The sequence below is a fragment of the Hyla sarda genome, chromosome 4 (assembly GCF_029499605.1).
Source record: "Hyla sarda isolate aHylSar1 chromosome 4, aHylSar1.hap1, whole genome shotgun sequence".
In the NCBI taxonomy this organism is placed as follows: domain Eukaryota; kingdom Metazoa; phylum Chordata; class Amphibia; order Anura; family Hylidae; genus Hyla; species Hyla sarda.
The window spans coordinates 405698525-405842703 of NC_079192.1; the positions used below are offsets into that span (position 1 = coordinate 405698525).

Below are 144179 nucleotides of genomic sequence, written 5' to 3' on the forward strand. Positions count from 1 at the left end.
TCTGTGTCCTCGCTGCAGAAGATGCATTCTGGAGAAAGTCTAGGTAGTCCATCTGCTTAAATGCGGAGAGAGACTGGTAGAGCCGAGCTTAGCTGAGCAGAGTTCTTAGGTGGGTGATCTATGCGGGTCTGAACACCCAGACCCTGGCCAATAAAAAGTTTTGACATGTGTTTGTAACCTGTCCAAAGTTTTAAAACAATAGATCATTTTGTCAATATATACCGTATATACTCGAGTATAAGCCGAGTTTTTCAGCACGATTTTTCGTGCTGAAAACACCCCCCTCGGCTTATGCACGAGTGAACTCTCCACCCGCAGTGGTCTTCAACCTGCGGACCTCCAGAGGTTTCAAAACTACAACTCCCAGCAAGCCCGGGCAGCCATCGGCTGTCCGGGCTTGCTGGGAGTTGTAGTTTTGAAACCTCCGGAGGTCCGCAGGTTGAAGACCACTGCGGCCTTCGACATCATCCAGCCCCCTCTCACCCCCTTTAGTTCTGTACAGTACTCGCCTCTGCTCGGCGCTGGTCCGCTGCTGCAGGACTGTCCGGTGAGGAAGTCGTCCGGTGGGATAGTGGTTCCGGGCTGCTATCTTCACCGGGGAGGCCTCTTCTAAGCGCTTCGGGCCCGGCCCCAGAATAGTCACGTTGCCTTGACAACGACGCAGAGGTACGTTCATTACCAACGTACTTCTGCGTCATCGTCAAGGCAACGCCTCTATTCCGGGCCTGCAGCGCGGAGAAGAGGCCTCCCCGGTGAAGATAGCGGCCCGGAACCACTATCCCACCGGACAGTCCTGCAGCACCGGACCAGCGCCGAGCGGAGGCGAGTACTGTACAGAACTAAAGGGGGTGAGAGGGGGCTGGATGATGTCGAAGACCGCAGTGGTCTTCAACCTGCGGACCTCCGGAGGTTTCAAATCTACAACTCCCAGCAAGCCCGGACAGCCGATGGCTGCCCGGGCTTGCTGGGAGTTGTAGTTTTGAAACCTCTGGAGGTCCGCAGGTTGAAGACCACTGAGGGCGGATGATAAGAGGATGATGAAGGGGGGGTGTGGGATGATGACAAGGGGATGATGAAGGGGGGGGATGATTACAAGGGGATGATGAAGGGGGGTGGGGATGATGATGAAGGGGGGTGTGTGGGATGATTACAAGGGGATGATGAAGGGGGGTGGGGATGATGAAAAGGGGATGATGACAAGGGGATGATGACAAGGGGATGATGACAGGTGATGATGATGAGGGTCTGGATGATGACAGGCGGTGATGATGATGAGGATGTTAATGACGGGGGTCTGGATGATGACAGGGGGGATGATGTATTTCCCACCCTAGGCTTATACTCGAGTCAATAACTTTTCCTGGGATTTTGGGTTGAAATTAGGGGCCTCGGCTTATACTCGGGTCGGCTTATACTCGAGTATATACGGTAGTCGATGCCCCTCAAAGTCCTCCACGTCCTTGAATTGGGGAAAATCCATATTAATTGTACCAAAAGACTCAAACAGTAAAAAAAAATATATAAACTTTTCATAAAGTATAAACTTTTGAGCACCCAGACCTCAATAACTCCAAAAATCGGAAAGATGGCCTCTCATCTCACCCCAATTATGATGGGGGTAATAATGCGGGCAATCAAAGAGGCCCCAGTGCTGGAGAATATCCTACTGGAGGTCTCCACTTTTCTAAGAGTCTCCCAGACAGGTGGATGTGCATAGATATGTGACAGGAACATTTTACTAAAATGTAACAAATAATTCTCTTTTCTATGTACTATCGGGAGCTAATACCACATGCCTCATTTTTTTCACACTTCCTAATGAAATTTTGGGCTAAATTCACTGTGAATCTTGCATAATGGCGGCCTCCACTGTGTGTGGGGGATGCACACACATTAATTCATATAATCCTTTCCCACACTGATTTTCCACAAGTTTGGTAGATTGGACCCAACCCAACATTGAGGGGTGGATGATACCGTGAAATTCCAAATAGTTCCCTTTAACTGTCTATGAACTGGCAAAGCCCATGGGATTTCTTCTGGCGGTTTTACAGCACTGACAGATGCGTGATAGTAGACAAGCACTATATTTAGACCTCTTATCAAATACTGAGAAACAGGACCCAGCAAGAAATACAAAGACCATAAAAAATATTGGAAATAATAGATCTTTGTACAGAGTCCATTCCCATTTATAGTTGACAATCTAATTTAACTTAAGAGGTTGCCAAAAAAATCCAGTGAAGACCAAAAATTACTCCAAAAATATTTCAGTTATTAACATATGGTGTCTAATAAAGGATATATTATTTCATTAGGATAATATCAAAAAAATTCCTGGGTAAATATAAATACAAAAATATGCGTGCCCTTTAAATGTCAGCAAAATTATCTTCATAATTCTAATTTTTGGTGAAGAAAGGAAAAGTAACATAGTAACATAGTTCATAATGTTGAAAAAAAGACCAAAGTCCACCAAGTTCTGTCTATAACCCTAATGAATCCCTACTGAGTTGATCCAGAGGAATGCAAAAAACTCTCATAATGGTAAAAATTCCTTCCCGACTATGGCATCAGAATAAATCCCTGGATCAATGTTCTGTCCCTATAAATCTAGTATACATAACCAGCGATGTTATTACTCTCCAAAAATGCATCCAGACCCCTTTTGAACTCTTTTTACAGATCTCACCATGACAATCCCTCTTCAGGCAGAGAATTCCACAGTCTCACTGCTCTTACAGTAAATAACCCCCATCTGTGCTGGTGTAGAAACCTTATTTTTTCTAGACATAGAGGATGCCCCCTTGTTATAGATACAGTCCTGGGTATAAATAGATCATGGGAGAGATCTCTGTACAGTCCCCTGATATATTTATACATAGTTATTAGGTGTCCCCTAAGCCTTTTTTTTAAAACTAAATAACCCTAATTCTGATAATCTTTCTGGGTACTGTAGTCCTCCCATTCCCCGTATTACCCTAGTTGCCTGTCTTTGAACCCTCTTTAGCTCCACTATATCTTTCTTGTACACTGGTGCCCAGTACTGTACACAGTATTCTATGTGTGGTCTGACTAGTGATTTGTACAGTGGTAGAATTATTTCCTTGTCGTGGGCATCTTTGCCCCTATTGATGCACCCCATGATTTTATTTGCCTTGGCAGAAGCTGCCCGACACTGGTCACTACAGCTAAATTTACTGTTAACTAAGACTCCTAAATCCTTTTCCATGTCTGTCATCCCAAGTGTTCTCCCTTTTAATACATAATCCCAGCCTGGATTTTTCCTCCCCATGTGCATGACCTTACATTTATCAGTGTTGAACCTCATCTGCCACTTCCCAACCCAAACCTCCAACCTATCCAGATCCAATTGTAATAGTGCACTGTCCTCTATTGTGTTTACCGCTATACAGAGTTTAGGATCATCTGCAAAGATTGCTACTTTACTATTCAACCCCTCTACAAGGTCATTAATAAATATATTAAATAGGATAGGACCCAAGACTGACCCCTGTGTTCCCCACTAGTAACAGTCACCCAATCAGAATAAGTACCATTAATAACCACCCTCGGTTTCCTATCACTGAGCCAGTTACTTACCCACTTGCACACATTTTCCCCCAGCCCAATCCTTCTAATTTTAGGCACCAATCTTTTATGTGGCACCATATCAAATGCTTGGAAAAATCCAGATATACGACATCCAGCGATTCCTCCTGGTCAAGTCTGGAGCTCACCTCCTCATAAAAGCTGATCAGGTGACAGGACCGATCCCTCATAAACCCATGCTGATATGGAGTCATACATTAATTTTTATACTCCAAAATAGCATCTCTTAGAAAACCCTCAAACAATTTACATACATTGGAGGTTAAACTAAGAGGTCTATAATTCCCGGGGTCACCTTTTGACCCTTTTTTAAATATTGGCACCATTTGCTATGTGCCAGTCCTGGGGAACCTTCCCCGTCACTATAGAGTCCTTGAATATTAAAAATATTTTTTAACCCCTTAACGACGAGCGCCGTAAATGTACGTCCTGGTGACGTGGTATTTAACGCACCAGGACGTACATTTACGTCCTAAGCATAACCGCGGGCATTGGAGCGATGCCCGGATCATGCGCGGCAGGTCCCTGCTGTTGATCTCAGCCAGGGACTCGCCGGTAATGGCGGAGATCCGCGATCCCGCGGATGTCCGCCATTAACCCCTCAGATGCCGTGATCAATACAGATCACGGCATCTGCAGCATCGCGGTCACTTAATTGGATGATCGGATCGCCCGCAGCGCTGCCGCGGCGATCCGATCATCCAGCACGGCAGCCAGAGGTCCCCTCACCTGCCTCCGCTGTCTTCCGGGAGTCTTCTGCTCTGATCTGCCTTCCCGCAGACCAGAGCAGAAGCTGACCGATAACCCTGATCAATGCTATGTCCTATACATAGCACTGAACAGGATTAGCAATCGAATGATTGCTATAAATAGTCCCCTATGGGGACTATTAAAGTGTGAAAATAAAAGTATAAAAAGTAAAAAATTAAATAAAAAAATGTGAAAAACCCCCTCCCCCAATAAAAACGTAAATTGTCCCATTTTCCCTATTTCACCCCCAAAAAGTGTTAAAAAAAATATTTTATATACATATTTGGTATCGCGGCGTGTGTAAATATCTGAACTATTAAAATAAAATGTTAATGATACCGTACGGTGAACGGCGTGAACGAAAAAAAAAAGTCCAAAATAGCTGCTTTTTATAACATTTTATCCCCCAAAAAATTTATAAAAAATGTATTAAAAGTTTTATATAAGCAAATATGGTATCAATAAAAAGTACAGATCACGGCGCAAAAAATGAGCCCTCATACCGCCGCTTATACGGAAAAATGAAAAAGTCATAGGTCTTCAAAATAGGAGGATCTTAAACGTACTAATTTGGTTAAAAAGTTTGTGATTTTTTTTAAGCGCAACAGTAATAGAAAAGTATGTTATCATGGGTATCATTTTAATTGTATTGATCCAAAGAATGAAGAACACATTTTTTTCGCGGTTTTCTTTTAAATTTCCCCACACAAATAGTATTTTTTTAGTTGCGCCATACATTTTATGGTAAAGTGAGTGATGGCATTACAACGGACAACTGGTCGCGCAAGAAACAAGCCCTCATACTAGTCTGTGGATGAAAATATAAAAGAGTTATGATTTTTTGAAGGCGAGGAGGAAAAAATGAAAACGTAAAAATAAAATTTTCTGCGTCCTTAAGGCCCAAATGGGCTGTGTCCTTAAGGGGTTAAAGGGCCTACACTTTCATTTTTTTGACCTTTTTGCTATTTATATAGGTAAAGAACATTTTGGTGTTAGTTTTACTCTCTTTGGCAATGAGTCTTTCTGTCTCAATTTTTGCGGCTTATATCTGTTTTTTACATAGTTTACATTTTTCTCTATAGCTTTTTAATGCTTCTTCACTGCTGTCCTGTTTTAGTAGTTTAAATGCTTTATTTTGCCCCCTTAACATTTTTATTCATCCACATTGGTTTTCTTTTATTCCTGACCCTTTTATTCCCATAAGGTATATATATCTTACAGTGAGAATTAAAAATATTCCTAAAAGTCTCCAATTTAGTGTCAGTATTCTTGTTTTTGAGGACATTATCCCATTTTATATTGTTAAGTGTCACTGAATGTCCTCTTAATAACCCTAACAGTCCCCCACGCATCAAATAAAAATGAGAAAGGGTCTCACAAAGGCCACAGTGTGCTGGGGATATTTCTAGAATAAAAGCTTATAGAAATTAGAAGAGAATTCAGGAGCAATGTTGTAACATTTGCGTGCACTCATCGCGTACAACGCATTTAGAAAGTCTTCAGACTCTTTTATTTCTTTCCAAGTTTCCCCTAATCATTTTCCACTCAATACCCCAAAATAAGAATTTTTGGTCATCTCAGAGATGTTTCTGGACCTTCATTGGAGTCATCTGTGGTAAATTCAGGTGACTAGAGAGGATATAGGATACAGGGCAGGACACTGCCCTGTCTGTATAAGGTCTCACAGCTGACTATGCATATCAGAACAAAAAAAGTCAGGAGGGGAAAGAACTGCCTGTAGAGCTTAGAGACGGGACTGTGTGGAGGTGCAGATAAGCATAGTAAAAGGTTTCTGCTAAACTGAAAGTTTCCGAAGGAATTGTGGTTCCACAATACTTGGAACAACCAGGACTTTTTGTAAAGCTTCCGTCCGACAAAACAAAGTAATTGGAGAAGAAGGGCCTTGGTAAGACAGATGACCAAGACCCCAATGGTCACTCTGGATGAGCTCCAAAGATCCTGTGTGCAGATGTAAGAAACTATAGGAAACCAGGCACTGCTCCTCACCTGCCCAATACCATTCCTATAGTGAAGCATGGTGGGGGCAGCATCATGTCTGGGGGAAACCAGGCACTGCCCAATACCATCCCTACAGTGAAGCATTGTGGAGGTAGCATCATATCTGGGGTAAACCAGGCACTGCCCATCACCTACCTAATACCATCCGTACAGCGAATCATGGTGGGGTCAGTGTCATGTTGTGTGTAGGTTGGGGTGGGGTGTGGCTGGGACAGGAAGACTGGTCAGAGTTGGGGGAAGCTAAATGGAGCAAAGTACAGAGATATTCTTAATGTGATGAAAACCTGATCCAGAGTACTTTGGATCTAAGACTTCACTGAAGGTTCACTTTCCAACAAGACAATGAGACAATGACCCTAAGGACAAAGTGAAGAAAACATGATTGGTTATGGGACACCCCTGTGAATGTCTTTGAGTGGCCCAGCCAGAGCCTGGAGGCTGTAATCACTGCCAAAGGGGCAACTAAGTCCTAATTAAAGGGTCTGAATACTTATGTCACATGTTATAGTAAAGGGTATGAATACTTATGTCACAGCAAGATTTAAAGGATATCTCATCAGTGTCACCTGCACTAACTTGTCGGCACAGACAGGTAGTGCAGGTGACACTGATAACAACGGTGCTTACTTTGTCCCATTCCGTGCTGTGGTTCTCCGACAATCCTTTTCGGTATCTTCAGCTCTGGGCCCGACTTTTCGCATGAGAGGAGCTTAGTGACATCACAGCTGCTGCTCTTTGCTGGATCCCACTGCTAGCAAACAGCAGTGGTGATGTCACTAACCTATGCCCATGATCCTAGTCGGGCCCGGACCAGAAGATACCGAAGAGGATTGCTGGAGAACCACATCAAGGAACTGGATCAGGAAAGCACCGTTGTCATCAGTGTCACCTGCATTACCTGTCTGTACCGACAGGTTAGTGCAGGTGACACTGATGACAGATTAAGTTTGTCCTTTACAATGCCTCAACCTGTGATTGGCTGAATGGGCATTTACTTCTCATCAAAGAGGAGAGCAGCAAGCACTGCTAGCGATTGTCTGGATGGCACTGGCAGAGAATTAGGGCAGGTGAGTATAAGCCCTTTTATGTGAGGGGACATATATATTTTTTATGCTGAATATCCAACATCTCTATTTTTTTACCTTAAAAAAACAACATATTTTTTGTTTAAAAAATTCTGCCTACTTTTTTTTTCTTTTTGTTTTAGACAAAAGTACAAAGTATGTTCTAATGTAAGTTGCCTTAGCATGTCAGCTAGTCCTACATGAATGCCTTCATTTAAATGGGCACTGTCAGATACAAAAACTTTTGATATGTTGCAAAGCATGCAAAACCAATAGGTTTTACAATTGCTTTCAGTATTTCATACTAAAAAAAGCCAGTCAAACAACTGCCCCCCCCCCCCCCCCCCCCCCCGCCTGCTTGGACACATACTAGTCTTGCTGTGTCCATGCATCATCACCTATTTCATGTACACACATCCTTGATTGACAGCTGTGAGTGCAGGGCTCACACCTGGAGGAAAACTCCCAGGGTCACCTTGTGTCCGGCTACTGTCAGTGAGGACATGCTGGGAGTTATAGTTTTGCTAATGCTAGGGGAGATGTGAGCAGACAGCATACTGAGGGAGGGGCGGAGACCTGCACAGTGAGGCCACGCCCCCTCCCTTTGAGAGGAATTCAGACTAGTGAGCTAAATTAAAAGTGTAATAAAAAAAATAAAGGTGCTAGACACATAAAAATTAGATGTTCATGGTCAGGGTGTTTTTTCTGACTCCAAATGATGGTGAGCTAGGCATTTGAGTCCAAGTCAACACATGGATACTTTAAAATTTTTCTTTTAAATCAACTGGAGCCAAAAAGTTTTGTAAATGACTTCTATTTTAAAGTCTTAATCCTTCCAGTACTTATCAGCAGCTGTATGCTACATACAGAAAGTTGTGTAGTTATTTCCAGTCTGACCACAGTGCTCTCTGTTGACACCTCTGTCCATGTCATGGACTGTTCAGAGCAGGAGAGGTTTGCTATGGGGATTTGCTCCTGCTCTGGACAGTTCCTGACATGGACAGAGGTGGCAGCAGAGAGCACTGTGTTCATACAGAAAAAAACTATACAACTTCCTGTGAAGAATACAGCAGTTGATAAGTTCTGGAAGGTGTAATATGTTTAAATAGAAGTAATTTACAAATCTGTTTAACTTTTTGGCACCAGTTGATTGAGAAGAAAAAAAATTTCCACCCCCTTTAAGGAAATGACTGGAATGTAGTCTTCAGTTCGGGACATTATCCCATTTCGATGACACATATATGCCATGGCTGTCTCAATCCTTAGACAAGTAAAATGTTCTGCTTAAACAGATGTAGCAAAAAAAAAAAAAAAAACAATATACATTGAAATCTTTAACAAAAGTTTTCATAGGACAGCCCTTGGAGTTTGGCCCAAACATAGCATCTTATTACATTTGGTATGATGGTTCGATGGTGTCCAGGGTTCCTTGTTGCTTTTGTACAGATAAGGGTATCTGAAAATGGAGGTGACAAATGAGGATTGCGTGGAAATTTAAAAAACATGAAAGTCGCTCACCTGATAAAGTTGTGCACCCACATACACAACAATGGTGAGCATATAATATAGAAGTGTCCGCGGCCCTCCAATAATGGTAATCGGGAGAAAGAAGCTTCAGGAGAGACGCCGGGTCAACGTGGCGCAGGACACAAGCAGCAGCTAGGTAAAAGCCAAGGTATTTTATTTACCAGAATGCAACGCGTTTCACTGCCTCAGCAGCTTTATCAGGCATCATGCCTGATGAAGCTGCTGAGGCAGTGAAACGCGTTGCATTCTGGGAAATAAAATACCTTGGCTTTTACCTACCTGCTGCTTGTGTCCTGCGCCACGTTGAGCCGGCGTCTCTCCTGAAGCTTCTTTGTACAGATAAGAGAAGTCATTGGATCAAGGGCCGCCAATTACCCACCACAGGAGAAATTAAGCATTACACAAAGCTCATCGAAATTCATGTAATGCACCATCTTGCTTGGTCCTCCAGAGCAAGAGAGGCTCTTTGTAGCTTCTCTACATATACATAAGGGTCCTGAATGATGGACTCCATTTTCTATGAACACATGATCTTGTGAAAGGATTTACAAATGGGTTTGCTAAACCAAAAAAAAAAATGTTTTACCTCTATTAGGACAACATGAGATCCCCATTTCCTGATTCCTGACATCACTGAGAATTATTGGGTATTCTGCTGAGCTGTCACATATGTTGGTATTTAATTGCACGGCAGATGTTCCTGATGTTATGTAATAGAGATTACAGCTTCTACACCAGCAGCAGGACGTGTCAGGCTGGAAATAGAGCTTTTTCAGCTATAGAATTTTCAACAGTAACAGATAGAAAAAAAGAAGCATAGCAGGAACTTCTAAGACTCAAAAACCAATACATTCCCTTTACTGTGCTGAACAGATTTCTTTAGTCCTCCCATTCTTCAAAGGATATGAAATATAAGAAATGACCCTTTGATCCCATGCACACAGGTCTATATGACATCATCAAATAGCATTATATAAGGCTCTACAGTACATCTGATTTTAGTCAGTTTTTTTCCATAGATAGTACTAGTTTGTGGGGCCCAGGCTGTTACACAAAGGACCCTAAAGTCCAATGTAGGACAACCACGTTTGGTATTTTGGAGCCAATCACTTGCCACATAGGTTTTATAGGATTATGGTTGCAGTGTGTGTTTATAATGGACAGTAGGGCTGAAGGGCGACTTTGGTCACATCATAGGCCCTCCAACAAAAGATCACTGTCCCGTGCTGTTGTGTAATGTCCCAGTAGAACTGTTCCAGCTACTTTCCACAAGAAGTTGTCGTGTGGCTGAGAATAAAAGGTTTTGCATAATAAATAAATGTGTATAAGGTGCTGGAGAGTTATTGCAATTGCATTTATGTAACTTGTACCATATTTATTGCAGAAGTGTAAAGGGTTAATATATCTGCATTTTCTGTACCAATATCAATGGTGTCACGTTAGCCTTCCAAACAATGGTTGCAGGAGAAATCCATTCGGTAGTCCATTAAGTCAGCAAAATACATATATTTCCTAGCTTTTATTACTACTAGGCATACCTACTCTTAGGCCACGTCTCTTACCTGTCTAAAATAAAGTCACTGTTCTTGCGCCTTTTTCTTTCTACACTTTAAGGATAAAAGTGCGTATATTCTACATCTCTACGTCAGGGAGGAGAAGGCTGAACAAGGACCTATCTGCAATATACTAATCTCTTTGTTGGCCTCTGTCGGAGTTAGCGCTGCTTGGCTGCCATGTCAGTAAAATGTCCCTGCTTAAGTCCTCTTAGGTATGGTGTCCCAAAATCAGAACCATATTGTAAAGAAAAGTCTACATATTGCACTGCTGTAAACCAATCTGAGAAGATCCGTAGTTTCAATCATTTTGAACTTAGAACCTGTGAACATGGAAAGACCTATGATCCTTGGAAGACCTGGTTAGCTATTACCAGCATAACCCTTATCATCCCTGTGTACTACAGTTGCATTGCAGCTTATGGTGAATGGGGTTGCGGATGGACTTCTGATGACTGTCATTTTTCTTCATGGCCAAAGTTGTCCTATATCACTGGCCTAAAAGTGTACATTCTCCCTGTAGATGGAGGGTGGGATGGAGAAATCAGTTCATCTGGTGGACCCAAGGAACTCAATGCCAATGCAGTCAATAAAACAAAACTAATAATGTTGCATACGGGAGATCAGAATGGGGCCCATGGTTCATGATACCCTGACCGATGATGAGAACAAGCTGGGAGAGAAGTGGGGTGTCGCAATTCTCTCCTCCTTCTGTGTCTATGAGACCTGGATGGCTCTATAGATTTACATTATGAGTCCGTCCAGGTCACGCGACACAGTGCCAGGATAGAACACTTTAAGAGCGCCAACTTTTCCCGGCTCGTTTTCATGATCGTTGGGGGTCTGAACACTCCGACAAAAATATTTAATGACAATGCCAAGGTAACCATATATATATTAGAGAGGACTGGGGGACTACGAAAAAGCATCAGGCTTGTTGAATTTCAGTGCTAAATCCCAGGAATGCTTGGCAGAGGTCAGAAAAAAGAAATAGCAGCTGACACTATTCAAGGAAACATAGGTTGGGGTCTACCTGACTTTTGGGAAGGGGCCACTCTCCATGAGTTTCATAGTGATGGCAGCATCCATGAGGCTCTTCCATGAGTACGAAAGTAAGATACATACACAGTTCTGTATTGATGTATTCAAAATTTCCGAATTCTATAAATGTTTTTCTTTAAAAAATGCAAAAAAAAAATATTTAAAAAAAATTTAACTATATTGGTCTTTAAATATATAAGGCCTTTGGCTGCTGTTTCCGAAGCGTCTGCGCCGAAATGGATAGTTTTGGACAGGGAATGGTCACATATTACAAACACCTGTTTAACTTCTAAGAAAGTGTTGCAACGATTCCATCGGGAATTCTATCCGAATCCAAAAACAAGGTAAAGGGTGAGAGGGGAAAAGTCAAAAGGATGCCCCAGCTGTGTGCACTTATCCAGCAGCTGGACCGTCTCTCTCCGCACGCTGCTCTCTAATGCCCCAGGGGCACCGGCTTCAGGTGACAAATAGATCCAGCCCCAACTGCAGCACTAGATAAACAGCTGGAGCCGCCTGCGCTGTATCAACCTCAAAATGTACCTGTCAGGCCCTGCACGGCCCATCCCCCCTTCACTACTGGCAGCAGCTGTTTTGTTCCAGGGATTTGCAGGTCATTTTTTTTAAGTCTACTTGTTACCACAAATTACCACTCAAATAGTTTATCAAGAACTACCTACAGCTGTCATGATATCTGCCGTTTCCAGAGGTGGAATTTTTTGTATTATTTTAGAATTTAATCTGGCTCAGGTTTCATCTGGTTCTAACTTAATATTTACTAAGTACATCATATGGTAAATTCCTTTATTGTAGTAAAGTCATTTAATCCAGCACCAAGAAGACCTGATAAGTGGAGAATAATCAGGTACAGTGTTCAGGATTATCAGATGTTCATAGAAAACTATATGAAACTTTCAAGATGAAAACTTGAAGAAGAATATTAATACATAATAGGCTAGAATGAAAACAGATTCTGGATTACTGGATCCTGAATGGACCCACTACCCTACTTTGTATGGGCTCCTTGCTGCCCTTAAAGAGGTACCCAGGGGAATAAACATATCCCCTATTCACAGGATCACAAGGGACCTGACTGCTAGGACCCCTCTGCTATCTCATGTATGGGACCCAGCTCTCGCCATTGTACTCACCAGTCCCTGAAGAGATCATAGACTGGCGGACATAGAGAATGAATGTAGCGGTGGGAGAGCATTAAAGCAGTTCTCCGGGATACAAAAATGTATCCCCTACCGTAAGGATAGGGCTCCATGGAAGAGCCGGAGATTGCTGAGTGCAGTGCTCTGGCTCTCCCATAGAGCTGCATTGAGGGGGCGTGTCGGCCGCCGCTTTGTGCACTGGTCGAACACGCCCCATTGAGGAGGAGAGCAGAGGCCACATACGGGAGATCACAGGGGACCCAGCGATTGGATCCCCTACAATCTGACACTTATCCCCTATCTTTGGTATAGGGGATAAGTTATTGTATCCTAAAGTAATCCTTTAATGCTGCCGCCCAATCAGGGACAATCGACCTTAATTTTTGTGATTGGTGGAGATCCTTTGGGTCGGACCTTCATGGATCAGCCAGTTATCACTTATCCTGTCTGTTTGTAATAACTTTTAAAGGATAAGTCCCATTCAGAAGTTTTTTTGTACCATTATGCCCAGTGCACGATATCGCCGCCCCAGTATCGCCGCTCCAGTCCTCCGTTGCCATCTTTTTCCTTGTTGCACCGTTGATCAGCAAATTGCCAAATGCAGCAATATCCCGACTTGGCCAGCGATAGGTCGAGCAGCAGTGTGATGCATTGAGCCCTGGTGACTCATGTCACCATGTTGACTGATGTAGAACACAGACATACAGCCATATAGAAGACATCGGATGGACCAGTCCCCTGGTGGAATTAAAATATGTAAAAAAAAAAAATAATAAACTAAAATGTCATAGAAACAGAAAAAATAAATCTATTTCCCATTAATAAAAAAGGTTTATGGTAAAAAAAAAAAAAATAGCAATAGAAAAGTACACATAATTCCTATTTGCGTGCCTAATGACTGGTACTATGAATCAATTTATACTGCACTTTGAAGGATATATATATATATATATATATATATATATATATATGTATATATTATACCAAAATTTCTCTTTTCCCCAAGGACAGTTCACAAATGTTAATCAGTAAGTTTTATTTTATATTTTCTGCTTGTTCTAACTCTTGGGCTATATTGTAAAGATCTTGTACCCTCTTTATGGCAAAGTGGCTTACTTGGTGCTCCCAGGCACCACCCCCTAGGAGAACATGCCCTGAAAGCCCCACCCCCAGCCCCACCTCTGAGTTACATAGAGATATAGTCACCAATTTAATTCTAAGCAACAGAATGAAATACAGCACTGTGATATATGATTTGTAACTGAGCTAGAAGAACCCCCGACATGAACAATGAGAAATAAAGACCCCGTACATCTCGTATCTGACTGCACCATTCACACTGAATAACTAAGACTGAGCATCAACGGGCATTTACCCCCCATAAGAGGTCAATGTCCTGATTCAGGATTTTATTATACATAAAACAACAAACAGATCTATCTTGGCTTCTGTCAAAAGAAAGTGGTTCAGTAAACATACATGTCCTCGTATCCAGCCAAGGCTGGAGCGCTCAGTGACGGAGTCCTCTGAGATGACTGAGCTTTGGTGGCCTGAGCCTTATGAAAATAGTCCCAGAGTTTACACAACTAAATGCTGTTTGTTCTATCTGTCTCCAGCCGCCTTTCTGGAATATCAGCTACTCACGATGATACATCGTATATCATATATTTACCACTGAATTTTCTTCTTCTCGGACTATTCTACATATATTAATTACCTGCTATTACTGAAGGACTAGCTGATTCTTAAAGAGCCCCTAAAACCTAACAAAGTTCCCAAAAATGTATGCGGATATCCATTACATGCATCTGGAGGTTCTCAGCAATAGACATAACTAAGAAGGTTTAATCATGTGGGACAAATATTTTTTTTAAGGAAGCACTCCGAGAATGTTTTCTATTATTATTATTTTTGTTTATATAGAGCAGCATAGGCTATGTAGAGGTTTTGTGAATGCCCTGTGCTCACCTGTTTTAGCTGATGTGGCAGTCACATGTTCCCAGCCATATTGACTTGTATTTTAATGCAGAAATCCTGTTCTCATGTCGTCTTCATTTCCCATAAAACAGGTAGTGTGCACTCCGGATATAGGGCCCCCTTGAAGTTTGTACCTTGTATGTAGGACCCCCTGTACGTAGTGTGCCCCCTGTATGTAGAACACCCCTGTAGGTAGTTTGTCCCCTTCAGCTAGGACACCATTGTAGTTAGCTTTCCCCCTGTAGTAAGTATTCCCACTGTAGTTAGGACCCTCTGTAGGTAGCTTCCCCCTGTTTATAGGTCCCCCTTGTAGTAAGGTTGCCCCCTATAGTTAGTGTGCCACCTGATAGGTAGGACCCCCCTATAAGGAGAAAAACAAAAACCCATGCTCACCTCGATTCCCCAAACGCACCAGCATCTTCTCCAGCTCCTTCCTTTGGCCACTAGAGGCTTACCGGATGTGTCTCTACCTATGGGATGTGCATGAAAACGGACATAGGTGGCAGTAGAGAGCACCATGTCTGACTGGAAAGACTACATGACACCCTCCAGGAAATACAGCAGCTGATAAATACTGGAAGTTTTGAGATTTTTAAACAGAAGCCATTTGCTAATCTGTATAACTTTCTGGCACCAGTACTTCGGAGTACCCCCTTAAGAATTGAATCAGTCCCGAATGCTGCCTTTCATTAAATGAAAAGAAAAGGTCACTATATCAAAGCCTATAAAACTTTATTTTTCGCTCAGATAAGAAATTCCACATTACACAACCGTGAAAACTATCAAACGTTTTGCCTTCTGATACTTCATCAAGATGTCTCCAGGCAAAGTCATCTTTAGAGTGCCCAGCGCCAAAAAAAAAAAAAGGAAAGAAAACGCCACCAATGTTAATGCTGTTTGTTATATTTTTTATACGGTTTGTATGCAAAGGCTCCTCTTGTTTTACAACACAAGGCTGTACTGTAGACAGTTTGGAGCCTTTGGCGCAGTCCTGAGATTATCCATGAACATAATACAGGACACATCTTTACTACTGAGTCAGGGTTTTCATAAGCAGTCACAAAGGTGTCTGCTGAGGATGAAATACGTCTTGTTATGGAGAAGGCCTGTCTGCAGTGAGTGGCTCGTATGAGTGAAGGGGACTGAGGAGAGGGGGGGGGGTATATATCAAGGAAGGCCTAGCTGTCAGCGACATAACCTATCTGTATCTAGGGTCTCAGGTGCTGCAAATTCCATCAGTGTAACATTGACCTCTATTCATGACCGAGAGGAGATAGATCTGGGCCAGCTGTGAGGAGCTGTCACTTCTAGGATAAGCCAAACTGTACTGGGGTCTGGAATGTGACTCTTCTGTTTTGTTTCTGCATAAACTCTGGAAAGATCGACCACTTGTGCTGTCAACCCGGACTCCTGTCTCTGACTTTACTCCTGGATAAAAGATTACACCTGTTCCCAGCAGTCCTGCTCCCTGCTGTCAAGATAACACCTCTGGTGAACATTCCTGGGCGCAGAACGTTCCCGCAAAAATTGCTAAATTACACAAATAAAGGCAGCACTTAAGGGGTTGTCCAGTGAAAACTGATGGAGTACTATCGTGCAGGAAATTTTTTTCCTCTATCCAAAGTATAGGGTATAAGTGTCTGCTCAGGGGGGGGGGGGGGGGTTTCGACTGCACCAATCCCCCATCATCTTCTTAACGGCACCCCGGCAGTCCAAAGGAACACGGAGGCCGCACAAAGTGACAGCCAACATGCCCCCTCTATGTATCTCTATGGGAGAGCTGGAGATACCCAACCACTGCAGGAGATCGTGGGGGGTCCCAGTGGTCGGATCCCCGCAATCAGATACTTATCCCCTATCCTTTGGATAAGGTATCAGTTGTCCTGCACGATAGTACTTCTTGAAAGGGGTATTACGGGCAAAAACATTTTATCCCCTATCCAAAGGATAGGGGATAAGATGTCTGATCGTGGGGGGGCACTGCTGAGACCCCTGCGATCTCCCTGCAGCACCCGCATAATATGCAGGTGCTGAATCTCCAGTTTCGGAAACCTCCGAACAGCAGTGGACTGGGGACGTGACGTCACGCCACAACCCCTCCATTCATGTCTATGGGAGGGGACGTGACGGCCATCACGCCCCCTCCCATAGACATGAATGGAGGGGGCGTGGCGTGACGTCACGTCCCCAAAGGAGGGTGTACTGTCGACTCAGGCGGCACTCGGGCATCTCTGGCGCTCCTATACAAATAAATAGCCGTCCACTGCACGCACACTCTCTCTGAGAGCCGTGGCCAAGGTTCAGGAGATTGTGGGGGGTTTGGGCTCTCTTAGGAGCCCCCATTGCAGATTCTGACAAAAACCATGGCTGAAAATAGCGCAGCATGCCGTGCTGTTTTGTCTGGTAACAAGCCAAACATAATGCCAAGAACCGGATGGATGCAGCACAATGTCCAGAGGAAACGTTACCTAGTTGCCCATAGCAACCAATCAGAGCGCTTCTTTCATTCTTAACAAGGCCTCTGCAAAATGAAAGAATCGATCTGATTGGTTGCTATGGGCAACTGGGCAACTTTTCCTCTGGACAAGTTTAGATAAATCTCCCCCCACTGTCATTATAGTCCTACTCTGTTCCTCCAATGGAGAAGAACAGCAGAAATCTTCCACCAATATTTCATAGATACCTACTATGGGGAACATAGGGAGGGATCAAACTATGAAGTTGTATAACATTTCATTTATGGATTTATTAAATATTTTTAACCTAAATTCGGAAAAGCCCTTTAAGGAAACCTGCAGTGAGGACAAGGTTACTTTTAGGGATGGGAAATGTTAAAGATATATCTGGAGACAACATTAATGGGATGTTTATGCAAGACAATCTGTGATTCTGGATTATAGCCCCCTTGATAGTGAACGCCAAATGACAGACATGAGATTATGAACCTGCCCAATAACAGTGTGAGCGCTGGATAATTTTCAGATTGTTAATCCATCCAAAATAAACATTAAGATATACTGAACACGAGAGGAGCTAAGTATCAAATATACACGTATGGCCAATAACGGCTGGAACCATGGGACATCCAAACATAGCGTTTGGGAGAGGCGGCAGGAAAGGAAATTAATTTTCACAATATATTACAGCGTGTCCTCATTACATTTAGTGAATAGGTCTGGTACAAAGACTCAATTCCAGGAAATGTGTCCCTCTACTTTCCTACAGAATGAGGATAAATCACTTTGGAACGATCGGATGTCACAATGAGAAATAGGAGATAGTGTTGGCAGAGGACCGCGTGTTATACCATCACTCTTGAAATGGGAAGAGGCAGCCCGACGTGATAAAAAGTGTTCAAACAGAGCTGTCAGGACCACATGAAACCTCTGTAAAACACTTAAAGGGACGTTGAACCTGGAACTGTGAAAAAAACACACAAAAAACTGAAATAAATAAAAATCTACATAAGTGTTAGATTGCTTTGCATGCTCGTGAGAAATGAATGTATTGAAATGAAATCGGAGGTGTTGAATCTCCAGTTTTGGAAACCTCCGGGACTGTGGACGTGATGTCACGCCACGCCCCCACCATTCATGTCTACGGGAGGGGGCGTGACGTGTACTGTCGACTCTGGCGGCCCTCGGGCATCTCTGGTGCTCCTATACAAATGAATAGCCGTCCACTGCACCCATACTCACTCTGAGAGCCGTGGCCCAGTTCAGGAGATTGTGGGGGGTTTGGGCCCTGTTAGGAGCCCCCATTGCAGATTCTGACAAAAACCATGGCTGAAAATAGTGCAGCATGCAGTGCTGTTTTGTCTGGTAAAAAGCCAAACATAATGCCAAGAACCGGACGGATGCAGCACAATGGATAAATGGATTTATCCAGCACAACAAAATGGACAAGGATCCTTCACATTCTGGTTGTCTTCATGTTTGGCTGGAGAGTGGAGCATATACTTTCTTCTTTTCTATGGGTGTGTTCACACTATGGAATCTCTGCTCAGAGATAGTCCAGATCAAACATGCCGTCTGCCGAAATCTATTGGCGATAGGATCGTGTGGACCTGTGTCATCACCATTGAAGGCAATGCAGGCTGCGCATAATCCCGCCAAAAGAATGAACATGCTCATTCTTTTTTCAAGTCAGTTTTTACGACAAATATTCCAGTGTGACTGGGTCAATGGAAGACCCATTCATACCATTGTTATATCCGTGCAGCGGAATTCCACATGGTGATTCCATAGTGTGAGTGATATGGCTGACAAATCAGTGCGAGAAGGTTTCTTTTACAGCATGCCTCCTCCCAGGCTTTTCTTTACATGGTCATTGTGCTGGGAAAGGGTGAGAAGGGGAAGAAGAAAATGGACATAAATATATAGAATTTTTATTTCTTAATTTACAACACAGATTACGGTATGGAGCTTGACAGGATGAAGGCAGTGGATGAGCTCATTTTCAGTATTATTTATGGTGCTCTTCTTGCATGCCCCTAATAAAGTACATTACATACAATCATTTTTATGAAAGAAAAGTACAAGAATATATCAGTATGTAAATCTATAGTACATAGAAGTTAAATAACAAGGTTTATAGAGGGCAATGTATCAAAATGAGCATCTATACACATCACCCATAGCTTAAACATAAAGAGATAGACATGGGGAAAGAGGGGGCATAAGGCCCCTATACACACTAGACAAAAGTTGGCCAAACATAGCCAGTGTCAGTGGGACTGCTTCATGACTCTCTGACAACAGATGTTTTAGGAGAAAGATAAATGTTGAAATCCAATTCCCAATCCTTTCGTTTTTCCTGGGGGTAAAGCCATCACAACATTGTTTGGCTGTGGCTTACTACTCTCTCTGCATTGAAAACTCATTCACCCTTGCCTGAGTCGAATGTGTATGTGTATTGGTTTCAGGATGAATTTGTATACTTTTGTGAACAATTACTTTTTTCTTACTAGCCTATATTATATCTATGGCACTCCCCTGATGACATCGCTGTCACAAGCAACAAAAATGCGTTGGGAGAACCTATGTTGTTGTTGCTATAGGGAGAACCTATGATGTTGTTATAATATGGGGATCTGAGGGGTGCACGTATAACCATTTGCACTCCAGATTGTACCTTATATTAGCTTAGCAGCTTCTAATTGGTTTGCTTTGTTAACATAAATCGGCACAATAGAAAGCACATTATTATTTGTGTTTTTAGACAAGAGTATATTAAACGTTAGTTTTAAGCACTTCCTCACACTGGTGTGGTCGACTGGTATTGGATATTTTTTGGTGTATTACGAGTAGGAGTTACTACGGTTGTGTGCAGGACCATTATCTTTTATGCATAATTTGTTCCTTTTTTCTTAAATATATTTTGCATTTGATGTTTTTGATTTTGACTTAAATTTAGCTTCCATCCTGTTATAAGTGGAAATCCAGACATCTTTCATTCAAAAACTCAATCTTACCATTATATTTGGAGAATATTTTACCATATAGCACAAGTCTTGGAGGAGGAAGCTATACGGCCCATGATCTGATGAGGTCTTCTGCATGTATTGAGCCATGTCTTTCTTCTGGATTCCGTCTCCACCTGATCCCTCCTATCCCAAACCAAACCTCCTATGACTCACCTGGATTGGTGACCTGGATCCGTGCTGCCTGCTTTGACCTTGTTGCTTGTTATTCACTACTGCTCTGCCTGACATCGGTGCACAATACTGACGCTCCAGTGCATGACCTGGACTGCTGACTAAGCTTTCTTGCCTGACTCCCCCTTGTGCTACTCAAAGCTGTCGACTGGTCCACTTGGCCTGCTGTTACCCACACCGACACCATGCTTGTAAACCAACCTGGTGCCCTCAAGTCCAACTTCCTCATCCTAAAGTGGTATAAACAGTTAAAACCTAGAGGGCACTTAGACTCTGCTTCTGAGTGTAGCCCAAAGCCAAACCAGTAGGATTGGTCCATTGCCTTTTTACATTAGGGCTATATAGGAACTTTCCTATGGTTCACAAACTTCACACAATTTTGCAGTGACCAAAAGTGTCTATGTAGCCCTCATCCTGGCAAGAAGAGTATTTTGTAATAGTAAGAGTTAACCAAAGAAATAGACATGGTTATCTAAAATAGTTTTTGGATTTTTTTGTGCTTTGCATAGAAACTAGACCATGTGTCACGTCTCCATTGAAAGCTAAATGGTGATGTTTTTTTTTTTTTTTTTTCTGTTGCGACTTGTTTGAGCCTTCTAAATAGGTCTGGTGTTCTTAGCCATTCTCACAACGGCTTCACACACAATAGTCCACACCTGTGGAACTGCGGACAATGGCTGTTTTATTTCACTGGGTACAATTCTGTCTCCCATCCATTTTCAAGCCGCAAATTCATGCACTACCAAAACAATGATACTGGTCAGACCATTTCATGGCCCGTGAGAAGCAAAATCATTAAAATGCTCTATGAATATGAAACAATGTTTATACACATGGGAAACAGACATAAAAGAGGCACATAAATAATAATAAAAAAAATTACTGTAAATGTCATGATGTGTGAAAGGATAATGCAGGATATTTTCTTAGCTTTATTAGTGTTTTTTAAAAATGTCTTTAAAAATATAAAAATAATATATTTAAACCATGGTAACCAACCTGAATATGTTTGTTTTGTTTCTCAATTTGAATGATAAAATAGGCTCCTAATAAGTTCTTATGACCAAATCACAACAGATTATGAAAACATAAATAGATACAATAGTCTGGATGCTTTAAACAAGCACTCTGTGAAATGTTTCTATTATTTTTTTTGTGTTTGTTTATATAGTGCTGCACAGGTTATTATTATATAGTTCATAAGGTCAAAAAAAGACCACAAGGTTGAGAAGAGTCCATCAAGTTCAATCTAGAAGTGGGGATCAAAAGTTTGGGCACCCCAGGTAAAACAATTGTATTAATGTGAATAAATAAGCCAAGGAAAGATGGAAAAAATCTCCAAAAGGCATCAAATTACAGATTAGACATTCTTATAATGTGTCAACAAAAGTTAGATTTTATTTCCATCATTTACACTTTCAAAATAACAAAAAACAAAAAAAAATAGCGTCTGCAAAAGTTTGGGCACCCTGCAGAATTTATAGCATGCACTGCCCCCTTTTCAAAGCTGAGACCTGCCAGTGTCATGGATTGTTCTCAATTATCATCTGGGAATACCAGGTGATGTCAATTTCAAAGGTTTTAAATGCCCAGACTCATCTGACCTTGCCCCAACAATCAGCACCATGGGTTCTTCTAAGCAGTTGTCTATAAATCTGAAACTGAAAATAGTTGACGTTCACAAAGCTGGAGAAGGCTATAAGAAGATAGCAAAATGTTTTCAGATGTCAATATCCTCTGTTCGGAATGTCATTAAGAAGTGGCAGTCATCAGGTACAGTGGAAGTTAAAGCAAGATCTGGAAGACCAAGAAAAATATCAGACAGAACAGCTCACAGGATTGTGAGAAAAACTATTCAAACCCCACGTTTGACTGAACAATCCCTCCAGAAAGATCTGTCAGACACTGGAGTTGTGGTACTCTATTCCACTATAATGAGATACTTGTACAAATATGGTCTTCATGGAAGAGTCATCAGAAGAAAATCTCTTCTATGTCCTCACCACAAAAATCAGTGTTTGAACTTTGCAAATGAACATACAGACAAGCCTGATGCATTTTGGAAACAAGATCTGTGGACTGATGAGGTTAAAATTGAACTTTTTGTCCCGAATGAGCAAAGGTACGTTTGGAGAAGAAGGGGAACAGAATTTATTGAAAAGAACCTCTGTCCAACTGTTAAGCATGGGGGTGGATCAATCATGCTTTGGGGTTGCATTGCAGCCAGTGGCACAGGGAACATCTCACTAGTAGAAGGGAAATGGATTCAATAACATTTCAGCAAATTTTGGATGCTAACTTGATGCCATCTGTGAAAAAGCTGAAGTTAAAGAGAGGATGGCTTCTACAAATGGATAATGATTCTAAACACACCTCGAAATCCACGGTGGATTACATCAAGAGGCGTAAACTGAAGGTTTTGCCATGGCCTTCACAATCTTCTGACCTCAACATAATTGAAAATCTATGGATAGACCTTAAAAGAGCAGTGCGTGACAGACAGCCCAGAAATCTCAAAGAACTGAAAGACTTTTGTAAGGAAGAATGGGCAAAGATACCTCAAACAAGAATTGAAAGACTCTGGGCTGCCTACAAAAAGCGTTTACAAGCTGTGATACTTGCCAAAGGGGCAGTACAAGATATTAACTCTGCAGGGTTTCCAAACTTTTGCAGATGCCATTTTTTTTGTTTTATGTTATTTTGAAAGTGTAAATGATGGAAATAAAATCTGACTTTTGTTGACATATTATAAGAATGTCTAATCTGTAATGTGATGCATTTTGGAGATTTTTTCATCTTTCCTTGGCTTCTTTATGCACATTAATACAATTTTTTACCTGGGGTGCCCAAATCTTTGATCCCCACTGTATATCCCATCTGTGTCCCTACTGTGTTAATCCAGAGGAAAGCAAAAAACCCTTATGAGGCTGATTCCAATTGCCCCATACCATGTGTGTGTGGGGGGAATTCCTTCCAGACTTCAAATATGACATCAGAACAAATCCTTGGTCAACATTCTGTCCCAATAAATCTAGTATCCATATCTTGTACTGTTCTGTCCAAAAATGCGTCCATGCCCCTTTTTAACTCTTTTATTGAGTTGCCCACTTCCTCTGCTTCCTTTTTTTTATAAGATAATAAGTAGAGATGAGCGCGCCGAGCCCGGAGAACCCGGTCTCGCTCAGAACTTTAGGGTAAAATTGGCTCACAGAACTTTCGAGCTTTGCCAGGCTAGGCTAGTGCGAGTCTGGCAATGTGATATTATTAGTAAAATGGATGAGGAACACATGGCGTTGTATTGGCCTCTGAATGAATGGAGGAAGTACTAGGAACACTGATATAATGTCTGAGTAGCCCAGCATACCTTGGAGCTAACAGTAAGATCACATGACCCCAGGTTATCCAATCATTCTTTGCATTATATGCCATACAGCTCCCAGGCCAATGAGGACACAGCATAGGGGTGGGTTTAAGAGGCTGATAAAACTCTATGTACTGCATTGTGAAGGTCATCTTGGAGAGCAAATAGTGCACATGAACTACTTATTCCCAAAAACTTTCACAAATCTAAAAAAAGCAAGCTGAGAGGAATTGATCAATGGGCTGACCTCAGTGTCCTCCTGTCACCTGCATTACTGTGTCTAGTTGGTGCACTACAGATCCCAGCAGGGTCACCGCAGAACAAGCCCATAACATCACATTACAATGCAAAGCAAGATGAAAAAAAGTAGTGGGCTGACATGTATTTTAACATAAATAAACATTAAAAGCATGAGAGTGAACGCTGGTATCTAAGGCCAAGTTACGTATATTTTCTGGTTTTGATCAAACTTATTGTACTTATACCTGGGTTTAACATAAATATGCATTAAAAGTGTTTATACTGAATGTGGAATACACATTTTAGGCCAAGTTGCCTGTTTTAGGCCATTTTCTGTGTTAAATTAGACATATGTTGTTTATAGGGCATGAGGAATACGCATGTTAGGCCAAGTTGTTTGTATTTTCTGGGTTTAATCAAATGGATAATATTTCTGGGTTTAACATAAATTCACATTCAAAGCGGTGAGTGAAAGTTGACTGACAGTTTGCTACACCCCATCCCTAGTTCTAAGCAAAAGGATAGCATTATCCATAAGGAGGAGTCATGTGAGGACAATCTGCTTTTAAAGGGTAATGCAGAGGTGGTGAAGGTGAAAGCTGTAGCCAAGCATAGCACTAGTGGGAATTGTGGTGGTAGGCATGGTGGGAATACTGTAAGGCATCATAATGGATATGCTGATCAGATGTCAAAAGGGGAGTGATGGGTACAACGAGGAAGAGTTTGATAATGAAAATGTAGTGTTGAACAGGACATGGGAAACAGGTGAGAAAATGTGACATGTTCAGAGCAGGAGGGTAGTGGTACTGTCAGTGAAGAAGAGCACCTGGTCTGTTCAGCTCAGGTGACGGCGACCATACTAAATGCAGAACACATGGCATTGCCGCCCGGTCCTACGCCCAAAGTCTAGGGGATATAATGTCGGATATAAGGGCGGGGTACTCCTTTAAAATACAGGATTTGTTTGCTGGGGATAATCACACGGGCCTTCGGCAAGATGCAATATTCTACAAGGCCTTACATTTGAAGCATTTATCAATGTTGTGGAGAGCACATTGGAGATGTGTTTATCTCATTTTTCCTAGGGTACGAACATAATGAAGAGTTGGTGAGTGTCATGTGTACGTGGCCAGAGCTGACTTCCTAGAAAAGGGGGAGGTAAATTGATCGTATAATTATCCCATCCAGAAGGAAATGGATTGTAATGGTGAAGTTTCTAAGAGCAGCTCTAAGGAACATTGAGTTCAGCTGTTTTCTCCAGTGTCTTCGTGTTTCTCTGAATTGACTTCTGAACCCGATTTCTTATGTTCCTTTTGCTGCCGTCATAATGTAAAACAAATGAAAGATCAAAGCAAATATTAAAGTGGTCATCCAGGATTAGAAAAAACTGTGTGCTTTCTTCCAAAAACAGCTACACACTTCCGCCACAGGTCGAATGTGGTATTGCAATTCAGCCACTACAATACAGAATGCAACTGGTGGACCGGTGGGGTCCTCTTGTTTTCAGCTTCATAGAATAGTTATTATCATTGTCCGAACTCTTCACTATAACTAAAAGATACAGGGCCCTAATGCAATATAACAATATCCCTAACTACAGGGGAAAGGGACCTGTTTGGCCTAATAATACATTGGAACCACAACCTCCGTGCCCCAAATTAGGATACCCCCGCATTTAACTAAGGGGTTATTACATCCGATCTTCTGACGGCCAAATCAAATGGCAATTTCTCTTTACTGATTCTCTTGGACCTCTCTGCGGCTTTTGACACTGTGGATCACCAACTCCTCCTCAGTAGTCTCCGCTCCATCGGTCTGCTCTCGCCTGGTTTTCCTCCTATCTCTCTGGCAGCTCCTTTAGCGTCTCGTTTTCTGGCTTTACTTCTTCTCCTCTTCCCCTTGCTGTCGGGGTTCCCCAGGGATTGGTCCTGAGTCCTCTACTCTTTTCACTCTACACATCCCCCATTGGAAAAACAATCAGTAGATTTGGTTTCCAGTACCACCTCTATGCTGATGACACCCAACTCTATACCTCTTCGTCCAACATCACCCCTGCACTCCTACAGAATACCAGTGACTGTCTCTCTGCTGTCTCAGACATAATGTCCTCTTTATGTCTGAAACTAAATCTTTCGAAAACAGAACTTCTTGTTTTTTCTCCATCAACTGATACTGTACCTAACCCTGACATTTCCATCTCAGTATGTGGGACTACCATAACTCCCAGGCAGCAAGCTCGCTGTCTTGGAGTTATACTTGACTCTGATCTGTCTTTCACTCCCCATATTCAGTCCTTTTCACGTTCTTGTCACCTGCATCTCAAAAACATTTCCAGAATCCGCCCGTTTCTCCCTACTGAAACTGCTAAAACTCTCATTATTGCTTTGATTCACTCCCGCCTCAACTACTGTAACTCTTTACTAATAGGCCTTCCTTTCTCCAAACTCTCTCCTCTTCAGTCCATCCTTAATGCCGCAGCCAGACTCATCTTCCTCTCCAGCCGCTACACCGACGCCTCCTCCCTGTGCCAGTCACTACACTGGTTACCAATTCAGTCCAGAATACAGTACAAAATCCTCAGTCTCACACACAAAGCTCTCCACAATGCTGCACCTCCCTACATCTCCTCTCTCATCTCCGTCTACCATCCTACACGTTCTCTCCGATCTGCTAATGATCTCACACTAACATCTTCTATAATCCGAACTTCTCACTCCCGTCTCCAAGACTTCGCTCGTGCTGCACCGGTTCTCTGGAATGCTATCCCTCAATCCCTCAGACTCAACAACAACATCCATAGTTTCAAACGTGGCCTGAAAACACATCTCTTCAGACAGGCCTATAATATTCTTTAATTGGCCTCAACATATCCTCAACATATCCCCACACCTCTTGTTGGAAAGTTATTGTGTAATATTATGTCTGATACTTGTCTTTGTTTGTACCCCATAATTGTAAGCGCTGTGAAATCTGTAGGCGCTATATAAATAAAATTATTTATATTGACATTTATATTGACAGCGGTCGCACCCCCTTCCCATAGACTTTTGTTGAGGGGGTGGGCGTGACGTCACGAGGGGGCGGCCGCGAACATGGTAGCCCGCACACAGCGTTCGGAGTAATGAACTTCCGGACGCTGCGAGCGGAGCTCCGAAAGGCAGGGCAGCGCACAACCCCTTTAATGTAATAGGATTATAGTCAGTATGTCAATGTATAGTCAGTATAAAGGACCTTTGGAGGACTCCAGTAAATATCTAATGGACCTGTGAAATGTCACATGTTATGTTTATGTTATCTCATGGTACCCAGAGGGCACCAGTTTAACACATGACCCACAGCTTGAACAATGGGCTTTGGCTCAGCCCCCCTCTATATAAGGGGGTGGCCATTAGGGATCGACCGATTATCGGTTTGGACAATATTATCGGCCGATAATCACGATTTTGGGCATTATCGGTATTGGTAATTACCTTGCCGATAAGCCGATAATGACGCCTCTTCAGTGTGCGACACGGACCTAAGAATCCGCCCTCTGTTGCGCAGGGGAAGAATTTACCAACCGGACCAAACAGGAAGTTCTTTGGGTGCAGCCATAGCAAAGGTTCTGGCGGCTGTGTCCAGCTGTACAGAATACCGGCAAGTACCCGTTGCAGAGAAGACTCTGCATAATCCGACGATTTGCCGCAACAAGTCTGCTGCACCGGTGGCAGATAACATTAACCCCTCGGTGCCCAACAAAGTCTGCGGATACCCGTTACAGTCTATTGCCAAGTATCTTAAAGAGACAGTGCACTCAAGTGACGGCACACTCAAATCTTGTGTCAGCACACTCAAATTCTCTTGAAGTGACAATGCACTCAAATCTTCTTAAAGTGACAGCGCACTCAAATCTTCTTAAAGTGACTGAGCACTCAAGGAGATCGACAAAATATCAGCACCCAGCTCTCTAGATCTACCAGGTGACAGTGCCCCTGAGAGTCATCAATGTCAACAAGAAGTACCAAGAAGCTTTCAGAAAGCATCCTTCAGACTTTGGACATATGTCCATGATCCAGCACCGGCTTCTGACAGGCGACAGCCCACCTATTAAAGAAAGATAGCGCCCAGTCGTGCCAGGAATGTACCAAACTTTCAAGAAGATGCTGGCCGTCATGAAGGACGCAGACGTCTTTCAGGAAAATCAGAGTCCCTGGGCAGCGCCCATTGTCCTGGTCAAAAAGAAGGATGGGACCATCCATTCTGTGTCAGCTACAGGAACCTGAACAATGTCACACATAAGGACGCTTATCCCCTTCCAAGAACCGAAGAGTCACTCACCACTTTTGGATCGGCTGCTTACTTCTCCACCTTGGACTTAACCAGTGGGTATTGGCAAGTGCCTATGGCTGTGGAAGACCGAGAGAAGCCTTCGTGACACCCATTGGATTGTTTGAGTTCAAGAGTATGCCATTCGGGCTGTGCAATGCCCCTGATACTTTCCAGCGGCTGATGGAGCGATGCTTGGGCGAACTGTTCGCGAACCGGACGAACCACCATTGACTTCAATGGGCAGGCGAATTTTAAAACCCACAGGGACTCTTTCTGACCACAATAGTGATTTTAAAGTTGTTTCAAGGGGACTAATACCTGGACTGTGGCGTGCTGGAGGGGGATCCATGGCAAAACTCCCATGGAAATTTACATAGTTGATGCAGAGTCTGGTTTTAATCCATAAAGGGCATAAATCACCTATTATTCCTAAATTCTTTGGAATGTCATGCTTTAGCCCCATTTAGGCAGCACATAGAGCCCCCTTTAGGCATCACATGGTTAGATCCCCCCTTTAGGCAGCACATAGATTCCTCCATATTAGGCAGCACATAGTTAGAGCCCCCCTTCAGGCAGCACATAGGTAGAGCCTCCCTTTAGGCAGCACATAGATTCTTGCATGTTAGGCAGCACATAGTTAGAGCCCCCTTTAGGCAGCACATAGTTAGATCCTCCCTTTAGGCAGCACATAGATTCTTGCATGTTAGGCAGCACATAGTTAGAGCCCCCCTTTAGGCAGCACATAGAGCCCCCCTTTAAACAGCACATAGATTCCCCCATATTAGGCAGCACATAGTTAGAGCCTCCCTTTAGGCCGCACATAGAGCCCCCTTTAGGCAGCACATATTTAGATCCCCCCTTTAGGCAGCACATAGATTCCCCAATATTAGGCAGCACATAGTTATAGCCCCCCTTTAGGCAGCACTTGTTTTATTTCACAGCCAAAAAAGGTATTTTTTATTTTTCTTTGAACAACTGTCACACCAAATGTGATTTGCACTAGTGTGACAATGAGCAAAAAAGGTTGCCAGCGGAGTTCCCCTTTTAAGCAGAGGTCTCCAACCAGGGTCCCTCCAGCAGTTGCAAGACACACGGTCTGAACTTATAGCCCCTTTAATACTGTAGTTAGTTGCTTGAAGGAACTTAAGTTTTACACTGGAGTACCCCTTTTAACCAGCGGTTCCCTCCCAACCAGGGTACCTCCAGCTGTTGCAAGACACACGGACTGAACTTATAGCCCTTTTAACACTGTAGTTAGTTGCTTGAAGGAACTTAAGTTTTACACTGGAGTACCCCCTTTCAACCAGCGGTTCCCTCCCAACCAGGGTGCCTCCAGCTGTTGCAAGACACACGGACTGATATTTGAGACCTAAAAAGGGCTTTTTTGGGTGCTGTCCTTAAAGCAGATGTTAGACTAGTGCTTTAGGAGTAAAGTGGACCCTGAATACACCACCTAGCAGCAACCTAGCTATCTCTTTCCATATTACAGCAGGAGCAGCTTCTCTGTCCCTCCATTTTCTAAGCCTGCAGCATGCCGAATGAAGGTAAAATGGCGTCCGTGCAGGAGGTAGGAGGGTCTGGAAGGGAGGGACTGCTGCTGATTGGCTGTAATGTGTCTGCTGACTCTGACTCACAGGGTCAAAGTTTACCGCAATATTAAAGTATAGGGGGCGGATCGAACTTCACATATGTTCGCCCCCCGATGCGAACGCGAACATGCTAAGTTCGTCGGGAACTGTTCGCCGGCGAACAATTCGCGACATCTCTAATGCCTACCATGATCAGTCAGGACACTTCAGAGTCCACAAGACAGAAGCCACTGTCAGGAGGCGGTTTTACTGGATTGGGAAACAGAGCGACATTAAGAAATGGTGCAGTGAGTGTGCCATCTGGCAATGTCACCAAGAACGGGCGCAAGGACGCCAGAGAACCCCTCCATTCCATCCAGAGTGAAAGGCCTAACCAGTTGGTCACGCTAGACCATGTCAAGTTGTCTCCTACCCTGTCTGGGTACTCTAATGGGTTGTAGTCGGGCCAGTCAAAGATTTTACAGCCAAAACCATGGCCCAGATGTTCTACTCCCACTGGGTACAAATCCGGAGTCTGTCCTCACTGACCGAGGAATGGCCTTTGAGTCCCAACTCTTCCAGGAGCTGTGTCAATTTCATGCCTGCAAGAAACTCAGGACGACTGCTTATCACCCTCAAGGGAACGGGCTCTGTGAGAGAATAAATCAAGTCTTCATTCACAGGCTGCAAGCAGTGTCTGTGTTCAGACACGAAGAGTGGCTTCGGTTGTTACCCGAACTATTGAAAATTTATAACAATAAAGTGTACTGTTCCACTGGATACACCACGTTCTATTTGATGATGGGCCTGCATGGCCAGCTACCCAATGATTGCATGTTTGGACTCCAAGCTCCATTCATTAACTCTCTGCAAGCTTCTATGGAATGGGTCTCTGACCACCAAAGAAGGATTCAGGAAGCAAATGAGATTGTCAACAGAAAGATGGATGAGGCTCAACAGAGGCAGCAGCAAGACTACAATCATCATGCCTCTGCCAAACTTCTCCAGATAGGTGACAAGGTCTGGCTGCAGAAGTTCCCGAGAACCCATAAACTGGACTCCATCTGGGAAACGGAGCCCTATACAGTGACGGCAGTACCCTATCCCGACTCAGATGTGTATGCAATCCAGAAGTAAGGGTACAAACCGCAAGTCGTTCATCATAAGCAAATCAAGTTGTGTCACAAGGAGGATCTGCCTGTGCTTGCGATACCTCCCTCACCCCCAGTCAAACCTGCTTCACCCATGTCAGTCCTCTCAAGTTCAAGTCCTGACAGTCCAGAGTCACCACCTATTTCAGTTGTTGTAGCAGAGGAACCTGTCGTGAACCCAGCTGAGTCAAGTGCTCCTGAAAAAGCAGATGTTCCTGATTCTCAAGAGATGGTGTTGGGTAGGTCCCAACGGTGCACGCAAGGGCAGATACCAGCCAGATATAGAGACTAAGCATCTTATACATATACAATAAGCAGTATGTGTAGTATACTAATGCACACGTAAAGTACCCATAAAAAGTACACATAGTAATGTACACCTCAAGTCACATACAGTAGAACTGTAGCACTCAAAATTACACAGTCTACTTTAATGTCATATGTCAAATGTCTAATGTGATATGTTCTTGTGTTCGTGCACAGGGTGCTTTACTGGCCAGAAGGTACTCCTGATACTAGGTAATGCACGTAGTCAATATGAGGTAACAGAAATGTCAAAATGTTATCTATATCAGTTGTCTAGCATAAAAGTGTCGAGAATAAACTTAATATAGTGTTCTGGGGAGGAATGTTTTAAATGCCAAGGGACCCCAGTAGCCAAGGCATTGGGCAGAAAGCCTTAGGCAACTCAATCCGCAAATGTCAAGTATAAAGTATTAAGTTTAGTCATGAGTATTATGTTACATGCATAGACCAAATGTCATGTGTTTAATCCACTGTTTTGCATAGTCAACACAGAGGGCACCAGTTTAACACATGACCCGCAGCTTGACCAATGGGCTTTGGATCAGCCCTCCTCTATATAAGGGGGCAGCCATTACAATTCTCTCTCTTAGCACTTGTACTCTTTACTGAGACCAGCAAACACCAGAGATCTCAGTGCTAGTGTCCAGTACCTGGAAGGCCTGAAATCTACAGTCATTCCAGTAAGTCAAGTCTATGTCTGCTGTCACTACTATCTACAGTCTAGTCAAGCCTAAAGTCAATTATCTAAAGTCTATTACAAGTTTAATTTGTCCCAGCAAGCTGCGAGGTCCTTCTGTGTTCCTGGCCACCTCTCTGGGATTCTGGCCTAGATGTGAAGATAATAACACCTGTCTTAACTCAGTAAAGCCTCCGTTAAACCTTAACTTGGTTGTGGACTCTCCTTTCACTGCCTAGCCATTGGATTAGCAGAGATACCATTTGTGTGGTTCCGGTACCCAAAAACCACTCTGGCATCACAAACATTAGTGTTAACAACACCTTGTTCCTGGGGTTAACACCATCATGCCTCCTCCACCTACACAACTACACCCCGTGGTCCCGCCATCACTGTGGGTCACCACAGTTGACACGTCAGTTCTTTCTGCAGAATCTGCTTGGAAATGCATTGGTGTCTATGGAGATTGCGCATTTCCAGGCGGTCCTAGCGCATGTTCTGCCAGTGCCGCTGTATGTGGAATGTCTGCTGGAAATTTCTGCCTTGTCTGGACTGCCCTGGAGTGCACTAGAGAAGAAGCTGAGCAGCACAAGTCCTTCTTATGGCTACTACATGTGAATGTGATCAACCACCCTAAATAATACACTGACCACGGGTCCTTTTTAAAGGGGTTGTCTAGGAATAGAAAAACAGAGATGATCTCTTACAAAAACAGCACCACACCTGTCCTCAGGTTGTGTGTGGTATTACAACTTAGCTTAATTCACTTCAATGGAACTGAGATGCAATACTTCCTACAACCTTAGGACAGGGGTGGTGCTGTCTCAAGATCTGAGACTACTGAATAGACCATGAAGCTGCTATGGGACCCTTGGAGAAAGCGAGTCCTGCCTGGTTAGTCCGATTCCGTTTTCTCTTGGGAGAAACTGTGCAGAATTTCTCTTTCCATAGAACTGCACTGTTAGCATATTAATGGAGGGTGGTATCGACCAATGGGTCATGGAAATTAAGGGTTAATAAACACCATACGTTTCTGTCCTGGGGGGTCAATATCTGACCCTGTAAGAGGAGGCCCAAATTGATATTTGCTATGGCTATTTGCACCTATTCTTTTGGAAAGGACACTTTATCCAATGTCTCCTCCATGGCAAGGGTGAAGAGGTACCAGTCATACCTGTTTTGAGGGGTGAAAAGGGACCAGTCATAACTGGGCAGAGGTACCTTACAGGGCCTAAAGGATCCTCTGCCATATAAGAAGATTCCAATGTTATGACTGCCTCATTGTATGAGCGGGGACCTGGCCTCGATGCCACCAGAGGGCTGAAGGTTATAAAGGATCCTATGGACCACAACATGGGATCTTTTTAGTTCAGCCTACGACTAGACGACCAACTGTGTCCCCATCACTGAGGTCGTATCTCAGACTTATTAACCCCTCCCCTGACTGCTACAGTAAGAGCTTCCGAGGAGACGTGGCACATCATCATCATCCTCCTCTTCATAACATGGGGGTTTATTTTTTGCTTTTCAGGTCTCTCCACCTGTTTTTTTTCCCCCTAATATTCTCTGAACGATTCTTTTCTGTCTGCTTAAAAGACTCTGCTATTTACCAAAACAAGTAGGTACTGTAGAGTGTTTCAGTCACCCTCTTTGTTTGCGTCTCCTGCATTAGGTGGGGTTTTTTCAGAGGCCAGATGCACAGAACTCGACAACAGACAGTCCCGGGACCATCTGTGCCGTGTTGGGGGGGTGGGGGGGGGGGGGGAGAGTCAAAGAAAGGCTGTTTGTGTAAGTCGTGGGAAACCTAGTGCTTGGTCTGCCAGTGGGCTGCATGAATTGAACTAATTGAGGTTTATACTCCCAAGCTGGCTGTGGCCTAGTCGGAGCATAATCCTTCATCAGCTGCAGTCGTGGGCAGTAATTGGAGCTTATTACAAGGATGGGTCTCCCTGCAGTGATGGCGAAACCGAGAGGCTTTTCTCTCTAATTACTGCCTCTCAATAGGGATGGGAAAAGAGGGTTCGGGGGCTACGGAGAACTGGGAATAGGAGGAGGGTCCATTGATGGTGCTCCTGCCGGCCCAGCCTAGACATCTTTTATCAAGAAGAACAACATTGTAGAATATGTAATGAACTGAAGTTGGTAATTAACCCCCCGAAACTGAACTGCTGAAGCTCATCTGCATTTCTGGAAAGGGGGCTGCAGAGACTTTCTCACGCTGGGAGATAGTAGGAAGCACTCCAGAACATAGAGATATCACCGTGCCCAGCCCCGACAGCACCCCCTGCACCCAGCACCCCAGGAGGGGGCACTAAATACATTATTTACTACCAGTAATGAAGAGGAATTGTTACAAATTGTGTTGCGTGTTGTCATGTTATGTAACCTGCTTTGTATATTGTATGTCATTTCCATATATTGGCAACAATGCGGCACTAATAGCCGGTTATGTAGTAGAAGTGGTGGGTATGTCATCTGGATGTGTAAAAGCTACAGTGTTATCTAACTTTCTATCTATCTATCTATCTATCTATCTATCAATTAGTCTATCTATATGTCTATTCATTATCATAATAAAATATCTAATAAAATAAACTGGCAAGTGAATATATAAAAAAAATAAACATATATATATATATATATATATATATATATAGAAGAATTAAATAAACAGTGGCACACCAGGTGTCAGCAAAAAATAAAATGTGATTTATTCCAGAGACGTGTAGGCAACGTTTCAGCTGGCTCACCCAGCCATTTTCAAGCCTTTCAGGCTTGAAAATGGCTGGGTGAGCCAGCTGAAACGTTGCCTACACGTCTCTGGAATAAATCACATTTTATTTTTTGCTGACACCTGGTGTGCCACTGTTTATTTAATTCTTCTGTGTTTGGAGGGGTCCCCAACCTAGACCCGACACAGTAGGCACCCGAACACTTTTTCTTACCCTGGAGTGCTGCTTTCCTGCTCTATCTATATATATATATATATATATTATTTTGTGTGCATATATATATATATATATATATATATGTACACACACACATAAATATATATATATATATATATTTATGTGTGTGTGTATATATATATATATATATATATATATGCACACAAAATAATATATATATATATATATATATGTTTATTTTTTTTATATATTCACTTGCCAGTTTCTTTTATTAGGTAGACTTGCTGAAGTTCAGATGATGTCAGATGAGAATGGTCTGACTGGTTTGAGATGACAATAAGGCAACAGTAGCTTAAATAGTCACTTGTTACGGCCAAGTTATGCAAAATACCATATCTAAAGGCACAAAACGTCCAACCTTGAAGCAGGTGCCACTCTGGTCAGCTAAGAACAGGAAACTGAGGCTACAATTCACACCGGCGTCAAAACTGGAGAATGAGAGACTGGAAGAACGTTGTGTGGCCTGAGGAGTCTCCATTCCAGCTGTGACGTTCAGGGTCAGAATATAATATAAACAACATGAAAGCATGGCTCCATCCTGCCTTGTATCAGCAGTTCAGGCTGGTGGGGGTGTAATGGTGTGGGGGACATTTTCTTGGTACACTTTGGGCCCCTTAGAACCAATTAAGCCTGGTATAAACACGACAGCCTACCTGAGTATTGTTACTGACCATGTCCATCCCTTTATGACCACAGTTGACCCATCTTCTCATGATACTTCCAGCAGGATAATGCCCCATGTCACATGACATCATCTCATACAGGACAATGAGGTCACATGACATCATCTCATACATGCCAGAATATCTAGAAAAAGCAGGCAGAGCTCCTCATAGGGCAATATTGCGAATAGCAGGTAAATAACAGCTAGGTAGGTGAATAGTGGTAAACTGCTCATCTGGGTGAGTTGTGTTAATGACACAACTACAAATGTGTGTGATGAATGTGGTGCTGCCTCCCAGTTTCGGTAGGGATGAAATCCAGCCTAGCGTCACAAAGCATTCAGGATACTTCAAGGAGAAAAGGCTGGGGAACTGGCACAATCCACAAGGGGAAGTCCAAAGGGTGTTTCTTTTCAGCACTTTATTAAGCCACATATAGCACGTTTCAGGGCGTAGAAGCCAGTACATCTGACGAACAGGCTCCTATGTCCTGAAACGCGTTATGTGTGGCTTAAAAAAGTACTGAAACGAACACCCTTTGGACTAGTTCTTGTGGATTGTGCCAGGTCCCCGGCCTTTTCTCCTTGGAGTATCCTTAATGCATCATCTCATACATAACAATGAGGTCACTGGACTCCAATGGCCTCCACAGTCACCAGATCTCATCCTATAGATCACCGCTGGGATGTTGTGGAACCGGAGATTCTCATCATGGATGTGAAGGCAGCAAATCTGTCATCATTTCCATATGGACCAAAATCTGAGGAATGTTTCCAGCACCTTGTGGAAAGTATGCCACAAAAAATGGGAGTCCAACATCTCTCTGCTCCTGCTAGAAAGACTAGAATTATTTGTACCTAGAGGGGGAGATTTATTAAAACCTGTGCAGAGGAAAAGTTGCCCATAGCAACCAATCAGATCGCTTCTTTAATTTTGCACAGGCCCTTTTAAAAATTAAAGAAGCGATCTGATTGGTTGCTATGGGCAACTGGGCAACTTTTCCTCTGCACAGGTTTTGATAAATCTCCCCCAGAGTGATTCTCCTAGGTACAGTAAAGTTTAAGCCAGAAGAGAATAAAAGAGAAGCCCAAGTTGAATGTACCTCCTGGAAGAAGTTCATGGCTCTGTACAGAGTTTTGGAAGTCCACGCTGTGAAGGCATTGTGCTCAAGTTACAGCTATAAGAAGATGTTTTGTTTAATCAGAGTAGAAATAAGCTGAACAAGGGTCCCTTTGCATACAATAATCTATTCAGTGACCTAAGTTTGGACTTAGTACTGTGTGGCTCAACATGTCACAGAAGTTTTCCTGCGTACACCCTACACATAGAGTATAACCCCTATGGAGCACCAGTGATCATTAACTCTTTCACTCCCTTACACTACAAGCAACTTTGATATTAATCCTTTTACATCAAACCAATAACTAACCTAGACCACCAACTTCATACCCATAGACTACCAAGGTGGATAAGGGGGTAAGCAGAACTTTTTACACCAGATCCCAAAAGCTTTTATCTTTTTACTGTCAGCACATCCTTCAGGGGTCTATTTCAATAATAAGCATTGGCATGTCGGTAGTAGTCACCTAGACATAGCAGAGGTCACTGTTTTGTAGGTTCAGCCAACTTTCAATCTACTCCTTCATGGGGATGATAAACTGCATTTTCATGAATTTTGGTCCAGTCCACAGAGGAGCCGACTCTACGGTGCAGGGAGCGAGGTGAAGAACACATCTCACAGTTGGCGGTGATCAGAAATCCTGACAAAGATCCAGTCATAGACACTGAAACCAGGTGTTCTCCATTCTGCCTGTCTGGGGAATCCTCGCGGTGCTGTTTTTAATGATAACTATATTTGAGAACAGATGGGGCAATTAGTAGCATGTCATTTTGACTGATCCTGCTAACATCCTGGCCTGCAAAGGGCCCCCGGGGACCAGTGTTGTCATCTAGTGCTAGTCAGATTTCCTCTTAAAACATTACATTCCAAATATCCCTGGGAGTATCTGAGGGCAGGTGGATTTACTGGTGGATCTGTTCATTGGAAAAAGATCAAAACGTGAAGACTGACCAGAAAACTCCCTTTAAAAAATACAGCAGCTTATGTTGAAGCTATATGTAACCATATATAACAATAGATGGCAGTGGTATACATATAGGGGGTGCAAACAGTCGCAACTAGGCCCAGAGGCCCCACTTATCCTATTAGACAACACTATTATCCTATCAACAGGATAAAGGATAAGTGTCTTACCACTGGGACCCCCTGTGGTCACTGCCAAGGCCATCACTGGTCTTGGCAGTGATGGCCTGCTTTGCCAATCAATTGCTGCGGCATGTGATGGGCTGAGGGGCCCGTCTCTATGGAGACTAGTTTGTCGCGAGAGGTAAGAAATGGGCCCTGTTCTGGAGATCGCAACACTTATCCCCTATCCTGCGGATAATGGTAAATGGTATATGGAAAGCTAGCCCTTTTGTGTGTTTTTGTATATTTTCCAAAAATAATTTCCTAATATGGAGGTTGTGATGGTTTTTCAGGACATTTTTTTTTTTTATGCCCATAGACTTTGGCTACAAAAGTTGTGTGACCTTTTTTAGGCAAAATAATGCTACAAACAGCCGCCTCCTAAATTTTTTCCAACAAGATGCAGTTTTTGAGGCATTATTTTTTTACCCAAAAAATAGTGGATTTTAGTATAGACATTTTTTGGGTGGCATGGGAAGGGCAGAAAAATTGCAATTTAAAATCCCCCTTCCTTTTTTTTTTTTTGTTGACATTTTTTTCCCTTCCATAGAAGTAGACGGAAGGAAAAACATCAATGTTTCTTGAAAAAGGCCATAGGGGGGGATTTATCATTGCTTTTAGAGCATTTTTTGTGTGTATGTTTTGGTGCAGTTCAGGCGCAAGCAGCATACTTAGCGACTTTTATACGTCTTTTGATATAGACAGTTTCACTCTTTTTGCCTACCCGTAGAACTTTTTCTTCTTGACTATGCAGTGGTCACCTATTTATCATTTGCGACTTTTGTCAAAAGTCGCTATTTTGTGCGCAAAGGTACTTTTTTAGGCGCAAAGCTACACCACCTACCAGTACAGTGGTACATACGATGGTAATTCGTTCCAAATGAACCATCGTTTGTTGAAACCATTGTATATTGAGGGATCCATGCAAAGAAAACAATAGGAACTTATACTCACCTGTCCCTGACGCTCCGGACCGTCACCGCTGCCCTGGATGTCGCCCTCCATCGGTGTCCCCATCGCTCCGGACCGTCTCTGCTGCCTGGGTTCGTCGCTCTTCATCACCGTCATCATGTCGCTGCGCACGCCGCTCCTATTGGATGACTGGACGGCGTAATGACGATGAAGGAGAGCAGGGGATCCCGAAGATGACAGTCCGGAGCACCAGGGACAGGTGAGTGATCATCACCGGATCACACGGGGCACCTTAAACGGCTATCCGGTGGCAGTTGAAGCAGTCTGCGCTGCCAGATAGCCTTTTATGCGATGGCCCCGCCATACAAAAGCATTGTATGTTGGTTCTGCTGCCTTCAACATGCGATGGCCTCTGAGAGGCCATCGCATGTTGAAATTATCGTATGTCGGGGCCATCGTAGGTCGGGGGGGTCACTGTATTTGTGAGAATCACTTCTACCTTCTGCAATTTAAGCTTTAACCTCTTGTGGATGACAGCTTCCCACTTCCCTTCTGGTACACACGCTCAGTGTGTCATAGCTGGGTGGTCCTAGCTGGCTGGTCCTGGCGGCTATCTGCCACCAGGACCCATCTCTAATGCCAGAATCACCGATTATGGTGATGCCCGGCTTTAACCCCTTAGACACCACAATCTAATTTGATTGTAGTGTCTAAAATGCAAGTAAAAATGTCCCGGCAGCTCTGTGAACGTAAGCAAAAACACCTAACCTTCCAAATTCAGCACCCGGGAAAGTGTCTACTTCCCTCCCTCACAAGCGTCTAGAAAAAAGTGTATGTGGTAGAGCTTTTCCCACCAACGCAGAGCTGCGCAAAATTCATCATCCTGCTGCACCTTCTTGATAAATAAGATGCCCGCTAGTCAAACCCACCCCCCCAAAAAAACGTAGGAAAATAGCTCTAACGTAGACATTCTTTGATAAATCTGGGCCATAACCTCAACATTCTGCGATTTTGGAAAAGCTAGCCCTGAGTCTAAAAACACCTAAGGTGAAAAAAAAGGCAAAAGAAAAAAATGGGGTCTGGCGTTGCATACTTTCATATGCTTCCAGCTAACATCTGGATGTTTTTGGCCCCAAAAAACATACACTGAGTATGTATGAGTATTTCCCTGCCCAATAAAGCCCAATAAAGCCTAAAACACTGCAAATAAACTAGCAGGAACAGCTAAGAAGAAAAGGTTAGTTCAGCAAAATACTAATACAGTGAAATCTCCCTTAGCAGACACCTCCCAATGGGGACACCTCTCAATAGCAGACAGTTTTTAATTCCCCGGCAGAGTCCCATAAGACAATGTATTTGCACCCTCAGAATAGGGGACATTCCCAATAGTGGACACAGACATACCCGTAATGGGGACAATAGAGGACAAAACACTCCCATTAGGGGACAAAACACTCCCAATAGGGGACAAGCAGGCTTTTGTGCCAGCCCTACCTGTCAGGGCTGTCAGGAGGTACAGCCAATACCCCAGTAAGGGGCCCAGGCCCCTGCTGCACCCCCCTGCAGAAGCCCCAGCACAGAAGCAGAAAACCAATGTTTAACTGGTTGCTGTCTAAGGACGAGCCGGCTCGTCCTAAGACGGCAAGCAGTGTATTACGTGAGCTCCTGACTCGAGCCATACCGGCCAGCCCTCAGCTGATTCTTGTAGCTGAGGGCCGGCGTTAATAGCCGACATGCGGTAACCGCCATGGCCGGCTATTAACCCTTTAGATCACCGTTGTCAAAGTTGACAGCAGCATCTAAAGGGACATTTAAACCATTGCTGGTGGTCCAGTGGGGTTGATCGCCACCCCCGCTGTGCGATCACAGGGGGGGGGGGGGGGGGGGCAATCCACTGCTGAGGTAGCTGGAGGGCTTACCTCTCCTCCTGTGCTGCTCTGAGAATGATAAATCCTGGCAGGACCAGGCTTTATCAATCGAGCGCAGAGCTCGCAGATCAGTGTGGTTTTATGGAACCACATTGATCTGTATGAGGAATCTAATGATTCCTCCTAAAAGTCTCCTATGGGGACTAAAAGTGTAAAAAAAAAGTTTAAAAACGCACACATTAACCCCTTTCATAGTAAAAGTGTGAATCACCCCCCTTTTCCCAAATTCCATATAAAAAAATATGTAAACATAATAAAAATAAACATATGTGCATAAATGTCCAAACTATAAAAATATGTTATTTAAACCGCACAGTCAATGGCATACGTGTAAAAAAAAAATTCCAAAGTCCAAATTGCATATTTTTGGTCACTTTGTATACCCTTTAAAAAAATTTATAAAACACTATCAATCAGTCCCATCAAAACAAAAATGGTACCGATAAAAACTTCAGATCATGGCGCAAAAAAACTGAGCCCTCATATAGCCCAGTATATGGAAAAATAAAAAAGTTATAGGGGTCAGAAGATAACAATTTTACACATACAAATTTTGGTGCATATAGTTATAATTTTTTTAAAGTAGTAAAATAAAATAAAACCTATATAAATTAGGTATCCTTGTAACCATATGGACCTACAGAGGTGTCATTTTTACTGGAAAGTGCACTGTATAGGATCGGAAGCATTTTTTTCCTCCAATTTTGCCACACAAATATTTTTTTTCTGGTTTCGGCGTAATTTTGGGGAGAAATTATTGATGTCATTACAAAGCACAATTGGTGGCGCAAAAAAAAAGGTCTCATATGGGTCTGTATGTGCAAAATTGAAAGCGTTATGATTTTTAGAATGTGATGGGGAAAAAACGAAAGTGCAAAAACTGAAAAACCCTGCATCCTTAAGGGGTTAGACAGTCTCCTGCTTCTGTACGTCCACCTGCCACGTCATCCCCCCCCCCCCCGTGTCACTTTATTTCCCCTGTGCCAAATCACCCCCCCCCCTTATTACCCCCTGTGCCCATCTTTTCTTCTTGATACCCCCCTGTGCTATTTAATTCCCCCCCTTATTTCCCTCTGTGCAAACTCATCACCCCCTCTTTACCACCCCTTGTGCCATTTTATTCCCCCTTTATGCCCCTGTGCCACTTCATAAAGAAAAAGACAAAGAAGGAGCGCTCCATGGTGTAATATCACCAAATCAATGTAAGACACTAGGTAGTAATAGCACTTACCAGATCAAGTTGTGCATAGGCCAGCACAACTTGGGTGAGGGTGTGTAACAATGGTCCCCTGCTGCCGTTCCACCGGTGTAGCAATGCAAAACAAAAACCTCCAAGGAACGTGGAATTCAGGCGCCGAAGGACCAGATAAGGGGAGATTAAACATCACTGGGAGATTTTACTGTAATATTGCTTTTTATAGTGTTTTCTAGGTAATTACACTCTGGAGTGAGTACAGGACAGTATTCCATCATTTAGGAAGAATTTTGAGCCTTTTTCCCAATAACGAACATCTCTCAATAGCGGTCAGTTTTTTATTCCCCGTGAGTGTCCGTTATTGGGAGATTCTACTGTACAGATAAGGACATGGCTGGAGTATAAAGGACACCACTGGCAAGAGAGCTACAGGCAGTGTTTCACCTGCACTATATGATGTTTCTGTTTTGTTTTTGTTTTGCACCCATTATTTGCATAACACCGATCAAACACTGGATATATTGGATGGATAAAAGGCTGAACTAGACCCTTTTTGCCAACCATTGAAGCCTTTTCAGGACATAAACAAGTGTAACAAATGCTGACCAAAGGCAGAAACACTATACACCAGTGGTCTCCAAACTGTGGACCACCAGGCACTGCAATACAATAACTCCCAGCATACCAGGACAGCTATCAGCTGGCGTCTAATGAACGAGTCTTGGTTTGGGGTATGCCAGGAGAACGTTACCTGGATGGAAGTGTGATAATGCTATGTTTTTTTTTTTTAGGGATTGGCCTAGGCCTCTTAGTTCCAATTATGTAAAATCTCAATGTTTCAGCATACCGAGACATTGTGGACAATTGTATAGTTCCAACTTTGTATGAACAGTATGGATTAGGCCCTTTTCTGTTCCAACATGACTCAACCCCAGTGCACACAGCAAGGTCCATGAAGGAGTGGTTAAAGGGGTACTCCATTGTGCAGCATTCGGAACATTTAGTTCCGAATGCTGTGTGTGCGCTGCGGGGGTCAGCCTTGCCCCCTTGTGACGTCACACCCTCTCAATGCAAGTCTAAGGGAGGGGACGAGGCAGGCGCCATGTCCCCTCCCAAAGATTTGCATTGATAGGGCGTGGTGTGACGTAACGAGGGGGGTGGCTGACACCCGCAGCGCACACACAGCGTGCACACTAAATGTTCCAAATACTGGCCTGGGGAGTACCCCTTTAAGAGAGTGGGTTGGAAAACTTGACCAGTCTGCACAGAGCCGCGACCTCAACTCCATCCAACAAGACCTTTGGGATGAACTAAAAATGAAGAATATGAGCCGGTCCTATCGTCCGACATCAGTGTCTGACCTCACCAATGCTCTTTTGGATGGTCGAACATTCCCAAAAACACCTTGTAGAAAGTCTTCCTGGAATAGTGGAAGCTGTGATAACTGCAAAGAAGGGACCATATTATTGCAGATGGATCCGAATGGGATGTCCTAAAAGCTCCAGTTGTGTGTAGATGGACATTCACTCACTATCTTTGGGTTTTGCTGCCAAGAGGGAATAATCGTGATGGTACAACATTTTACATCAGTACCCTGGCACTGTTTTCTGGAGCATGTTGTCTGTCCATGTAGAAGATCGCCAGATGTCCACCAACACATTGGAACATCTCTTTGCTCGTTTTCATTACAGTTCATAGGCCGCTCAGGACATGATGGGAGATGGGCTAATATAACGGTTGTAGACCCACAGGTTGGAGTCCTAACTACAGACTATTACTAGATGGCCTGGCTGAACATATCTATATGTAATATATCTAAATGGGTAATTCCTGCACTATGGGACACGTGTCCCTATAATTCAGTTTAATGCAAAATATAAAATCGTAAACATGCTCTCTGGAAATGTTTATGATCTTCTTGGAAAAAATTGCTCTTGTGGTCCCAGGCTTGTAGGGTACGCAGAGTCCATCTGTGTTTTCAGACGAGAACTCTTGGCTCCTAGAAGAGAGCATAATGTTATTGTGCTGACTAAGGTCGTTCTAAAGACCAATAAATTGGTTGGAAGGTTTAACATGAAACCATACACAAGATAAGTACGTTCTGTCCTAGATGATATTTGTTAGACCGCTGCGCACAGAACTGTCTGTCCTTCGCAGTGTTTCTCTGTAACCCACGCGGGCGCCAAAATACCAAAGTTCTCAAGGTGTCACTCACATTGGCGTGGGCTGCAGTTCAATATCCATCTTGAAAGAGACCCAGAAAGCTGCAAGGCGCATGCGAGGTGTTACCAACTATGGGAAAAAAATCTGTATTTAGAGTTTATAATGCAGATTGAAATTTTCCTTAAATGTAAGACGTATATAAGGAATTCGAGTCCAGAATTTAAGTTACAAAAATTTTCTTCTCCTGAAGAACCCTTGCAATGACCCCACCCCTACTGTAAATGTGACAACTTTTGCTCATAGTGTTTTTTTTGCTAAAACCCCAAGTCAGGTTCAGTGGGTTTAATCTGTATAGGCGCCTCCCCCCCCCCCCCCCCCCTACCAATCAAAGATAGGCATGTTGAATTTCAACACTCAATTTTTGGTTTTCCCTAGAGATAAGCAATGGCCTATCTGCAGCTGACACCCGCTGGTAATGGCCGACATCGAAGATCACTGTGACACCGCTCATTTAACCTTTTAGCTGTTGCAATCAATAGTCAACACAGCAAACAAACAGTATTTAGATGCGTCAGTGGTAACATAGTGGATTGTCACAGTAGCCCAAAGCCACTGCTAGGCTTTGTTGCCTGTTGGGACTGATCTGCTGATTCAGCCTATGGCAGGCTGTACCAGCAGAGCACTGATAATAGATAATAGATCAATGCACATATAAATGTCCCCTGGAGGGACTAAAAAATAGGGAAAAAAATGTTGGACTGATTTTTTTCTCAGTAAAACAAAATAAAAGCAAATAAAATACATATTTATCATGTATAATTTACCATACAAAATTGAGCAAGTGATATATATATATATATATATATATATATTTACAATTTACATTTATTTATTTTTTTTAAATCATATTTTTTTTTTCTGGCTTGGTAATACATTCTATAGTCAGAAAAATAAGCCCTCATACAACTTTGTCAGTCAAAACTAAACAATATGGGTCTTAGAAGGTGAGGAGGAAGAAAATGTAAGCCAAAAATCTAAATGTATTGGATTGGGAGCTGGTTAAAGATTCAATCCTGAATTGCCATGAAAAGCTCATTCAAAGCTGCACAATTGAAAACATCCTCAACATTTCTTTCTAAATATATCTTTATTAGAATTCATATGGTAGTTGGTATTGGGAATCTCTATTTGGACTATTATGCTTTTACTATGTAACTCAAATGGTTCCAGCATCATACTTGCTAACAGTCTTGATTTTGGTGGAACAATGCCACAAACTGGACCTCAAAACAGCCAACTATTGTGGTACAGCAGAATGGTCAAAAACGTTCTGTCCACAGATGGTGGTGACATGTTTTCTAATAGTCATGAATAGCATCACTTAGATATATCACAATAGATACGGATTTATTGTGGCTGTCAACTAACTTCACCACATTGTGCCAAGTTAACAGAAAGGGCCTCCTTTCTGCATTTTGTTTGTCATAGGATCAGTATAAGATGCCATTTTAGAACCATAATTATGTAAAAATCTTAGTTTTATCTCTAGTTGTTTTTATAACTGAATATCTGCAATTGAATAGAGCCCTGTGCTCACAGTTGCATAGACATGAAGATCAGCTTAGCCATGGTCTACAACTACAACATATTTTTTTCTAAAAACTAAATATGTTCCCTCCTCTGACTTCTCCCTTAAAAAGGTTGGCTTTTTAAAGGAAGCACTAATAAGGTACTAGAGACACTAGAAGAAATGAGCAAAGAAAAAGTCTAATAGAGACAGTAGAAGAAATGAGCAAATAGCTACTAGAGACACACTAGAAGAAGTAAGAATGAAGGCTACTAGAGATCCTGGGAAAATAAATAACAAAGAAAAACACTAATAGAGACACTAGTATAAGTAAGAAAGAAGAAGACTAATAGAGACACTAGAAGAGGTAAGAAAGAAGACTACTGGAGACACTAGAATAATGAGCAGAGAAGAAGACTACTAGAGACACTGTAAGAAATGAGCAAAGAAGAAGAAGACTACTGGAGACACTAGAAGAAATAAGCAAAAGAAGAAGGCTAATAGAGACAGTAGAAGAAATGGGCAAATAAGTAAGCAAATAGAAAGACACTAGAAGAAGTAAGAAAGAAGAAAACTACTGGAGACACTAGAAAAAATGAGCAAAGAAGAAGACTACTAGAGGCACTAGAAGAAAAGAACAAAGAAGCATGCTACTAGAGATACCAAAAGAAATGAGCAAAGAAGTAAGCTACTAGAGACAGTAGAAGAAAAGAGCAAAGTAGACACTAGAAGAAGTAGGCCAAAATGTCAGTTACAAGGGACAATAAAGTAAATGAGCAAAGAAGACTCAAGAACAAGTAGGTAAAGAAGTAAGCTACTAGAGACAGTAAGCTACTAAATGTAAATAAATATCAAAGCTACTAGAGTCACTATAATAAGTAATCATATACATTAGCTACTAGAGGCACTAGAAGAGAAAAGCAAAGAAGTATGCTACTAGAGACACTAGAAAAATTGAGCAAATATACAAGCTACTAAAGACTCAAAAGGGAAGTGAAGAAGTAAGCTACCAGAAACCTCAATACGTAAAAAAAAAAGTACTAAGCTACTAGAGAGACTAGAAAAAGTAAGCAAAATACAAGATAAAAAAAACACTAGAAGTCAATAAAAAAGTAACCTACTACAGACACTAATAAAGTAAGCTAAAAAGTAAGGTACTAATAACAGTAGAAGAAGTTAAAAAAAATATAGGCTACTAGAGGTACTACAAAAAGATATACAAAGAAGTAAGCTACTAGAAACACAAGTATGCTACTAGAGAAGCAAATACATTTGCTACTAAAGACACTAGAGGAAATACACTAAGAAGAATGCTACAAGAGACACTAGAAGAAGTAAGAAAGAAGCTACAAGAGACACTAAAGGAAGTAAGAAAAAAAAGCTACAAGAGACACCAGAAAAAGTAAGCTACTAGAGACACTAAAATGTAGGCAGAGAAGTAAGCTACTAGAGACACCAAAAAGTAAACAAAAAAAGTGAGCTACTAGAGACACTAAAAGAAGCAATAAAAAGAAGCTACAAGAGACACTAGAAAAGGTAAGCTGCTAGAGACACTAAAGTGTAGGCAAAGAAGTAAGCTACTGGAGACAAAAAATAAGTAAGCTACTAGAGCTACTGTAGACAATAAGATTTCTCTCTTATAGCTCTCATTGTGGTTTTGCACCCATCATAGTGGTGGTTTTGCACCAAGAATTTAAGAAGAATCTAGGCCAAATCCAAGCTCAAAGCTCATTAGTGTAAAAGAGTAGTTTCAAACCTTTGTTGATAAAGTGGACGACTAGTGACATAATGATCTAAGTGGCCATTCTACAAATGTAATGCTAGATTATGCCATCAATTTATCATTAGTGGAGGTCCAACCTTTGGTAGGCCTAATGATCCTGAAGGGCCCATGCAGTGTCCAGTGTACCAGCTACTACAGGATTGAGTTGTCGTGTGGCAGAGGAAACCTTTTCTTGCCTAAATCTGTGTTTGGGGTATTGTGAATTCACTTGCATAACTGTTTCTGTGTATTACACTGCCGTTATAACATATACTGAGGTATTCTAAGCAAGGATTAAATATTTGCATATATTGTGTATGCTTAATGCAGCATTGGTCACATGACACACTCGCTATCTAAGTTTCTAGGCAAAATCCTCCAGAAAGGAGAGTGAGCAGTCCCTAGTCCAACCCCCTCTCCCCAGAGGGCCCAAAATATGGTTTGGTCTGGTACTTTCCGGAGTGAATGCATAAACCTATGAGTGTCCCGCCTAGATTAAGTTCAGTTCAGACCTTTTCCTATGTCCTGTTCAAGCCAAAGCATACTACAAGCAAGTCTCAAATCCTGTTCCAGTTACAAGAACTTACAGATTTGGGTCGTGTGCGCAGTGATTATGGTACTGTGAAGAGTTTGAAGGATTTCAGACAAAAGGTTTTCTCTATTCCAATTTTTCTATCCAGTTTCCAGCTCTATCTACTAGTCAGAAGAGGAGAATCACTGTGCAAGGGCCTCTCTGTGTTCATTAATCTCTCTGTGAACCTACAGTTAGAGTTAGTGCTTAGTGGCTCAACATGCCACAGAAGTTTTCTCAGTGTATGCCTTACACATAGGGTATTGTGCCAGAAAACTGTGAGTAAAGTACCTGCATCACAGTAAGCGCTGGAGGCCCGTGATGTCACGGCCACACACCCTCAATGCAAATCTATAAGAGGGGACGTGATTGCCGTCATGCCCCCTCCCATAGACTTGCATTGAGGGGATGTGGCGTGACTTCTCGAGGGGGCATGGCCGTGACATTGCGAGCCTCCTGCACCGCACCTGATGTTCTAAATGAATGCCGGGTGCTGCAAGGAGATTGCGGGGGCTCCTAGTGGCGGGACCCTCACAATCAGACACCTTATCTTTTGGATAGGGGATAAGATGTCTAGGGGCGGAGTACCCCTTTAAAGCAACAAAGCCTTTACTACAACATCCATCCCCTTGAGGACCACATCTACAGAGCCGATTTAACACTCTGTGATCACTTGGCTGCCTTCTAGATTCTCAATACACATCGGTGCTCCTTACCGTCCCACTTTGAATGGCGCCATTCCCTTGAAAAAGCCCAGGAGTTTGGGAATAAATTTGCATACAGTTTTTTGGTGAGTAAAGAAACCAACGCTTCACTTTAAAATGACCCCATGGTAGAATGTATTCTTGCTCTTGACTTCTATATGTCCCATTTCAGACATCCTGACCAGAGGTGTAACTTGTAGCTTCTGGGCCCCGATGCAAAATCTGCAATAGGGCCCCATGTGCCATTTATAATACTGCTCTCTGGGGCAGATGTGCTTTGGGGCCCACTTAGGCTTCAGGACCCCAGTGTGACTGCTACCCCTATAGTTAAGCCCCTGATCTTGACCTGGATTACGATTATTTTTCCAAAAAAAAGACATCCCTTTACAGGGTGATACTGATGTCTTATGTGGATAAGGAGGGAATCCTTGCAGCAAAAACCTCATCTTAGAGCTTCTGCTTTTATCTTTTCCTGGCTGAATTATTCATATAGAAATGTACGGCGCTGTATGTTCTCTTCTATATACATCCACCCTATTAATTAGTGCTCCCCCTGGAGATGTAAAACCTACGAGAGTCCTTCTCAGCCTACGTCCCCTGCGGGAAAGCTGTAGCAAAAGCCTATAAATGGAACAAATTCCCTAAATAAACCTCTGTGGTCAGTCAAGCTGGGTTTTAGCAAAAATATTAGTCGTGTGAATACCATAAGAAAGTAACAAAGTAAGGTCAAGAAAGTCTATGGAAAATAAACGCTATGCCCTATGGTCTACATGAGGTGGGTGGGCAAAAATTGGTCAAGGAGTTTGGTCAAGGAGCCCCAACGGGTATGTGAATAGAGGTTGTATGGAATTGTGATGCACTGTGAGAGGTTTATAAAACTGTGTCCACTTGGTCCAGACGCCTGTGATGCCTAGTGTAGAAGCTGGGCAACTATTGTTTCATTGGTGTCACCTTATCTGTTTTAGTTGATGACACCAGGAACTGTCTGGACTGGCATCCTGCAGAAGGAGGAGGTGCCAGTCAGAAAGGGCCATTTATGTGCATTGGTGGAGGATTTTGTGGCTTTGAATCTGCTGCAAAACCTCTACGTGAGGTTAAGATGCCTTCATATACCCATGTGTTTTTAGGTTTAAATAGTTTAAAGACTATTTGGCTGCCACGCCATTTACTGTCCACACGGATAATAACCCATTGGCCCACCTAAACACTTCCAAGTTGGGTGCCATCAAACAGCATTGGGCTTCAAGATTAGCCAATTACAGTTTCACCATCAAGTACAGAAGCGGTAAGTCAAATGTCAATGCCGACGTACTGTCTAGGATGACCCCCGGCGAAGAACCCCCTGTCGAAGACTTGTGGGAAAATGTGGAGATGCCCCCATTTTACCAACGGTTCGTGAACCAGAATGTTGTGACTGCCCTCATGGAGGGTGAACCCAGGTCCGAAAAGGTTAAAGAAGATCTATACACCTGGAAGACTCTTCAAGACTAAAGTCGAGTCATGGGGGATCTGTTGAACTACCTTCTGGCGAAAAAGTTACCAACCCGTCTACGCCGAGCTCAGTGTGACTACGAGCTGAAACGCCTGTGGCGACAGAGGAAGCGACTGTTTGTGCACAAGGGACTGTTGTACCGAAATTCTTTGCATCCGGTCTCTGGTGATCGACTTCATCAGATTCTGGTTCCCCGAAGAGACGCGGCGATGGTCCTCAATGCACACCATGATCAGTCGGGACACTTTAGAGTCCATAAGACTGAAGCTACTTTCAGGTTAAGATTCTATTGGATCGGAATGCGGAGCAACGTTGAGAAATGGTGCAGTGAATGTGCAGTCTGTAATGTCACTAAGAATGTGCGCAAGGATGCAAGAGCACCCCTCCATTCCATCCAGAGTAAAAGGCCTAACCAGTTGGTCGCGCTAGACCATGTCAAGTTGTCTGCTTCCCAGTCCGGGTACACTTATGCTCTCACCATGGTGGATCACTACTCTAAGTGGGTTGTTATTGTACCCGTTAAAGACCTCACAGCCAAGACAGCGGCCCAGATGTTCTACTCCAATTGGGTGCAAACCCTTGGGTGCCTGGAGTCTGTCCTGACGGACCGTGGAACAGCCTTTGAGGCCCAACTCTTCCAAGAGCTGGGTCAATTCCATGCCTGAAAGAAACTCCGGGCTACTGCTTACCACCCCCAGGGGAACAGGCTATGTGAGTGCATCAATCAAGTCTTTATCCACATCAATCAAGTCTTTGCGAGCAGCCTCTGTGTCAAGACAAGAAGAGTGGCCCGTCTGCTGCCCGAACTGTTGGAGATTTATAATAATACAGTCCATTGTTCTATGGGATACACCCCTTTCTACTTGATGATGGGGTGACATGGGCAGCTATCTAAAGACCGAACATTTGTGCTCCAAGCCCCGTTCAACAACTCTCCACAAGCCTCCCTGGAGTTGGTCTCTGACCACCAGAGGAGAATCCAGGAAGCCAAAGAAATTGTCAGCAAGAAGATGGGCGAGGCTCAGCCATGCCTCTGCCAAACCCCTTCAATTGGGTGACAAAGTCTGGCTGCACAAGTTTCCAAGGACCCACAAGTTAGACTTAATCTGGGAGACCGAACCGTACACAGTGACGGCCATACCGTATCTGGACTCTAATGTATATGAAGTACAGAAGCCTGGGCTTCAAGTTGTTCACCAAAACCAGATCAAGTTGTGTCTGAAAGAAGATCTACCAGTACTCCCAGCACCACCTCCTCCAGCTGTCAGACCTGTAAGAAAGTACGTTCCAGGCGAGGGGATCCACCCATCTATTGATTTTCCCATGTTCCCATCAACCCCAGGGCTGGTTCAACTCACACTAGTCTCTACACCAGTACCAGCCTTGTCACCATTGGCTCCGGCCTATACGCCAGTCTCCAGAGTACCAACTCTTTCTCCAGCCTCCCTAGCACAGATGCCAGCAACTCTGGGACCCCACAGCCCTGCACCAATACCCACTCTTGAATTCATCGAGGAAGAGTTAGCTGCAGCTTCAGAGGTTCCAAGAGCTCCAGAAGATGCAAGAGTTACAGATTCGCCCAAAGTAGTGTTGTGTAGGTCCCAAAGATCGACACAAGGACAAATTCCTGTAAGGTACAAAGATTAGCTCACAATATAGTGTGTAAAGTTATGTACCACACATAGTTAGTCCATATAAAATCAAAATAGTCTACACTTATGTAAATATCTAAGTTGGGACTGTAACATTACTAGAGGTCTCAGTCCACTTATATCAAGTATGTATATGTCTAACATTTTCTCCTGTACACGTGTACAGGGTGCTCTACTGGCCAGAGGGTTCCCCTGCAAGATAAGATAAACACGTACAAGGGCAGAGTACAAGTTGTAAAGGTAACACTGTTGTATTACATAACAGTGTACAGTATATTGAGTTCTGGGGAGAAGTATTGTAATACCGATGTGCCCCAGCAGCCAAGGCATTGGGCAGATAGCCTCGGGTAACCCAATCCGCAACTAGCGAATGAAATTGTTTAAAGAGTGTTAGCAATGCAATTACAAGCAAGAACTATCCCACATGTTTACCCTGTTACTTTAAGTAAAGAGCCTGTATTGACATTTACCAGTGCTACATGGACTCATTCCTATTTTGTTCCATAATCAGACCTGAGAAGGAAATTCTGTGCTAAAATGCCCCAGGAACTGTTATTGTGCCCCAGTGGCCACTTCGGTCATTTGCCCTCCAGGACTGGGCATCGAGGATGACTGTATTTAAGAGAGGGAGTTTGTGGTGGCCCAGTACGGGAGGTGTTACCTCGTACTCTTGCTGCCCTGTCTGGCAGCCTCCCTTCAGTGTCCCCTGAGCTCGCTTGTACTTGTTTTCCCTCTGTACATATGTTCTGCATTGTAATGTATTATAAAATGTCTTGTTGTTTTAAGAGTTGTACCATGTGATATGTCATGTGATTGTTACCCAGGAGGTATCAGTGACCAGATGACCCCAAGAGTGATTTGGAAGGAGGCGAACAGGAGCTGCAGGGGGCCGGGGCTAGGTAAGTCTGATTTTTTGTTTCTGTTTTCTTCCCACACCCAGCACCATATTATGCTGCAATACTAATACATAATCTAATTGTAATGATCAGAGGGAGTATAACTGCTGAAACCCCCAGCGATCAGCTGTAATCTGTGAGGAAATCTTACAGAAAGTGTTCAATTCTCCTGCAGTGCCCCCACAGGTGAAATGAAATATCAATGGGCTGTGTATTAAACCCCTGCGCAGGACTGCTTTCTTAATCTTGCTTTCTGACCATTACCACTCGGCTCCCGCAATGTGTGTGCCCATTCCTGCCTGCTCCTGCAATGCATTTTCCTTCACGCCCTCTCCTGCAGCGCATATTTAATCCTGCCCTCTCCCGCAACGTGTGTGTCCAATCCTGCCCTCATCTTGAATATGTGTGTCCAATCCTGCCCTCATTTTGAATATGTGTGTCCAATCCTGCCCTCATCTTGAATATGTATGTCTAATCCGCCTCTTTCCCGCAAACATTCAGTCACAGCTTCCTAAAAGGTGCCTACTGCCTAGTTATGAAGTGACAGAAGTGCAGGCAGCTTAACACTATCCCCCAGCCTGACGCACACTAAGGCGGTTGTGTACCCTGTGGTTCTCGAGTTCACTATTGACGGAACCTGTAGGGTGAACCTAAGAGGCACGGTACCTGCCACCGCACTGACAAGATGACGTACACATATGGCGAGGGAAGGAGTCAGTGGCAGCGCAGCCAAGAGTTAGACACTAGAGGCTGCACAGCATGACTCTAGTGTCCGACTCTTTTCAATAAGTTCTGCCATGCACCGAACACCAGGTAAACTGAATAAGGGAAAGTGACTTCAGGTTAATCCGGCTTCTCTCTGCAACTTTCCTGTTCTTGCTGAGCAGAGTGATCTTCCCTACAGTGCGAGAGTGGGCAAGGCCCGCAGGTATAGTGTTTGACTGCCGGTGTGAGGTGCAGATTTGCGTCCTATGCAGCTCTGCACCTACCTTAGCCCCATACACAGTTCCCTCCTTGCACCTCCCTCAGTAGGAGAGGAGGGACTATGTCTAGGAGTGGGGCTGCGAAAATCTATGTTCAGGAGCGGGGCTGTGAAAATCTACGTCCCTCCTCTCCTCCTGAGGGAGGTGCAAGGAGGGAACTGTGTACTGGTCTGAGGGAGGTGCTACATAGGACGCAGTTCTGCACCTCGCACCCGCTTCCACCCATACTGAACACACATTCTGGGTCCTCCAGAGCAAGATCAATTCTTTATTACTCCCGGAATTTCTTCCAGGAGGTGCTTGAGGGTCTTTAATGGTGGAACTCCATATACGCACATTTTGTAAACCAGACAAGCTTTTATTTGGCGGTTTGTTTTTTATTGGCCCCCCTCCCCCCCAAAAAAAAACTCACAAAAGTCTGCCCCTTCATTTTTCTCCTTCATGATCCAGTTTTTCTGGAGTCTTTCTATTCAGCATTTTATCATGTGCGTTTTTCTCATGTTATCTTCACAAATGTCTAGTGAAGAATTGCCATTTTTTGGGCATTTTTGTTTCCTAACCTATTTATGGGAGATAAAATGCCATGTTTTTTTTGAAAAAAAAAAAAAAACATCATGACAAGATCATGCTGTGTTAAAAAAAAAAAGATTTGAGCCTAAAAAGGCCGTTAAAAGGTAAAAATAAAATTAAAGAAACGCTAAAAATGAAAATGCCATGTCAACACAGCATTTCATATTTCTCTGCTGACTACAAGGTTACATCTGGTTGCAACGTTTTTGGCCCTTAGAAAATGGTGGGGTTTTTAGCCTAAGAAAGGGATGCTGTTGAGAACCAGGAAACTTTTTCAAATTGTCCAAAAAACCAACCAGATCTGGCGCTATATTTAATGCTTTCATGTCGTACCTACTAGAGTCCTGAACAGCATGAATTTTCCACTTTCCTTTATATACCTTGAGAGAGGACAATTTATCAGAAGGGGGTCCAGGCTGGGGAAAGTACATAGGTGAGGGGGTCCAGGCTGTGGAGAGTGCATAGTGGAGGGGGTCCAGGCTGGGAGAGTACATAGGGGAGGGGGTCCGGGCTGGGGAGAGTATATAGAGGAGGGTGTCCAGGTTGGGGAAAGTACATAGGTGAGGGGGTCCATGCTGGGGAGAGTGCATAGTGGAGGGATTCCAGGCTGGGGAGAGTACATAGGGGAGGGGTCCAGGCTAGGAGAGTACATAGTGGAGGGGGTCCAGGCTGGGGAGAGTATGTAGGGGAGGGGGTCTAGGCTGGGGAGAGTGCATAGTGGAGGGGGTCCAGGCTGGGGAGAGTATATAGAGGAGGGGGTCCAGGCTGGGGAGAGTGCATAGTGGAGGAGGTCTAGACTGGGGAGAGTATATAGAAGAGGGGGTCCAGGCTGGGGAGAGTGCATAGTGGAGGGGGTCTAGACTGGGGAGAGTATATAGAGGAGGGGGTCCAAGCTGGGGAGAGTATATAGGGGAGGGTGTCCAGGCTGGGGAGAGTATATTGGGTATTGGGGAGGGGGTCCAGGCTGGGGAGAATATATAGGGAAGGGGGTCCATTCTAGGGAGAGTATATAGGGAAGGGGTCCAGTCTGGGGAGAGTATATAGGGGAGGGGGTCCAGGCTGGGGAGAGTATATAGGGGATGGTGTCCAGGCTGGGAAGAGTGCATAGGGAAGGGGGTCCAGGCTGGGGAGAGTGATAGATTGAGGGGGTCCAGGCTGGCAAAATGCATAGGGTACGGGGTCGAGGTTGGGGAGAGCTTGTATAGGGAAGGCATTCCAGACTAAGGAGTGTGCAAAGGGGGTCCAGGTGGGGGAGAAATTGTATAGGGAAGGGGGTCCAGGCTTAGGAATGTACAAAGGGGGTTCAGGCTGGTAAGCGTACATAGAGAAGGGGGTCCAGGCTGGTAAGCGTACATAGAGAAGGGGGTCCAGGCTGGTAAGCATACATAGAGAAGGGGGTCCAGGCTGGTGAAAGTACATAGGGGAGAGGGTCCAGGCTGGTGAGGTTGTATAGTGAAGGGGGTCCAGGCTTAGTAGTGTGCATAGGGAAGGGGGTCCAGGCAGGGGAGAGCAGATAGGGAAGGGGGTCCAGACTGCGGATAGTGTATAGGGGAGGGGGTTCAGACTGGTGAGAGTACATAGGGGAGGGGGTCCAGACTGCGGAGAGTGTATAGGGGAGGAGGTTCAGATTGGGGAGAGTGTATAGGGGAGGGGGTTCAGACTGGGGAGAGTGTATAGGGGAGGGGGTTCAGACTGGTGAGAGTACATAGGGGAGGGGGTTCAGACTGGGGAGAGTGTATAGGGGAGGGGGTTCAGACTGGGGAGAGTGTATAGGGGAGGGGGTTAAGACTGGGGAGAGTGTATAGGGGAGGGGGTTCAGACTGGGGAGAGTGTATAGGGGAGGGGGTTCAGACTGGTGAGAGTACATAGGGGAGGGGGTTCAGACTGGGGAGAGTGTATAGGGGAGGGGGTTCAGACTGGGGAGAGTGTATAGGGGAGGGGGTTCAGACTGGTGAGAGTACATAGGGGAGGGGGTTCAGACTGGGGAGAGTGTAGAGGGGAGGGGGTTCAGACTGGGGAGAGTATATAGGGGAGGGGGTTCAGACTAGGGAGAGTGTATAGGGGAGGGGGTTCAGACTGGGGAGAGTGTATAGTGGAGGGGGTTCAGACTGGGGAGAGTGTATAGGGGAGGGGGTTCAGACTGGGGAGAGTGTATAGGGGAGGGGGTTCAGACTGGGGAGAGTGTATAGGGGAGGGGGTTCAGACTGGGGAGAGTGTATAGGGGAGGGGGTTCAGACTGGGGAGAGTGTATAGGGGAGGGGGTTCAGACTGGGGAGAGTGTATAGGGGAGGGGGTTCAGACTGGTTAGAGTAAATAGGGGAGGGGGTTCAGACTGGGGAGAGTGTATAGGGGAGGGGGTTCAGACTGGGGAGAGTGTATAGGGGAGGGGGTTCAGACTGGGGAGAGTGTATAGGGGAGGGGGTTCAGACTGGGGAGAGTGTATAGGGGAGGGGGTTCAGACTGGTTAGAGTAAATAGGGGAGGGGGTTCAGACTGGGGAGAGTGTATAGGGGAGGGGGTTCAGACTGGGGAGAGTGTATAGGGGAGGGGGTTCAGACTGGGAGAGTGTATAGGGGAGGGGGTTCAGACTGGGGAGAGTGTATAGGGGAGGGGGTTCAGACTGGGGAGAGTGTATAGTGGAGGGGGTTCAGACTGGGGAGAGTGTATAGTGGAGGGGGTTCAGACTGGGGAGAGTGTAGAGGGGAGGGAGTGTAGCACAGGAGCAGAAGGTGGTAGGGGGGATGTCTGAGGATTTGGAGTGACACAAAACACGTGTCTGCAGGCAGGGCTGTGGTAGCAGGTGCAAGGAGGAGCTGGGAATAGGAGGGGGAGGCTGGTGCGTAGGGAGGATACTCAATCCCTGCAAGGTGATGGAGAATGTCACATCATGTGTACTTGTCCTTTTAGCTGCAGCATCATTGAGACTCCACAGGTGACACCTGACAGGTGAGTGACAACCTCAGACTGTAATATCTTTCCTTGTGACTTATTATGTCACATCAGCTTGATACTTTGTACTATGTTATGTTTGAATCAGACCTTTTTTGTGTTTTGTTTTGTGTTACCGCCGTTCTTATTTGTGTTTTATATGGGTCAACGTGAAGTGCGTAAAACTGGACAAAGTAGAGCTAAAGTTTGTACTGGTTACGGAAAACATAGAACAGTGTTTCCCAACCACAGCTTTTGCAAAACTACAACTCCCAGTATGCCTGGACAGATGTTGGCAACTGTTGCAACAGCTGGAGGCACCCTGTTGGAAAACACTGTAAAAGAGTCTGCACGTGCTGGTGCAGAAGTGACACAAATGTGGTTGATAGATAGATATGAGATAGATAGATATGAGATAGATAGATAGATATGAGATAGATAGATAGATATGAGATAGATAGATATGAGATAGATAGATATGAGATAGATAGATATGAGATAGATAGATATGAGATAGATAGATAAATATGAGATAGATAGATAGATATGAGATAGATAGATAGATAGATATGAGATAGATAGATATGAGATAGATAGATAGATATGAGATAGATAGATAGATAGATAGATAGATATGAGATAGATGGATATGAGATAGATAGATAGATATGAGATAGATAAATATGAGATAGATAATTTATCTTGCTATGTTCACTGCATCTTTAAAGCATAACTCCGCCAGCAGGACACCTGTTTAAAATGTCCCAGAAACTTTGTAGCCTGAGACTAAAGAGATCAGGATACAGATTTGCCGGAAGTTCCTTAGACTTGCACTGGACTTCCAGTAAATCCATATCCTGAAGTTTCGGGCTATGAAGTCCCTTAGACTTGTATGGGGCTTCTACCAAATCCATATTCTAATTGGGCACGTCTCGGGCTGGGAGATTTAAACAGGTGTCCTGCTGGCACACTGTCATCAGAGTTACTCTTTAAAAGACATGCCCACTGGGTCAGTGCTTGCAGAATGGGTTGATAAGTTGTCCATTATTTGTATAACACCGACATATTCTGTTACGTAGTACACAACACACTTGGTCGGTCTTTGATCAGGATCTAATATCCCTAAAAAGGGGTTATCCAGGATTAGTAAAAACATAGCTGCTTTCTTACTAAAAACTGCACCAAGCCTGTCGGGGAAAACTAATTTTTTTTTTAAATCAAATGGTACCAGATCGTTAAACAGATTTGTAAATTACTTCTATTAAAAAATCTTAATCCTTCCAGCACTTATCAGCTGCTGTATGCTCCACAGGCAGTTGTGTAGTTCTTTTCAGTCTGAACACAATGCTCTCTGCTGACATCTCTGTCTGTCTCAGGAACTGTGCAGAGCAGGAGCAAATCCCCATAGCCTATCCTGCTCTTGACAGTTTCTGAGACAGACAGAGGTGTCAGCAGAGAGCATCGTGGTCAGAAAAGAACGACACAACTTCCTGTGGAGCATACAGCAGCTGATAAGTACTGGAAGGATTACAAATTTTAAATAGAAGTAATTTAGAAACCTGTATAACTTTCTGGCACCAGTTGATTGAAAAAAGAATAGTTTTTTCACCGGAGTACCCCTTTAAGGTTGTGTGTGGTATTACAGCTCTGCTCTGTTCAATAGAACTGAGCTGCTTGCAATACCACACACAAACTGAGGACAAGAGTGGTGCTGTTTCTGGAAGAAAGTAACAGTTTTTTTTCCCTAATTCTGGAAGTCCCCTTTACACATGGTTTAGGGCCAAATTCAGAACGTATTATTTAGCACATCAGAAAATATAGGTGAGAACTTTGTAGTATAGGTCACAGTATAAATACCACCAGTCAACTAAATAGTAACCATAACCATAAGGCTGGGTTCATTCGGAAATTCCGATGCAGCAGACTCACTCCCAATGTTTTCAATAGGATTCTACTGCAAAATTTCCCAAATTTTCCAAATTTCTGAAAGAATGAACCTATTCATTGTTTTAGCCGATCCGCTTGGATACACATTGCCGTCAATGGTGGCACCGCATAGCCCAGCTGTCCCAGCGCCAACTGTATCAGCCGGCAATGCGGTGCTCGAAATGTCCACCTGAAATTTTTCTGGGCGGAGCTTCTGTAGTGTGACTGCAACCTAAAGGGTGGTCTGTTCACAAGATGGTTTGAATTATCGAAAATGTTTATATTTATTTTGTCTACTTAAAGAGTTTTTTTTTACACTAGACATTACCTGTTTGTTGACCCCGCTTTTGAGATCCATAGAGATTATGATCAACTGTAATCTGCAAGTGCTCAGTCTCCCTGCAGCGCCACCACAGGAGGAATACGTTATTACACAATTCTCGTTTAAAGGGGTACTCCGGCGGAAATGTTTTTTTTCTAATCAACTGGTTCCAGAAAGTTAAACAGATTTGTAAATTACTTCTATATAAAAATCTTAACCCTTCCAGTACTTATCAACTGCTGTATGCTCCAGAAGAATTTGTATAGTTCTTTCCAGTCTGACCACAGTGCTCTCTGCTGACACCTCTGTCTGTGTCAGGAACTGTCCAGAGTAGGAGCAAATCCCCATAGCAACCACTCCTGCTCTGGACAGCTCCTGACATGGACAGAGGTGTCAGTAGAGAGCACTGTGGTCAGACTGGAAAAAACTACACAACTTCCTGTGGAGCATACAGCAGCTGAAAGGATTAAGATTTTTATATAGAAGTAATTTACATACTGTATAACTTTCTGGCGCCAGTTGATTTAAAAAGAAAAAATAGTTTTCCACCGGAGTACCCCTTTAATCCAATTAGTTATCCAGGTAATATATGGATGTCCTGGGTCCTCCAAAGTCTTAGACGCTCTTGATAGCCGTTAGCTTGATAGCATGTGCCCATTAGTGATGAGTGGCACGGGCCATATTCGAATTTGCGATATTTCGCGAATATATGGACGAATATTCGTCCTATGTTCGTGAAATTTGCAATGTTTGTTGTCTTTTTTTTTCATGCGAAAATTCGTAATGCAAATCGCATAGTGCGCATGCGCAATTATATCTTTCACCTAAAAGAAGGGAGGGATTAGTGTCCAGTCTGGAAGTGCCGATATTCGCATAAATATTTGCATAAATTCTCATAAATTTGCATTTAAAAAATGGAATATTCGTCATTACGAATATATATCACTATATTCTAAATATTTGCTCAATCGCGAAGTGTCGATATTCGCTGTAAAAATTCGCCTTTCAAATATTCACGCTCAACACTAGAGCCCATGTACATTCTGCTGAGGCAATGGATCTGTGCTCATGATGATAATGATGGTGATAATGGTGATAATAATTATTGTGATGATGGGGATAATAATAATGGTGATAATGATGATGATGGTGATAATGGTGATAAAAATAATGGTGATGATGGGGATAATAATAATGGTGATGATGGGGATAATAATAATGGTGATGATGGGGATAATAATAATGGTGATGATGGGGATAATAATAATTGTGATGATGGGGATAATAATAATGGTGATGATGGGGATAATAATAATGGTGATGATGGGGATAATGGTGATGATAATGGTGATAATGGTAATGATGATGATGGTGATAATAATAATGGTGATGATGGTGATAATGGTGATGATAATGGTGATAATGGTAATGATGATGATGGTGATAATAATAATGGTGATGATGGTGAAAATGGTGATAATAATAATGGTGATGATGGTGATAATGGTGATAATAATAATGGTGATGATGCTGATAATGGTGATAATAATAATGGTGATAATGGTATTGATAATGATGATGGTGATAATAATAATGGTAATGATGGTGATAATAATAATGGTGATTATGGTGATAATAATAATGGTGATGATGGTGTTTATGGTGATAATAATAATGGTGATGATGGTGATAATGGTGATGATAATAATAATGGTAATGATAATAAAGGTGGTGATGGAGATAATGGTGATAATAATAATGATAATGATAATAATGGTGATGATGGTGATAATGGTAATGATAATAATGGTGATGATGGTGATAATGGTAATGATAATAATGGTGATGATGGTGATAATGGTAATGATAATAATGGTGATGATGGTGATAATGGTGATAATAATAATGGTAATGATAATAATGGTGATGATGTTGATAATGGTAATGATATTAATGGTGATAATGGTGATAATAATAATGGTGATAATAATAATGGTAATGATAATAATGGTGATGGTGGTGATAATGGTAATGATAATAATGGTAATGATAATAATAATGGTGATGATGGTGATAATAATAATGGTGATGATGATAATAATGGTAATGATAATAATAATGGTGATGGTGATAATGGTAATGATAATATTGGTGATAATGGTGATAATAATAATGGTAATGATAATAAAGGTGGTGATGGAGATAATGGTGATAATAATAATGATAATGATAATAATGGTGATGATGGTGATAATGGTGATAATAATAATGGTGATAATAATAATGGTAATGATAATAATGGTGATGATGGTGATAATGGTAATGATAATAATGGTAATGATAATAATAATGGTGATGATGGTGATAATAATAATGGTTATGATGATAATAATGGTAATGATAATAATAATGGTGATAATGGTAATGATAATAATGGTAATGATAATAATAATGGTGATGGTGATAATGGTAATGATAATAATGGTGCTAATGGTGATAATGGTAATGATAATAATGGTGATGATGGTGATAATGGTAATGATAATAATGGTAATGATAATAATAATGGTGATGGTGATATTGGTAATGATAATAATGGTAATGATAATAATAATGGTGATGGTGATAATGGTAATGATAATAAAGGTGATAATGGTGATGATGGTGCTAGTGACCTACATATACCCCTCTAATGGTGCACAGTGTATATTAGACAATTCATTCTCACAGGTTTGATCTGTATCACTATTCTATACTCTCCCATGATATACTGTACAGTAAATAGTGTGGATGGAGTCCCTATCTCTTCAATTAAGTTCTTTACACCTTTTTGTTTGTAAAACTCATTGAAAACAAAAATTCCAAACTAAACATTGTGCATTACTGAAATTCTGTATACGGTGGATGTCGGCGGTCGCTATATGGCGGTAATAGCGGTTGCTTTCTCTCTGGCAGGGAGAAAAGTGTGTCATACGTCGGCGGCTGTGTGGAGCAGCGCGAGGCAAGCGTATGAGTCTATGTGTTGTGTTGTTGTCTGGGGGCAGTCTATGATATTTCAGCAATGTGCCAACAATTGTGGCAAAAAGCAACATCTCAGCCAACTCGTGCAGCCCGCTCCGCGCTATACTTAGAAGCTCCACGATCCCTCCGAATGTGGAATACACTGTTAGATGAAGAAGATTTGGAGAGTTCTATAACAAACCTTTCCATGCACTATGAAGCTTTGAGGATCTTTGAGGATCTTTGAGGATCTTTTGGAGAAAATAAAAATGGATTTTTTTTATTAGGTGCTGCAGAACATTTCTCTATAGAGCAAACTATCTCTACGCAGCAAGTCTACAAAAGCTGCTGCATTCATTCCCCATCTGTTCCTCTTCCTGTGGCATTGTACAGCACAAGGCAGGGCGATGGTGAAGTAAGCTGCAAGGGCTGGTCACACTTAGGGGGCAGGGCTAGAGCTCAGAGTAAAGATCCATCCAAACCCCCCCCCCCCCCCCCCCCCAAGACAGCAGAGGAGGATACGTCACCTCAGGGGAAGGAAGAAATGGGGAACTGCTAGGGCAACACCACAATGGTGATGAGAGGACTATGCAACTTCCTGTCATTCTCCCTAAAAGTCCCAATAAAGTAATGTATGTGTTACGCCTAGCGCTCCGGGCCCCCGCTCCTCCCCGGAGCGCTCACGGCGTCTTTCTCCCTGCAGCTCCCCGGTCAGTCCCGCTGACCGGGAGCGCTGCTCTGTCATGGCCGTTGGGGATGCGATTCGCACAGCGGGACGCGCCCGCTCGCGAATCGCATCCCAGGTCACTTACCCGTTCCCGTCCCCTGCTGTCATGTGCTGGCGCGCGCGGCTCCGCTCTCTAGGGCGCGCGCGCGCCAGCTCCCTGAGATTTAAAGGGCCAGTGCACCAATGATTGGTGCCTGGCCCAATTAGCTTAATTGGCTTCCACCTGGTCCCTGACTATATCTAACCTCCTCCCATGCACTTCCTTGCCGGATCTTGTTGCCCTTGTGCCTAGTGAAAGCGTTTTGTGTGTTTATAGCCTGTGTACCAGAACTTCTGCTATCTCCCCTGACTACGAACCTTGCCGCCTGCCCCCGACCTTCTGCTACGTCCGACTTTGCTTCTGCCTACTCCCTTGTACCTCGCCTATCTTCAGCAGTCAGAGAGGTGAGCCGTTGCTAGTGGATACGACCTGGTCACTACCGCCGCAGCAAGACCATCCCGCTTTGCGGCGGGCTCTGGTGAAAACCTGTAGTGGCTTAGAACCGGTCCACTAGCGCGGTCCTCGCCATCCCTCTCTGGCACAGAGGATCCACTACCTGCCAGCCGGCATCGTGACTGTAGATCCGGCCATGGATCCCGCTGACGTCCCTCTGCCTTATATCTCTGATATCACCACGGTGGTCGCCCAGCAATCCCGACAGATCGCCCATCTAACCCACCAGCTGTCGGAAGTATTCACCATTGTGCAGCAACTTCAGTCACAACTTCAGCAGCAATCATCTCCTCCGCCAGCTCCTGCACCTCTTCCGCAGCGAGTGGCCACTCCTAGCCTCCGCCTGTCCTTGCCGGACAAATTTAATGGGGACTCTAAGTTTTGCCGTGGCTTTCTTTCGCAATGTTCCCTGCACATGGAGATGATGTCGGACCAGTTTCCTACTGAAAGGTCTAAGGTGGCTTTCGTAGTCAGCCTTATGTCTGGAAAAGCCCTGTCATGGGCCACACCGCTCTGGGACCGCAATGACCCCGTCACTGCCTCTGTACACTCCTTCTTCTCGGAAATTCGAAGTGTCTTTGAGGAACCTGCCCGAGCCTCTTCTGCTGAAACTGCCCTGCTGAACCTGGTCCAGGGTAATTCTTCCGTTGGCGAGTACGCCATACAATTCCGTACTCTTGCTTCTGAACTATCCTGGAATAATGAGGCTCTCTGCGCGACCTTTAAAAAAGGCCTATCCAGCAACATTAAAGATGTTCTGGCCGCACGAGAGACTCCTGCTAACCTGCATGAACTCATTCATCTAGCCACTCGCATTGACATGCGTTTTTCTGAGAGGCATCAAGAGCTCCGCCAGGAAAAAGACTTAGATCTCTGGACACCTCTCCCACAGTCTCCACTGCAATCTGCGCCTAGGCCTCCCGCCGAGGAGGCCATGCAAGTGGATCGGTCTCGCCTGACCCTGGAAGAGAGGAATCGCCGTAAGGAAGAGAATCTTTGTCTGTACTGTGCCAGTACTGAACATTTTTTGGTGGATTGCCCAATCCGTCCTCCACGTCTGGGAAACGCACGCTCGCACCCAGCTCTCGTGGGTGTGGCGTCTCTTGATGCTAAGTCGGCTTCTCCACGTCTCACGGTGCCTGTTCGGATTTCTACTTCAGCCAGCTCTCCCCTCTCAGCCGTGGCCTGCCTGGACTCTGGAGCTTCTGGGAATTTTATTCGGGAGTCCTTAGTGAATAAATTCCGCATCCCGGTGACCCGTCTTGTCAAGCCACTCCACATTTCCGCGGTCAACGGAGCCAGGTTGGATTGCACCGTGCGTTACCGCACGGAGCCCCTCCTAATGTGCATCGGACCTCATCACGAGGAAATTGTATTTTTTGTCCTTCCTAATTGCACTTCTGAAGTTCTCCTTGGACTACCCTGGCTTCAACACCATTCCCCAACCCTGGATTGGTCCACTGGGGAGATCAAGAGTTGGGGTCCCTCTTGTTCCAAGGACTGCCTTCAACCGGTTCCCAGTACTCCCTGCCGTGACCCTGTGGTTCCTCCTGTATCCGGTCCCCCTAAGGTCATTAAGGACTCTGCCTGCCACAGGAAATGCCTCTCCCCCCCTCCCAGTCCCATCAGGCAAGCCTCTGTGTCCCCTCATGGCCCTCGTCCTGGTGTCACACTGCCCCGTGCCAGGTCTCGCCCTCTGCCCCCTCTCCCCATTCCTACTCCTGCTGTTCTGCCTGCCGTTGAGGAATCCCTCCATCCTTTCCCGGTGTCCTCATCCCAGGGGAGGCAGTTACCGGACAAAGAGAAGGGGAGACCTAAGGGGGGGGGTACTGTTACGCTTAGCGCTCCGGGCCCCCGCTCCTCCCCGGAGCGCTCACGGCGTCTTTCTCCCTGCAGCTCCCCGGTCAGTCCCGCTGACCGGGAGCGCTGCTCTGTCATGGCCGTTGGGGATGCGATTCGCACAGCGGGACGCGCCCGCTCGCGAATCGCATCCCAGGTCACTTACCCGTTCCCGTCCCCTGCTGTCATGTGCTGGCGCGCGCGGCTCCGCTCTCTAGGGCGCGCGCGCGCCAGCTCCCTGAGATTTAAAGGGCCAGTGCACCAATGATTGGTGCCTGGCCCAATTAGCTTAATTGGCTTCCACCTGGTCCCTGACTATATCTAACCTCCTCCCATGCACTTCCTTGCCGGATCTTGTTGCCCTTGTGCCTAGTGAAAGCGTTTTGTGTGTTTATAGCCTGTGTACCAGAACTTCTGCTATCTCCCCTGACTACGAACCTTGCCGCCTGCCCCCGACCTTCTGCTACGTCCGACTTTGCTTCTACCTACTCCCTTGTACCTCGCCTATCTTCAGCAGTCAGAGAGGTGAGCCGTTGCTAGTGGATACGACCTGGTCACTACCGCCGCAGCAAGACCATCCCGCTTTGCGGCGGGCTCTGGTGAAAACCTGTAGTGGCTTAGAACCGGTCCACTAGCGCGGTCCTCGCCATCCCTCTCTGGCACAGAGGATCCACTACCTGCCAGCCGGCATCGTGACAGTATGTAGATGTGCATGTGATGTATAGTGATGTAGCTGTTGGGGCAAGTCAGGGGTGATGACATTACTCAGGGGGCGGAGCTAGTGCTAACAGACAAGATCCAGCCACGACTCCTGAGACAGTAGAAAATGATGTGTTGTCGCAGGAGAGGAAGCAGCCGGGGAGCTAGAGACAACACCGCAATGACCATGAGAGGACTACACAACTTCCTTTCAGGAGAGAGGAAGGAGAAAGGGAGAAGCTGGGGAGTTGCTGAGACAACACCACACTGGCAATGAGAGGACTACACAAATTTCTATTAGGAATGAAGCATGAAAAAAAAAGCCAGTACCATATATTAGTAAGTTATATTTCTTGGGTTGATAGTTTTATTTAAAAATAATTTTCTTATACCTAATTTCCTCTTTTATAAACACATAAAACAGCCCAATATGGCTAAAAAATTTGTCTTTAGCTACTTTTTTATTGAAAAGAAACATAATCAGTTGAGAAGTCCAATTAATGCCAACAGGTCACCACCAAGTTGGTGTAATCTGGTATTTTATTTCATCAGTTCTTCACCGTTGAACCCGACTGCCTGGTTGTCCACTTTTAGGATTAGTCAGGCCTGTCTGCACCTAGATGACTTTCCAGGTATGTGTTTATCATAGCATCGCCCCCTCATGACGTCACGTCCCGCCCCCCTCAATGAAAGTCTATAGACTTGCATTGAGGGGGCAGGGCGTGACTTCATGAGGAGGGTGGGATATGACGTCACGAGCTCCCGGGGCCGGCCCCAGAGTTCAGAACAGATTGTTCCAAACGCTGAGCAGCGGAGTACCCCTTTAATTCTACATTGCACTAGGAATGTATCTAACCCTGTTTTGAAGCTTTTGTCTGTTCCTGCTGGGACCAGTTCCTGAGGTAGACTGTTCCATAAATTCACAGTTCTCATGGTAAAGAAGGGTTGTCGCCCCTCGAGACTAAACTTTTTTTTCTCCAGACAGAGGGAGGGCCCCCTTGTCCTTTGAGACAATTTAGAACAATTTTCACTATATTTTTTGTATGGGCCATTTATATACTTGTATACGTTGATCGAATCAACATAGATTTTCTGAATTAGACCGTTCATGTAACAAAATGGGGCTTTCAGAAATAAAAGGTGGAATCTTATTGGTGTCTATGGACAACCGTTCTGTTCTTCCCCCAGTCTTTGATCACCTCTTTAAGCATTAAGGCAGGCTCGTGAAAGGTTAGAAAATGATGGGGGGGACTACACAGCAACATTCAGTCACAGTGAAATCCTGCAGCAGTTTGACCTTCTAAGATGGTCCTTGACCTTTCTTGAAGCGTTCAGAAAATGTATCATACCATGAACAACTTTTCTTGTACCAACAAATGTCACCTACATATCCCAGCCAGCCATATGACCCACAATATGAAAAAGAATAAGTGACCTATTTATGACTGTATGGAGGCACATGGAGTGATTGTTCTTCTGTAGTAGAAAGTCATAGCACTGTACATCTATACAGCATCGTATTACAGACTACATGGTGCCTGTGAGAGCCTGGGGCATTTTCTTTTTCAAAAATCAAAGACATAAACAGAAATGGTCTCAAATCAGTGAAGACTGTCAGGTACAGACAGATGAGTGACCTCTATGGATGACTTCAATGGGTGACTTCTATGGGTGACCTCTATGGGTGACTTTTATGGGTGACCTCTATGGGTGACTTTTATGAGTGAACTCTATTGGTGACTTTTATGGGTGACCTCTATGGGTGACTTCTATGGGTGACTTTTAGGAGTGACCTCTTTGGAAGACTTTTATGGGGGACTATTATGAGTGACCTCTATAGGTGACCTCAATTGGTGACTTCTATGGGTGACCTCTATGGGTGACTTCAATGGTGACCTCTATGAGTGACCTCTATGGGTGACCTCTATGGGTAACTTCTATGGTGACCTCTATGGGTGACTTCTATGGGTGACTTCTATGAGTGACCTCTATGAGTGACCTCTATGGGTGACTTCTATGGGTGACCTCTATGGGTAACATCTATGGGTGATCTCTATGGGTGACTTCTATGGGTGACTTCTATGAGTGGCTTCTATGAGTGACCTCTATGGGTGACCTCTATGAGTGACCTCTATGGGTAACTTCTATGGGTGACCTCTATAGGTGACTTCCATGGGTGACCTCTATGGGTGACTTCTATCAGTGACTTCTATGAGTGACCTCTATGTGTGACTTCTATGGGTGACCTTTATGGGTGACCTATATGGGTGACCACTATAAGTGACCTCTATGGGTAACTTCTATGGGTGACCTCTATGGGTGACTTCTATGGGTGACCTCTATGGGTGACTTCTATGAGTGACCTCTATGTGTGACTTCTATGGGTGACCTTTATGGGTGACTTCTATGGGTGACCTTTGGCTGCCGATGTATCTGTACTCGGATTGGAACGGGCCCCATTCAGGTCAATGACCAGAATGTAGGCAGCTAGTAACTACATTCGGATCATTTTCCGAATTTTGGCTTGGGCTAAAAGATTACCCGAACATAGTCACCACCTGCCTATATTTGACTCATTTTGAGATTCTGCCAACATGTCCAAGCTTCAGAGGCACGAACTGTAATGTGAACAGAGGCACCAAAAGTTTAAAAAAAGCTTTTGACAAGTCATAGTGTCAGATTTTGATCAGTGAGGGTATGAATGCTGAGACCCCCAGTAGGAGGGGTAGAAGCGCTCGCTGAGGTGGTGTAAATTAAACTCTTATAGACAAGGCAGCTCCTATGGTTTACACCAGATAGTCCAAGAATGCTCCCAATTTCTCTCTGGCTCCTCCCGTATGATAAAGTACAATGTAATTTAGCATCTTAATACTCCCCCCACATCCCAACTAAGCCACACCCCTTTTCCCTCTAAGACACACCCTTTTGCCTACATGCTGTATCTCCTTGTCTGAAGCATGAAAACTGTCTACAAGAGATGCACACATTGCGCAAAATGTTGCATTTTACGACAAAGCAAAACTCATTTGTTGTTTTTTACATTCTGAGGCAATTGTTTATTGAGCCTTATTTTCTGCTGATTTTCTGTTCACAGTTTTTTTGCGTTTGTTTAGTTTTTACATTCAAGTACAGCTCAAAATACGGTTTAAAAAAAACGATGTGAACATAGCGAAAGGCTGCATATACTGAACATAGCTAGTCCTGCTCTCAACAGAGAAATTAATACATCCATGGCCGGATGAAGCTCGTGTAACGAGCGAAACAGAGTCTGTTACCTACTACTTACCCCCCCTCCCCCTGCACAGATCCCTCTCCCTGACTGCATTTCATGTTGTGAGTATGTATCAATAAAGAAGCTTTTTAAGAGAAGACCGGTGAGTGCCAATGTTTTTCTAATTCTCCACTGTATTGAAGATTTGAACTTTGCCACTACATCAGAGCACCACCACATCTCTACAGGTTTGTCCTAGTCGAACGTCCGTCTCACAGTCCAGCCTAGCCAGTAGTAGCAGTGCCGAATATCGCATCTTCGTTTTGCCTAATTTACAAATCTGTTTAAAGGGGTTATCCAGGAAAAACCTTTTTTTTTATATATATCAACTGGCTCCTGAAAGTTAAACAGATTTGTAAATTACTTCTATTAAAAAAATCTTAATCCTTTCAGTACTTATGAGCTTCTGAAGTTTAGGTTGTTCTTTTCTGTCTAAGTAATCTCTGATGACACGTGTCTCGGGAACCGCCCAGTTTAGAAGAGGTTTGCTATGGGAATTTGCTTCTAAACTGGGCGTTTCCCGAGACACGGGTCATCAGAGAGCACTTAGACAGAAAAGAACAACCTTAACTTCAGAAGCTCATAAGTACTGAAAGGATTAAGAGTTTTTAATAGAAGTAATTTACAAATCTGTTTAACTTTCTGGAACCAGTTGATATATATATATATATATATATATATATATATATAAATAAATAAAAAATTTTTCCTGGAATATCCCTTTAACTTTCCGGCATCAGTTGATTAAAGAAAAAAAAAAAAAAAAGGTTTCCACCGGAGTACCCCTTTAACCTGAATACATTCTAAGGACATTTCCTAATGCTAAGCCTTATTATTGGCTGACAAGACGCCGCCCCGGCGTGTCCGTCTGTAGGTGGACACATGCACCTGCACTTCGCTTTCTATTCACAAGTGACACCTGCGAGCCGCCCCCATTCACACCACAAGGAAATTATCCCCTCGCTGACGTAATGTTTTTCGAACAACTTATTTTTTTTTTTTACAGGAATTATCCTCTATTTTTAATTTTTTTTTCTCGGTCAGACACATTAATTTGCATCTTTCGACTGGCGCGACTTTCTTGTGAGACAATTAGTCCTCCCCTCGGCGAGCCCAGAAAGATGATACAGACGCTTTTTATTCCCTGACAAAGAGGCTACAGTATTCACTTAAGGATCAGCTGTTACTAACTCCCACCGAATGCCTCCAATAGGGGCCTGTATTATCACACGGGCATAATGCGGAGAACACAGGGCCTGTTCAGAGCCCAGAAGCCTGGAGACAGACTGGAGAATGAAAAGGTAGCCTCACCGCGGGGTTAAAAGGCTATTACTGCTGTTTACAAATACTGACACTATACCGCCACCTAAACCCCTCTCCGCTAACTCCTGATCCTGTCAGCATCATAAGTGGAACCTGTCAGCAACTTGTATACACATGTATACTGTTTTTATAAATAAGCAACAATAATAAAGAACAATAAGTAGAGCCTTAATAAAAAGAAATTATATTTATTCTTATATATATTATTATATTTATTGTTCTATGTATTATTATTATATTGATTTATTATTATAAATGTTGTTATTTTCATTTTTTATTATATTTATTTATTATTATAAATGTTGTTATATTCATTTTTAAATGTATTAATATTATTATATTTATTATGTTTATTACTACTAATATATTCATGTTTATGTATTATGTTTATTATTATTAATATTTAGTATTTGTATTGTTGTTTTTATTATTATTATTATTATTAGTAGTAGTAGTAGTAGTAGTAGTAGTGTTACTAGTAATTTATTATTTATTATTATAATATTTATTATTATTAATATTATATGCCTCATTATATAATAATATATATATATATATTATTATTATTATTATATGTATAATAATATATAATAATAGTAATTATTGTTATTTGTATTATTAAATTTATTATTATTAATACTCTATGTATTTTTAATATAATTATTATTATTATTTGTATTATTATATTTATTATCATATATATCTTTAACATAATTATTATTATTATTTGTATTATTTTATTTATTATATATATAAATATATATGTATCTTTAATATAATTATTATTATTATTATTGTTGTTGTTATTAGTCGTAGCAATGGTACACTGCTCAAAAAAATAAAGGGAACACTTAAGGGGTACTCCGGTGGAAAACATAATTTTTTTTTTTTTTAAATCAACTGGTGCCAGAAAGTTAAACAGATTTGTAAATGACTTCTATTTAAAAATCTTAATCCTTCCAATACTTATCAGCTGCTGTATACTACGAAGGAAGTTATTTTTGATTTTCTTTTCTGTCTGACCACAGCGCTCTTTGCTGACACCTCTGTCCATGTCAGGAACTGTCCAGAGCAGGAGAGGTTTGCTATGGCGAATTGTTCCTGCTCTGTACAGTTCCTGACATGGACAGAGGTGTCAGCAGAGAGCACTGTGGTCAGACAGAAAAGAAATTCAAAAAGAAAAGAACTTCCTCTGTAGTATGCAGCATGACCAGTTTGGCAGTGGGTCAGTAATGGTGTGAGGAGGCATCTCTTTGGGGAGCTGCACAGCCCTCTATGTGTTTGCCAGAGGTAGCCTGACTGCCATTAGGTACCGAGATGAGATCCTCAGACCCCTTGTGAGACCATTTGCTGGTGCGGTTGGCCCTGGGTTCCTCCTAATGCAAGACAATGCTAGACCTCATGTGGCTGGAGTGTGTCAGCAGTTCCTGCAAGAGAAAGGCATTGATGCTATGAACTGGCCGCCTGTTCCCCTGACCTGAATCCAATTGAGCACATGTGGGACATCATGTCTTGCTCCATCCACCAACGTCACGTTGCACCACAGACTGTCCAGGAGTTGGGGGATGCTTTAGTCCAGGTCTGGGAGGACATCCCTCAGGAGACCATCCTCCCCCTCATCAGGAGCATGCCCAGGCGTTGTGGGGAGGTCATACGGGCACGTGGAGGCCACACACACTACTGAGCCTCATTGTGACTTGTTTTAAGGACCTTACATAAAGTTTGGATCAGTCTGTAGTGGGGTTTTCCACTTTGATTTTGAGTGTGACTCCATATCCAGACCTCCATGGGTTGATAAATTTGATTTCTATTGATACATTTTATGTGATTTTGTTGTCAGCACATTCAACTATGTAAAGACGAAAGTATTTCATACGATTAGTTCCTTCATTCAGATCTAGGATCTTAGTGTTCCCTTTATTTTTTTGAGCAGTGTAGAAATATTCCTTTTTATTGGATAATTAAAATAAAAAATAAATACAAAGTTGTGTAATGTAATTCATTTTCATGTTTGAATTTTTGAACTGCTGTACATAGCAAATCTGATATCTAAACATCTTCACCTGCAGTAAAAACATATGGTGATTTGGTAAATTTGCACACGATACAAGATTTGCACACAGACACAACTTTTGTTTGCCCTCTTCCTTTTAAAAAAAAATGGGATTTAAAATGGGAATGAGACTCATATGTCTATTTCCCAAAGACAACCTCTTGGTATGACGCTGAGCATGTGCACTCAACTTCTTTGGTCGACCAGGGTAAGGTCTGTTCTGAATGGTCTTGCCCAATGTGCTACAGCTCAGTTTCATGGTCTTGGCAATCTTTTTACAGTCCAGACCATCTTTATGTAGAGCAACAATTTTTCAGATCTTCAGAGTGTTCTTTGCCACGAGGTGCCATGTTGAACATCCAGTGACCAGTATTAGAGAGTGTGAGAGCGATAACACCCAATTTATGACACCTGCCCCCCCTTCACACGTGATGCCTAGTAACAGTAAGCCCATGTTGACGTGACGGAATTTCCGAGCGGAATCTGCAGGGGAATCACATTGTTTAGATTGTAATTCTCTTGCACCGTTCACACAGCGGAATTTCCATGACAGATGTTTCCGGTGTCTGCCAAAAGAATGAACATGTCCATTCTTTTGGCGGAATCTGCTTTGAAATGCATTGCTGTTTATTCCGAGAACATGTAAATTTGCAGAATGTCCACCCGTGTTTTTAACAATGTGAACATAGTCTAACAAGTCACATGACCCCAGGGAAAGAAAATGCTTGATTGGGCCCAATTTGAACATTTCCACTTAGAGGTGTCCTCACTTTTGTTGTCAAGGTTTAGACATTAAAGGGGTACTCTTACACTAGACATGTTATTCCCTTTCTAAAGTATAGGGGATAAATAATATGTCTGATCATGGGGGTCCGGCCACTGGGGACCCCCGCAGTCTCTGCAGCGACACCCCAGTCATCTGATGCACGGAGCAAACTCCGCCCCGTGCTGGATGACTGGCGAGCCGTCACGCCCCCCTCCAGTCATGTCTATGGGAGGAGGTGTTACAGTTATGTACTAGCTGTCACACCCCCTACCATAGACATGAATGGAGGGGGGCATGGCATGACGTCACGATCACGGAAGCCACAAGCTTCCGTGACTGTAACGCCGCAGCACCAGCCCAGAGATTGTGGGGGATCCTTTGGATAGAGGATAACGTGTAGGGGCGGAGTACCCCTTTAATGGCTGTGTGTTGAGTGTGTTATTTTGAGGGGACATAACATTAAACACTGTTATACAGGCTGTGCACTCACTACTTTACGTTGCAGCAGAGTGTCATTCCTGTCGGAGCATCCTGGGAGTTGTAGTTTTGCAACAGCTGGAGGCACCCTGGTTGGAAAACTCTGGTTTAGAAGAATGCAGCTAGTTTGTGTCAGAAGCATTGCCACTGTTGTCCATAGGCCACATCCAGTACTGCAGGCCAGACCTTTTATTGCTTGAATAAGTCTGACTTGCAATACCACATGCGGCCAGGATCAAAAGTGGTGCTGTTTTGGAAGAAAATGTAATAAAAAAAAAATCAAACTTTACTACTTTAAGAGAACACATTTGGACGGAATCACCACAGTGTACAACCCCCCTCCCCCCCGGATTAACCATTAACATCCCCGCAGAAAATTCCTGCAGGAAGCTTTTCTCTCTCTCCATTACTGTTTATGCGCAGATTATTGCTTTAATGCTTCAAAGATTTTTTTCCATTGCATAGAAAGAGCCGAAAATATCTGCCCCCAAACGGTCCAACAATCCCCGAAAAAGCTGTCTAAAAACAAAGTTCAAACTGGGACAAATCTTTTTTTTTTTTATTCTTTCTTTCTAACATCTTCCTCTGCAGGCGGAGTGTTGGGGGAGGGCGGTATGGATACTGTACAGCGATGCTTTCGTATTTTGGCCTCTTGCCTCCTAACTGTTTTATTGTCGATTTTGGCTGAACTCGCAGCTCTGAGACCGATGCCAAGAAATGGAGAGGTGGGAGGGTGGAGGGGGAATATGCTAGGTCCTTTAAGGATACTGGAAAATGAAGCCAGTTTGTGAGCCGGCCACGTCCTGCGAGCGAGTTAAAATGAATCTCAGCGGAGTACGGCCTTTTCCTTCCTGTCATTTTTTTCCCTCCGAGTGAAGGAGAAACAATATTCTGACCATGTCCAAGAAAAGAGGGAGAATGTCAGCAGCCGGGACCGGCACTACACACCGCCATATTGTGGGTACCTATAGGACGGGGCTTGATGTTAGTTCATACAGCAACATGATAACAGATTATATAACGGGGAGCGGGGAAAGAGGGGCAGACGCAAAAATACGTAAAATGACACTACATAAGGTTTAAATCTTTTTTATCTGTCTAAAATATAACAACTTATGTATGGCAGTCTTCTATCTATCTCATATCTATCTATATTATTGTGGTGGCCCAGTATGGGAGATGTTACCCTGTACCCTTGCTGTCCTGTAAGGCAGCCTCCTTCAGTGTCCCCAGGGCCCCTTGCACCTGTTTCCCCCCAGTATGTTCTGCAGTGTATTGTATTATAAAATCTGTAGTAATGGCGGGGTGTGTGGTGCAAGGCAGATGTTATTACTCTAGGGGCAGATGGTATTAACCCCTTGTGTTCGTGACGCCAGGGCGTGGTTTAGCCATAACTACCCGAAGGTATACCGCTGGATCCTGGGCTAGGCACGGGGGCAATAAAGACACTGATGCCAAGTTACGGAACAAAGGTAGCTTTACTGAGGGTTGACAGTTGTTACAGTCTATGCAGTACAGCCAGGGCCCAAGGAGGTGACCAGTAACACAGAGACCTTGCAGAAGTGCTGGGACTTGTAGTGTATGGGAGAATTTAGTGCTGACCACACTGTATAGACAACAGACTTGACCTGACTGACAGGGCTATGACTTTAGCTTACTGTGCACTTGACTTATGGCTGCAGGACTTGACTTGTGGCTGCAGGACTTGACTTAAGGCCTACAATACTCTGGACACACACTCTGAGACATCTTGACTGCACTGGACCTCAGGAACAAAAGAGAGAAGCTAGCGCCACCCAGGGTTTATATGGGGGAGACTAGCAGGGAGCCCATAGGTCACACTTGGGGTCAACTGGTCACTAGTACCATCTTGGTAACAATCACATGGTAAATTTATTAAAGCTACAATACACAATAAAATATACAACTTATATACATGGGGAATACAACTGCAGGGGGCCCTGGGGACACGGAGGGACACTGCCCGACAGGGCAAGAAGGTACGGGGAAACACCACCCCGTACTGGGCCACCACAAACTCCCCCTCTTAAATAAAGTTGCCCTCGATGCCCAGTCCTGGGGGGCGGAGAACCGAAGTGCCCACTGGGACCACTGACAGTTCCTGGAGCATTTTTTTTCAATGTCCTTTCCAGGTCTGGGAAACAGCAATGAGTGCTCTAGACGGTGTGGAGATCTTTGACCTTGTAATCTGCCGCACAACATTTTTCAACAACTATATACATAACAAGTTAGCAAAACATTACGGATTGGGCTGCCTGAGGCTATCCACCCAATGCCTTTGCTACTTGACTGCAGGCTGACGTGACTGCAGGCTGACTTGGGGAAAACATAGGGTAGTCTATAGATGGATGAATCCCCTCACCTGGGACGTACTCTCTCACAGGTCTGACAGCTGGAGGAGATGGTGCTGTGAGCACTGGTAGACCTTCTTTTAGACACAGTTTGATTTGGTTGCGATGAACAACTTGCTGCTCATACCCAGGCTTTTGTATTTCATACACGTCAGAGTCTGGATAGGGTATGGCCGTCACTGTGTATGGCTCCATCTCCCAGATAGAGTACCAACTTATGGGTTCTTGGAAACCTTAGTCACACTTTAGCGCCCAATTGAAGTGGTTTTGCAGAGGCGTGACTGTTGCAGTCCTGTTGCTGTCTTTTTTGAGCCTCGACCATCTTTATTCTGACTATTTACTTTGCTTCATGGATTCTTCTCTGGTGGTCCGAGACCCATTCCAGGAAGGCTTGCAGAGAATTATTGAACACGGCCTGGAGCCCAAACGTCTGATCTTTAGGCAGCTGTCCATGTCGCCCCATCATCAAGTAGAAAGGGGTGTACCCCGTAGAACAGTGGACTGCGTTATTATAGACCTCCAATAGTTCGGGCAGCAGTCGGGGCCATTCTTCTTGTCTTGACAAAGAGGCTGCTCACAGCATGTGGCTAAAGACTTGATTGATGCGCTCAGAGAGCCCGTTCCCTGGGGGTGGTAAGCAGTGGTCCAGAGTTTCTTGCAGGCATGGAATTGACACAGCTCTTGGAAGAGTTGGGCCTTGAAGGCCATTCCATGGTCCGTTAGGACTAACTAAGGACACCCAAGGGTTTGCACCCAATTGGAGTAGAACATCTGGGTCGCTGTCTTGGCTGTGAGATAGTTGAGGGAGACAACAATACCCCATTTAGAGTAGTGATCCACCATGGTGAGTGCATAGGTGTACCCAGACCGGGTAGGAGACAATTTGACATGATCTAGCACGACCAACTGGTTAGGCCTTTCACTCTGGATGGAATGGAGGGGTGCTTCTGCTTCCTTGCACACATTCTTGATGACTGCACATTCACTGCACCATTTCTCTGCATTCCGATCAATAGAATCTTCACCTGACAGTAGCTTCGGTCTTGTGGACTCCAAAGTGTCCCAACTGATCATGGTATGCATTGAGGACCATCGCCGCATCTCTTCGGGGAATCAGAATCTGATGAAGTCGATCACCAGAGACCGAGTCAAAAAGGATTTCGGTACAACAGTCGCTTCCTCTGTCACCACAGACCTTTCAGCTCTTAGTCACACTGGGCCCGGCGTAGACGGGTTGGTAACCTCTTTGCCAGCAGGTAGCCCAACAGATGCCCCATGACTCGACTTTCGTCTTGAAGAGTCTCCCAGGTGTATAAGTCTTCTTGAACCTTTTCGAACCTGGGTGTCACGATTCGGCTTCCAGGTAGTGGATCCTCTGTGTCAGCGAGGGAATGGCGTGGACCGTGCTAGTGGACCGGTTCTAAGAGGCTACTGGTGTTCACCAGAGCCCGCCGCAAAGCGGGATGGTCTTGCTGCGGCAGTAGCAACCAGGTCGTATCCACTAGCAACGGCTCAACCTCGCTGACTGCTGAGAAGGCGTGGGACAGAAGGACTAGGCAGAGGCAAGGTCAGACGTAGCAGAAGGTCGGGGCAGGCGGCAAGGTTCGTAGTCAAGATGGATAGCAGAAGTTCAGGTAACACAGGCTTTGGACACACTAAACGCTTTCACTGGCACAAGGCAACAAGATCCGGCAAGGGAGTGCAGGGGCAGTGAGCAGATATAGTCTGGGAGCAGGTGGGAGCCAATTAAGCTAATTGGGCCAGGCACCAATCATTGGTGCACTGGCCCTTTAAGTCTCAGAGAGCTGGCGCGCGCGCGCCCTAGAGAGCGGAGCCGCGCGCGCCAGCACATGACAGCAGAGGACCGGGACGGGTAAGTGACCTGGGATGCGATTCGCGAGCGGGCGCGTCCCGCTGTGCGAATCGCATCCCCGACGGCCATGACAGTGCAGCGCTCCCGGTCAGCGGGACTGACCGGGGCGCTGCGGGGAGAGAGACGCCGTGAGCGCTCCGGGGAGGAGCGGGGACCCGGAGCGCTAGGCGTAACACTGGGTTTGCCGTCTCCGAGGCAGTCCCAACATTTTGATTCACGAACCGCTGATAAAATGGGGGCATCTCCACGTCTTTTCACACGTCTTCGACAAGGGGTTCTTCGCTGGGGGTCATCCGAGACAGTACATCGGCATTGACATTCGACTTGCTGCTCTTGTACTTGATGGTGAAACTATAGTTGGCTATTCTTGAAGCCCAACGTTGTTCGATGGCACCCAACTTGGCGGTGTTCAGGTGGGCCAACGGTTATTATCTGTGTAGACCGTAAATGGCGTGGCAGCCAAATAGTCTTTGAACTTTTCAGTCACGGCCCATACCAAAGCGAGAAGTTCTAATTTGAATGAGCTGTAATTTGCACCGTTTTTCTCAACTTCTCACAGGTTGCGACTGGCATAGGCAACTACCTGCTCCTGCCTTTCCTGGACTTGGGATGCTACGGCTCCCAGTTCTTCGAAACTGGCATCGGTATACGGTTAAAACACTTTTCATAGATAGAGTCCCATCCACTTTCTGGCGCAACTGCATGCGATTTTCTTGCACACAATACTGGACACAGTTCAGACTAGGGGGGAGGACTTGCAGCATAAGGCACACACCCGTATCCTGTTCGTGACACCAAAAGTTGTGTTAATAGCGGGGTGTGTGGTGCAGGGCAGATGTTATTACCCTAGGGGCAGATTGTATTAACCCCTTGTGTTCGTGACACCAGGTCTTAACCACCCGAAGGTATACCGCTAGATCCTGGGCTAGACACCTGGGCAATGAAGACACTGACACCAAGTTACGGAACAACGGTAGCTATACTGAGGGTAGACAGTTGTTACAGTCTATAAAGTACAGATGTGGTGTCCTGGTACAGAACATAGTTCTGTACAGTCCTTAAGTCCCCTCAGGAAGAGTCCCTAAGGTCCACAGGGCTCTCAGAGTTACCCCTAGGTTATATGGTGTTTATTGCATAGTATATTTACTATGTACATTTATTGTATGTGTTCTACTGAGAATGTCTTTATGTATAAAGTTGTACAGATTCTATCAAATGTATAGGACCTTCCTTGGTCATGTGACCTGTAATCACATGACATACCTAGAGTTCCAAGGGCACAGGTACCCCAGGCAACCAGCTACCAATGGACTTTAGTCCAGCCCCCTAGTATATAAGGGGCTGTAGTCTCCACATTCACACTCTTGTTCCTGCACTCTCTTAGTTCCTGGCAATCAAGGAAAGCACAAGTCCTGTAAAAGTCAAGTTCAGCATATCTAGGTCAAAGCCTAAAGACCAGCAGCCACTTCTGAACTGTAAATAAAAAACTACTTCTACAAATCAATTGACCACTACCCAGACCTTCATTCATTGCATGCCATTTTTGGGCTAGTTGTCGGCGGTGCCCTATACCAAAACAACCACACCCTGGCGTCACGAACACTATGGTTTAACAACATCTTGCCCCAGGGGTTAATTACATCAGATCCCACTACCTACACTGCTACACCCCGTGGTCACCACACAGCCAGGGCCCAAGGAGGTGACCAGTGACACAGAGACCTCGCAGGATTGCTTGGACTTGTAGTGTACAGGAGAATTTAGTGCTGGCCACGCTGGACAGACAACAGACTTGTCTTGACTGACAGGGCTATGACTTTAGCTTACTGTGCACTTGACTTGTGGCTGCAGGACTTGACTTAAGGCCCTGGTCACACACTCTGAGACGTCTTGACTGCACTGGACCTCAGGAACAAGAGAGAGAAGCTCCACCCAGGGTTTATATGGGGGAGGCTAGCAGGGAGCCCATAGGTCAACAATCACATGGTACATTTATTAAAGCTACAATACACAATAAAATATTCAACCTATATACATGGAGGATACAACTGCAGGGGGCCCTGGGGACACGGAGGGACACTGCCGCACAGGGCAGGAAGGTACGGGAAAACACCATGTAATGTGATTGTTAGCCAGGAGGTACCAGGTGATCCCAGGGGTGACCTGTGGGCTCCCTGCTAGTCTCCCCCATATAAGCCCTGGGTGGAGCATCTCTCTCTCTTCTGCTGAGGTCCAGTGCAGTCTTGTCTAGTGTGTGTGTCCAGAGTGTTGGAGACCTCAAAGTCCAGTCCTGCAGCCGCCATCAAGTCAAGTAAGATAAAGTCACAGCTTTATGAGTCAAGTCAGTCCCTGTCATCTGTCAAGTCAGCGTGGTCTGCATTCAATTGTCCAGTCCTACTACAAGTCCCAGCAAGCCCTTAAGGTCCCTGCGTCACTGTTCACCTCCTTGGGCCCTGGCTGAACTGTATAGACTTTACCTTCTGTCTACCCTCAGTAAAGCTACCGTTGTCTGTAACTTGGCGTTGGAGTCTTTATTGCCCCCGTGCCTAGCCCAGGATCCAGCGGTATACCTTCAGGTGGTTATAGGCTAAACCTCGCCCTGGCATCATGAATGGGGTTAATTCCATCTGACCCTAGGGTAACAACGTCTGCCCTCCTCACACCCCGCTATCACATTAAATTCATCTATTATCTATATATAGCGGTGGTCATCAAAATATGGACTTCCAGATGTTGCTAAGCTACAACTCCCTGAATGCCCATAGTTGTAGTTTAGCAACACCTGGAGGTCTACAGTTTAGAGATCACTAACCTTTCCTAATATTTCAACATCTATCTATCTCATATCTATCTATCTATCCATCTATCTATCTATCTATCTATCTCATATCTATCTATCTATCTCATTTCTATCTATCTATCTCATATCTATCTATCTATCTATCTATCTGTCTCATATCTATCTATCTCATATCTATCGATCTCATATCTATCCGTCTCATATCTATCTATCTATCTATCTGTCTCATATCTATCTATCTCATATTTATCTATCTCATATCTATCTCATCTATCTATCTCATATCTATCTATCTCATATCTATCATCTATCTATCTATCTATCTATCTATCTATCTCATTTCTATCTATCTATCTCATATCTATCTATCTATCTATCTATCTATCTCATATTTATCTATCTCATATCTATCTCACATCTATCTATATCATATCTATTTATCTATCTCCTATCTATCATCTATCTATCTATCTATCTATCTATCTCATATCTATCTATCCCATATCTATCTATATATCTCATATCTATCTATCTATCTATCTCATATCTATCTATATATCTCATATCTATCTGATATCTATCTATCTCATATCTATATATCTCATATCTATCTATCTCATATCTATCTATATATCTCATATCTATCTATCTATCTATCTCATATCTATCTATATATCTCATATCTATCTAGCTCATATCTATCTATCTATCTATGTCATATCTATCTATCTCATATCTATCTATCTCATATCTATCTATCTATCTCATATCTGTCTATCTCATATCTATCTATCTCATATCTATCTATCTCATATCTATCTATCTCATATCTATCTATATCATATCTATCTATATCATATCTATCTATCTCATATCTATCTATCTCATATCTATCTATCTCATATCTATCTATCTATCTATCTCATATCTATCTATCTATCTCATATCTATCTATCTCATATCTATCTATCTCATATCTATCTATTTATCTATCTACAGTGCATAGTGAAAATATTCGGCCCCCTTGAACTTTTCGACCTTTTGCCACATTTCAGGCTTCAAACATAAAGATATAAAACTGTAATTTTTTTGTGAAGAATCAACAAGTAGGACACAATCATGAAGTGGAACGAAATGTATTGGATATTTCAATCTTTTTTAACAAATAAAAAACTGAAAAATTGGGCGTGCAAAATTATTCAGCCCCCTTAAGTTAATGCTTTGTAGCGCCACCTTTTGCTGCGATTCCAGCTGTAAGTCACTTTGGGTAGGTCTCTATCAGTTTTGCACATCGAGAGACTGAAATTTTTGCCCATTCCTCCTTGCAAAACAGCTGGAGGTCAGTGAGGTTGGTTGGAGAGCGTTTGTGAACAGCTGGAGCTCAGTGAGATTGGATGGAGAGCGTTTGTGAACAGCTGGAGCTCAGTGAGGTTGGATGGAGAGCGTTTGTGAACAGCTGGAGCTCAGTGAGGTTGGATGGAGAGCGTTTGTGAACAGCTGGAGATCAGTGAGGTTGGATGGAGAGCGTTTGTGAACAGCTGGAGCTCAGTGAGGTTGGATGGAGAGCATTTGTGAACAGCTGGAGCTCAGTGAGGTTGGATGGAGAGCGTTTGTGAACAATTGGAACTCAGTGAGGTTGGGTGGAGAGCGTTTGTGAACAGCTGGAGCTCAGTGAGGTTGGATGGAGAGCGTTTGTGAACAGCTGGAGCTCAGTGAGGTTGGATGGAGAGCGTTTGTGAACAGCTGGAGCTCAGTGAGGTTGGAGAGTGTTTGTGAACAGCTGGAGCTCAGTGAGGATGGATGGAGAGCGTTTGTGAACAGCTGGAGCTCAGTGAGGATGGATGGAGAGCGTTTGTGAACAGCTGGAGCTCAGTGAGGTTGGATGGAGAGCGTTTGTGAACAGCTAGGGCTCAGTAAGGTTGGATGGAGAGCGTTTGTGAACAGCTGGAGCTCAGTGAGGTTGGATGGAGAGCGTTTGTGAACAGCTGGAACTCAGTGAGGATGGATGGAGAGCGTTTGTGAACAGCTGGAGCTCAGTGAGGTTGGATGGAGAGCGTTTGTGAACAGCTGGAGCTCAGTGAGGTTGGATGGAGAGCGTTTGTGAACAGCTGGAGCTCAGTGAGGTTGGATGGAGAGCGTTTGTGAACAGCTGGAGCTCAGTGAGGTTGGATGGAGAGCGTTTGTGAACAGCTGGAGCTCAGTGAGGTTGGATGGAGAGCATTTGTGAACAGCTGGAGCTCAGTGAGGTTGGATGGAGAGCGTTTGTGAACAATTGGAACTCAGTGAGGTTGGGTGGAGAGCGTTTGTGAACAGCTGGAGCTCAGTGAGGTTGGATGGAGAGCGTTTGTGAACAGCTGGAGCTCAGTGAGGTTGGATGGAGAGCGTTTGTGAACAGCTGGAGCTCAGTGAGGTTGGAGAGTGTTTGTGAACAGCTGGAGCTCAGTGAGGACGGATGGAGAGCGTTTGTGAACAGCTGGAGCTCAGTGAGGATGGATGGAGAGCGTTTGTGAACAGCTGGAGCTCAGTCTTCTCCTTGTATGAGCTGAAAGCTGGGACGGCCAGGTCTTCGTAGATTTGCAGTGGTCTGATACTCCTTCCATTTCAATATTATCGCTTGCACAGTGCTCCTTGGGATGTTTAAAGCTTGGGAAATCTTTTTGTATCCAAATCCGGCTTTAAACTTCTCCACAACAGTATCTCGGACCTGCCTGGTGTGTTCCTTGTTCTTCATGATGCTCTCTGCGCTTTAAATGGACCTCTGAGACTTTCACAGTGCAGGTGCATTTATACGGAGACTTGATTACACACAGGTGGATTCTATTTATCATCATTAGTCATTTAGGTCAGCATTGGATCATTAAGAGATCCTCACTGAACTTCTGGAGAGAGTTTGCTGCACTGAAAGTAAAGGGGCTGAATAATTTTGCCCAATTTTTCAGTTTTTTATATGTTAACAAAGTTTGAAATATCCAATAAATTTCATTGCACTTCATGATTGTGTCCCATTTGTTGTTGATTCTTCACAAAAAATTACAGTTTTATATCTTTATGTTTGAAGCCTGAAATGTGGCAAAAGGTCGAAAAGTTCAAGGGGGCCAAATACTTTCACTATGCACTCTATCTATCTATCTCATATCTATCTATTTATCTATCTCATATCTATCTATCTATCTCTATCTCATATCTATCTATCTCATATCTATCTATCTCATATCTATCTATCTCATATCTATATCTCATATCTATCTCATATCTATCTATCTCATATCTATCATCCTTTTGTTTTTTATATATAATTAAAAATGAAATGCCAATGAATGTATGATATCTTGACTCATGGAGCAATGAGTGGCTGATGGATATTCTGTACGTCTATAATCCATATATATGCGGTGTAATGTGCGGTATAAGTGCAGTGCTTCTGAGCGCACAGACAAGATATTTTCCAAATAAAATGAAATTATACAGAAACCAGAGACTTGGAGGAAATGTTTTATTGCCTCATTTCGGCCCGGCAGAGCTCCTCAGCTTGGCATTAGCTTCCAAAGTGTCTATTGAAGGTCCAGTACATCTGTTACCGGTTTGTCATGTATAGAAGTAAAAGAGTAAAATTAGTCTCTGACCTGACTGCTGGCCTATGCGATGAAGTGAAGCACGGCTGGGTGGCTCGCGCATGCAGATGTTACAGAGGTACGTGCGGTACTGCAGGCTTCACTTTACTCCGCTTCGATTTTATATGTAGTTCTCTATGATTCTATTATTTAAAAATTGGAAAAAAAGATTCAAATTGTCACAATTGTTTTCGTTATTAAAGGGGTACTCCGTCCCTAGACATCTTATCCCCTATCCGAAGGATAGGGGATAAGATGTCCAGGGGGCGGAGCCCCCGTTTAAACTGAAATTTCGGTCACATGTCAGGGAAGAGCTTCCTCCAGTGCTCACTGTTGCCCCCTACTGAGTAATATGGAAACTGCTAAAAATCGTCTCGGTTAGCATTTTTGACCAAAATGTAAGCCCTATACCCAACTACATTTAGAGCTACTATGCATTCGGTAAGTATTCACACCCTGTCAGTTTTTACACATTTTGTTTAGTTGCTCCTTGCACTAAAATAAAAAATTAAATAAAAATAATATATATATAGGGAGATTGATCAAAACCTGAATAAGTGGTGCAGTTGCCCATAGCAACCAATCAGATGGCTTCTTTCTGCACCACTCTCCCCCTTCACTGTTTTTTTGATGAATCTCCCCCTTAGTTTCCCCCCCCCCCTTATCCTGCCTTCAGTCCTCCATAATGACAAAGTGATTACAGAAAATTAGAAATCTTTGCTAATTATTGAGAAGGAAAAGCAAAATTCAGAACTAAAAACCAAACACAGGTGGCGCTGCCTGGTTCCGTTACCAAAGGCAACAAGTCATATAAGAAGAACAGTTACAGGTACCCGATGATGTTGGGCTAAGAGCTCAACATCTTTGTGCTCATATAGAAATAGATGAAAGCGGGGCAGCCTCCAACCCGGTCCCGACCATGGTAGGGTTCTGTAAATGAATCTTGGAATCACTGGAGTATCCAGAGGAGCAAAAACGGGTTTTCCAAGGGGTGTGCACGAAGCACTGGTAAGCGGGACAAACTGCGGACACCATGGTTAAAATAAAAAAGGTTTTATTAAGAAGTTGACAACGCGTTTCGGGAGCACTAGCCCCCTTTTTCAAGTCTTGAGACTTGAAAAAGGGGGAAAGTGCTCCCAAAATGCGTTTTGGGATTCCTTTTCTATTACATGTGACGTAAGTATTCATAGCCTTTTCTCAGGAATTAGTTGAAGCCCCTTTGCAGTGATTGCAGCCTCCAGTCTTCTTGGGGATGAGACCACAAGATTTACACACCTGGATTTGGGGATTTTCGGCCATTCTTCTCTGCAGATCTTCTCAGGCTCTGTCAGGTTGGATGGAGAACATCGGTGGAAGCCATTTTCAGGTCTCTCCACAGATGTTACATTGGGTTCTGGCTCTGACTGGGACACTCAAGGACATTCACAGAGTTGTCCCTAAGCTGCTCCTGTGTTGTCTTGGCTGTGTGCTTAGGGTCATTGTCTTGCTGGAAGGTGAACCTTCACCCCAGTCTGAGGTCCAGAGTGCTCTGAATCAGGTTTTTATTAAGAATATCTCTGCTTTGCTCCATTAAGCATTTCCTCAACCCTGACCAGTCTCCCTGTCCCTTCTTGATGATGCTGCCCTCACCTTGCTTCACTGTAGGGATGGTATTGGGCAGGTGATGGGCAGTGTCTGGTTTCCTCCAGACGTGATGCTGCCCCCACCATGATCACTGTAGGGATGGTATTGGGAAGGGGATGGGCAGTGCCTGGTTTCTTCCAGACATGATGCTGCCCTCACCATGATCACTGTAGGGATGGTATTGGGCAGGTGATGGGCAGTGCCTGATTTCCTCCAGACATGATGCTGCCCCCACCATGATCACTGTAGGGATGGTATTGGGCAGGTGATGGGCAGTGCCTGGTTTCCTCCAGACATGATGCTGCCCCCACCATGATCACTGTAGGGATGGTATTGGGCAGGCGATGGGCAGTGCCTGGTTTCCTCCAGACATGATGCTGCCCTCACCTTGCTTCACTGTAGGGATGGTATTGGGCAGGTGATGGGCAGTGTCTGGTTTCCTCCAGACATGATGCTGCCCCCACCACGATCATAGTAGGGATGGTATTGGGCAGGTGATGGGCAGTGCCTGGTTTCCTCCAGACATGATGCTGCCCCCACCATGATCACTGTAGAGATGGTATTGGGCAGATGATGGGCAGTGTCTGTTTTCTCCAGACATGATGCTGCCCCCACTATGATGACTGTAGGGAGGGTATTGGGCAGGTGATGGGTAGTACCTGGTTTCCTCCAGACATGATGCTGCCCACACTATGATCACTGTAGGGATGGTATTGGGCAGATGATGGGCAGAGCCTGGTTTCCTCCAGACACGATGCTGTCCCCACCATACTTCACTGTAGGGATGATATTGGGCAGGTGATGGGCAGTGCCTGTTTCCCCCAGACATGATGCTGTCCCCACCATGATCACTGTAGGGATGGTATTTGGCAGGTGGTGGGTAGTTCAAAACACAGCATCTCCCTAACCGATAACTAGAATGAGCCAATGTAAATTTATGGGACCGCCTTGGCCACCGGAACAGAAAGTGGGGACGCTTTTCTCTCTGCTCATTCTAGTGATCATTTGGGATCTCAGACCATGACCAATTAAAATTCTTGACATATCTGTAGGAAATGTCAAAAGTTTTTTTTAAAGTGACAGGTACAATTTAAGCTCCTCCCCAAAATGACAATGAGCATGCTCCTAATGGCCTCTGCTAAATGGGCTTGTATTAGCCCCATACCCGTGGTCCAGTTTGTAGGGTTGCCTTGCCAGAATCTTATATAATAAACATGGTCGTCTCCAGGAGATGAAGACATGGTGGCGGCTTTCTTCCTGAGGCGGCCTCACACCTGTTCCATAGCTTGTGTCTGGTATTGCAACTCATTTCCATTTTCCATTGAAGTGAATGCAGCTGAGCTGCAATACCGCAGACAACCTGTGGACAAGTGTGCCGCTGTTTTGGGATAAAATCCATGTCTTTCTAATTCTTGATAGCCTCTTATAAAAAAATTGGTCAGCAGCTCTCGTAACCTCAGGCCTAAAGTTTTAAAGTACAACTTGGAGAATGGAAAAGTTTTTTGTGCAGATCAGTCTTAAAGGGGTACTCCGCTTCTCAGCGTTTGGAACAAACTGTTCCGAAAGCTGGAGCCGGCGCCGGTAGCTCGTGATGTCATAGCCACGCCCCCTCATGACATCACACTCCGCCCCCTCAATGCAAGTCTATGGGAGGGGGCGTGATGGCTGTCACGCCCCCTCCCATAGACTTGCATTGAGGGGGTGTGATGTGATGTCATGAGGGGGCAGGGCTATGATGTCACGTGCTCCCCCCTCCAGTGTTCAGAACTGTTTGTTCCAAACGCTGAGCAGCGGAGTACCCCTTTAAGTGCGTGTGATGTTCTTTCCTGTCCAAACTAAGCAGAAGACACATGTTTTTAGATATTTTTGTTGCTTTTCATCGGGGTTAGATGAGCAGAAAATGCATTCACTGTGGTTGTCAACACTCTTCCCCGACACGTTTGTGCGGGGAAGTTGGTCAACATAACGGAATGACCCCCTTCCTGCCACTGCGGGTGCACAACAGAAGCATTTCTTGGACGCCATGAGTGACCCACTAAAAGTTCTCACCCTCAGTCTGTAGATGTATGCAAGTGACCTAGATGTATGCAAGTGGATCTGATTTATAATAGAGCATTCATGGTCTAGGTCATCCCCAAGTCTCCCCTGACGAGGTAGCATTTACCTGCTTGACCAAAACGCGTAGGAATGGTGGCGTGAGATATCATTCAATACATTGTGACCATTGTCTATACATACACCTGATACCTTTTAAGAGTGGTGGAGGGTATTTATGGATTCGTCCTTTCCCCAGGGGACCCTTGAGTGATGCCTCTAGGGGTTCTTCTAATATTCTTCACATGGCTGGCGGATTTTAGTAATGTGTATGACATTATTAAAAGTTAGGTTTTAAGCACGTCCCTATATATTTTCCTACATCCGACACGACATAGACTTGATTGTCGAATGTAACTTATCTCCCCCCCCTTAAAAACTGCATTGTATGAACCTGATTTTAAGACTCACACTAGCAATTTCTTCTGGAAATAAGAAACTTCTTAGTTCTGCTTTGTATTATTCAGTTGGATCCAGGTTTGCATGTACAGAATAAAAGGCGGCACATCTGAACCGTATAAAAGTGCACTATTCCCCCAGGGGTATTGCATGATTTATGGCCCAGCTCTCCAGCGGTTGCCTCACTCACTCGTAGGTAGCCAAACCACCCATCAGTACCACGCTTCCTCCGGCACCTGCCTATAAATCAGTAGTGATCTTCAGAGCAGAAGTTATTGTGCGCTCTAATGCGAGGCAAGTAGAAATGGTGTAATTCCACTCGGATAGGTCATGTCTGTGGCTTCTTCTCCAGTAGACTTCATAAAATATCACCATAAAGGATTACGGGCTGGTGTTATAAGTAGTAATGGCTTTGTTGAAAAATGTGCAGGTTTTCCTTGCCCCGCTTAACCCAGTGGTTGCTGACTGTAGTCTTAATAGAGTTGATAAAGTGGAGTCCTTTCCTTTGGGACCTTCGTTTAGCTGGAACATAGAGCAGCTATAAAGAACAGCTATCTCTTTCTCTTTGTCATTCTGGAGAGGACCTAATGTTTAAGTTCCTCCAGAAAGAGAAAGACATAGATGTTCTTTATAGCTTTATTGATCTGTACATTGCTCTAAAATCCTATGCATTTTATTGGGTACCATGCCAGGCATCATTTCGTTAATACATAAAGTTTAATTGGTATACATTAAAAATAGAAAAGGTGGACATCAATCATAAAAGAATAGCAAAACTCCATGGCTGGAAGAACTTGTAACGGGACACGGCAGGTGGTGGATCCTCTGGGCCTATGTGGATGATGACATGAGCCGTGCCAGGGAGCGGAGTCTAAGGTGCCGATGGTTTACACCAGAGCCTGCGGCAAAGCGGGATGGTCTTGCTGCGCCAGGCGGCACCTAGGTCGCTACCACTGGCACAACTCGTCCACACAGGTAGCTGGGAAGTGGCGTGACACAGAAGGAGACTGGCAGGACGTGGCAAGAAGGCAGTAGGTCAGGGCAGGTAACACAGGTGCAGGGGAGGCAAGGTAGCAAGGAACAGGTAACAGATAACATGGTAACAGAAACACAGGAACACACTTTCACTATGGCACAAGGTAAAAAAAAAGATCCAGCAGGGAAACAAGGGAGGAGCAGATATTTAAGCACAGGGGACAGGTGTAGACATTTGATTAATAGAGCACTGGCCCTTTAAGTGAAAGAGCTTTGGCGCGCGCATCACCCTAGGAGGCGGGGCACATGAGCCGGGGCTGCAAGGATCTGGAGAGCTGGAAGATGAGGGAGGTGAGTGACAGGCTGGGATTCGCATGCGAATCCCAGCGCCGCTGGCAGCGGGGACATAAGCAGAGAGCGCTGACGTCCGGCGAGTCCGGCCGGAGTGCAGGTGTTACAGAACTGACCAATCAAAATGGGCATTCACTGGTAAAACACCTTTATTACTGAAGTGCATGCCAGAAAGTTATACAGATTTGTAATTACTTCTATGTAAAAATCTTAACCCTTCCAATACTTATCAGCTGCTGTATGCTCCAGAGGAAGTTTTTTCTTTTTGAATTTCCTTTCTGTCTGACCACAGTGCTATCTGCTGACACCTCTGTCCACGTCAAGAACTATCCGGAGCAGGCGCAAATCACCATAGTAAACCTCTCCTGCTCTGGAAAGTTCCTGACATGGACAGAGGTGTCAGCAGAGAGCACTGTAGTCAGACTGAAAAGAAATTCAAAAAGAAAAGAACTTCTGGAGCATACAGCAGCTGATAAGTCCTGGAAGGATTAAGATTTTTAAATAGAAGTAATTTACAAATCTGTTTAACTTTCTGCCACCAGTTAATTAAAAAAAATAATAATTCCACTGGAATACCCCATTAAGTAAGAATTCAGTATGAAGGTCCTTTCCTCTAGCAGGCTGAATTTCTCAAGTCTTGCATGTATTTTTTATTTAACCCTGACCGCAGCCAACTTAAGGTGTAACAAGATATTGATGACCCCCGGACCAAATTTCACACTTTGTAGGTAAAAATGAGGTATAGTCATAGACAGGGGATCTGGGAGATGAAATAATGGGTTGAGAGAGAAGGAAGAAACGTGATACCTATAAGAAAGAAAGATATTAAAATGACAAATTGCAGTCGAGGTAACAAAGTGAACAAAAAAATTCTGATGTTTGACATGTCCAGAGTATAAATCTTGGCTAAAGACAGCAGTAAATGAAGTGAAAGGAGAAAGCTGACTCTCACACCTTCTATATCCTCACCAAAACGGGAAAGTTCAGCACGACTGGGGGATATCTCAGATGTTGATAAGTGGATCATTTTACATGGTAGTTGACTTCAGGACTTCTAGTTTCTTGGGACTCAAGGTCATGACTTTGCAGTAGAGTTCTACAGGATCAGGCTACTGGATCTCTTATAGAAGGTAGCCGAGTTGTCCTGTCCGGCCATTATTCCTTTTTTCTTTTTGTATTTCAATCATAGATATTATAAGAAGCAAATACACACAACTTTTCTGATTTTTTTTTTAAAAATAACAATGAGGTTGTGAAGGTCTTGAGACAGCTTTTTGCTTTTACCCATCATGAGATGTGTCTTGGTTGACACCTTGGCAATGAGACCTTTTTTTAGCCATCAGTTGGGGCTGAACCTGCTGATAATAATTTGCACTGACAAGGGGCTGGAATTACTTTTTAATTACTGATAGATTTTAGCTGTTGAATTGGCTTTCCAGGCCTACTACTTGGGTTGTACAAATTTCACGTCAATGGAAATATATTTAGTGAGAAAAATGGTGACATGTTCAATACTTATTTCACCCGCTGCACATGGCATTCAATGCTTAAAATTTGCACTGACAAGGGGCTGGAATTACTTTTTAATTACTGATAGATTTTTGCTGTTAACTTGGCTTTCCAGGCCTTCTTGCACCTCCCTTTCTTCATGTGTTCAATACTTTTTCCCTGTGTCATTTCACATTATTAGGCTGCTTTCACACTATCAAATTCATCCGTTTTAAAGATCCGTTTGATGTTCCGTTATGAAAACCCTGAAAATTGGCCATTAAACGTCCGATTTTTACATTATCCGTTTGAATCCGTCATAGCCCATTATTAATAAAGGACGTTATTTTGTTACGGGAGAATAAACGGAAAAAATAGTGCATGCGCTATTTCTTCCTTTACTATCTTCCATCAGAAAATAACGTCCGTTATTAATAACGGACTATAATGGATTAAAACGGATAATGTGAAAATCCCATAGACTATAATGGGATTTTCTAACGGACGTTTAATGGCCAATTTTCAGGGTTTTCATAACGGAACATCAAACGGATCTTTAAACGGATGAATTTTATAGTGTGCCTTACATATAACTTAATTTCTGAGCTTATTTGTTTGCTTATTTTTTGTACGTTTGGATTACTTGGGTTGTTGTCAACAGCTGGTACAAATTTCATGTCAATGGAAATATATTTAGTGAGAAAAATGGTGACGTGTTCAATATTTATTTCACCCGCTGCACATGGCATGAAGGAATGCCACCCAAAGGTGGACTGGGATACCCGTGGGCAGGCTGAGCTATATGGTATTATAACTTTGTCACAGATAAGAGGCACAAGGGGCCCCCTCAAATAACGCCTGTCCTGGGGAGGATACCGCAGATCTGCTGCAATACGCAAAGAATAACGTAGAGTATTGCTGGTTGGTGCAGAAGTATGAGGATTAATTTAAAGAACTTTTACGTCCTTCATTTGAAAGGTGACAAAAGGTCACTGCAGATTATTGAGATTCAATAGATTAGCACAATCCATAACTTTATAAACTAGAAGAAGGTTTCTTGAGAGATATAGTAGTCCTTAAAGGGGTACTCCCGTGGAAAACTTTTTTGTTTTTGTTTTTTTAAATCAACTGGTGCCAGAAAGTTAAACAGATTGGTAAATTGGTAAAATTCTATTAAAAAATCTTAATCCTTCCAGTACTTATTAGCTGCTGAATACTACAGAGGAAATGGTTTTCTTTTTGGAACACAGAGCTCTCTGCTGACATTCATGACCACAGTGCTCTCTGCTGACATCTCTGTCCATTTTAAGAACTGTCCAGAGTAGGAGAAAATCCCCATAGCAAACATATGCTGCTCTTGATAGTTCCTACAAGATGCCAGCAGAGAGCACTGTGATCATGATGTCAACAGAGAGCTCTGTGTTCCAAAAAGAAAAACATTTCCTCTGTAGTATACAGACCCTAAAAAGTACTGAAAAGATTAAGATTTTTTAATAGAAGTAAGTTATAAATCTGTTTAACTTTCTGGCACCAGTTGATTTAAAATAAAAAGTTTTCCACAGGAGTACCCCTTTAAGTACTCAAAAGTCATCGTGTAAGACAGTGTTCACATGGGGTGTTTATTTAGCAGTACTGCATCCAGTATCCAAAGGATAGGGGATAAGATGTCTGGTTGCAGGGGTCCCGCAGCTGGGACCCACACGATCTCCGTGCCGCACCTGGCATTCTACACACTAGGTTTAGAACACTGGGTTCCCGCGGCTGGAGATGTGATGTCACGCCACGCCACGTGATGTCACGCCACGTGGCTGATAATCACAGGCCTCCAGGGTGCTGAAGGCCTGTGATTATCAGCCACTAGGCAAGTTACCTTGTAAATATACTATTGCATCTATTTTCAATGTCAGTTTTTTTTATTGTCCCACCATCTCCTTTACCAGGAGTAACTAACTATTGATTCCCCTATTGGGTCTTTCTATTACTACTGTATTGGGCTCATTACTTCTCAGCTTGGGTCCCTTATTTTAAATAGTACTGTCCCAGTGTCCTTTGACTAAGCTAAACATTGATGCATTTGGCCTCCATCTCTCTGTTTCCCTACTGGGTCATCTTTACATGTATTTTTGTGTCCAGTAACACTGGACTATGATTACCTTTCCTGCTAAGTGGTTTTTAAGTGTATTTTAAATTTATGCGTTCTTTTTTGCATATATGTTTAATGAAATTATTCTGTACTTGATTCAAAATACGCGTCTTCTCTATTTATACACTCAAACGGTCAGAAACAGACTCCACGAGGGTGGTATGAGGGCCCAACATCCACAGGTGGGGGTTGTGCTTACAGCCCAACATCATACAGGATGTTTGGCATTTGCCAGAGAACGCCAAGATTGGCAAATTCGCCACTGGCACCCTGTGCTCTTCACAGATGAAAGCAGATTCACACTGAGCACATGTGACAGAGTCTGGAGACACCGTGGAGAAGGTTCTGCTGCCTGAAACATCCTCCAGCAGACTGGTTTGGCGGTGGGTTAGTAATGTGTGGGGTGGCATTTCTTTGGGGGGCGGCCGCACAGCCCTCCTTCTGCTTGCCAGAGGTAGCTTGACTGCCATTAGGTACCGAGATGAGATCCTCAGACCCCTTGTGAGAACATATGCTGGTGCGGTTGGTCCTGAGTTCCTCCTAATACAAGACAATGCTAGACCTCATGGGGCTGGAGTGTGTCAGCAGTTCCTGCAAGAGAAAGGCATTGATGCTATGGACTGGCCCGCCCGTTCCCCAGACCTGAATCCGATTGAGCACATCTAGGACGTCTCGCTCCATCCACCACAGACTGTCCAGGAGTTGGCGGATGCTTTAGTCCAGGTCTGGGAGGACATCCCTCAGGATGACCATCCTCCACCTCATCAGGAGCATGCCCAGGCATTGTAGGGAGGTTATACGGGCACGTGGAGGCCACACACACTACTGAGCTTCATTTTGACTTGTTTTAAGGACATTACATAAAGTTTGGATCAGCCTGTAGTGGGGTTTTCCGCTTTGATTTTGAGTGTGACTCCATATCCAGACCTCCGTGGGTTGATAAATTTGATTTCCATTGATATTTTTTGTGATTTTGTTGTCAGCACATTCAACTTTGAAAAGACAAAAATAGTTCATATGATTTATTTCATTCTTTCAGATCTAGGATGTGTTATCTTAGTGTTCCCTTTATTTTTTTGAGGAGTGTAAAAAGTACTGTGTGTCTCCTTGTCCTAACAGCTTTGAAACGTGAATTACAGCTGACAGATTCCCTTTAAGCATGCAGTAAAAGGTACATTGTGCAGCATGTGACGAGGTCCTATAAGCCTGTTATAACTGTGGATGTCTACATTACAACCTTGTGGGTAAACATTGGAAAGCCATCGATAAGCCATTAAAAATGACTCAAATATCATCCTATAACTCCTTGTACTGCAACTGAGCATGTGCGACCAGCCAGGTGAAGTTGAAATACAGGTCGTAATTTTTGGTGATAAACATCACGTTTTGGGACAGTTAGTCGTGAGTGATTATGTGGGAACCTTTACTTTCTATATATTAAAGGGGTACCCCACTGCCCTAGCATTCGAAACATTTAGATTTGAACGCTGGGTGCGGACTGCGGGGGTTGTGACGTCACATCCACGCCCCTCGTGATGTCATGGCCACCCCCCCTCAATGCAAGTCTATGGGAGGGGGCGTGGCGTCCGCCACGCCCCCTCTCATAGACTGGCATTGAGGGGCGTGCTGTGATGTCACGAGGGGCGTGGCCATGACATCACAACCCCCGCAGCTTGCACACATCGTTCAGAACTAAATGTTCCGAACGCTGGGGCAGTGGGGTACCCCTTTAAGTTGTTTCAAAAAGAAGTAAACTTTTGTTTTCCGTAATACCCCTTTAATTTTATTGTCTTTGATATTTTCAAAAAATTAAACAAAAACTAAGAATAATGGGAAATCCTTCTTTGTTTTTTCTCCCAATCTATGTGCTGCATGGCGTCCTAGGATACAGCCCGACAATCCAGGTAGCGACGCAGGTCTACGACTTACTCTTGCACATCTGTTTGCAATTGTCTAATTCGGATGCTGGATTTCCTGGGGAGTTAAGGTAACATAAAGAATTGCTCAGGGGATTAAAAGATTGTTGAGATTTTTAAATGGATTACCCTCACAGTATGTTTTCTTTCGGCTTCATGTGGTCCGCAGCGGTAAGACCAGGCCCTTCCTAAGTGCGTCTGCTTTTAGCGAGCAGACTTTTTGAGTTATTGCAGCCATTCTGAGATGGCTTTTAAATGTCAATAATTTACTTGCTTTACATCAAGTAATCACTTTTTTTAACTGGGTTTCACATGGCAGCCAATTAGGTTGAGCCGGAGCGCGGATTAGGGCATGTCACTGGAGGACATATAGTTTTAAAGCGCCATGTAGTTAATCACACTTTTCACTAGCACATAACTGCGGTTGGGGGGGTGGGGGGTGGAACGGCACTTGATAAAATCCTTGCCGTATTGTGATCTATGGAGGAGGAGAGAGGCCTGGAAGAGAATGAACATTAAAAATAACAAGCTGAATCTCCTCGAGCAAGTGCTTTCCGTCTGTAACAGAATACAGCCCCACTCGCCGTAATGCGACAATGTTTTGTACTAAAGTATGCGGTGGGATGAACAATCAACAGGCGCAGGGCTTATATGTGGGGCTGGTTTTCGTGTACTATTAGGTACAGTGGCACTTGGCAGTGATTTCGTAGGGTGTTGTTATCATGTTCAGGTTTTATTTGATGCAGTTTGTGAAGGTCACGAAGGACAGTCTTTCCTTAATACATGTCCGCCATGAATACCAGAAAAAAAATGTCCAGCAAACTGAAGAAGAAAAAGTATCTATGTTTACTGCATCAGATATCCAATGTTTCAATGCAAGAAATCTTGACATGTTTTGGGTGTTCCAGACCCTTAGGAATGCCAGGACTTAGGGCCAAGAAGTTCTGAAACGCAAGTTTTTTTGCCTTCAGTTTGTTGGACATTCCTTTCCTGGTATCTGTTGGATGAACACTGGAGGTGCTGAATAGGTGCAGATATCAGAGGTTGAAGCTGTCTTACTGTTTTTCTTTCCTTTAATATGAAAGGAGAACATAATATACCCTTCGACTGTGTCTTTAGCATCAGGAGCTCCATTTACATTTCGGAGCCTCTGTTGTAGTTTTGTCAGTATGCTGTGCTATTCTTCCTGTGAAAATGTCAGATACCACAAGAAAACCCATCCATAAGGTCTTTTGGCTCAGTTGTTATCTGTCGCTCAACAGATTTGGCACTGCCATCATGGTTTCCATTATAACAGAAGCAATGGTGGTGGTGTGAACAACCTTGAACACTAAAGATGGCCTTGGGGTGAGGATATTGTAAAGACATGAGGTTCACCCCAAGGCCATCTTTAATGTTCATGGTTGTCATTATTACACACTACGGACAGTACTGATGATATTTGTAGGAGCTACATAGATGCCTCCATAATATTTAGAAAAAGAACCAAATTCATACATCTCCTAGGTCTGGTTTACCGACGGCTTCCCCTGATTGGAGACTACGCTATGGATTGTACCATTGGATTTGTGCAGAATACAGTAGTAGACACATGGATGAGAGTTTAGGAATCTAATCCATATCCATCAAGTGTACTTTTACCCTAGGGATATCAAAGCACAATTCTGCAAGCAGGACCGCACCACTTTCTTCGCAAGGATGGATGTATGGATAAAAACTGGATTGCCTCACTTCCAGATGCAGTAGATAAGAGAAAAGCAATGCAGAATCCTCTCCAGTGCATCTTAAAATGTATTTGAATAGTATATACATGAAAACACTAACATTTGACCCATATACATAGTGTGGGTCTTTGTCCTAGGGACATGTCAAAAGTTTTTATCGGTCGGGATTTCAGTGTTTAGACCCATGACCAAACACCAAGGGTTTGGAAGAGAAGCACTTCCCCCTCTGTGTCTATGAGGTCAAGCCAGCCCCATAGACATACAACATGAGTTATTCCTGGTCACATGACACAGTGCGGGAGAGAAAATGCTATGACACCCATCAAAAGTTTTCGACTTTTCCCCTGCAAACTTGTTTTGCAAAATTTTACGACTCCTGTCACCACTTTCGGTATATCAGTGGAGAATTTTGCCATGTGGGTGCAACACCTCTGGATTTTGCCGCAGATATGTGAATTTACATCAAGATCCAAAGTGCAAAAGGGGCAAGCAGAGAGGAAAACTAGAAATTGGGATTGGGAGGAGAAGCAAGTAATAGGGCCAAGGGCAAGCCAGGAAGGAACTCAGAACCAGTGATGAATGGACAAGATGGAATCCGGGCAGACCCTGGTAACCACACAACGCTGACATCCTCAGGCAATGCTGGTTGGCATAGCCATGTGAAGCAGCCGCTGGCAGGGGTTTTATTTATACATGCTTGAACTAAGAAAGGGAATACAGTATTCCCAAATTTTCACATTATGTATCTCATTTGGTTTAATTAAATTTCTTGTGCTTTTCAAGCTGTATGGCGCGGTCCCTAATAACTATAACTAACTGTTCTCAACCAACCATCGTACGGCGGCTTCTTTCATCTATAAACATCTTCTATGCAGAAATACTACACTGGGACACATAATCCGGCGCTCTCATTTAACAGACAAGCAATTTAATTTTTAATGCTGCGCCGGGGCTGCCGGGGAGTATCCCAAAGGGGGATTCAGCTGACTTTTCTTTGCTTGGGAAAGAGTAATGCTACATAAAAATCTGATTTTCGAAGATGGGAGAGATACTTGGGTGTTGTACTCCATATGTTACAGCATTCCCAAAGTATCCGTATAAACCTTTGGGTATGAATTCAAGTCTAAGCATGTACAAAACAATAGATAACATTTATTATTACTGATTTACGACCTATCACTGACAGCATAAAGCTAGACAGGACAGGCAGAAGAGCCAACTTATCCCCAGTTGCATACACTATGTAATAATTTGACACACAAAGTAGATCAATACCTGTGTTGTACTCTACCACAACAGACAACCCCCCAAAAATTTGTAAAAAATCACTAAAATGGAAAAATAATCAATAACCTTTATTATAATGTAATACATAAAACTTGAATAAAATGTTTACAAAGGGAGATGGCAGTAACACTACACACATGAGAGAAAGTATGAACATTAGGGCAATTGGCAACTGGCATTCATAATGGTGCAATAAACATTAGCAGTAGTCTAAAGCATAGCAGCAATACAAAAATGACAGTAGAGTACCAGGATGACCTTGCAGAAACTGAACTGATAAACCCCAATGTACATTTGACTGTCACCCAGCTTCATCAGGGGAACTCAAGATATTGGAAGTCTAGAAGGATCAGCCATGTTGGATCTTAACTAAACCTTTGTTCTCAAGAAGGTAAGGTCCTATCACAGGAATCTTGCAGCAGCTCTTACTCCTCTCCCCTTAAAGAACACATGCACACAAGACCAAGACGAGTATGCATGTGTATTGAGGGTTTTGGAGAGATAGTTGTTGGCACACTGTCGAAAACATATGGTGGCCTTCCAACTCTACACCTGATGGCAGGTGTAATCAGAGGAGACTGGCGGAAGCTTTTTCCCCTCTCCCTATTGAGAACATACTGTATGTGTGCCAGGTACACACAAGGCCAAGTCGAGCGTGCATGTGTATTGAGAGAAACAGAACACATACCTATTGGTGCATGTCATTTGGCACAATTTGAGCCATTATTCTGGCGCATTTTGCTTAGGAAAGTGTACATGGGTTGGATTTGCTGTGGATTACGATGCAGATTTTTGAAAATCTGTGAATTTTCCTGCAATTTGCGCTAGAAGGATTTTTTTATATTTAGAATTCATTCACTTTTTGACTTCACTGTTACACAATTTTCCTTTTTGTAGTTTGGATACCATATAGTGGCACATAGATCTGTATTTTGTATTTTGCAGCAAGGCGTGAGTGCTTTATGGCAGATGAAATAAAGAGGAGATAACAGACAGAAAAATGTATATAAACTTCTCTAGGAAGTAATAGAATGTGGCCCCTTCCCAGTGGCCAGGTTGTTACAGGATATATTCATTCAGACCCTAATCTGTATTTATATTTAAAAGTTTTGTTATCCTCTTGATTTTGGCCTTTAGCAATACCATACAGCATTCATGATATCAATGATGATCCGATGACTCGGTTGGTCCTGTCCCAGGCTACACAACACCCGAAACACTTGACGCCAACCCACCATTTTCCTCTACTACAGAGCCCCCAAGCCAGTCCTTAAGGCTCACCAACATCCTCTACTACAGTGGTCACCAACCCAGTCTGCAAGGTCCACCAACATCTTCTACTACAGAGGTCACCAACCCAGTCCTCAAGGCCCACCAACATCTACTACAAAGGTTACCAACCCAGTCCTCAAAGTCCACCAACATCTTCTACTACAAAGGTTACCAACCCAGTCCTCAAGGCCCACCAACATTTTCTACTACAGAGGTCCCAATTCAGTCTGCAAGGTCCATCAACATCCTCTACTACAGAAGTCCACAACCCAGTCGTCGAGGACCACCAACATCCTCTACTACAGAGGTCCCAACTCAGTCCTCAAGTCCTACCAACATCCTCTACTACAGAGGTCCCAACCAAGTCCTCAAGGCCCACCAGTAGTCCAGGACTGGGTTGGGGCCTCTGTAGTACAGAATGTTGTTGGAACTTGAGGAATGGGTCTAGGACCACTTCTCTACCACACTCAGACAATGTATTATACTTGGAACTCCCAATAGTGAATTTAAATGGGGTTTTCCATAGGTGGACATCATTCTTTCAAAATAACCCCCCCCCCTTTGTGATTCCAGTTACCATGTAGTACTCCAGCAAGTGCTGTTCCTTTAAATACCTTTTTATGTCTAGGTGAAGAACCTTTCTATAGCCTCTATTCCATATTCCCTCGAAGGTCCTAAACCACTTAAACTATTGAACAAAGAATCCTAGTTGGGAATATCACTTGTTTAATGTGATAAGAAGTTATGTAAACATTCAATATAACTGTTTTCTATGTATATATCCTTGTTGTATATGTTTCCTGTATGTCTCCCCGCACGTGGACTCTCACGAAGAATATTAGTGTTATTGGACCCTAGGGCAGCAGGTTAGCTGCAGTCCATTAGAATACCTTCAAAGGTTTATATAGCAAGTGTCTCTCTTCTATAAGCAGTCTATAAGCCCCGGAGACTGCTTTATTTCAGGGGTGTTGTTGTTTTAAACTTTGTGTTGCTTATGGGACTATAAAGCAACAGATTGTGATGGAGAAAGACGTGAACTCTTGAGCTTGTTATTGTAGGCATATATTTCTGCCTATAATACTTCACCATCAATGGCTTTCATGCTACATAAACTTTATGGATTGCACAGACTCTGGTTCGTTTAATACGTCCATCACGCTGTCTCTCTCGAGGTCCACAAATTCGCTATCATGACGTCGAACCCGCCCCTATTATAACACCAGACTTTCCCATCACTCTGTGGCTTAATCCCCCTGAGACTTAGGAATGTTGAAAATAACCGTGTAGGAGTCGCCCCTCGAAATGCGCTGAAGGTCAAGGAGTGAGAAATATTAATGATGAAAGAAATGGTGATTATGTCAGGTCTCTGGCTCATTTATTATATACTCGCCTCAGTTCATTCTGGCCCATCGTGTTATGTATGTGTGAAAACCAATCTCAACGCCTTAAAATGGCTCCATCGTGAAATCACTGCTGCAAAATTCCTCCCCTGGAACTAAAGTTGCCGTGTACTGCAAGTTAACCCTTTTTAGGCTGGGTTCACACCACCTTTTTGCAATACAGTTCCCATACACATTTTAAATTTGAAAACCGTACGGAGCCGTATTGAAAACCGCATGCATTGACTCTCCATTGAAAACCGCATGCATTGACTCTCCATTGAAAACCGCATGCATTGACTCTCCATTGAAAACCGCATGCATTGACTCTCCATTGAAAACCGTATGCATTGACTCGCCATTGAAAACCGTATGCCAAACGATGTATCCGGTTGTGTCCGTTTTGCATCCTGTACGGTTTTGTCAGTTTTTTCCAGTTCCCAAAACCGTAGCCTACCATGGTTTTTGGTATGGGTGAAAAACCGTATTGAAACCGTATATGTTTTTTTAAAACATGGGAGTCAATGGGAACCATACAGAACCGTATGTGCGGACGATTCCATCTGGTTTGACTTAGTACAGTTTTTTTTCTTGGAATTTCAATCAAACAAGTTAAACTTTATTCATAATGGGAAGAAAAGTTAAAGGGGTATTCCAGGATTCTTATTTATTTGACTATGCCAGGTTGCAATGCGGCCGAGACCAGACTCACTAGTCAGCTGATGACAGGGAGCCTGTCTGCTTCAATGGGTGGAGCGATTGCTTGGTGGGAGAGAGATGAATCTGCAACTAACGCAACAGCTGTAGGCACCCTGATTGAAAACCACAGGTATTTTGAATGGATGCAGCTCATTTATGTTTCAATGGGTGTGGTGGCTGATGTGTGGGAGGGAGGTAAATGGAATTATGGGATTTGTAGTCAGAAAAAGAAAAATCAAACAGGAAATACCAGTTCACAAAAAGCTAGCCACAGTATTATGGTAATCTCACAACATAGCTACTTAGCCCCAAGACAAGCGCAGATCCTTCCTTCTTAAGGGGTGGATAACCCCTTTAAAAACGTATACATTTTTTTCTTAAAAAACGCATGCAACCGGACATCATTTTTCAAACCGTTTATATGGTTTTCAACAGTATATAGATTAAAATTTGTACACACGTTTTGATACAGTTAAGTCAGGTTTTGAGGAATCCGTTATTTTAGCAAAAACCTGATACAGGAACTGTATTACAAAAACATGGTGTGAACCCAGCCTTACTGACATAGTCATGGCTTGTGGTGCAAGGTCACATCATCAACTTAATTCAATAAAAAGAAAATAAGGATATTAGTTTCATACCATGCCCAATGGCTCAGCTGCACTCCAACGGGCATTGCAGCTCTCCCTGATGACTTTGCCCACTTGCTAGACAACCAGACACTTCCTCTTCTCCTCCTAGTTAGAACCACGGTGCTCCTGTCTGTGTTACACAGTACCGTCCTTTCACCTAGGTAACAGGCCCCAGATGAGGTCAGAGTCTGCAACCTATTTAATGGGGCTCTATTGTGCATTGCCTGGTTACTAAACTGGTTGTTCAGCGATAAAACAATGATCTAAAAGGCTTTAAGGTGCAATAGCTGTCAGACAAATGTTTGTTTAACCAACAGCTATCTCTCCGATTCCTCCATACACATAATTATTTGGCTTATGTGTTCTGAATGGAAATAAGGGGTTTAGGCCACAGTCAGATACCTCTGGCGGTAGATAATCTCTCCAAGGACAAGTGGGTTGGGTAGTTGAACTCTAACATGTCGGGAACCTCTCCCCCTTCTGCCCTCCATTCACATTACATGAAATCGGAGCATTTGGGTGATTTCTTCCTACTATGTTTTTGGTTTCCTTAGGCTTTCTTAATAAAAAAAAAAAAAGAGATACTTACCAGCCATGTCCCCTGATACTGCTGTCATGTTCCCGATCCCCTCTGATCATCACTTCCTGCTTTTGTCTTGTCACCGCTACAGCTGAGAGTTGACTAAGTGTGCACTTCCTGTGTGTTGAAACCAAAGCACGAAGCACTGATCAATAGTGCCCAGGCTGCAGGGGGGGATTAGGCTGGTGAGTAACCTTGTATGTTTAAGCCCTATTTTTTGTTTTATAATCACTGTACAACCCCTTTAATGTGCATACTTAAGGTACTGTACATGACTTCTTGGCTCCTGTTCTTGTCATTTGCTTGTCATCCAGCTTCTGATCTTAGCTTTGTTCCTGACCATGCTCCTGCATTGTAATTGCTCCAGACTAGACTAGGCCTGAAGCATATTGACTGCTACCCTTGGTATGATCCTTTGCTCCATTCTTGTCTACCCTACTACTGTCTTAACAGTACTGCTGCCAAGTTTTTACTCTTTAGGGTACTAGGGTTTACTTAAAAGTAATTTGTCACCAGATTTTAACTTATATAACTGGTGGTAACAAGTTATTTGGGGTAAAATAAGGTTTCTAACCAGGTCTTGATAGCCTCCATGCCCCGTAAGTAGTCATCAAGGCGTGCGGCATCCTGAAGTAGTCACGGTGCTCATGCCTGCTCAAGCTTGATTGACAAGCTGGGTGCGGACAATGTCATTGCTCTCCTCTCTTTGCACACTGAAGTCTCGCACATGCCCAGAAGTAGCACTATCCCTGGTCTTAAGACTTAAGGAGAAGACCTTTGAGGGCAGACATGCCAGGGCTGTCAATCACACATAAGTAGGTGTGAATAGAGCCCAGAGCATTGTGACTACCTCAGGATGCCACAAATTTCGTCCCGGTGAGGAACAGTTTTAAAACTGTCTACACTATAATGGACAGACTGGAGGTCATTGGGATCTGGTATGAGAGCTTATTTTACCCCATATAATGTGTTGCCACCAGGTGAACAGGTTCCCTTTAACTTGGAGGTTACAGCTAGCAGGGTAGGAGGATGTGATGGCTGAAAAGAAGTAAATAGCACAATGTTTTGTGTTGGTAGTTTGGTGCGGTGGTTCTCAAAGTCGCTTTGGAAATCTATGGTTTTGGATGTTGGAAGGGAAGGGGGCAATAAGGCTCTGGACTCTCCAATCAGTTTATATCTGGATATAATCTGCCACTCATCCTAAAAGGGAAGTCCCAGTCACCCAAGTGCGGGGGAAAGAGCTTGAGTGGTACCCAATTCAGATAATTTAGCCCTTCAAGCCAGCAAGGTGATATGAGTGTTCTGGTGGGCAGTACGAGGACAGGTTGTAGGACTTCCTTTCATCTGGGTGTAATTATTCTGAGCGTGTTATGATTATATATTATGTAAATTTGGCTTCATTTGTCCTAATTTAAAGTGGGTAATAATGTAAGTAATGGAAGGAGTCAACAACACCGTCATGTCTTTATAAGGCCATGGTGGTGATTTTCATGGAAACATAAATAATTATTGTCCTTTCTTCATTGAGTCCCTTATCTGTCTGCTCTTTTTCTCCTGACCCGCAGCTACTCTTGTAAGTAAGCCATGTCTGCTGTCATGGTAACAGGAGCTATTCTACCTGGTTCGTAGACAGTGCAAGAGGTGAGGAACTAGTGCTGCTTGAACTCTACACAGTACCCAGTCTAGAAGGCTGTATTTTATTTATGCCTGGTAAAGTTCACCATAGAAAAGGGCCAATTTTTAAGGATTACTAAACTTTTTCAAAAATTATTTTCATACAGTCCTTAAAATTGGGTCTCCACTTTGGATAACCTCTACTTGGTGAAAAGATATTGTGTAAAAATTCTAAGACCCCCAACAATCAGCAAAGCCTTTTAGCTTGGGTTCAATATCCTCATAGCACCTCCATAGGGGAAATGAAGGATTACACGGTGCCCGATCAAAGCCTTTTTCATAAAGAAGTGGAACTGAAACAGAGAAACACCATGGAATGATTTACACCTTTTTTTTTCCATGTATGTAACCCCCTCTTGGTTTTAATAAAAGTACTAAACAAAATGAAGACCAAATACTGGCCAAAATACTACATGTGAACCTAGTCTTCAAGGACAACTGTAGTGGAACACTTTTATATATGCCCGGGCCTCAAAAATAAACAAAATAAACATATACATACCTTCCTACGAGCCCCCGTCGGTCCGGCACAGGCCTTATGGTCTGGCAGTGCTGACATCATTCTACTTCCTGGGGACGGGGATGCCGCAGAGCCTTCGGTGTATCACAGGCCTCAGCGATGTCCCGCCCCGGCCTGTGATAGGCTGAGCCCACTGTCATGTAAGGAGCTCTGGCCGGCTTCCTACATGACAGTGGGCTCAGCCTATCACAGGCCAGGGTGTGATATCGCTGTGGCTGGTGATACGCCGACGAAGTGGAATGATGTCAGCACTACCGGACCGTGAGGCCTGTGCCGGACCAACGGGGGCTCGTAGGAAGGTATGTATATGTTTATTTTGTTTATTTTTGAGGCCCGGGCACGGGAATATATAAAAGTGTTCCACTACAGTTGTCTTTTAAGGCTGCCATACATTTTCAGGAACCATACAGTTAACCGTATAGATATCTCTCCCAAGCTCCCCATATGCATGAACGTTCTGCACTGCCGAACAATTCATGTGTTGTCTATTGAGAGGGGTAAGCCACAGCCAGACAGCTAAGACAATAGGGTTGGGCTTTAAAATGCTTATTCCTTCTCTCCACCGGCATCATCTGTAGGTGGAGATTCGGGATGCCCCCCATACACCTTAGACAGTTGGCCAAACCCGCTGTCAGTGGTGGGTTTGCCGGACTTTACTATAAGGTGTATGGGCACCATTATGCCAAAATTGGAACATTCAAGCCCCACCCTAGGACCATCTCCAAATGCAGAACTTTGGACAGGGTTTTGTAGCTAGGATCCTGGGGTTACCCTGTCAACATCTGGACTGTTGGCAGCTATATATGTGTTATTTGTGACACAATAGGGTCACCCAAGTGTCCCATACTTTTCAAAAAGTATTTGGGGGGCATGTATGGATGTTAGTGCTACTGCAATACTTTCATGCATGGTCATTCAGTTCAGTGGGCACTGTATGGCCATGTTCACACGGTGTAAAATGTGCAGAATGTCCGCACATTTGAATTATGAGGTGGTCACTAGGACTGCTCAGAAATGGACCGTCTCATAGACGGCAATGCATTTCCGAGCAAAATCTGCAAAAAAGAATAGACATGTCTATTCTTTTTGCGGACGCCGGAATCTGGATTTTTGCGCTGCTGCGGAATTGTGCATGAATTGTGCAGCAGAATCCCATTGAAATCAATGAGGATGATGAATCAGGAAAAAAACTGATTCCTGGCACGATCCTTTGATGTAATGGAGAGAGTAGTTTCCATAGATTACTATATTGGCCAATTCATCTGACGAAGGGGCTCCTATGCCCAGAAACGCGTTATGATTGGCCAATAAAGTCTTCTATGGAAACTATTCTCGCCATTATTTCTGTGGATATGTACCAGGTATCCGTTTTTTTTCCATAATTCATCATCCTCTGCATGCTGTTTGGAGTGAACTTCGAGCCGACATGGGAAGACGGCACCACCTCTTACTACTTCATGCCCATATGTAGTTGTATTTGTTAGACAACTGGGCCAGGTGACCGCATTAGAATTACCACTGAGGTTTATATACCTGTATTTTTCTTAAAAAGACGTTACTTGCCCTATGAGGAGCTCTGCCTATTTATTTTAGATTTTTTATGCATTGAAATCAATGAGACTCTGCTGTAGCGGAATGCCGGTGCGGAATATTCAGGTGGAATTCTGCACAGACATTCCACCATGTGAACATACGCTATTCTTTAAAGGGGTATTCCCATCACAGGGTTTACCTCTCGTTGCCTGATCGTTGCCTAGTCTAGGGTGGAGGGGCCTGGAACCCGCATTCTTTAAAGAGGTATTCCCATCACAGGGTTTACCTCTTCTTTACCTGATCATTGCCTAGGGTGGAAGGGCCTGGATCCCGCATCATGACGCAGGCGCACTAGCTTCCGGCCCAGCCAGGAACAAAAGAGGGGGCTCTGCGCAAGCACGACTATCGCTGCATGATGGACTGAGAAGGATATCAGGATAACTGAGGATTGTAGACAACAGGAGCAAATTGGGGGCTATTGGTGTGTAAACACTAAGATGGGAACACACTTTTACCAAATTCCTATTGCAAACCCTTTTTATTCTTAGAGGGGAAATCCGCTGCTCAGCGTTTGGAACAAACTGTTCCGAATGCTAGAACCGGCACCGGGAGCTCGTGACGTCATAGTTCCACCTCCTCCCGACGTCACGCCCGGCCCCCTCAATGCAAGTCTATGGGAGGGGGCGTGACAGATGTCACGCCCCCTCCCATAGACTTGCATTGAGGGGGCGGGGCGGACATCATGATGGGGCGGGGCTATGACATCAGGAGCTCCCGGCGCCAGCTCCAGCATTCGGAACAGTTTGTTCCAAATGCTGAGCGGCCGAGTACCCCTTTAAAGAACAAGAGGGTTAAACCATATAAAAATATAAACTTTTTTTTATCAACAGGGCAAAGTTTTTCTTTATACTTTAGATTGCCAGCTTCTAATGGTTAAAGGAAGAACCAAATATATGGCCTATCCATTGATACATGCTGGTCTATGGCTAGTGCCATAATATGGATAAATGTAGGGGTCCATAATACAGGCCAAAATTAACACTTTGTGAAATTGTCCTAAAGGTAATAATCTCTGGCAGTCTCAGCATTACTTTTATTTTATTAAATTTTTTTAAAATTATTATTATTATTTTCATACAATAAAGTGTTCTTTTACCAGTTGGCAAAGTTTGCCCGTGACAGTTTTATTGCCATGTGCTTTGCTCATTGAAATGCAAATTAGTTTCCAGCCGACACACCCTATAGCGTCTTTTTTTCCCCTTCACTTGTTGCAAAATAATTCCTTCCTTGCTTTTTTTTTTTTTAACAGTTTTGCAAGGCTGGATCCGGAGCCGGAGCCTGGCCCGTGTTCCTCTGTACAGTAGAATAGGAAGGCTTTTCAGAGCCAAAAAACTAAGTCCAGTTAACCTCTGGATACAGTACTTAGCTGTTCGAAATATCTGACCTGGAAGTGAAACGGCACCTAATTGGTTGGCGCGGCTCACGGAAAAAATGTGCACACAGTTGGCCAGATCAATAGGACACGTTTGTAAAAAAAAAAAAAAAAAAAAAAAAAAAAAAAAAAAAAAAAGCCGAAAGGAGTCTGTGAGAAGGAGAACCACCAATAGATGGCAGCAAGGCAGTAAACAAGCAAACCAAGAGCGGGATACATACTGATATCTCACTGTATACAGCCTGCATGATTCCGGATGGAACCTGCTAAATTTTCCATTGTAATTATCAAATGAAAAAAATTATTTACAGATAAATTGTAAAAATAATCAAAGATTCTGGATTGTTGTTTTATGAGTTTATTTTTACATTTGCAAAATTCTTATTCAGCTGCCATATTGCAGAGTGTACGATAGGGACATAGTAAGTCAGAGGTATACATCCCCAACGTGTATCCCCAACAGTATGTATGCCATACGTGTTCACATAGCATGATGTGAACAGGGCCTTAAATTAAGTTTGTATGTTTTATTTGTGTTGATGTTATTGGTGTCTTGTATGTGTGTTTTTTGCTGCATTTTTTTGTTTAAAAAAAAATGGATACAAAAACAGCAAACAAATGCAGCTATAATACCAAGTGGAAGTCAAGCCTGATGAAGCAGTGATTCAACACTGCGAAACACATTGCATGATGGGAAATAAATAAGTTTGATCTACAGTGTAAAGGTCTCGTCACCTACTACAGGTTTGAGGAATCCATTTTAGAGTGGAAACATAGGCAGATTTATGTTATGTTATGACGGACCAGACGGAGAGTAAGGAGCTCTCGAAACGCGTTGTCTAAATGTAATAAATCTTTATTGTTTTACTGTATTCTTTTCCGATGTTTCGGGTATAGACATAGGATTTTCAATTACAGTCCGGAGCGACATCCTGTGATATCCACCTACTTGTTAGGGCTCCCGAGGATCTTCTGGTCTCCTGAGGTTTTCCCACAGCCTGCTTAGAGACTGTTCCATCTTGGACAGTATGGGTGTCAATGAACAAGAGGACTAAAGCCCCTCTACTTTCTCATCTCCCTAGATGTTTGCTGAGTATTTTGGCCCTGTGATCCGCCCGTCTCTACCCCTATAGATCCCACAACCCTCTCCTATCACAGACTGTAATGTATTGTTGTTCGACTTTGTTTCTTTTATAATGATCGATGGAGCGGAATGTTAGCGTAGCATGTTGTATAGCTTAGGGATCCTGTGCTGTATATTATACTGTCATGCTATGTATGATTGTAATGCTGTATGCTCGCTGACATTTTGCCCTTCAATTGGTGGTTCTGTTGAGGTTTCAGTCACTTGATGAGGAATGATTAATGCAGCATGTTGTATTAATCATTCCATCAAAATGGCGGAAACCTTGATGTTACTCTGGCCAGTCCCGTACATTATATATACATCATATGGCAGATTTAGCATAATGGAAAACATGTTGCCAGTGTGAACTGAACCTAACTGACCAGAAGCAAACGTTTAAAGTATAATACCATTACTTAAAGCAGTGTTTCCCATCCAGTGTGCCTCCAGTTAATGCAAAACTACAACTCCCATCATGCCCAGCACAGCTGAAGGCCCCCTCTTTGGGAAGCACTGGCTTAGAGAATGAGTCTTGGTCACCATGGTCCATATTTGAGACTGTTTAGCCTTTTGTGTATGTAATATTTTTCTTCTTTTAGTACATTTGACATTTTTTTTTACTTTATCTGTATGTTACATTGTTTGTATTTTTGTATATTCCAAATATTTAGTCTTTTTGTATATTTGACATTTTTCTTTTTGAGTATTTCAGATTTTTCACCTTTTTGTATATTTGATTTTTTTTTCCCTTTTTCTATGTTTCTATGCCTTTTTCTATGATTCTATGTAGTTGGCACTTTTCATTTTTGTATATTCAAGATTTTTCGTCTTTTTATATATTTTAGATAGTTTGTCTTTTAATACATCTGACATTGTTTGTCTTTTTGTACATTCAAGATTTTACGTCTTTTTAAAATGTTTTGCCTTTTTTTATATGTTACATTCTTAGTTTTTTTGGATATTTGAAATTTTTGTCTTTTTGTATATTCAAGATTTTTCGTATTTTCATCTTTTTGAAAGTTTTTGCCTTTTCTATATGTTACATTGTTAATTTTTTGTATAGTTGCCATTTTTTGTCTTTTTGTATTGTCATGATTTTTGTTTTTTTGTATATTTGCCATTGTTTGATTTTTGTATATTTGAGAATTTCTGTCTTTTTGTATATTTGATGTTTTGTCTTTTCGTATATTTCACATTTTCTGTCTTTTTTGTAAATTTGAGATGTTTCGTCTTTTTGTATATTTGACATTTCTCGTTATTATTTAACATATTTAGGCTATTCCATATTTTTGTATATTTCAGACTGTTTGTCTTTTTATATGTTTAACATTGTTCATCTTTTTGTATATTTGGGATTTTTCATATTTTTATATACTTCTCATTGTTAGTCTTTTGGAATATTGAAGATTTTTACCCTTTTTTGCATATTTGAGATTGTTTGTCTTTTTGTATTTTTCAAATTTTTCTTTGTATATTTGACATTGTCCATCTTTTAATATATTTGATATTGTTCATCTTTTTATATATTAGGCTGCTTTCACACTATAAAATGTATCCGTTTTAAAGATCTGTTCAATGTTCCGTTATAAAAACCCTGAAAATCGTCCATTAAACGGCCGTTAGAAAATCCTTTTTTAGTCTATGGGATTTTTACATTATCTGTTTTAACCAGTTATAGCCCGTTATTAATAACGGACGTTATTTTGTGAAGGGAGAATGAATGGTAGAAATAGTGCATGCACTATTTCTCCCGTTACTATCTTCCGTCACAAAATAACGTCTGTTATTAATAACTTGCTATAACGCGTTAAAACGGATAATGTAAAAATCCTATAGACTATAATGGGATTTTCTAACTGCCGTATGGGATTTTGTAACGGCCGTTTAATGGGCGATTTTCAGGGTTTTTATATCGGAACATTGAACGGATCATTAAAACGGAAACATTTTCTAGTGTGAAAGCAGCCCAAGAGATTTTTTTTTTGTTTATTTCAGAGGTTTCTTCTTTTTACATATTTGAGTTTTGTTATCTTTTTATATATCTCCCATTGTTTGTCTTTTTGTATATTGGAGCTTTTTCACCTTTTTTTTATACATTTGACATTGTTTACATTTTTGTATATTTGAGATTTTTATTCTTTTTGTATATTTTAGATATTTCATCTTTTTTATCCACTGTAGATTCTCCTTCTGTTGTGTTGCTTTGTTTTGTTGTCTACCACTTTAAATGTTGTGATCGAAACTGAAATTCTGCTTTTCTACTAACTGTGTTGCACAATGTAATGGTGTCACTCGGGGTTTTAGAGGCTGTGGTTTGTATTCCTGACGGGTGTTTATGTCTCATGACCACAGTAATTAGAAGACGTTCCCTGGATTAGTTCTAATGGTTAAGTGCAACAATTTGCATAAAGTGGATCCACATCTTGTTGAAGACGTGTAAGGATAAAAGAAATAGGTGAATGACTTTGGGTAGTACTTGGCTTATGATAAGCCTTTTTATATTGCTCCAATGCATTTAAACTGAAATAACTTTTTGTATAGTCTTGATTAAAAGATTTTTATGTATACAGCACCTATGCAGACCTACAGTCATGGCCGTAAATGTTGGCACCCCTGAAATTTTTCAAGAAAATAAAGTATTTCTCACAGAAAAGGATTGCAGTAACACATGTTTTGCTATACACATGTTTTTCCCTTTGTGTGTATTGGAACTAAAGCAAAAACGGGAGGATAAAAAGCAAATTGGACATAATATCACACCAAACTCCAAAAATGGTCTGGACAAAATTATTGGCACCAATAACTTAATATTTGTTTGCACACCCTTTGGAAAAAAATAACTGAAATCAGTCGCTTCCTATAACCATCAATAAGTTTCTTACACCTCTCAGCCGGAATGTTGGACCACTCTTCCTTTGCAAACTCCAGGTCTCTCTTATTGGAAGGGGGTATTTTCCCAACAACAATTTTAAGATCTCTCCACAGGTGTTCAATGGGATTTAGATCTAGACTCATTGCTGGCCACTTCAAAACTCTCCAGCACTTTGTTGCTATCCATTTCCGGGTGCTTTTTGATTTATGTTTGGGGTTATTGTCCTGCTGGAAGACCCAAGATCTCAAACCCAGCTTTCTGACACTGGGCTGTACAGTGTGACCCAAAATCCATTGGTAATCCTCAGATTTCATGATGCCTTGCACACATTCAGGGCACCCAGTGCCAGAGGCAGCAAAACAACCCAAAGCATCATTGAACCTCCACCATATTTCACTGTAGGTACTGTGTTCCTTTCTTTGTAGGCCTCAATCCGTTTTCAGTAAACAGTAGAATGATGTGCTTTACCAAAAAAGCTCTATCTTTGGTCTCATCTGTCAACAAGACGTTTTCCCAGAAGGATTTTGGCTTACTCAAGTTCATTTTGGCAAAATGTAGTCTTGTTTTTTTTATGTCCCTGTCTTTACAGTGGGGTCCTCCTGGGTCTCCTGCCATAGTGTTTCATTTCATTTAAATGTCGACGGATAGTTTGCGTTGACACTGATGCTCCCTGAGCCTGCAGGACAACTTGAATATCTTTGGAACTTGTTTGGGGCTGCTTATCCACCATCAGGACTATCCTGCGTTGACACCTTTCATCAATTTTTCTCTTCCGTCCATGCCCAGGGAGATTATCTACTGTTGCGTACTGTGGACAAAGGCAAATCTAAATCTCTGGAGATGGACTTATAACCTTGAAATTGTGGATATTTTTCCTCAATTTCAGTTCTCAAGTCCTCAAACAGTTCTCTTCTCCTCTTTCTGTTGTCCATGCTAAGTGTGGCACACAGATACACAATGCAAAGACCAAGTGAACTTCTCTACTTTTTATCTGACTTCAGGTGGATTTTTATATTGCTTAAACCTGTTACTTGCCCTAGGTAAGTTTAAAGGAGCATCACATGCTTGAAACAATCTTATTTTTCCACAATTTTGAAAGAGTGCCAATAATTTTGTCCAGCCCGTTTTTGGAGTTTGGTGTGACATTATGTCCAATTTGCTTTTTTTCCTCCCTTTTTTGGTTTAGTTCCAATACACACAAAGGGAAAAAACATGTGTATAGCCAAACATGTGTTACTGCAATGCTTTTCTGGGAAAAATACTAAATTTTTTGTTGAAAAATGTCAGAGGCGCTAACATTTATGGCCATGACTGTATGTGTTTCCATGGTAACAGACTAAAAACAAATTCTCTGTAGTCTAAAGCTATAGTTAGTTGATACTCCTCTTTTACTCTTTTGTACTGCAGATATTTTGGAAGGTAGGTTGCCTATTATGGTTTACAACTATTTTTCACAATTCTCACCTACACATGCATACTCAGCTCTTCTGAGAAGGTATGTGTCCTCAATGAGTAAAAAAAAAAAAGCTGCAGCCAAATACCAAAAGCAGCTGCTTTTCTCTGGCGGCAATGGTTTATCTCCTGGAAATTTATCAACATTTGTCGCAGATAGTTGGGAGGTCCCCATAAACATTAAATAGTTGGTCCATCCCACCGATATTGGTTGGTTTGGCCAACTTTCATCTAATGTGTGTGAAGGCCTTTGGTTTATGAAGTAGTAGTAGGAAGGCCTTCAAAACTGTGACACATGTATTGGAGAGTTGAATACTTAATAGCTCTATCATTAAAGGGGTTGTCTAGGAAGCAAATAAAGTATTACCTTTCCTCACTCCCTGGTGGCTCACTTTTTACTTCATGCCAACACAGCACTATAACTTCCTCTCCAATTGAAAAGGGAAGGCTATGTGGGTGGAGCTGTTATCATTTTGCAACCTCTACATGCGGGTGAAACCATGCATTCATGCAGACAACTCCTCAATGGGCAATATATATTAAACCTATATCTACCACATTGAGATAATGACACTCTCATATCAGTTTGTCAAGGCAGCTATAAGAAGTATATTATAAATATATATATATATATATATATATATATATATATATATATATATATTAAATCTATCATTTAGATACATATTTTTAGGATTCAGGTAAATCATGATTCAAATTGCCAAGTAAATTGTTAAAGGGGTACTCCGGTGAAAAACTTTTTTATTTATTTATTTATTTTTTTTTTAATCAACTGGTGCCAGAAAGTTAAACAGATTTGTAAATTACTTCTATTAAAAAATCTTAATCCTTCCTGTACTTATTAGCTGCTGAATACCACAGTGGAAATTCTTTTCCGTTTGAAACACAGAGCTGTCTGCTGACATCACGAGCACAGTGCTCTCTGTTGACATCTCTGTCCATTTTAGGAACTGTCCAGAGTAAAAGGAAATCCCCATAGCAAACATATGCTGTTCTGGACAGTTCCTAAAATAGACAGAGATGTCAGCAGAGAGCACTGTGCTCATGATGTCAGCAGACAGCTCTGTGTTTCAAAAATAAAAGAATTTCTGCTGTAGTATTCAGCAGCTAATAAGTATAGGAAGGATTAAGATTTTTTTAATAGAAGTCTTTTACAAATCTGTTTAACTTTCTGCCACCAGTTGATTTAAAAAAAAAAAAAAAAGTTTTTCACCAGATTACCCCTTTAAGTAAAATGACATAAGTTGAACAATCTCTTTTTATTATAAAAGTTAGAAAGCCCCCCTCCCCTCCAAAAACAAAGGTTATTACAAGGTATTCCCCTTATGGGACCCTTATCAATCAATTGAGGGGGACCTTGAAACAAGTGTTTATTTCTCTTACAGCTCACCCAGTGGAAAAATGAAGTATGACATTGTGCCTACAGAAATGAAGTGCATGGTCATGCCAAGTCCTCCAGAGAGAGATAGGCCTTATGTTTACACTCTTTGAACAATTAAACACCTCTCTTAAGTTGGATAGCCCCAAGGAAGTATTTTAAAATATATTTCCTAAGTTTGGTAACATATTTAAAGAGTCCCCATGATCTTGATACATTTATATGATAACATTTATAATCCTCCCAGTTCACTCCCCCCCCCCCATCATGATGAACCTTCACCTGTCTTTATTTTTATTTTATTTTTTCATTTTCTACCTTGATATTGTTCTGTATTTTGTGCTCAGTCAGCTCCACAGATTGGGAAGGGGCATTCCTTAGCAGGTGTAACATCATCTGAGGCCCTGCTGGGGAGAACTTCCTCCCTCATTCTGCTACACAGCACAGAGCAGTTCAGTGTGAGATTGGGTGTGATTGGCTGATACCACACACATCCCTCTCAGTTCTGTGCATTGAACTCTACTGTACACTCTATACGTACACTCTATACACTCTGCTTAACTGAGGTCCCACCTGCACCTGACTTTTGTCACTGGCAGGCTAGTGCAGGAGACAATCTGCAACCAGGGCTGTAGGCAGGACCAGAAGAAGGACCCCTGATGGCCAAACTTTTAGGGGTTAATTTAACATGTGAAGTTACAAAATTTTATTAAGATGTATCTTAGAAAGGTAATTCAAATAGGATTATTTATAACATTAATTTTATTACTAATGACAGGTACCATGTATCAATGTCTACGGGGCTACCTCCCTTGACCCTCTAGTTGGGTTCATTTATGTATGGGTACAACAAGAAAAGTAAAAAAAACAAATTTTGAATTTGAAAGTGTATGTCTAAAAGTTACTGTGTAAAGAATTGGTCAGAAGATTGCGAGAAAGACTAATTATGAATAAAAAGGTGTTGGGAGGAGAAAAAAACAGAACTTTTCATTCAGGATATGTCGTCATTGCTTATAGTTGTAAATTACATATGGCCTTATGGACAGTGAGTATCATGCACTTGCTTAGCCACACAGGAAATTACATCACAACTACTACCCTCATGGCTTCCCGCCAAGTCCCCGGTTTTTCCTATGCCCCTCTTAGCAACAGAAGAATATACGACAAATTTCTGGAATATATATCATCTTCGGCTCCGCTTCTGCACTTGCAACTTCCCAGAGACAAGAGCCATTTTGTGTGAGCTTTACAGCTCCAAGGTGATGCCTGATTTTTCCATGCGGCTTGCAGAAAACACGAACTGACATGGTTTTTACATGTTCATGAATGGGCCTTCTTTATATAAGATGTTTCCACACAAGCACTCGCTAGAGCGAAAAAAAAAAAGAAAAAGAAAACAACTTTAGAAGTCGTGTCTGCTGTGTAGTGTTTCCAATTGATGTGTCAGCAGGTCCTTTTATTTAGAGCCAGCCTAATTGGTTAAAATGGCTATACATGGTTAAATTAAGACACCGAAAACTCACATGCGAGCAGTATATTACCTTGTTTGTCAGGAGGGCTTCGGTTTTCTCGGCATTTCCTATTTACGTGTATTGTCCTCAAGGACACTGTGTGCTTCCTCAAAATTATGCCCGAATATCGGTTCATAAAAAATAAAACTGTGAACCCGGGAGCAGAACTGGCAGTTTCTGACATTGTGAGCAGAATTTCAATCAGCAAAAGTTGCTCAAAATAGAAGAATTAGCAGATGGCAAGAAAGGTTCAAGAAAGAAGATGTATGTAAAACCTTATAAATGGTTAATATTATTTATGGCGCTCCCCTCTTTAGTCAGCTCATAGGGAATTACAATACAGTGGTTGATGGAAACATTAAAGGGGTACTCTGTTGCTCAGCATTTGGAACAAACTGTTCTGAATGCTGGAGCTGGCACCGGGAGCGTGTGATGTCACGCCCCGCCCCCTCAATGTAAGTCTATGGGAGGGGGTGTGACGACTATGTCGATGTTGTTCCAAAACCTTAGCGGTGGAGTACCCCTTTAAGATGCCTGGAACCCAAACTTCCAATGTAGCCTATAACCTGACTTCTATTTATTTGTCTATAGACTTCCGAACGCTGGAGCCGGCGTCGGGAGTTTGTGACGTCATAGCCCCGCCCCATCAATGCAAGTCTATGGGAGGGGGCGTGATGGCTGTTTGTTCCAAGCACTAAGCAGCGGAGTACCCCTTTAACCCCTTAAGGACTCAGCCCATTTGGACCTTAAGGACTCAGACAATTTTATTTTTACGCTTTCGTTTTTTCCTCCTCCCCTTCAAAAAATCATAACTCTTTTATATTTTCATCCACAGACTAGTATGAGGGCTTGTTTTTTGCGCGATCAGTTGTCCGTTGTAATGCCATCACTCACTTTACCATAAAATGTATGGCGCAACCAAAAAATTACTATTTGTGTGGGGAAATTAAAAAGAAAACAGCAATTTTGAAAATTTTGGAAGGTTTTGCTTTCATGCCGTACAATTTATGGTAAAAATGACCATATTCTCTGGGTCAATACGATTAAAATGATACCCATGATTATACACTTTTCTATTACTGTTGCGCTTAAAAAAAATCGCAAACTTTTTAACCAAATTAGTACGTTTAAAATCCCCCTATTTTGAAGACCTATAACTTTTTCATTTTTCCGTATAAGCGGTGGTATGAGGGCTCATTTTTTGAGCCGTGATCTATACTTTTTTTATTAATACCATATTTGCTTATACAAAACTTTTATTACATTTTTGATTAGATTTTTGATTTTTTTAAATAAAATGTTATAAAAAAGCATCTATTTTGGACTTTTCTTTTTTTTTTTTACACTTTTTGGGGGTAAAATAGGGAAAATGGGACAATTTACGTTTTTATTGGGGGAGGGGGTTTTTCAAATTTTTTTTACTTTATTTTTTTACTTTTATTTTTACACTTTTATAGTCCACATAGGGGACTATTTATGCCAACCATTCGATTGCTAATCCTGTTCAGTGCTATGTATAGGACACAGCACTGATCAGGGTTATCGGTCATCTTCTGCTCTGGTCTGCGGGAAGGCAGATCAGAGCAGAAGACTCCCGGAAGACAGCGGAGGCAGGTGAGGGGACCTCCGTCTGCCATGCAGGATGATCGGATTGCCGCGGCAGCGCTGCGGGCGATCCGATCATTCTGTTAAGTGATCGCGATGCTGCAGATGCCGTGATCTTTATTGATCACGGCATCTGAGGGGTTAATGGCGGACATCTGCGGGATTGCGGATGTCCGCCATTGCCGGCGGGTCCCTGGCTGTGATCCACAGCCGGGACCTGCCGCGCATGATGCTGGCATCGCTCCGATGACCGCGGTTATGCTTAGGACGTAAATGTACCTCCTGGTGCGTTAAGTACCACATCACCAGGACGTACATTTGCATCCTGCGTCGTTAAGGGGTTAATGTTCAGGTACCCATACACCTTCAGTAGCTGTTGACTGAACGTTCATTTGGCTGACAGCTAGCTCTCCTGATCTCCCTATACACACTCTGAATGGACAGAGGGTAAGTAATCCAAATACCAGACACCTCACTGAAAACAAAAGGATTGAGCAGTTAGAATCTAACATGCCCAATCCCTGTTTTCCCCCACATCATATTTTGTGTGATTCTCGGGAGGCCCCTATACACATTAGACAGTTGGCCAGTCTGAATGATATCAGTGGGTTTGGACAACTTTTCTCTAATGTGTTTGGGGGGTGGTAGCAGTACACTTCTCCAACTTATAGTGGGAGAGGACCTACTGGTGAACCCCTCTTTATGATGTCTATATGCCTGAATAGGACATCTGGAAATTGACTGTCTAAGTCAAATGTTTTGATTGGTTGGGGTCTGGATTTCCATAACTTTGACAATGGGGATAAATATGCTTGATCATCACTAACATACAAAACCATCCTCACATGGTTGTTCTGGGGAAGGGGTGCCCTGCTCTGGCAATCAGTTGGGATCCCAGAGATCAGACACCCTCCTCTAGTCAATGGATCGGTGATAACTGGTATGGATTAGCCTTTTAGCTAAACACATACAAATTGAAGAAACATTTTTTGTCACACAATGGCTCAGTTTTGGCTTCGTCTTCATCAATACAACTGTATTTTCCCACTTATCATGATGTTCCTCCTAGTTTCAAAAGAATATCTGGTAAGGGGGTCATTTTGCAGCCTCGCCAACTGTAGTAATAGTTATGTTTGGCCAGCATTATACTGTAAGAAATAGAGGGATTGGGTGTGTATGGTAAAAATAAAAAATAAACTAACCAGGGAGAGGGCGTTACACAGAAAAATTGATATTGCATCATCATAGAGTGAAAATGACTGGATTTATGTGTAGGCATTGGTTGTGTCTCATCGGTGCATTTTAACCAGTTAATGTCCAAGGAGTGTAACTGTATGGCAGATTATCCAGGGCTTTTAAGTCTTTAAGTTTGAAAAGATCAGTTGTGTCTTAAAACATACCTGTCATATCACAGAAAAAAAAAATTAATGTTCATATATGTTACTTATTGGTTCATGCTGATTCTTTACATGTCTTTTTTTTATGTGTCTAGCTTCTGTTATGGCTCACAAATCTCTCCGTTCGGCTGCTCACTCATTCTGACATCCACTGCTCAGGAAGGGACCTGTTTGAGGTGCATACTAAGCCCCCCCTCACTTACCATGCATTCACTTCCTGCCAGTTCCTGCAAGAGGAAGGCATTGATGCTATGGACTGGACCACCCATTCCCCAGACCTGAATCCAATTGAGCACATCTGGGACGTCTCGCTCCATCCACCACAGACTGTCCAAGAGTTGGCAGATGTTTAAGTCCAGGTCTGGGAGGACATCCCTCTGGAGACCATCCTCCACCTCATCAAGAGCATGCCCAGGCGTTGTAGGGAGGTCATACAGGCACATGGAGGCCACACGCACTACTGAACCTCATTTTGACTTGTTTTATGGACATTACATCAAAGTAAGATCAGCCTGTAGTGTGGTTTTCCACTTTAATTTTGAGTGTGACTCCATATCCAGACCTCCATGGGTTGATAAATGTGATTTCCATTGATAATTTTTGTGTGATTTTGTTGTCAGCGCATTCAACTATGTAAAGACGAAAGTATTTCATACGATTAGTTCATTCATTCAGATCTAGGATGTGTTATTTTAGTGTTGCCTTTATTTTTTTGGAGCAGTATATATGTATATATATATATATATATATATATATATTGTAATGCCAAAATATATGTAGCAACACTTTTCTGGTTGTTAAGGGGTTAAGAAATGAAGAAATGGCTTCTCTTTAGGCCGCACGGCACCTTAACGCACTGTTTGACTTGCTATTTGCAGAGACATCGGGTCACCTGAGGACAGGACTAATATGAAAGCCGCTTTCCCAGCAAGGTCAATAACGTTGCCTGTCACTGTGCTAATTGATTTTCTGGGAACATGTGACTAAAGAGATAAGTTTGTTAGAGACTTCAAGCCTCCATTACTGAAGTAGAGAACAGGATTGACTCGCCCTTCTCCGAAACCCCCACCCACCCCACTAAGAAAAATAGACAGTATTATTTTACAATTTACACCCGTGAAGAATTATACTGTAGAAAATGTTCAAGTAGTCCTGACCATTGATCAGAAACCTGTAAATGTCCCAAGAAGATCACAAATATTCAAAAAGTTCTCATAATTTCTATAATCTTTATTAATGGGGTTATTCAGTGTTTTATAAAAACTAATATAGTGCTAGGGCAGGGGAAAAATAGGGGGGAAAAAACTTACCTTGTCCCAGGTCCTTCGAGTTCCTGATCAGCTGTGTATAGTCCCTCTTCTTCTCTCTTCTTCCTGATTCCGAGATGTTGCTTAATGCAGAACCTGCCCGCCAAGCCACTCACTGGTTCCTGTCTAGGTGTTTGGTAAAACTGGCAGGACCTGCATGAGGTTTTGTCTCCCAAGCAGGAAAAAGAGAGAATACCATGGGGACAGACGGAGGTGAACTGGTGCTGTGGATAAGTGAGGGATCTGGGAGAGGTAAGTATTTACCTATCACAGGGTGATGCTGGCCTGTTCGGATGAAAATAGCCCCATGGGTTATGCACAGTGAATCTTTGAGTGCCTATGGGCCTGTATTTATACCACTCCATGTGCTGTCGTAAGGTACCTCTGTTTCCCTAGATGCAAACTCTCTATGGAAGAATACCTCTATAATATTGCATGCCATATGGCTTTGTATGCCAAGATTTATTTCTCACGGATTCATAGAATCCCTGAGAGCAGATCAGCCAGATCTCATGTATCTCCGCCACATATATGTTTACCAGCAACTGCATCCTTCGCTTCTCTGAAACTCGGGAATCGGTCTTCCTATGGCGAATCCTTTGAATAAAGGGTCGGACGATATTGGTATTCTTCTCAGAAATATCCATCCTATATTTATACTTTATCCTATACATTGATCAGGTTCTAAATTGTCATAGAAATAGAAGCTGCCCCAAAAGTTCCTGTATACAGTATGTTCCTACTGTGAGCTGGAGCTTCCTGTAATGGAGTCAGCCAGCGATGGCTGTGTTCGTGGTGTTGGAATAATTACAGCCTTCTATTTTCACACGTAACCTGTGAAATATGCGTAGGATTACTGCGCATTGGTTTTGCTATTGTTTTTCAGTAAAATGTTTGTGAATTAGCCCTTATCTGGCGATTCCACATTGCTGTAGTAGAGCGGTTTCAATTTATTACTATGGAGGTCTGCAGGCATGTTTGCTTTGCCAGTGAATAATATGTATGCATTCTGTAGATTGTAAATATCTATATATCCCCAACTCTATACATTGAATTTGTTCATGTTTACAGCCAGCGCTGATGACATCTACTTAGTCCTGCATTGTAGAGATGATCGGTATTGGCTCTTGCTTACAATGTTCATGATGATTATGATGGGAAGTGGTAGACACGAATTTGCCATAAACCTCTGCCTCAAGGGAATGTGGGGTGTTGTAGTGCAGGCTGGTAAATATTACCGGTCACTATGACACGATCACCATGGAGAACAAATTAGTTCTTTCTTGTATAAAAAACATACATTTATTGTAATCTTCTTGACATCATGGCAGACATAAAACAAGACCTCTTCATGTAAAAACAGTCCTTAGCATACAGTAGATACAGTAGGAAGGTTATTTAGGCATGTCCTTAGACTTGTCTCACCAGCTGGGGTTCCTGTGTGTTGGATCTATCTTGGGATGACATCCTTCATCAGGTTGTCTTGGTCTGGCTTGGTCTTGCCTTCCTTCCTCCTTGGTTAGCTTAGCTTCTTCCTTCATTGGCTTAGCTTCCTTCATTAGCTTAGCTTTCTTTGTAGTCCCAACCTTGTATACCATAACTATGAGTGTGTTTACTATGATTGAAGTGTGTCCTATATATATGTGGGCGTGTTTATCCTAAGTAATCATGTGTCTACTATCCATAATTATAACTATATAGTATATATCTCCTCCTAGTGGGTTGGCTGAATATATATTTATCTCATGGGTGTATACATTATGTCATTGCTACATTGTTATCTGATTGGATACTACTAACCTTACATATATGGTATTTCAACGTGACTACGTGACTATTCCCCTGAAATAGTATATAGTGTGTCATGAAATACTTCTTGGCTTAGCAATTCTATGTATAGGATTCAGCTAGCTCAACTTATCTTGTTCCATGGTTAGTTCAGCCATTTTGATTTGTATTCCCTTGTAGAATTACCTTGATCCAGAGATTACAATGATATTGTATATTAAAAAATACATCTCATAATATTTTTAACACAGGCTAGCTGGGAGAAATAGTCCTATGGAGATGTCCCATGGGAGGGTGGTCCTCTGTGAGCCCCTCAAATAAGTTATCCTCGTAGTATCAAGTGGGGAAATAAGAAATCTGGACAATTATTTAACTTGCAACTTTACTTAAAGAGGATCTGTGGCCAACCTCCCAAAAATTTGACTTTACTGCCATTAAATAGCTTAGGTTGCCCTGATCACACACATTTTTACAGTTTGATGATACGCCCTACCGTTCCTGAGATATGAGGGTTTATAATTTGTATGACAATGCAGAGAATCAGATGGGCGTGAACTTAATTTTAATAATGGGAGTGACCAGGTGATGGGTGGGATTATATAGTCAGAAGGGTGTTTATGGTCCTTTTTCTGTCACGGCCTCCACAAAACTCTGGCTACAGGTACGTGTATTGATTTTTGTCATGCCCAATCCCTTTATACTCAGTGAGATAAGCCATTGCCATGATATCTGGCTGAAGCCTACACCCCCTCTTCCCCAGTGCAAACACATGCATACTAAAGTGTATGGGAAGATTGTGTAATATATGTGTCGGTGGAACAATACTTGGCCAACAGCTATCTAATGTGTATGGCTAAGTTTATTCACCGGTAAAGAAAAAACAGCACTAGGGATATCTCCCTGTCCTATTGAAATAATATGACTGTACAGGGAACCATGGGGAAAATGTTCAGATGGTCATCAGAGGTGCCATTTGGTGCCTTTGTCATTAGTCCTAGCAGATTTAATGGGAAGAACAGGAACAATGATGCATTGTCAGTGGGGGTCCATCAAGTGTGATTACTGCGGGTCCATCTACTGTGCGACATATCTGGCTATGCATCATGGTTTCCACCCTTAAGTGTATGGTCCATGTTAGGAGAAAAAAAAATAATCTATATAACTATAGGATGCATTGAGATCACCAGAAGTCACCAACTCGTGACTCTACAGCTGCTGTGAAACAAACCCTGGGCACATGGTACCAAAGTGAAAACATCACAAGTCTATGTTGCTGATTTACAATCAGAGAACAAGAAAATGTTACACAATACCAAAATGTTTCTGTCACAAAGTCTTAACTTTTCCATTTAATGACCAAACAGCTTTATTTATGGGAAGAGGTTGAGAATTCCTTTAATGTCGCTCCATGTCTCCGCATGTACCAAACCAATCTATTTTTCCATTGTCAGCTATATTCGACACCGTATATTTAATCCTCATATTACCCGATAAAAGCCATTATGACACCGAGCACCATCAAATTAAAAAAGCATTGAAAATGTGCAGCTTCCAAGGAAAACTCTCTCTCAGAAAGAAGGGCTGGTGTTATTTTTTCCATGTGCAGAAAGTGTTGCAGATGGGCTCGGTAATTTAATTTTCTTCTCACGGTTCCCCGTATTATTTATAAGAGACACATTTTCTACCAATCTTCCGAGTAACCCAAAAAACTTTATAAAAATATTTAAGAAAGATTAGGAGTAGAGATTAGCAAATCGAAATTTAGGATAGATTGGCTGATATTGTCAATCGGATTTGATTGGAATTTGATGGCCGAATCCACTTTTACCAGACTGGGGGCAGAGCACCTGACCTAGCAAAAGTATAGATATACAGCAATACCAATTACCCTAAGTGAGGGTAGCCACAAACGTTAACTGAGTGTCAAGGAATACAGTAGTTGCCTTGCTGCTCAATGTACAGGAGTCTTGGCTCCTGTATGTGATTTGCCCGAAACAAATGGCAAATTTCCGAACATTTTAGGATAAATTTTGTGGAAAATCAATTCGCTTATCGTCTTCCATGCCCAGCAACAGTCCAGGATTAAATTTTTTCCCTGTTCTATTCCAATGGAATAATTAAAAAACCCAGGATGTTGGTAGGCCTTGAGGACTGGGATGGGGACCACTGGCATAAAAGATTAATAAATGCCTATCATGTTCTATCAGATGCCTTGTTACAGAGGTGTTCTCCAGTAGTCTCACAATGTGGTAGCATAGAGCCACTGGGACTTTAGTTTGCCATCATACAACCTCCTAACATGGCTCTACCGTATTCATGAGGCCTAACATTTAGTGTTGATTCAGCCAGATGACTGGGCAGTACTTTACTGCATTGTCCTTTTATTTATTTATTTTGTTATTTTTATGCCATTGTGCCACTTTTGAGTGTTGATGTGTCACTAGGATTGTCTGGGTGCAGTAGCCCTTCTGGGTGTCCCTCCTGACGGTCTAGGGGATGTGTGTGTGGCCCTTAGGTTCCACACCTCCTTGCAACACCGGGCATCCCTTCTTTAGCAAGGTTAGGTTTGTTGGGGAGCCTCTCTCCTTTCAGAGAAGGGCTTGCGATAGACCACATCCTAGTGCACTTTTTTGTGTGAACATGTTTTGCACTTTTTGTTGCTATAGGGTGATTGAACATGTTCCTCATCTTTTTAGAAAAAAAAAACATTCAGTGTTGGCCATTTCCTCCGATTCAGGCATAATTTTTTTCTTTAATGGAGACAAGAAAATGGATCCAAAACAGTAACGTGCACACCCAAGTGGCCCTCTACAATAGATTTTGCTCAGTGATTTCTATCAACCGCCCATACAAGTTTTTACAGTCACCATTAAGGGTCTTTACTCTAAACCGTAAAAACACAGCTGTCACAACATCGAGCTGTTTTACGCCCGTTACTGGGCGCTGCTTTAATAGCCCCAGTTATAGGGGAAATACGTAGTGTAAAAATAAATAAATCCTATCCCCCAAGGGTCTTTTCTGACTTCTGGGGAACAAGTTAAAGAACAAAGAAGATTTAAAACTCAAACAAATACCAATAAAAAAGTACAGAAAAAAAAAAACTAATAAAGTGACACCTTTACCAACAGGTCCAGAGATCCGGTCCTGACACAACTTCTCTAACTAGGTCTTGTTATCATTCAGACTAAACCTTAGACCATACGGGGCACAAGTTGAAAACAAAATTCAGAAAGGATACCATGAAATAACAATTCCTTAGATTTCTATGTTATTTCGATAATGAAGTTAGGCATACATTGACAACTGGGTGCTACCAGTTGGGGGTGTATCCCTACAAAATCTGACACTGTCCAAACAGCACTGTATCGACTGGCGATGAAGTGGATCCGCTATACCTGTATGGATGATGACGTGGGCTGTACCAGGGAGTGGAGTCTGAGGTGCCACTGGTTTTCACCAGAGCCCACTGCAAAGCAGGACGGACTTGCTGCGGCAGGCGGCACCCAGGTTGCTACCCCTGATACGACTCGTCCACACAGGTGGCTGAGGTGTAACGTGGCACAGGAAGGAAGAGGCAACATGAAGTCTAGACAGGCAGGAGGTCAGGGCTGGTGGCACAGTAGCAAGGTCAGGTCACATAGCATAGGTCAGGATATGTAGCAATAAGGTCAGATACATGACAAGGCAAGACACAAAACTAAATGCTTTCTCTAAGGCTGATAAGGCACAAAGATCCAGCAAGGGTCAAAAGGAAGTGCTTGTACTGATAGGGTCATGGGAAGCAAGAACCAATTAACTGCATACTGTCCCTTTCAATTTCACAGAGCCAGCACGCACGCCCTAGGACCCTTGGCAATGTGACCCGACAATTCCTCTGTTTTCCGTATGTGTAATGTGATCTCTCTAGGTTTGGATTCATCCCGTCTGATTACTCTTTACTGTCTGTTTATTCCCTGTGCTTCATTTCTAGTGCTATACTTGCTAATCCATTGTGTCCTGATCTGCTTCCCTGACTTCTGTACAGTGTTGTTTATTGTATTGGACTTTATTATGCCTTGCACTGTAGTAGGGTCCAGCACCGTTGTTGGAACCATCCTATTAAGGAGGTGGGAACCCCAAAAGGCAGGAACGATGGTCTAGGTGAGCTCAGGGCTGCACTTTTCCCTGACCAACATGACAAAAAGTATTTTATGAAACAGATTGGTCATGAGTGTAGACTGCTTATCTCTATAGTTATTCTATATTATCAAAGAAAAGTAGTTTAAACTGGAAAAATTTATTATTTTTATTGTTTTTAAATAATAAACTGATATACAGTGACCCCCTGACCTACGATGGCCCCGACATACGATCATTTCAACATGCGATAGCCTCTCAGAGGCCATCGCATGTTGAAGGCAGCATCAACATACAATGCTTTTGTATGTTGGGGCCATCGCATAAACGGCTATCCGGCAGTGCAGACTGCTTCCGCTTCCGCTGGATAGCCATTTGCGGTGCCCCGTGTGCTCCGTTGATGGTCTTCTACCTGTCCTCGGGGCTCCGGAGCGTCCTCTTTGGGATCCCCTGCATCGCCGGCACTCTCCTTCGTTGTCATCACGTCGCCGCGCATGCCGTCCCGTCATCCAATAGGAGCGGCGTGCGTAGTGACGTGATGGCGGCGACGGAGAGCGATGATCCTCGGAAAGCAGAGACGTCCAGAGCAGTGGGGTCACCCCGGGGATGCGGCAACAGCGATGGAGGGCGACATCCAGGGCAGCGGTGACGGGTCCAGAGCGGAGGGGACAGGTGAGTATTACGTCCCACACTTTACATTGCACGGATCCCTCAACAAACGATGGTTCATTTGGAACGGATTACCATCGTATGTTGAGGGACCACTGTAGTACTGTATATGTGTAAAAGTTAAAGAAAAGAAAGACACAAAAATGACTTTAATAGTAAAAATAAATAAAAAGTTATACCCATTTAACAAGTTTTTTAGATAAATAATAACAAAGCAGCCTACACCACCCATGATCTACACTGTCAGGATGTGAAGCAGACAATTTATGTCAAAAAGGCTCCATTCCAGAACAAGTTATTTCCGTAGGATGTGGCACAGTCGCCCCATAAAAGAACAGATGCTGTTGGACTATCTTTAACTAACATAGAATGGCCCGGGATCCTGCACAGAATTCTGTTCAGCAGTGGTCCTCAAAGAAGTCACATCATTTTTCTCACTACATACTGTTACCCACAAATTTCAGGTCTTTTTGAGACTCTCCACAAGTGTCCTTGGCTCTTGGACAACTCTTCTGATTATTCTTCTCACTCTTCTATCAGAAATCTTGTGAGGAGCACCTGGTCAAGGCAAATATATGGTGAAATGATTTTCTTCCCACTGTATTATGGCCACAACAGTGCTCACTGGAACATTCAGAAGTTTAGAAATGCGCAGATAACAAACGTCATTGTTATGTTTTACAACAATTCGGTTGTGAAGGTCTTGAGACAGCTCTTAGCTTTTACCTATCATGACATGTGTCTTGTGTGACACCTTGGCAATGAGACCTTTTTGTTGGTCACCAGTTGGGACTGAACCAGCTGATAAGGGGCTGGATTGCTTTTTAATAACTGAAACTTTAGCTGTTGTCTTGGCCTACCAAGCCTTTTTGCACTTCCCTTTCTTTGTGTGTTCACTACTTTTTCCCTGTGTCATTTCACACATAACGTAATTTCGGATCTTATTTTGTTTGGTTTCTTTTTATGTAAGGATTACTTGGGTTGATACCAACATATGATGAAAATTAGTGAGAAAAATGGTGACGTGTATAATACTTATTTCACCCATGCTATTAGCAATATAAAGGTATTCACCATATGCAACTGTAATGTAATATGTAAATAACTTAATGTAATGGCCGCTGACCTCAACCGTTCTGCAGAATTCTGCTTTTTTTACCACTTCCTTCCCATAAGTGCTGTTTTTCTGGCCCTTCTCAGTAAGACAGAAATATTGTGAGCAGATCGCTGATCATTTCCAAGCAACTTACATATTCTGGATTGTTTGGGGTCTTTCTGGTCAAGTTTTCGGAGGTCATTGTGCAGCAGCTCTGTGTTAAGAGTTAAAGCCATGCGTGACAATGCAAAGAATGTAAATGAAAGTCAATGATGAGATCCAAGTCATCTTGAAGAAAATCACCCTAACTCCATAGATAGCAGTCTACTAAATGCACAATGGGTCAATAGCTGTTCTTTTTGACTCCCCATACATAGGAATGCTAGCCATGGCTAAGCTTGGATTGTGTTCTCAATGGGTAGAGAAGCATCAGCCACTGGCAGACACCTCTGATGGTTACCCAATATGTCCCATCACTTTTTCATTCATCATCTGCCATCAGAAGGGAGTCGGAATACCTGTATACAGATTGGTTTCTTGGTAGGCCGGCCTCATCCAAATTGAAAGGTTCGGCAAACGCCTATGTGATTGCCACCTTTACACTACTCAGGGCCTTTTTTTTTTCTTTTCTTCTCGTATAGTTGAATCTTTTTTTTTTTTTTTTTTTGCTTGACAAAAAAATATTCTTGTTGCTATTAAGCTACGAGCCAGCTTGCTAATGCCGGGCTTCTGTGCTCTCAAGGTGCCGAGAAGGAGATAGAGAGCTGGAGCATTGGCGATCAGACTCTCATGTTCTGATGATAGATTGGCCTCCACATCAGCAATATGAGGATCATTATTATGGCAATAAATAGATGTGAATATGAAGTGTAGACGGCAGCCCAGGTCAGAACCTTTAACCTCCAAAATCTATTCACAGTCCAAACCGAATGGCATGCTGGGAAGCTCTCCACATTAATGAAGTGTGTCGACCACGGCATGAAGCTTTGGCCGACAAACCTCTTCCATGCATCTCTATGGGAGAGTTGGAGAAACACGAACGCTGTATCTCCGTCTCTCCCATAGACATGTGAGATAAGTTTTTTTTAGACTAGACTATAGCTTTAAGCTGTGTAGTAGCTTTTAAAGGCTATTTCCACCTTCACAAACCAATTTCTCTACCCAATTCATCTAAGAAGATAAATGAAGCAATTTTGCAATATGTCAATTAAAAATGTCCTATTGTTATGTGTCTACAGGACCTATACATCTCCATGGTAACAGACAACAAACCCCATGTAGTCTGATTCTGTGGTCGTCCTCCTTTCTGTCTGTTCTCAGCTTTATGCTCCTATAAATGTAGTGGATAAAGAAGTAGCGGACACATGAAAGGAAAAGGAAATAAAAGACAGTGTGACTGCAGGATTAGACATTTTGTTGTCTATCACCATGGATATACATCTAGGCAATGCAGAACAAGAGTCTATCCCAAGGGTGCTCAACGCTGAAATAGTAGAAATTGTGTATCAGCTTCACATAAAAGAGGAAATAAGCATGGCACTGACCCCAGGGTCTTATGTACTATTAGTTTATTGTTACCATGCAGAGAAACAACAAACAACTTAGCTGACACAACAGGAGGGGTGGTGGAGGGGGCGTGACAAAGGTGACAACCTGTTTCACATCATGACGAGCATTGTCATGGTGTGAAACGGGCTGTCACCTCCCTCATGCCCCTCACCTGTACCACCCCTCCCGATATGTCAGATAAGTGTTTTGTTTAAAGATAAGAAGACCCAGTGGTGTCATGCTTATTTCTTTCTTTATGTGAGTTGATAATAACATTTCCATCATTCAAACCCAGAAGTACATCTTAAAAATTGTGATAGATATTCTAAGCCTTTCTATTGGTTGAATTAACTATTAACTAACAATTCAGGTTATACGTATGTTAGACAACAGTTCCCTGGGTTGAATCAAAGGGGTATTAAAGGATTTTTTTTTTATTTGGCTATGCTATAGGGTAAGTAAAGTTAGTGTAGTTCATAATATAGTGTCTGTACCTGTGTTTCATGGCGGTCTCACAATTCTTATGTGATTTTTGCCCCAAGGTTTATTTTTAATTGACATCTCAGGATTTCCATTTTTGTATGTGGCCCCAGACATTACATCACTAGTCAGGTGATCAGAGGGAGCCTGTCTGTGCTCTAATGGGTGGAGCGACAGCTCAGTAGGAGCAAAATCATTCTGCAAGAATTGTAGTTTTGCAAAAGCTGGAGGCACCCTGGTCAGAAAACATTCATCTATTGCATGGAAAGGCTCAAAGATGTGTTTACATGGGTGGGGTGGCTGATGAGTGGGAGGGAGAAAAGTGACCTCACACTGACAAACAAGGAATCATGGGACTTGTAGTTTAAGGGAACGAACTCCAACAGGAAATAGCCAGTTAACAAAAAGATAGCCACATCATTATGGTAATCTCACAACATAGCCATTTATCCCCAAGAGAAGCCAAGATCCTTCCTAAGCATGTCCATTGCTGTCTGACAGGTAAGTACTAAAATCACCTTATGGTGGATAACCCCTTTAAGAAAAACTTCACAAGGAGCTACAGACCTTGTTAAGATATAAAGGTGAACAACCTTTTAAATTTACCATCTTGAAGGAATTCACCCTATTCAGTCCTTAGATATAAATCTATTAGACCTTTTTAGTGACCTACAGGATATGTGTAACCAAAAAACAGATGGAAACAGGCTATACATAGAAAACGTTGCTCAATCCAAAACTTTATGCCAGATCCACAAAACCCTTGTGTATCCAAAAAAACAGATGGTTTTGGTCGTTGTACTTTCCTCAGATCCAGGGCTGGTGCAAGGATTTTCGGCATCCTATGCAAAAGCTAATATTGCCTCCTCCTTGACTTCACAGATTGGCCCGCCGTTTGACATGCCCCACCAAACTTTTGGAGTGACACACTGTAACAAACCCCCTCCTCATGTAATTAGCTTACTAATGGGGTGACACACTGTAACAAACCTCCTCCTCATGTTGCTGGCTGAGCGAGTGGTTCGGATGTTGGTTGTCTAACTTTTTTGCGGCAGGCAGAGAGGGAGCGGCACCCCATCAAGAGGGCGCTTTAGGCGGCTGCCTATTTTACATATAGGCAGAGGCGGCCCTGCTCAGATCAGACTGTCCAGTGCTAAGAGCTTCATGATGGAGCCTTTGTGAGAATCCCTCTCATCTTCATGAAACTAACCCCATGGTGTTACATTGTGGACAGTCTGATGGTCTTAGAAAGGGTCTATGGCCAAAAACTTTAACCACCTATTATTAAAAAAAAAATAATTGAAATGTTTTGTGAATAAAGGCCTTCCACCAAATTGGAAAGTGCAAAGCTACACACACACACACATATATATATATCCTCCTTAAAACATCAAATACCCATCATCTCCGATATCAACCCCTTAAAAATAATCTATAGAGCAGTGGCCTCAAACTGTGGCCCTCCAGATGCTGTAAACCTTCAACTCCAAGCATGCTTGGGAGTTGAAGTTTTGCAACATCTGGTGGGCCACAGTTTGAGACCACTACCAGGGCGGATGCAAGGATTTTTTAAGCGACCCCCCCCCCCAGGATGAAAGCTAATTTTGCCGCCCCTTGACCCCGCCCATTGGCTCTGCCCTTTGACACGCCTCACCTTACTACTGGAGTGACACACTGTAGCAAATCTCCTCCTCATGGGGTGGTTGTATGGAGGCGCGTGCGATGTCAGGACCTGCCTGTCTGGCCTCAGTGGTTGCACTGCGCTCCTCCAGCAGGCTAAAGAGTGCAGATTATTATGATACCGGGGGAAGGGGGTGCTGGCTGGGTGGGAGCTTAGGATGAGCGGTGAGTGCTTTGGATGTTGGCTGGCTATTAACTTTCTTGCTGCCCCTATCAAGAGGGTGCTCTAGACGGCTGCCTGTTTTACCTATAGGCTGAACTGACCCTGACCACTACTATAGAGTGTTCGATCTGCATCAAAAGTTTGAGGCTGATTCTTTCAGGATGAAGGTTGGTCTTGGTCTTTTAAATGTTCTTATCTCCTGTCCTTCTTCTTGAATGATATTTTTGTGCTAAAAAATGTTGTATCTATCTACTCTTCATCTTTCTTATGCAATAATGTTGATTGTTTCCTATATGCATCACAGGGTGATGTCCTCATTTCCCCCTCTCTCAAGGGTCCTAGATGGTTTTATTTGACTAACAAAAGTGTCAAGTGTTGACAGTTGAATTATTTACACAAAACCCCTGAAACTGGTGCGACTGAAACAATCGTCCCCTTCTGCTTGCGCCTGACCCTCAGCGTTGCCTCTCTTTGTCCACCCCTCCCTGCTCCCAGTGCCCAGCCGTTAAACTTATTTAATTAGGAATTCTTTGGGATTTCAGTCTGCCATGGCCTTTTTTTGTCTCCCAACATGTATAAATTATAAAAGCAGGTTTACAATGCCAGAGCAGGCTTTTTCAATATCATGTAATGAATAGATGGTCGAAGCAATGCCTTCTACCTTCTCGATGAATTTATTCCAAGTATACACTTCAGTCTTCTCACTGCTAATGAAAATGCGTTGCTTTTCAGTCAGCGCTATTTTAATATTTTAATACACCAGCGGCTGATGATTTTTTGTCAGCTTCTCGAAACCTGAGACTCTTTCAGAAAACATGATTAGCCGGGCTCCTTTAATGCGAGCTTATCATCGGAGGTCCACTGTCGTTCAGCTGGCTGCTGGCCTGCCTCCAAACCATGAACACAGCTGTGGCTGAGGCTCGGAAAATGAAAATGCTAAATTTTGCTTGACACGAATGGAACTATCAACGCCCACCAATGGCAGCCATTACCTCCGGAAATCTGGACTTCCTTGCACTTATTTAACCCTTTAAAATTTCTGCCTCGAAATTGTTAGAATGTTACTCCTTCCAAATGTGGAAATTTCCTGACCATGGTATGACGAACAATTGACTAACTTTTCTGATCGGGTAACGTAAATTTGGTTATGGCTGGGGCTAGGAAGCTTTACTTTGAACAAAGCCATATGGGAGTCCATATAGAGCCATACAGCGTCCTTGTTGCTCAATACTTTAGAGCTGTAGGCATGTGGCCATATAGTACCTCACTTCTAGTGAACTCCAAACGAATATATAACAGTTTTTGCCCATTGGATTCATATCAAATACATTATATCTTTACAGCCATGCGCTGCATTGCTGTTTCTCTTATTTGTGACTTAAAAGCCCCAACCACAATATGACATGATATCTATTGCCATGGTTCTTTTCTGTCATAAAAGAGGAAACCAGATAAAAATTGGCATTGGGAACAAAGTTTTGTCTTGAGGCAAAGTTTTCTCAGTCACGTGATAAAAGAACATCACAAAAGAGTGATAGCTGTAGGTTGTGTTGGGGGAGTATAAAAGGCAGTGAGCGCTCTTATCTTACAGGCATCTAGTCCTTGTTCTTTGATAGTACAAAACGTACATTGTGAAAGGAGAATTTGATCGATTCAAGTCCACAGAAATCGTCTGTTATCTTATCTGAAGGCAACAAAGACAAAAAGATCATCACCGAATTCATGTATAAGGTAATTCTTACGTCTGGGAGTCTTAATGTTGCAGCCAATATCATAATAGTGTCTATATAATATATAATAATCTATGGCCGCAAGCGTTGTTTGTTTTCAGTCTCGAGCCTCTTACTGTCTGTACAGAACGGGGGGAAAAATGGTCTTCAAATACTAATCAGACGCTGACAAAATAAATAGCAGCTGCATTCGAAGAAGTCCTGGGTGAAGTCATCGACAGGAGCCAGAAATCTGCGCTGAGCTTGGACAGTTTGTGATGGGACCAAGTCAAAGAGCCATATCTGTCCTATGGCTTGGGTTGGACCTCGATCAAGGGAAGTGCAGCTGCCTAGTCACAATACAGAAGATAGGCCAAAAGCTGACTTCATCAGATCTTTCTTTACTACCAGACGCCTGTTAAGATTCCTTGACCAATTCTTTGTGGAAATTCACAGGTACATTTGTGTGTACATTTGCAGAGAATATGAATCTTAACCGTATTCTTCACAGTTTTTACACATATTACATAAATTATGCTATACAGGAGGGACAATGTATCCAAATGCCAGCCATTTACATGAGATAGGTGTTGTCCAAACCCTTGTTGGCCGACATCAATTCCTTCCAACTCCACTATAAATATGCTAAGCTTGGGCCAAACATGAATATTTATTTCAGAGAGAGAGGAGACTAAATCTCTGCCAGACACCTCTGGCAGCATATTATCTATGGTGGGAACAAAGGATGGCGCATGTTAAAATTCTGTATGCCCCATCCCTTGTTCCCCAACATCTGCCATCAGGACAGTTGCAGAGCCCATGTACACATAAGATTGTTGGCCACGTTTGCTAAAACTATTGACTTTGGAAGACTGTGAAGTCTAGCACAAAGTTATACACTATCCAACCAGCAAACAAATGGAAACCCAAACAAAAACAACCCAAATGGAAATGAGCCTTAGATGAACAAAATTGTTGAGTTTGCACGATTTTAAAGGGATGTTACAGTATCAGAAAATGCTATTTAAATAAGACTATCACCTCAAGATAAAGAACTTACCAATATAGTGTTATCACAAATTGTACTGGCTTCAGCATGCATTGTGTGATTCACCCCAGACAGGAAGTTGTGTAGTCCTTTTATTGTCAGAGTGGTGTTGTCTCCAGCTTCCCGGTTCCTTCCTCTCTCCTGAGGCAACTCATTATCCTCTGCTGTCTCAGGGGGCTTTGCTGGATCTTGTCTCTGAGCTGCAGCCTGTCCCTTGAGTGAGGAACAATGCCACAGACAGAAGAGCAGACAGAGAATGAATGCAGCAGGTACTGCAGCTTCACTGATTGTTCTATAGTCTGCTGTAAAATAAGACGTTCTGCTACAGCTCTGGACATGTAACTGGTAGGAGTGCTATGGGAGGGGAGTAGGCAGGGTGGGTGGGGGGGGATTGTGATAAAGAGCTGAGGATAGGAAATATTTTCTTAAAACCCCTTAAAACAATGGCTACCTATTACTGCCTATCTTTGAAGCTGCAAGCTGGCTTTAAGGGAAAACGTCTACTACATGGTAGTTTAGCTTTACAAGTGTTCCTATTCCTAAGAGAAGTCAAACCACATGGAAAGTGGAACGGCATTTAGAAGACTAAATGAATCGATGCCTGACTCAGTAGATTTGGGATTGGCGAATCTTACTGTAGATTTACTCAAATGTAGCCATAAGGAAACAGATCTAGAAGACCCCCACAATTTATTCAGAATGGTGCTCACTCCCCGATATTCAACAGTATTCGCTCTGTGTCGGCAATCACAATGTCTTCTTCTTCATATATATATATATATATATATATATATATATATATATATATTTATATATATATGTTTTTTACCATTTCATGTCAGATTCGGGGGCCTAATTTTTCTAATTCTTTGTGTGACAGCCAGCTGGCAAAACTCGAGTACGTCAGTAGGACATAGTTCTTATAAAAGACATAATGTTTGGTAGAGGGATGTAGGATTGTTGTGGATGTATGGCTAGCGGCCAAATTTCGACTGAATGTTTTAATAACGTGAGTATAACAATGGTATCTGAGAGAGAAGGGCATTTAAAGGACATGCATGCAAAAACAATTACACAGGCTTCCTTGTGTGTAAAATCCGACACCACTTACATTAACACTACACAAAATAGGTGAGTAAAAACGATGGCAGCCATTAATCATTGGCAGAATGGAGGACATCGAAACTTCATGGGAGATCGAGCTGAGAAAAACACAGTTGGATTTTATTATGGCTTTTCTAAAGGAACCTAAGGAACAGTAAAGTCAATGTTCGTCTTCCCAGGTCCTATAATTAATGGACACATAAAAAGTATTCATTTTACTTGTAATAAGTATCCTGTACTGATCCTGAGTTATATCCTGTATTATACTCCAGAGCTGTACTCACTATTCTGCTGGTGAGGTCACTGTGTACATACATTACATTACTTATCCTGTACTGATCCTGAGTTATATCCTGTATTATACTCCAGAGCTGTACTCACTATTCTGCTGGTGAGGTCACTGTGTACATACATTACATTACTTATCCTGTACTGATCCTGAGTTATATCCTGTATTATACTCCAGAGCTGTACTCACTATTCTGCTGGTGGGGTCACTGTGTACATACATTACATTACTTATCCTGTGTTATATCCTGTATTATACTCCAGAGATGCAGTCACTATTCTGCTGGTGGGGTCACTGTGTACATACATTACTTATCCTGTACTGATCCTGAGTTATATCCTGTATTATACTCTAGAGCTGTACTCACTATTCTGCTGGTGCGGTCACTGTGTACATACATTACATTACTGATCCTGTACTGATCGTGAGTTATATCCTGTATTATACTCCAGAGCTGTACTCCCTATTCTGCTGGTGAGGTCACTGTGTACATACATTACATTACTTATCCTGTACTGATCCTGAGTTATATCCTGTATTATACTCCAGAGCTGCAGTCACTATTCTACTGGTGGGGTCACTGTGTACATACATTACATTACTTATCCTGTACTGATCCTGAGTTATCCTGTATTATACTCCAGAGCTGTACTCACTATTCTGCTGGTGAGATCACTGTGTACATACATTACATTACTTATCCTGTACTGATCCTGAGTTATATCCTGTATTATACTCTAGAGCTGTACTCACTATTCTGCTGGTGAGGTCACTGTGTACATACATTACATTACTTATCCTGTACTGATCCTGAGTTATATCCTGTATTATACTCTAGAGCTGTACTCACTATTCTGCTGGTGAGGTCACTGTGTACATACATTACATTACTGATCCTGTACTGATCGTGAGTTATATCCTGTATTATACCCCAGAGCTGTACTCACTATTCTGCTGGTGGGGTCACTGTGTACATACATTACATTATTTATCCTGTACTGATCCTGAGTTATATCCTGTATTATACTTAAGAGCTGTACTCACTATTCTGCTGGTGAGGTCACTGTGTACATACATTACATTACTTATCCTGTACTGATCCTGAGTTATATCCTGTATTATACTCCAGAGCTGTACTCACTATTCTGCTGGTGGGTCACTGTGTATATACATTACATTACTTATCATGTACTGATCCTGAGTTATATCTTGTATTATACTCAAGAGCTGTACTCACTATTCTGCTGGTGGGATCACTGTGTACATACATTACATTACTTATCTTGTACTGATCCTGAGTTATATCCTGTATTATACCCCAGAGCTGTACTCACTATTCTGCTGGTGGAGTCACTGTGTACATACATTACATTACTTATCCTGTACTGATCCTGAGTTATATCCTGTATTATACTCCAGAGCTGCAGTCACTATTCTGCTGGTGAGGTCACTGTGTACATACATTACATTACTTATCCTGTACTGATCCTGTACTTATCCTGTATTATACTCCAGAGCTGTACTCACTATTCTGCTGGTGAGGTCACTGTGTACATACATTACATTACTTATCCTGTACTGATCCTGAGTTATATCCTGTATTATACTCCAGAGCTGCCCTCAACAGAGATTTATCAAAACCTGTCCAGAGGAAAAGTTGCCCAGTTGCCCATAGCAACCAATCAGATCGCTTCTTTCATTTTGTAGAGGCCTTGTTAAAAATGAAAGAAGCAATCTGATTGGTTGCTATGGTAACTCAGCAACTTTTCCTCTGGGCAGGATTTGATAAATCTCCCCCAATATTCTTATCAAATAATATAGACGTGTGGTTCCCCATAACTGTAGCAATGTTATGGAATATGTTTATAACACTATTCAAGGTTATTGAGAAAAAGTAAAGCAAATTTGTAAAAAAATAAGATACTCGAAAGTCCCAATACGACCATATCAGAGTAAAAATTTATAAGAATTATAAAAAAAGTTATAAGAGTCATAGGGGGAGATTTATAAAAAAAAAACTGTGCCGGTGAAGAGTTGTGCAGTTGCCCATAACAACCAATCAGATTGCTTCTTTAATTTTCAAAAAGACCTATGAAAAATGAAAGAAGCGATCTGATTGGTTGCTATGGTCAACTGCACCACTTTTCCTCTACACAGGCTTTGATAAATCTCCCCCATAATGTAGAAAGGTAAACATAATTAAATATGGCCTAAGAACAGGACAACACGTCACATTTACAAATGGATTCCTTGCCCTTGGTTTTCGCTGTGATGTGAAATTTGGCTTCAACGTTACGTCTCAAAAAAAGTTTTGTAGCTACAGCTCTAAAGAATCGTCTCCCTGTCCCAAGACTTGTTCATACAGGACCTGAACACAATGGAAAGAATGCATTACTGATGGCTGTTTGGGGGCTGGAACAGAAACGCCAAACCCCCCCCCATTACAGCCATTAGTCCGCTCTCGGCACAGACTCTTATAATGTTAACTCGCTTTTTGTGAAGGATGTTTTGACAGCTGAGAGGTTACATCCACTCGCCAAGAAAATTACTAACGCAAAGGTCGGCTGTGCTGTGGATATAGGCTCACTAGTGATATATACGAGACTCAGCGTATACGGCGCAGTGTATATCCTCTTCTGGATTGCTATATAAGTCTATGAGGGAGATTTATCAAAACTTGTGCAGAGGAAAAGTTGACCAGATGCCCATAACAACCAATCAGATTGCTTCTTTCATTTTTTTGAAAAGGCCTGTGAAAAAAAGAAGCCATCTGATTGGTTGCTATGGGCAACTGCTCCACCTTTGCACAAGTTTTGATAACACCCCCTCTATAGACTTAAACAGCAATAACAGTGTTTGCAGTTGTATTATAGATTCCTCTATGTTTAATATTCAGGGGATAAATTGTGTCCTGGTCATGTGATGTCATGTATGTCCCCTAGAGCAGAGGTCCCCAACAGTCCACCATTTGAATACTTCCCTGTTTTCAATAGAGTACCTGAAAAACCTGGGTTGTGGGTGGCCTCAGGGACTGGGTTGGGGACCACTGCCCTATAGCATGAATATGGGCATGAATGGAGTGATATGGACTAGTCATTAAAAATCCCATCATTCTCATTTATATACAGTAATGGCTTAAGGGGTACTCCAATGGTAGTTAAAAAGCTGTAAATGCTCTAGAGACATATAGCATTCTTTACCTCTCTGCTCCAGTTTTGGAATGACCAAAAGACCATTTTTTTTGTGGGTCTGTATCCTCTCCCCAATCATATCCTCTCACTACTTACTAGTTGGGAAGTTGCTCAGTACTACAATTCCCAGAATGCATTGCTCTCTCTCAGCTCTTTTTCACAGTCTTCCAACCCTACCACAGCACTTCTGCCAGCTCCTCCACTGGAGCTGCTGCTGAACATTTCAGTACACAACAGACTGTTACTATACAGTCAATAAATACGCAGCACTTCTGCATTCATTCCCTGTCTGCTCCTCTGCCTGTGGCATTGCCCAGCACAAGGCAGCATGCTGTAAACACAACTCCTCCATAAATGTCCCAAATAAGATATATATGTATATGTGTATATGACAGGGAGATGGTGATGTAAGCTGTAGGGGCAGGGGGGCTCTCTCAGGGGGTGGGGCTAGAACAGAGACAGCAAAAGGTGATGCGTAAAGGGTGATGCATTGTCTCAGGAGAGATGAAGCTGCTGAGACAACACCACACTAACAATTTAAGGACTACACAACTTCCTTTAAGGGCCGAATTAAGCAAAAGCATACGGAAGCCAGTACAATTTGTGATACCCCTATATTAGTAAGTTATATATCTTATAGTTATATCAGGTTTTTTTTTTTAGATATGGTTTTCTGATACCAGATTACCCCTTTAATGTCATATAACATGAGCCATATATTTAGGACCAAGGGCAAAACTAAATTTCATCCTGGGAGATCAGGAAAACTGAGAAGCCCTTTCTGTAGGACAGACTTTACAAACCATTTCAGGACCAGATCTGATGACAACCTTGCTCCCAATATATGGCTTAGCTTTGGATGGATCCCACTTCAGGGCTATAAGACAATATAGAAAATGGACGACTTAACAAATTCACCAGGTTCGAAGATCCTGCTTCCCCTTAGAGGATACCTCAATGTCCATAGAAGATTGGAGAGGTTTCTTGTGTTGTGGACGTCCATAACCAGAGGAAAAAAATAAAAACCCTTAAATTTAAGTTTCCCACTCTTGGCCTTCATTACACTTACTGCAGTCACACATGACATAAATGTCAACCCACCCCACCAATTTAGGGACGGTCTGATTATCTATATATGGGGGTCTCCTGATTCTCTCTTTCTCAGATGTTGGATCAGATAAGGATGGAGAAGTTGTATTTTACTGCCCAATCCCATTTTTCTCTAGTACAGAAGCCACCACAAAGCCTAGCAGCAGCCCACCTCTCCTCTCTCCCTTTAAAGGGGTACTCCGGCCCTAAGACATCTTATCCCCTATCCATAGGATAGGGGATAATATGTCTGACCGCTGGGGACTCCATCAATCTTGCATTCGGCACCCACCTCTTTGAGCTGCACGCCGTGCTGCCAGCTCACATACTGACGGGTCGACAACGAGGCCGGAGTATTGTGACATCACAACTCCGCGCCCGTGTGACATCACGTCCTGCCCCCGCCATGAAAGTCTATGGGTGGGGGCGTCATGCCCCCTCCCATAGACTTGCATAGCGGGGGCGGGGTGTGACATCACATGGGGGCGGAGTTGTGATGTTACGAAACTCTGGGGGGCGGAGCCGTGATGTCACGATACTCCGGCCCAGTGGTCGGACCCCGGCAGTTTGTGAGCTGGCAGCGCGGCGTGCAGCACAAAGAGGTGGGTGCCGAATGCAAGATTGCTGGGGTCCCCAGCGGCGGGACCACCGTGGTCAGACATATTATCCCCTATCCTTCGGATAGGGGATAAGATGTCTTAGGGTCAGAGTACCCCTTTGAAGGGAGAGAAGAGAGGTGAGCTGCTGCTAGGCTTTGTGGTGGCTTCTATACTAAGGAAAAAGGGATTGGGCAGTAAAATCCAACTTCTCCATCCTTATCTGATCCAACATCTGAGAAAGAGAGAATCAGGAGACCCCCATATATAGATGATCAGACTGTCCCTAAATTGGTGGGGTGGGTTGACATTTATTTCATGTGTAAGTGCAGTAAGTGTAATGAAGGCCAAGAGTGGGAAACTAAAATGTAAGTGTTTTTATTTTTTTCCTCTGGTTTTGGACGTCTACAACACCCAAGAAACCTCTCCAATCTTCTAGGGACATTGAGGTATCCTATAAGGGGAAGCAGGATTTTTGAACCTGGTAAATTTGTTTGGGCTACAAAGAATGTCTTCCATTCTGTTGAAGACTAGCACAGGCACAGTTCACTAATTTCAATGGACATTATGTAATACCTAATCTCCCCTGCGGGAGTGCTGTAGGGAAAATGTAATACATGTTGCTCGGTTCCTCCACCCGTCAGCAGAACATCCTGTGGTTAGCTTATCATTGGGGAGCCTTCTAAGCTGACAGAAACTACCCCTACACATAGATGAGTACCTACGTAAACCTTAATGTCTTTGTATTTTGCCAAATGATTACAAGGGTTGTCTCAGACATGACTTTCTTGGCATGTCAGTCGTACTCTGTGGCAGCTTGTCAGACTAGCTGCATTCTGTAGCAACATATTGGTGTGTTTGTAGAATACAGCGTATTGTGGGTTTTTTCTCCCCCCCATTGGTATTCTTTGATGTAGTCGTTTTCCACGTGTTTAGGAATAGATCAGATACAGACTTTGACTGTCGGAAGCTGCTCATTTCTTCTCTCCCTCTCTTGATATAGCCCCTTTGGGACCTAAACCAATTTGTACCAACCTTCTTTCAGGAACTCCTGTAAAGTATCTTTTCAGAATAAAGCCCCGGCTGCCATCTCCTCGTCTCCTGCCCCATCTTCCTATTACACTGGGGAATGGTGGAGTGTCATCTAAACATGGTTAGCCCAAGGTCCTCCCTGCAGGCTTGTGGATCCCTTCATTAAGACGTGCCGGTGGATTCTTATCATCCTTGTCACATTATCACGACTGTCCCTGAATTGAAGCGTTTGATAAGTTAAATGTTCCAGTTTTACGTCCTGATTTGCATATTCCTCAAAATCTATTCTGTTATGTAGGATGGTGCACGATTCTGAAGAGTCAAAGTAAATTCTCCACCATTGTTTTCTTATTGTGCGCTGCATGGGAGGCCAGTCTATTCAGGAATGCTCTGTTCAGATACTGAGCCAGCAGGGAATGCTGGGAGATTTCTACTGCAGAGCCTGAAGAATTGTAAATGCAGCTCTGGACTATCATAAAAGATGTAACTCAGTACCTGGTGAGTAATGTAATGTATGTACACATTGACCTCACCAGCAGAATAGTGAGTACAGCTCTGGAGTATAATACAGGATATAACTCAGGATCAGTACAGGATAAGTAATGTAATGTATGTACACAGTGACTCCCCCACCAGAATAGTGAGTGCAGCTCTGGGGTATAATACAGGATATAACTCAGGATCAGTACAGGATAAGTAATGTAATGTATGTACACATTGACCTCACCAGCAGAATAGTGAGTACAGCTCTGGAGGAGTATAATACAGGATATAACTCAGGATCAGTACAGGATAAGTAATGTAATGTATGTACACGATGACCCCACCAGCAGAATAGTGAGTACAGCTCTGGAGTATAATACAGGATATAACTCAGGATCAGTGCAGGATAAGTAATGTAATGTATGTACACAGTGACTCCACCAGCAGAATAGTGAGTACAGCCCTGGAGTATAATACAGGATATAACTCAGGATCAGTACAGGATAAGTAATGTAATGTATGTACACAGTGACCTCACCAGCAGAATAGTGAGTACAGCTCTGGAGTATAATACAGGATATAACTCAGGATCAGTACATGATAAGTAATGTAATGTATCTACACAGTGACCCCCACCAGCAGAATAGTGAGTACAGCTCTGAAGTATAATACAGGATATAACTCAGGATCAGTACAGGATAAGTAATGTAATGTATGTACACAGTGACCTCACCAGCAGAATAGTGAGTGCAGCTCTGGAGTATAATACAGGATATAACTCAGGATCAGTACAGGATAAGTAATGTAATGTATATACACAGTGACCCCACCAGCAGAATAGTGAGTACAGCTCTGGGGTATAATACAGGATATAACTCAGGATCAGTACAGGATAAGTAATGTAATGTATCTACACAGTGCCCTCACCAGCAGAATAGTGAGTACAACTTTGGAGTATAATACAGGATATAACTCAGGATCAGTACAGGATAAGT

The 144179-nt window shown here is 42.9% G+C and overlaps 1 long non-coding RNA gene across 1 annotated transcript; it reads left to right on the top strand.

Annotated features, from left to right (window-relative positions):
* The first annotated feature begins 57107 nt into the window (after positions 1–57107).
* Positions 57108–120324, top strand: LOC130267560 (uncharacterized). Its single transcript, XR_008843219.1, has 3 exons — positions 57108–57179; positions 95671–95773; positions 119892–120324. It is a non-coding gene; the product is annotated as an uncharacterized LOC130267560 (long non-coding RNA).
* Positions 120325–144179: the final 23855 nt, after the last annotated feature.